Below are 142,734 nucleotides of genomic sequence, written 5' to 3' on the forward strand. Positions count from 1 at the left end.
CAGAGACTTTTAGCCCAGAAAAAGAAGGGTCTTCAACTCGAAGATGCATGACGCTGGGTGGTGAAAGCCGCGAGGAAGCCACTAAGCCGATCACCCTTCTTGCAGCCAGGAGGATTACCATCGGCACATGGAACGTGAGGACCATGTATGAGTCAGGAAAGACGGCGCAGGTTGCAACAACCTGACCCTACTAGGCATTAGCGAGACAAGATGGACGCAAGCTGGACAGAGACGACTGTTGACAGGAGATCTGTTGCTGTATTCAGGACATGAAGAGAGCAACGCACACCACACACAGGGAGTAGGCTTCATGTTGTCCAAGCAGGCTCAGAGAGCACTGATTGGTTGGGAGGCACATGGTCCCAGGATCATCACAGCATCCTTCAGAACTAAAATGAAGAGGATTAAGATGAATGTTGTTCAGTGCTACGCTCCAACCAATGACAGTGAAGAGGAGGACAAAGACTACTTTTACAACAGACTCCAGAAAATATTAGAGACTCTCCCAGACAAAGACATTACCATCCTTATGGGAGACTTTAATGCCAAAATTGGACCTGATAACACAGGATACGAAAAAGTCATGGGGACCCATGCTCTGGGAGAGATGAGTGAGAATGGAGAGAGATTTGTGGATCTGTGTGCACTTAACAACCTGGTCATAGGAGGCAGCATCTTTCCTCACAAGCGGATCCACAAGAGTACCTGGGTATCGCCAGCAGGCATGACAGAAAACCAGATCGACCATGTCTGCATTAGCAAGAAGTTCAGAAGATCCTTGCAGGACGTTAGAGTTAGAAGAGGAGCAGACGTGGCGTCCGACCATCACTTAGTGGTGGCCAGATTGAAGCTGAAGCTGAAGAAGAACTGGATAGACGCGTCAGACAGAAGAGCGAAGTACAACGTCAACCTTCTGAAGGACCATAAGACCAAGGAAGATTTTGGATTGACGCTGAAGAATAAGTTTTCAGTACTACAGGATCGGTCTGAGGAAGAGGAAGACAGTGTATTCAACAGATGGCAGAAAGTGAGAGACACACTTAGGTCAGCATGCCAGGAAGTGCTTGGAATTAAGAAACACCAGCAGAAAGAGTGGATCACAGCAGAGTCCTTGACAAAGATAGAAGACAGAAAGAAGAAGAAGGCAGCAGTCAACAACAGCAGGACTAGAGCAGCAAAGGCCAAAGCTCAAAAAGAGTATGCTGAAGCCCACAGAGCAGTGAAGAGGAATATTAGAAAGGACAAGAGAGATTATGTGGATGGACTGGCAGCAGAAGCAGAGCAGGCATCATACAGCGGTAACATGAAACAGCTGTACGATACTACCAAGCGACTGTCTGGAAAGTTCAGCAAGCCAGAACGTCCCGTTAAAGACAAGCAGGGAAAGTCTATAACAGGAATAGAACTACAGATGAACAGATGGGCGGAGCACTTTGAGGAACTCCTGAACAGACCAGCACCACCAAATCCACCAGACATCGACCCAGCCAACAAGGACCTCCCAATCAATTGCGATAAACCAACCAGAGACGAGATCAGAAAAGCCATCACCATGATGAAGAACAGGAAGGCGGCTGGACCTGACGATATCCCAGCAGAGGCCCTGAAAGCAGACCTGGATGCTTCAGTGGAAATGCTGTACCCCCTCTTTGAGAAAATATGGGAAGAAGAAGTGATTCCGGCTGACTGGAAAGCGGGATATCTCATCAAAATCCCCAAGAAAGGAGACCTCAGCAACTGTGCCAACTATAGAGGCATCACACTCCTGTTGGTGCCAGGGAAGGTCTTCAACCGAGTCCTCTTAGAGAGAATGAAGGATGCCGTCGATCCACAGCTACGAGATGAACAGGCAGGTTTCCGGCAGAACAGATCATGAATGGACCAGATAGCAACGCTCCGCATCATAGTCGAGCAGTCTATGGAGTGGAACTCCTCGTTGTACATCAACTTTGTTGACTATGAGAAAGCATTCGATAGCGTGGATCGAGAGACCCTCTGGAAGCTCCTTCGGCACTATGGCATCCCAGCAAAGGTGGTCAACCTGATCAAGAATTCATACGACGGCATACACTGTAGAGTGATCCATGGAGGACAGCTCACAAACAGCTTCCAGGTGCGAACCGGAGTCAGACAAGGATGCTTGTTGTCACCACTTCTCTTTCTTCTCGTCATCGATTGGATTATGAAGACATCCACTTACAAGCGTAGGAATGGAATCCAATGGTCATTGTGGACCCAGCTTGATGACCTGGACTTTGCCGACGACCTTGCACTCCTTTCGCACAGTAAACAGCAGATGCAAGAGAAGACCAACGTAGTGGCAGCCACGTCATCACAGGTTGGCCTCAACATCCACAAGGACAAGACCAAGATTCTTAGGATCAATTCCATCAGCAACGACCCAGTCACACTGAATGGAAGCCCCCTGGAAGAAGTGCAGTCCTTCACCTACCTAGGTAGCATCATCGACCAGCAGGGTGGCACAGACGCAGACATCAAAGTAAGGATTGGTAAGGCAAGAGCAGCCTTCTTACAGCTCAAGAACATCTGGAGCTCCAGAGAGCTGTCTTTGGCAATAAAGATTCGACTGTTCAACTCCAACGTGAAATCAGTCTTACTGTATGGAGCTGAAACCTGGAGGACAACCAAAACAACCACCAGGAAGATCCAGACCTTCATTAATAGCTGCCTCAGAAGGATTCTCCAGATCCGCTGGCCAGACACCATCAGTAACATCCACCTCTTGGAGAGGACCCATCAACTCCCAGCAGAGGAAGAAATTAGAAGGAGAAGGTGGGGCTGGATAGGACATACACTACGCAAGCAGCCAACCAACATCACCAGACAGGCACTGCAGTGGAACCCCCAAGGCAAGCGGAAAAGAGGCCGCCCAAGAAATACCTGGCGACGCGACCTTCAGGTTGATAGCAAAAAAATGGGCTATACCTGGAACCAGCTAGAGCGAATGGCCCAGGATAGAAGACTATGGAGATCTGTGGTTGGCGGCCCATACCCCGGTTGGGGTGACGGGCATGAATGAATGAATAAATGAATGATGAGATGTATGATCTTATCTAGATTGAAGATACCTTCTAATGGACATTGTTTAGATATAAAAATTCCAATTCTCTAAATACCTGCAGGTTTCAGGACCATAATGTACGTACATGTAATATGTTGGGGTACCCTTAGGGGGTGAGGTGGAATGTTTAGACTGTCCCTCCCCCATTTTCCACTCACACACACAGGGAGGGATGCCCTGTCCGCGCTAGCGGCTCATAAACTAAGGATCTCTCCCTACAGGGCACTCACACAGGAGAGACTAACGGGGATGACCACGACTCTCCTACACCTCCCTTCAGCAAAGAGCGTCGGCTAGTCTCTGGGAGACACGGCGCCGCGTACTCTGATTGCATCCAGTGAGATGATCAGACTGTCAGTAGCCCACACGGAAAGGAAGGGGGGGAGGGAAGATGGGTTCACACATTCCTAGACCCAGGCAGCTTCCTCGCCGGACGATGCCAGGCTGAGTCAGCCCACCGTGGGTCGGATCTCCTAAAGATCCACTAGTTACCGGGCTTGCGTTAGAATACTCCTGATCATTAGCAATCGCTTCACAGGGTAGTCTGGGCGTCTTCCGGTAACGGACACTCACACTGGTATACACACACACACACACACCAAGACCATTATTTCCTATTACCACGATGCATCTTATCTTGCTGCACAGTCAATAAGTTCAGATTGCATGAGCCCAACAGAGACAGACGTCTGCACGGACAGTTCTCCTCCCAGTGCAGCTCTGGGGCATATGATGAGGGATTTTTACAAGAGCTCTACATACAAACAGCTTCAGAAGCTACCTGTTCGCTGACAAAACAGAAGTAATTGAAGGATCATGTTGTAATTAAGTGATCCTTCCGGTGGCCACCTTTCCTGGCTCTCTAGCTGATACTGAGGCCAGTCTACTGTACAGAACCTTTTCAGTTTACTTTTAGTCAATGGATCTGATTTAAACACTTTCCAATTCATCAGAATGCATTCTAAGGGTGTACACCGTGCCCTGCCTGTACTCTGTTCCTGCCCCATACCTACGGGAAGACACTGGGCGTCCCCAGATCTTAACAGGCAAACAAAAGGTTAACAGCACTGGACTGTTCCTACCTTATCCACGAGACCGGTTCCTCACCGTCACCCGCAGCTGCTTCTCCACTATCTGAGCGCGTTGCACCGTTGTGTCCTCCAAGGTCAGCCTGACGCGTCTCTGCCGAGGCCCCCGGTAAAGGCACCGGTGCGCGCCGGGCGTCGGCTGTGACCATCGTCTGCCGCCAGTGGAGGAGTCCGGGCAAGGCACAATTTTGCCTTGAGCCCACCCAGGGACGCCAAAACTGTTGCCGGCACAGAGGCCCGAGGCGACAGCAACAGTGGTTCGTTGCCCGGTGTGCTTCGCTTCCAATAAACACACCAAGGTGGAGAAGCAAAAACCAGGTTTATTTGAGCCCAGATAAGGTGCAAGGGAGACATAGCAATCTCAAATCCTGCACACCGATACAAGCGGTTTTCCTCTCTTTATACATAACTTCAGCTAAGCATTCCCATCACCCCCACACTCCTCCTCTCCCCCCACCTTTCATTCCCATGCAGCAAATACACTTTGCAATAGCAATCACATGAAGCAGTTAAGTCATACTTGGCAAAAACCACCTTAGCTCGTTAGCAACTCTTCTGTGATCAGTTATCTGTACTTTCCCACCGTGGGGGCTACGTTCTCATGCATATAACTTTAATTACAGCACCTGCTTTCCGCCTATCTTATTTAATATTGGCTACATCTAGTATCAAGCAGCCTTGACGCTGCCAGTAATTAGCACATAACACAAGAGGTTACAAAAGTTTAGTAAGGCTAACAAAAGCACTTTACATAAAGGTACTTTGGGTCACATAGGCCCAAAGCCATCCTCCCGAGTTACCTAGATTTATGCCTAGTGACACCAACACTGGGGCTGGGGCTCCTCGAGCCATATAACTTGGCGCCTATGCCTGTAGGTAGGGGGCTGGTGGCCAGAGGAAGGGAAGGGAGCCAGGCAGAGGTGAGCATGGACGCAGGGAAAGGGGGCAGGTAGGAATAGCCAGGCATGTGTGTGTCCAAGGCTTTCGTCTGCCAAGTGCTGCTGTATGGGGCAGAGGAGGCAAATTAACCCACCACTACCCAAAACAAAAACCAGCCACTTTTTATTGATATTTTGCAAACTTTGGGAACCTACAAGGAGAAATCTACATCTCAAATTACATTGCAGCACTGACCATTTTGCAGGGTGAGAGTGGAGAGTATCAAACTTTCAGTGCCACTTACTTGGTGGCTACCCTACAGTGAGGGTGGTGGTGACACAATGACTGCAATCCCTGGGAGAGCTGTGGAGCAGCCCAGGCGAGCGGAGTGTACTAGCGAGCCGGGGGGGCGGGGTTGGGGGAGAGGGACAGAAGGGGCTTCCTCCAGCCAAGGGGCTTGGCTCCTCCTGCTGTGCAGTGGTGCTGCCTGCTGGGAGGGCTCCATGCTGCTCCCACCCAACCCACCTGCAGGTGAACTGAAAGTCATTGGCGGGGATGGAAGGACTCAGGCTGCCAGGCGTCCCCTGCTCAAATTTGGGTGGGCCTGGATGCCCTGTGGCTATGCCTGTTTTGCTGTATTCCTTTTCCAACAGATGTGTCGGGAGTTAACATCCCCCGTTACTGAATGGGGAAACCTGGTTAGACCTAGAGTCAATGCATTATATGAAAACTGTTAATGGCATTCATCTCTGTTTTTTGCAGATCATGAGACTATTTACTTCAGTTCTAGTGGAACTGAATAGTCATGGGGAAAGCAAGATGATAATAAGGATGACCTGGCAAAGTGCAGGTGTCACTTAAATGTATTAAGATTGAGTCCTGTTGACATTAAAAGCAGTTCCTGTGTCCACAATTAAGAAAATGTGTAGCTGCCCAATGAATTGAAGTGAAGTGTACTTGGAAGAAAAAAAGATAGTGAGTTCCACTTATTTCCACATCTGAATGAATCTGTAAGGGTCCAATGAAGCTAGGATCTGTTTATGACAGGAGCAGCAGCAACATAGAATTCAAATGGGCTCTCAGACTTTGCTGAAAGAGAATCTCAAGCAGGGGACAAATTCTAACTTTTCTGTAAGTTTTGTGAAAATATGTGCACTTTCCATAATTGACATTCAACAACCAAAACACTAAAACATGCTGATCTAATAAGTGTGTTGATATTCATGTTTGAAGGTCCAATATTTGGTGACTTACCAAGGCAGAGAAACTCTTTGGCAGGACTAGTACAAATACCTTTGTCTTGAGACTTTTGCAAGCACTGGTCCTGAAGCAATGATCAGAAAGAAATTGCAAAGGTTTCTGAGTCCCAGAACCACCATCCACCTCCTCCTACCCAGGAGCACTCACAGGCACCCACAGCCATGACCCTCAACACTAGTGCTCACCTGCAACCAGAACCATTCACCAAGAATACCTGTTGGCACCCAGGGCCAGCACTTGTGATGACAGACATCCTGCAGTGTGGGGAAGAATTGGGAGGATGTCTACCTGAATGAGCAAGGGGATGTTGGGCAGGGGAATGCCCAGTGTGGATGTTGCTTGGTTTGGGTGGGAGGGAAGGAGAAGGCGCTTGGACTAGGAAGGAGGAATGTGTATTGTGGCCCATTGCACTGACAGTTTACAAACTTTATCTCTAACAGTTTATTTAGTGGAGTGGATTGAGGGCCCAATCCAACTGTCACAGGGCTCCACTCCCCCTTAGGGCATATCTTCCTGGCTGCTCTTGGGATGAGTTCCTTCCAGGTCTGGCACCCCCCCATTCAGTCACTCATTCGCCTGCCCTGCCACCTCTCTCTCCGTGACCCAACATACTCTCTCTTCAGGACTTGGACCTCCAGCTAAGTCACTATATTCCTCTCCTTCTGAGGTATCAAAGTCCTAGCAGACAACTGTCCCAGGCAGTCTTCTGCTCCACTGTCCAGTCTGCAGCACTTCCCCCAGTGGCTGGTAGGCCTGCCCTCTATTCTAGGTTCCAGTCCAGGAACCGTATGACTAGCAACTGTGGTCTGCTTTCCCTCAGACTCTGTTACTCTTTCCTGGGACTCCTTCCTACAGCTTCTGCCCCCCTGGGAGTACCAGCTCAAACTCCCTCTTCCCAGAGAGTAACTGCAGACTACTTAACATCATAGCCTCAAATACACCTCCAGCCCCACCTGTTCCTTTTCAGCTAGACTTCATCATCAATCAGCCTTTCAAGCCTTGGATCCCCTCCAAGGAGCAGCCTATCAGGTTAATTAACCTAATTTAACCTGCTCTGTCTTGTGTGGGGATGAACACAACATCCAGTGCTCATTGAATCAATGGGACTCCTTCCATTGACTATAGTGGGCAGTGAATCGGCCCTGAAAGAGGGGAAGACTGGTTAGAGGTGAATCTCTAGAGAGGGAATCTAGCCAGTGAAAGTGTACCGCACCATGTTATACAACTGTCTACAGGATCCCATGGAAATACGCCATCGGGAGATGTAGAGGAAATATCTGGTGGCAATGACACAATGGGAGGATGAAAACTAAAACAAAAATGTAAATAGTTTGTTCACTCCCAGTTCATCTCCGTGACAAGCAGGGGCAAAGAATATGCAACTGCAAAGAGGGCGGGTATTTGGGCAGAGGAGAGACACCAAGAGAAGACTACATAATCTTTGTAGATTATGTACAATTAAGTATTTTTAGATGAAGAAATTCTGAGAGAATGAAAAAGCAGTAAGACCTCTCTAAGCTGCTGCTGGCTAAGTTTACATAATGTAGTAATTCAGTGAAATGTGGATTCTGTGGTCGTTCTATTTTTTTACAATGGTGTGTGACAAATGGAATCATTTTACAGTGTTTATTACATCATATCCATGGTCATATTTTTGTTGAAAATAGGTGTACTTTAGATTATTTGAACATACTGTAAATAATAAAATATGCATGTTTCATTCGTTACTTTGAATGACCGATCTCACTGAGGCAGGTGTTTTAAGATGGTCCAAGTTACCAGCCCTCAACAATGGCTAAAAGCAAGTCCAGTTTGGGATTTAAAACAACATAGAAGAACATACAGATTTTTTTTAATTGTGATCTTCTAATTTTAAAATGGTGTGCCTAAATTTAATTAAAATTTGCCATGCATACATGTAACTAAAACACAGATGCTGCAGGGAGTGTTTCAATATGTGCCATTCCTTCCTCTTTACTACTCAGAAATACTCTGGTATTGAATTGAGATTCACTTACCCAACAGATGGAGCTAACAAATATTTATTAAGGCAAAACATTTAGCAAGTAGTAATCAATTACTTACAAGAGGAATCTCGTTAGGATGATCTCATCACAGTCACCTCCAGCACCAGACAATACAGCTTCAATCTCCCGTTGTAACACAAACATACACCTCTACCTTGATATAACGCTGTCCTCGGGAGCCAAAAAATCTTACTACGTTATAGGTGAAACCTCATTATATCAAACTTGCTTTGATCCACTGGAGTGCGCCGCCCCACCGCCCTGGAGCACTGCTTTACTGTGTTATATCTGAATTCGTGTTATATTGGGTCACGTTATATCGAGGTAGAGGTGTATATAAAAAACTTGTTGTTACCTTTTCTTATACCTATGTATTAGTCTCTTGTTTCTATGTTAACTATCTCCCCCTATCAGTACAGGTTAGTTCAGATGGGTCTTTTCTACCTTTTTAGTTACTTTCTCTTTTCTTAGTCTCACAAACATGATTAATCTGCAATTTCTTACACATACACAGTTCTACTTATGCTTAAGCTATTAAATGTTATCAAAACAGACTCTTGAAATCCACTGCAGGCTTCTGTCATGCCTAAATGCGTGTTTGCTTATGGGGATGGCATTAAGAGGTACTTTGCTTATGGATAGGCCAGACTTAGTCTCTCAGTTTATACGGAAAAACCAAGATCCTCACCTTGGGTCTGATGTTGGCATCCACTGAAGTCAATGATAAAACTCCCATTGAATTCAGTGGTGCATGATTAAGCCCCAGGGGACAGATCCTGCTCCTATTGACTTTTCTGGGAGCTGGAACTGGCCCCCTGTGTAGGCACTGACTTTTTTATGGCACATTTCGCCTGAGTCAGAGAGATTAATCCTAGCAGCCTGGGTAAATTCCAGTTTGGATAATCATAGTCTGCCTCCAAGTTTCAGCGCGTACAGAAGTCTTCTTAATTCCTGCCCTAAACTATTGTATTGTGTTTTTTGCATATGTTGTCACCCCTCTACAAAGCAGAAGCAGATGCCTGGGCTTTGCAGAACAGTTTCCCACTAGAGGACATAGAGTCTGGGTGTAGCATTAGTGCAACTTTATTTTACTCTCTATATATGTTCTTAAACAAAAGTGAGCACAAATGACACACAAGCAAACTCCTTTTTCAGACATCGCAGCCCAAATGCCAAAGCCCCATTCCTGGGAAGCAACTATTCCTCAAGAACGAACTCTACGTAGAGAGATTTAGGCAGAGAAAAGCTCTCCTGTGGCCTATGGTAGTTCCCCCACAGAGAAACACTATGACAATACTGCACTATGACAATACTTACTAAGAAAAGGACACTTACTCACATACTAAGAAAATGAACTTGGAAGACAATGTGTGTCATAGAGTGGCTCCTGCCATAACAGTATTTCAAGTATTTGAAGTCAATGGCATAGCTCCAATGACTTCAAAGGTGCCAGGTTGGGTCCCTAACTTGTGAAGTACTATGGGACCTTTGGATGAAAGGGTGATGAGATATGGGCTGAATTTCAAGACACGCTGATAGTGAATTGCAGGTGCTCAAAACCTTTCAGCATTTAGCCACATATAAATAGTACTTAGCACTTTGCTTTACATGGTCAAAGCACTGTACAAACATGAAAAAAATTACACAGAGTGAGTCAGCATTTTGATAAGAAATGAAATCCTCAGGAAAAGTTCTGAAGGTTATTAAAACATTGCAAATGAAACTTGACATTAGCGATTACCTGCTTGATTTTTAAATCGTTCATTTCAAGCATAGACAGAACTGCATGAGTCTGAGAGTGGAACAAAAGTTATTACCTTTGTTTGCACAACTGGGCTATGCCTTTCAGTTTATGACTACGTTAAAAAGGAGCTAAATTCAACTGTCATGTAAACTGAATGTGCCAAGTGTAAAATGTGGTTATGTGCCAGGTGTAAAATGGTCAGAAATAGGGTCTAAGTGGTAGAGAAGTGTACCTTGCACTAACTTGGCATTCAATGAATGAGAAAATAAGTGTATGTGAGGATGGAAGTGGGAGGCTACAGCAGTCTTAGGGCTGGATTCACCATTGCATCACTCCAGTTTAATACCAGTGTAACGCCATTAAAATTAATGGCATCACAACAGCAAAAACAGGGAGTAATGCAGTGATGAAGCAGGCCTTTGAGTAGGATTTTGGAAGGCATTCAGAGTAGACCAAACTCTGCTCCTTATGTCAACATTCACTTCAGTGGGAGCAGAGCAAGGCCAGTGCTTAGTGCTATTAAAGAATCTCACCTTTTTTTTCTTAAAGTGACTCTTGCAGAACTGTGTGCACATATTTCAAAAAAATCATATTGTGGGCCTCGCTTTATAGATTCTTTTCATGGACATCTCCCCTCTCAACCTCCCACTCCAGATCCCACACTTTCAGGGGCGGTGAGTAATATGGGACCCTCGTGTCTGTGCTCCGGGAATATTCAGGGCCATGGGGACCCAGCTCCACCAATGTTCGGGGCCGGGTCTCTCCCCTGGCCCCGCCTGCTGCCCCCACGCACCTCCCCTGGAGCATCTCCAAGCCCCGCTTGCTGCCCCCGGGTGATTTAAAAGGGCCCGGGGGCCATCACCACCACCAGCAGCAGCACAGTGGGGCTAAGGCAGCTTCCTGACCGCCCTTGCTCCATGCCACTCCCGGAAGCGGCCAGAACATCCCTGCGGCCCCGGGGAGGAGGGTGGTCTCCGCAAGCTGCCCCCATTCTGAGCGCCAGCTCCGCAGCTCCCTTTGGCCAATGGGAGCTGTTGGGGCAGTGCCTGCAGGCAGTGACATGTGGAGATCCCCCAGCCTCCCCGTCTAGGAGCCACTGCCAGAGGGGTATACGGGTCACTTTTGGGAGCCATCCAAGGTAAGCGCCACACCCCTCACCCTCTCCTGCACCCCAACCCCTTGTCCCATCCCAGAGCCCACAACCCCACACCCAAACTCCTACCTAGACCCCGAACCCTGCACCCTCTCCTGCATCCCAACCCCCAGCCCAGAGCCCACACCCCAACTCCCTCCCAGAGCCCGATCCCTCATCCCTCCCGCACCCAAACTCCCTTCTAGAGCCCGAACCCCCTCCCGCACCCAAACTCCCTGCCAGAGCCTGCACCCCACACACCCTTGTTGCCGGCACACAGTGCCCGAGGATGGCAACGGTTGGGTCAGTTGCCCGGTGTGCTTCGCAACCAATAGAACACACCAAGGTGGAGAAGTAAATGAACTTTATTTGTGATCACAAATAGACGCCTGGAGCCAAGCAGGACTCAAACAAACAGCTTACCTAACTATTTATACTAGAACCAAAACTGTTACATGTTACAACATTATCTGTCACTCACACTGTCCCCGCCCAAGGCTAAGTCTGCCTAGTAACCATCCAGTTTCCCGCCCAGGGCCAAGTTTGCCTAGTAACAGTAGGAGTAAGAGTAGCCCCACCCAACAAGGGCAACTTGGAGTCAAACATGGAGTCTGGAGGAGAGCTGGTACACTATGGCTCAGAGCAAGAGGGCTTCATCGGCTCTCATGGCCTTCCATCCTCTCGAGTTACCTGGTATATGCCAAGTGCGTCCCCAACACCCTCCTACACCCCCACCCCCTACCCCAGCCCAGAGCCTGCACCCAGCAACCAAACTCCCTCTAAGAGCCCACACCCCTCCCGCACCCAAACTCCCTCCCAGCGCCTTAGGCAAGTGTGTGCGTGGTGTGGGGGGAAGGACTTGGACCCGTTCTAGGCACCACCAAAAATTATACAAACCTGCCACCCCTGCACACTTTCCTTAGGCCTGGTCTACACTAGGACTTTAATTCGAATTTAGCAGCGTTAATTCGAATTAACCGTGCACCCGTCCACACCAGGAAGCCATTTAATTCGACATAGAGGGCTCTTTAGTTCGAATTCTGTACTCCTCCCCAACGAGGGGAGTAGCGCTAAATTCGACATGGCTATGTCGAATTAGGCTAGGTGTGGATGCAAATCAAACTTAGTAGCTCCGGGAGCTATCCCACAGTGCACCACTCTGTTGACGCTCTGGACAGCAGTCCGAGCTTCGATGTTCTGACCAGCCACACAGGAAAAGCCCTGGGAAAATTTGAATTCCTTTTCCTGTCTAGACAGTTTGAATCTCATTTTGTGGTTGGACATCGGGGCAAGCTCAGCAGCACCGGCAGCAATGCAGAGCTCTCCAGCAGAGGAGTTCATGTAATCTCTGAATAGAAAGAGGGACCCAGCATAGACTGACCGGGAAGTCTTGGATCTGATCAGTGTGTGGGGCGAGGAGTCTGTGCTTTCGGAGCTGCGCTCCAAAAAACGGAATGCAAAGACCTACGAGAAGGTCTCCAAAGCCATGAGAGACAGAGGATACAGGCGGGATGCAACGCAGCACCGCGTGAAAATCAAGGACCCCAGACAAGGCTACCAAAAAATCAAAGCGGCAAACGGACGCTACGGAGCCTGCCACCACTGCCCCACCAGTGACCATGGACTCTGACGATGGGACAGTGTCGACGGACAGTTCCTCGGCGATGTTCGCGGACGGGGAAGATGAGGAAGGGTTTGTGGAGGACGAGGCAGGTGACAGCGCTTACAACGCTGGTTTCCCTGACAGCCAGGATCTCTTCATCACCGTCACGGAGATCCCCCAACAACCCTCCCCGGCCATTAACCCGGACCCTGAATCAGGGGAAGGAGCAGTCGGTAAGTGCTTTAACCATGTTAACTTTTATTCTTAATATAACAGGAATCTTAACTGTGTGAAAAGGAGGTCTCTCTAGATATGGGGATAGAACAGAAATCATCCTGGGAGATCTCCACGAAGCTCTCCTGGAGGTAATCGAAAAGCCTCCGCAGGAGGTTCCTGGGGAGAGCTGCCTTATTGGGTGCTCCGTGGTAGCACACTTTTCCGCGCGAGGCTTTCATGAGGTACTCAGGGAGCATTGCCTCCCCGAGCACGGCTGCATAGGCCCCTGGTTTGTGCTGGCTTTCACGCAGCATACGCTCTCTATCTCCTTCAGTGACCCTCCTCAGGGCGATCTCGCTCGGCAACTCCTGCATCTAATTAGGAAAATTACCATAATGTTACGCCTGGTCCAAAGTATTTTAAAAAAATCTCCGGACAGACGGCGTAGCAGAGAGTCAGCACGCTGCTGCGTGACAAGCGTAACAGGAAGCCAAAGAATCAAATGGACGCTCATGGAGGGAAGGAGGGGGGGGCGGGCTGAGGATGCAAGCTATCCCACAGTTCCCGCTGTGTCCGAAAATCATTTGCATTCTTGGCTGAGCTCCAAATGCTTCTAGGGTCAAACACAGGTCCGCGGTGGTTCAGGGCATAGCTTGTCAATGTACAGCCACCCCCCACCCCCAGAAGGAAAAGGGAAAGAAATCGTCTCTTGACTCTTGTAAATGTCACCCTATGTGTACTGAATGCTGCTGGTAGATGCGATGCTGCGGCACGCTACGGTAGCATCCTCGCCCCCCCTCCCCCGCCTCATGGGTGACTGATGGTGCAAAACGACTGGTACCCGTCCTCATCATCAGCCTTGCGGTAGATGGTGTAGTGCAATAGGACTGCTACCTGTCCTCATCATCAGCCCATAAGTAGACGGCCTGCTAACCGTCTTCATCATAGCAACAGGGGGCTGAGCTCCATCAGCCCCTGCCCTTCATGTGTAAAGAAAAGATTCTGTACTGCCTGGACTATCATAGCAGCTGGAGGCTGCCTTACCCTCATTTCATTTCCCTAACAAGTCACTGTTTCTTATTCCTGCATTCCTTATTACTTCAGCATACAAATGGGGGGACACTACAACGGTAGCCCAGGAAGGCTGGAGGAAGAGGGAAGCAACAGGTAGTGTTGTTGCAGGGGCACCCCCTGTGAATGGCACGCAGCTCGTCATTCCTGTGGGATCTGACACAGAGCGGCTGTGCTCTGTAGTTCTCTGATACACTAAAACCCTAGTACAGTTGCCCCATATTCTAGGCGGGACTGTTTCTATTTTTAGATACCATAAAGGAGGGATTGACTCGGGGAGTCATTCCCAGTTTTGTCTTTTGCGCCCCCAGCCGATCTCGGCCAGGGGCACCTATGACAGCAGCAGAAGGTGTAGTGCAATAGGACAGCTACCCGTCATCACCTTGCCAATTTACATTGGCGTGGCTGATGGTGCAATATGGCTGATAACCATCTCTGCTGTCATGCAAAAGCAAATGAATGCTGCTGTGTAGCGCTGCTGAATCGCTTCTGTCCGCAGCATCTAGTACACATACGGTGACAGTGACAAAAGGCAAAACAGGCTCCATGGTTGCCACGCTATGGCATATGCCAGGGCAATCCAGGGAAAACGGGCTCGAAATGATTGTCTGGCATTGCTTTCCCGGAGGAAGGAATGACTGACTACATTTACCCAGAACAATGAAATTTGCACCATCAGGCACTGGAATCTCAACCCAGAAGTGCAAGGGTCGGGGGACACTGCGATGGGGTAGAACAGGGGCAGAGTTTATGCTTTCTGGATTGCCTGCTGCAGGAGTGCGGACGAGATAGGTGCTGTGCATGGTGTTGTTCACAGACACAGACTAGACTGTGTTCATTGTTCGCAGAAATGTATCTTTGCAAGGAATTCACTCCCTCTTTCCCATCACACAGCTTCGACTGTCTCCAGACCTGCCACAGCATCCCCCTCACAGAGGCTGGCAAAGATTAGGCGGCGAAAGAGAAAGACATGGGACGAGATGATCGCTGAAGTTATGGGGTGCTCCCGAGCCGAGGCGGATCAGCAGAGCCAGTGGAGGGAGACCCTCTCTCTGTACCAGCGCTCACACAGCGAACGGGAGGAGAGGTGGCGTGAGGAAGACAAGCAGGCGACTCAAACGCTGCTTGGACTAATGAGGGAACAAATGGACACGCTCCGGCGCCTTGTGGATGTTCTGCAGGACCGCAGCCAGGAGGACAGAGCCCTCCCGCAGTGTATCTGCAACCGCCCTCCCCCGCCACAAAGTCCCATACCTCCCGTCACCCAAAGTAACCAGAAGGAGGGGCGCCAGGGGCCGTGAAAACTGTCACTGCACCCCAGCAGAGTGCTCAAGTACACAAAAGCTCTCATACCCTAATTTTTGAGAATTCCTTCCCTTCCTGACTCACCGTAGCCCCAATCCCAGTTTCATCCCCTGACTGTCTGGTTAATTATTAAAAATACTTTGCTGTTAATTACTGTTTCCGTCATGCTTTTTTACACAACGCTGCGTTTGAAGGGGTGGGTGAGGAAGGGGGTAGGGTATTGCATAGGACAGTCACCTTTAGCAGGGTACAGAGACGGGGCAGGATCAGCAGCAGGTCACACACACAGTGCAGTCAGTAGGCACCCTGGTCGGTATGGGAGGTGGTTTGCAAGTTCTGTGTGGGTGGGGGGGGTACGTGACTTTGTAGCGGGGGAGAGGGGTTACAGATCTCATGCAATGGTCCCTGTCCTGGACCACAGAGCCACACAGCAGAGGAATCTGTATCTGTCCTCCCCCGCCACAAGGCAACATAGCCCCCGCACACAGAGTCCCAAAAAGGAGGGATGGCAGGCTCCGTTGAAACAACCAGTCCGGCACTGCAGTCCGCTCTGGGAGCAGGAGCCTGTCATTCCTCGAGTTTAGAGGTGGTCTTTACATCACCGCACACCCTACCCAGCACAGTCTGCGTCCCAGTTTCAACCCTTTAATGCAAAGTCATCAATAAAGAAACCTTTGTAAAGTTACAGTGGAACATGTATTTTATTTTTAAACGTGTGTTGGAAGTGGGGGAAGTGGGGTGGACGGGGTATGTAACTGCAGATGCTGGTCAACAGTAACTTGGTAAAGAAACGGGCAGGTTCAGCTTCTCTGTAAAGAAACTGAACAGTCACAGGTCACGCTGCTCGCTGGTACTTGAAGAGTTCCTTGTCGCTGTGCAAGGTGCCTGCATAGGGCTTCACGAGGCAGGGCATTAGAGGGTAGGCTGGGTCCCCGAGGATCACTATAGGCATCTGCACATCCCCAAGAGTTATTTTGTGGTCCGGGAAGAAACTACCTTCCTGCAGGCATCTAAACAGAGCAGAGTTCCTGAAAACACGCGCGTCATGAACTTTGCCTGGCCACCCGACGTTGATGTTGGTAAAACGTCCCCCATGGTCCACCAGTGCTCGCAGCACCATTGAAAAGTAGCCCGATTTCTCATCAGCTGACTGTGGAAGAGGTGGACGATAAAGTGCGAGGAGTTGACAACGGCCATAACTGCCGCGGGCTCCGTGCTCGCAGTGCTGTGGTGCCCATGCTGTCACTGAGCAGAAAAGTGCACGAACAGATTGCCCGCAGGCGCTTTCGGTGAGGGAGGGAGGGCGTGATTGACCGTTCAATGATGACAGTTACCCAAAACCACCCTCGACACATTTTTTCCCCCAGCAGGCATTGGGGGGAAATCCCAGAATTCCAATGGGCAGCGGGGAGTGTGGGAACTGTGGGATAGCTTCCCACAGTGCACCGCTTCCAAATTCGACGCTGGCCCCGTTACTGTGGACTCACACAGTCGAATTAGTGTTTTTAGTGTGGATACACAAATTCGACTTCATAAGGTCGATTCCACAAATTCGACTTAAGTTGATTCGAAATAGTCTTGTAGTGTAGACATACCCTTAGTCAACTGTACTACTCGCTACTATGAAAGAGTCACATTAGGGCTGTGGTAATGAGGAAAGATGAAAAGAAAGGGACAAATTGTGTCAGGCTGCTTGTCAGGCGCGGGATCCCTCCTGTACAAAACAGGTTTGTGAGCTGCACTGAAATGTTTACAGCACTGGACACCCGACTTGGACTGGTGGGTTCAATCAGCCTGGGCAATGACCTTTCACGCTGCCCAGAAAATATTAGTGGCCTGATTACCTCATCTTGCAGTCTGTTGCCTTGAAGTTCTGACTGACCAAGCTGTGCAGCACAGTGACAAATAAGGAATTCTAGGTGGTCATGGATTTGTTACAAATGTTAAAAAGATAAAATTCAATCCAGAGCAATGTAATTTCAGAAGCACCAGCTACATTTCATTGCAATTGCAACTGGACAGCACAAAAATAGCGAGTGAAGGAGCAGCAGGCTAGCCACTGCCTCTACCAGACTCAAATTTTCAAAAGTGCCCCCTAATTTGGGGGTCTTAATTTGAGAGTCTGAGATTCCTACAACTGGGTCCCCCAAAATTGAGTTTCCTAAAATGAGAGGGCCCTTCTGAAAATGTAGGTCTCAGCAGAATAATGAATGGGAGATTAGGAGAGGTTAGCTAGCCAGGAACAGATCTCCCTCCCTCCATCCTCAAGTGCAGAATATGAATGATGCACCGCATTCCAGTTTCCACTTCATTTGTATTTTATCTGTATAGGGCTAGTGGGACAGAGATCCCACCCCCCACGTTGATGCTCCCTGCCCTCAATGTTGCTGCGGGATTGGAGCATGCTCACTTCTGATCCCACCCAACTTTTTTGTAGGTTTGTAAGCAGGGGAATGGTCCCGCTATTGTGGGGAACTTTCCTGGCTGCTACACTACCCCGGTGAAGTGGGCTAGCGAAAGGATCTGAGTCCTCGCTCCCACTTCCTTTACCCAGAGGCCTCCCTGCCCTTGAGGACTCCCCTTCCACTCTCCTGTCTGGCAGAGTCCTCGTAACCCCAACAAGGCTGGGCCCAGGATTCCTGGGGGGCTCGACCCCCAACCCTGCTGTGGTCACCTAGGACAGGGGCTAGGGTGTCCCCACTCCGGGGTGCTCTCTTTGCACTGCGCACATCCCTGACCCACTGATCACATCATACAATTTAAAGCAAATACAAGTTATTTAATTAACACTTAATTTAAAAAAAGAATAAGGAAAAATGGGAAAGGTTAAAGGAAAACACATCACGCTGCTCTGTGGCAGGGAACATCACAAACAGTGTCTCTGGAACGTCAGGGCAGTTCACAGTCTGTTCCTTGTAGGTCCCAGGCCTCCTTCTCAGGCCCTGGCTGTGCAGCAGGGATGCTGCGGGTTGGACACTTGCTCTGGCGGTGGCCACACACTCTTAGGCTCTGGGTGGCAGGACCCTTCTCCCCAATGCCAGCCCCCCAGTCAGGTTAAGATCCCCCTCCCAGCCTGGCCTGCATGGACCCTTGGCTGGGGCGTCTTTCTGCTCTGGGCCCTTTTACCAAGGTTCCCCCCTTGGCTGGCCCCAGTTGCTCACCCACCTGGCTCTCTGGCTGCAGCTCTGTTCCCAGCACAGGAGCTGCTCTCCCTGGGCTGTGCCTCTGGCTCTCTGGCTGCAACTCTTGCCCCTTTGGATCTGGCCCAGCTCTGCTCTCTAGCTCAGCTTGGGCCCCTGCTTTCTCCTTAGCTCGGCCCCACTCCGTCTGACTCAGGCATATTCCTGCTCACAGGGAGGATGGGACCCACCCTGGCCTTCTGTCTCCTTGATTAGCCGGCCTGCCCTGTTAATCAGGCTGACCTGGAGCATTGGCCTCTTGCCATTGTTCCTGGGGACTGTCAGTCTTAGGGTCCTGATTTGCGATCGATCCCTCCCCTTTTAGTGCTGGGAGCTAGCAACCTAAACACCCCCACTGAATGTTAGTAAAGGGGCAACAGTCCCCTTACAGGTGGCTACACACACTTCTCTCTTTGCCCTCCAGAATGGAAAACTGGAGTCACACACTGTCTGGCCTTTGCTGGTCCCTGAAAGCTCTGTCCTCAGCAGAAAATAGCCCACACTGGCTGCCCTTGAGGTTTGGGTGAACTAGGGGAGGAAGGAATCTGCAAGCTCCTCTGTGTCACTCTGCAGAAAATTCCAACAGGAGAGCTGGCCCGTGCAACAGTGGGGAGGCTGCAGGCAACTTAGGCAAGGTCTGTGCAGCACCTGCAGCTAATGCTACAAGTAAACGCATGCCCGCAGCCTGCCCAGGCCATCGTGCACCGAGCCGTGCACAGTTCAAAGGCGGTAGGCTCGGCTGCTGCTCTGCACCGCGTTCCCCCTCCCGGAGCCCTTCCCAATCTCTGCTCTCCCCGCCCGCCGCAGCCGCTACTCAGAGACCAGCTGCTGGGGCGGGGCCAGACTCTATAAAGAGGGTGGCTGCTGCTTTTTTTCCCTGCCGGGCCGCGATCCAGGGAGGGCCGAAGAGCGGGAGTCATGGGGACCTACGTGGAGCTGAACACTAAGGCAAAGATGCCCATCCTGGGGCTTGGCACCTGGAAGGTACCGTAATTGCAGCAGGTGGGATCTAGGACATGGTACCAAGCGGCTACCGGCGCCTGCGCTCGGGTGCACACTGCATCCGTCCCTCATCGCTGCCTCTAGAGCTGCTGATCTGTTCCTCCCTTTGCAAAGTGTGTGCCCAAAACTGCCGGCCTCGGCTTGGCTTCTTGTTACAGGGCAGGCAGCTCTGGCCGCCCCCGTCTCTTCCTGAGCACCGGGTAGTCCCTTTGCAAACGATTTGGTTTTCTTGCTGGCAAGATTTGTCCCCCCCCCCCTCCCCCAAGGAAAAGCGTCCTGTCCTCTGATGCGTCTGCAAGGCTTGGGATGCGGCTGGGGAGGTGAAGGGGGGTGTGTGTGTCTGTATGCGCTCAGTGTGCTCACCCCTGGAATCGCTGTTGGCCCTTATGTAACACTGATGCTGTGTGTCATGCTTCCATACCAGCCTTTGTTGCGTCTGAGAGTAGCTATTAAAAGTTGTTGGGCACATGATGTGTCGGGTGTAATTTATGCATCTTTGCGAGGGGGAGAGGCAGGAGTGTAAAGGCTTCTTGCACTCCAAAATTTGACTAGGAAATTGGCCTATTTAAAGAGGCACTGGCAATTTAAAAATAGCGTATTCTGGCCTAATTTCTTTGCCTCTCTTACAGTTAACTTCTGCTGTTTAAAAAAATTGTATTTTAAAAACGCAGTTTCCTTGTCACTGCCCAAGTTTCCGTTTACTACTTCTCTCTCTGGTTGGATTAAAAACCAAAGGAGTCAGTTTCACTTTTAGGCCCTTCTGCAATGTTTGGGTTTCAGACACTGCAAGAGAACCCTTTTTGTTTCAAAACAGCTGGGTTTTTTTAGCCTTTTCTTTAAAAAGTTTTCTATTGGCCTTAGATTTTGTTTTTATTACTTGTTTTTTAAAAGGATATCACCTTAAGTCTCATGAAGTTTGTCTGTACCACTTTAATAGTGAAATAAACATACAAGGGTAGTTTCTAGAAAGCTCAGGGCAGGGACTGTCTGTATTTTTTACTGTACAGCATGTGATTGGTGATTCATAACTAGCAACACATACAGTGGACGGGGGAGGGGACTGAAAGAATTATAATTTTAGTTAATACAGCCAGGAGTTTAGATTTCTGGGTTCTGTTCCTAATTCTGACTTCAGACTTGTATGTGACTTTGAGGAAAATATTCATGCCTTGCTTTTTTTGTCTGTAAAGCAGGGATATTACTGACTTATTTTACAAGGGTGTTGAGAGGATTAATATTCATAAAGAGCATCCTCTCTCGGAAAGTCCTACTGAAGTGCAGAGCAGTATTGCAGTTGTTATTAGAGATATGGCAAATTTGTGACCGTGGATCTTGTTAAAATGTCATTAAACTTACTCATGCTCTCGGTCTGTGAAATCATTATATGTTCCAAACAGATTTATAGGTAAACAGAGCTATTTTTACATTTTTAAAAGCACTTTTCTATATCAACTTTGTGCAATGGTTTTCCTATCCATTGCTTGATATGCTGGTTCCAATACTAAATTAATGCAGGGTGGTGATCCGAAATTTTAATCTGTTTGGCATCTGTAAAGTAAGGTGTGTCTACTTAGCCTGCGGTAGTGAGCCTGCCAGCCTGGGTTGACTGATATGGGGTAGCAGGGCTAATGCTTCGAAGTTGCAGCTCAGGCTAGAGTCTGGGCTCTGATGCCTAGGAAGAGGGGGTTCATAGCCCAAACTCCAACCTGACTTGCAACTTCAAAGTGTATGCCTTTGTAAGTATGTCTTATGACAGAGCTCCGCATTATGTGGTCTCACAAAGCTGACAGTGTCTCATACGATCCTCTAAAATGCTATTTCAAACAGCATGCTACAGTGGAATAGAATAGGTGACTTGCTGAACAATGTCATAGTGGCTACTGTGTCATAGGTGCAGACCCCATGGATGCTCCGGGGCTGCAGCACCCACAGGGAAAAATTAGTGGGTGCTCTGCACCACAAGCAGCCAAACTCCCCTCCCCCCCCACCCCACCTCTTCCTCCCCTGAGTGTGCCGCATCCCCACTTCTCCATCTACCTCCCAGCTTCCTGCCCCGCCACCGCCAAACTGGGAGGGAGGGGGAGGAACGGGAACATGGCATGCTCAGGGGAGGAGGCAGGGAAGAGGCGGGGCTGGGGCAGGGATTTGGGGAAGGAGTCGGAATAGGGGCAGGGAGGGGGTGGAGTTGGGGCGGGGACTTTGATGAAGGGGTGTGAGGGGCAGAGGCGGGTCGAGCACCCACCGGTGGGAGCAGAAGTCAGTGCCAATGCACTGTGTGTTCATATAAATAATTTCCTTGCGTCTCTTTCTCCCCACTTTCCCACTGGCCTCTTACAGGCCAAGGATCACATACTGCTCCTTCATAGAGCACTTACCTTATGCAGGCCCCAAGTGCTGGATGGCAGGATATACCATAGCAAAACCTGAAATCCAGTATCTGCTTATTTTTACCTGTTGAGAGCAGCAAGCCAGGGTTTTAGGCAGACTTGGTATTTCAAGCAACTTTTGACCAGCAGAATTGGAACAAAATCAAATAGCAATCAGCAGCAACAGCTGGATTTATGCAATACCTGAAAATGCAGGTGCTGTTTTTGTTTTTTTTTTTTTTAATTTTTTTTTGCTTGAGCAAAATGTTCTCCTTCTAATTCTTTTTGTCTAATACACACTGCAGACGCTGAAATCTAATATTGGTTCATAGATGTCAGTCAGTGGACTGGTCTACATCTTGTTGTCTAGTCATGTGCCCTGAGGGACAAAGCTGCAGCTCTGGTACTGTGGCAAGTTCCTGGTTTGCAACAGTTCAGCTGTCGTAGGGTCTCTTCCCATGGTTGGCAGGAAAATGCTTAATGCTTCCCCTGAGAAGACCAATCTCACCTGCATGCCCAAAGTGCAGGGGTTCAAGACAGTAGGACTGGTCATTGATACTTAAGTGACTCCCCTGCTGTACTGTGAGATGAGTGCATTCTGAGGTGCGGAGGCTAGCTCTAAGAATCCTTCCTGGAAAAGCCCTCTTTTCTTTTGACCATGCTTTATGTAACATTTGAAATCTTCCTCCCCTCAGCAGTCTGTGTATCTGCCATATTACTTCTGGCTACTTATTCTCTTTTCAGAGTGGTGATTGCACTTTTTTAGTGATCGGGAAGCTTCTACAGCTCCCCAGCCTCCCCTCTTGTGGGTTGCTTCCCTGTGTGATCATTAATACATAGCTCTTCTATAGCGCTTCTTGTCCGCCACGCTGAAAAACTTTTACAAAGAAGGTGGTTATTAGTATCCTCACTTTTACAGATGAGGAAACTGAGGGACAGAGAGGTCAAGTCATCTGCCCCACATCACACAGAACGTAGGTCATCTGACTCTGTCCCTTGCCTTTCCTAATGCACCACACTGCCTCTCATAGGCTCAGATGGGATGCTTCTTCTGCTAATGTGATAAATGAAGATGGGGGGGAGGAAGGGAGGAAGAGAGCTCCTTTTTATGGACACCCAGCCAGCCAGTTAGCTATAAATTCCCAGTTAGTAGCTGTTCTCTAACCCTTTACAGATAAAGGAAGTAAAGCCCATAGGTCAAGGGGAGTGGCCAAATGAGCCAATGGGAAGGCTAGAACTTTTTAAAATTGGGGGGGGAAATTTCCCCTGTCTTTCTGTTTTCCAGAGAGAGGGGACAGAGCAGAGACAGGGCTGGAACTATACTGTAAAAAGCTTTGGGCCAGGTATGAAAAATCAGATCATACCTAGAAACTAATCATTTAAAACCCCAGATATGTAAGTAGACCAGGGAATGTCTAGGAGGACGCGATTAGGTTTCTCTTTTATTTCCTTTATGGCTTGTGGACTCCTCTGTGCTAACCCCAGGTGCTTTTGTGTTGCTTGTAACCTTTAAGCTGGACCTCAAGAAGCTATCTTGATGCTTAATCCTTGTAATTGTGTCTTTTTTTTTAAACCTAGCAAAAAGCCTAAGTTCCAGATGTATTTTCTTTTTGTTCTAAATAGAATTTACCTTTTTCAAGAACAGGACTGAATTTTTGTGTCCCTAAGAGGTCTGTGCATTTGTTTAATTAGCTGGTGGCAACAGCTGATTTCCTTTGTTTTCTTTCTAAGCTCTTCCCCAGGGGGTGAAAGGGCTTGAAGGTACCCCACAGGAAGGAATTCCCAAGTGTGCCTTCCTGGGTTCCAAAAGGGTTTTTTGCACTTGGGTGGTGGCAGCATCTACCCATCCAAGGTCAGAGAAAAGCTGTAACCTTGGGAGTTTAATACAAGCCTGGAGTGGCCGGTATTAATTTTTAGAATCCTTGCAGGCCCCCACCTTCTGCACTCGAAGTGCCAGAGTGGGGAATAAGCCTTGACAGCTAGTTCCCAGGATAGCTCTTTTCCTAGGACCACTTGAAGGGTGTTACCAAAGAGCCCTTTCACATAGAAATAGCTCCTTGACAGCTATCCAGAGTAGGGTCATGGTGTGAGGCAGCTTTGTTTTGCTAAACTATCCGTGTAAGATGCGGGATGGATTGCTAGATGCATTGTTGGATGCTGTCATTAAGTCAGACAATAATAATTACTAGACAATCACAGAGGGACATTTTTTCTTATGATTGCAAGGTGCCCAGATGCCTGGGAGGTGAACACCATAGAAGAAATAAACTTTACTGGGGTTTCTGAGCCTCTAGCCACCCTGGGAAATGGGATATTTTAGAGTGTCTGTGTTTTTTTAATTTATTATTTTGATTAGTCTCCACCAGGAAAAGTAAAGGATGCAGTGAAGGCTGCCCTTGACATTGGATACCGCCACTTTGACTGTGCCTACGTGTACCAGAATGAGAATGAAGTAGGGGATGGGATCCAGCAGAAAATCAAAGAAGGGGTTGTGAAACGAGAGGACCTCTTTGTCGTCAGTAAGGTATGGCTCTGGCAGGAAGATCAAGGTCATGGGGCCAATTCAGTGAACCCCGGGTATTGGAGGAAAATCTGACTCTGTGGTTATAAAGCAATTCAAGATGTGGTACATTTCACCCTTGACTTGTGTTTCCTGATTCACATGTTCATGTGGGATGGGTATAAAGGGCATGCACAAGGAGAATAAAAGATGTCTTGGATCCTCTCCTGTCTGGAGTGGCTCTTCTCTAGTGAACATACCAGCAATGGAGGTGGGAATACTGTGCCCTTCCGATGATTGAGGAAGGGACCACTATTTTTGCCTGGCATGCTCACCTTATTAATGTAGAACCTAGAGCTGGACCTAGGACCTAGAAGGGACCATCATGATCATCTAGTCTGATCTCCTGTACGTTGCAGGCCACAGAACTTCACCCACTCACTCCTGTAATAGATCCCTAACCTCTTGCTGAGTTACTGAAGTCCTTGAATCATGGGTGGGTGTTAGGGGCTACAAGATCCCTCCCTCCCCCTCCCCTTCCAGTGCAACTTCCAGAGTGGGGCCAATGCAGCAAGCTACCATTTGCATCTCTTTCCATTTCTGCTGCTGGAAGGAGGACCAGGTTGTGGCTTGCTGAGACTGTGGCCTGTATTCAGAAAGGTATTTCATTATTGCAACACTTAACTTTTGGGCACCTATAAAATCACAGGAGCACACTGCAATTCAGAGTCTGAGTGAAGTGCCTGGACTCCTGTACAATGAATGGGGAGAGATGGGACAGCTAAGAATGTGATTCACAAAAGCCAGCCCACTAGGTGGAGAGCCGTTTAACCTAACCAACGGGAGATGTTGTTTGAGAGATGTCTGCTAAGCCCCACCCCTCTCTCTGAAATAGGCACCAGTCTCTGCTAGTGATTGATAAATAGGAACTGATCTCTTGATGTCAAGCACCTTGGGCAGTTAAACTACTTCTTGTGAGAATGAATCAGGTGGGTGCCTAACACCACACAAAGTGGTGATGCTATCCACTGTATGATTACTAATCCAGTGGGTTCAGTTCTCCCCCACAGGCAGAGGATAAGACAGGATTCAAAGAGGGCTCTCCCACCTCTCAGGAGGGTGGGCTAACCTTTGAACTATGGGACTTCTTTGTGTGCATGTGACTCTATAGCATAGTCATTAGGATGCCCACTTGGGAGACCCAGCGTCCAGTCGTTCTGCTCCAATTGCTTTTCCATTATTTATCTGGACATAAATTGTAATATAAAGAGAGAAGCTCATGTCATGACGAGGGCGGAAATCCAATGTAAAACTAGAGAACTCAAGAACAAATGGTGGACTGAGAAAGCACAAGAACTCAACATCTCACAGATATCCACAATACATCTGGTTTCTTTAGTGCCACCAAGGCTACGTATGGGCTAATTTGCCATGGTATGAATCTCCTTTGCTCTAAGGACGGAATCACACTTTTGAAGGACAACGAAGCCATCAGTTCTCGCTGGAAAGAACATTTTGAAGATCTCCTTAACCGTAATTCTGTGGTTGCAGATGAAGTCCTTGAGCAAATCCCTCAACGACCATTTAGGGATGAGCTCGGAGACCCTCCCAACTTGTATGAGGTACACAATGCCACCAAGCAGATGAAGAACAAGAAGGCAGACGGTCTAGATGGGATCCCCTCTGAAATCTTTAAAGATGATGGACCAGAGCTAATTTGGCAGCTTTACCTGCTTATCCTTAAAATCTGGATAAGGAGGAGATACCCAGTGAAATGAGGGATGCCCTGATTGCCTTCAAGAAAGGGATAAAATGGTTTGTGGAAATTATCGTGCTATCTCCCTCCTAGCCATTGCAGGAAAAGTTCTGGTGCAGGTCCTTGCAACCCGCCTTCTGCCCCTGTAAGAAGAAATTTTACCAGAGTCACCGAGTGGTTTCTGACCATGTCATGGAACTGTGGATATGATCTTCACAGCATGGCAGCTGCAAGAAAAGAGTCGGAAGCAAAACCAACCACTGTACATGGCTTTTATTGATCAAAGGCTTTAGTTAGATTCAGTGAATAGCATGCCCTCTGGACTGTACTTTCTAAGATTGGATGTCCTGATAAATACATCTATGTCCTAAAATTGCTTCATGATAACATGAAAGTGACTGTTCTGAGCAGCACTAGCTCCCAGAATGAACCTTTCAAAGTACAAACAGGAATCAGACAGGGCTGTATCATTGCTCCAGCCATGTTTGCAGTTTTTATTGCCATCATTCTTTACCTGATTGCTGGAAGTTTACAGCTTGCATTGAAATCATTTACAGAATGGATGGAAAGCTGTTCAGTATGCTGATGACAATGCAATCTTTGCCCACTCTGAGAAAGATCTTCAAACTGTCTTGAATGTGATTGCCAGTGCTTACGCATGACATGGTTTCACTCTTAATATCAAGAAGACTAAAGTGCTTGATCAGCCCTCTCCAAATGAGGTATTACATGCCCCATCTATCAAAATCATTGGAGTGGTACTGGAGAATGTTGATCATTTCCACTACCTTGGAAGTCATCTTTCATCAAAGGCAGATATTTATGCAGAAATTCAAAATTGCCTGAACTGTGCCAATGCACCTTTTTCTCGTTTACAGCACAGGGTTTTTGAAGATCATGACATTCGAACAGACACCAAGCTTCTTGTTTATCAAGCCGTTATTCTCCCAACACTGCTGTATGGGTCCGAAACTTGGACAACCTATAGACACCACTAGAAAGTCCTTGAGAGGCACCATCAACGCTGCCTTTGTAGGATTCTGAAGATCAAATGGGAAGATAGGCACACCAATATTAGAGTTCTAGAAGAGGCAAAGACTACGAGTATCGAGGCAATGATCATCCATCAGCAATTCCGCTGGACTGGTCACATTGTCCAGATGCCAGACCATCGCCTCCCAAAACAGGACCTATTCTCTCAGCTGAAAGAAGGGCACCATAATGTGGGTGGACAACAGAAGCATTATAAGGACTTGCTGAAGGACAATCTAAAAAAGTGTAATATTGACATTGACACTTGGGAGACGCTTGCCCAGGGTCGCTTAATATGGAGTGAAGTCCTACGTGATGGTCACCTGCATTTTGAACTTGCTCACTGACAAGCTGAGGAGGACAAGAGGTGCAGGAGGAAGGAGAGACTGGTCTCCAGTCATGGTCAGCGGCCCTCCTGCTGAGCCTGCAAACATCTGCCCTCAGTGTAATAGAACTTGTGGTTCAAGGATTGGTCTTATTAGCCACCTGAGGACCCATAACTCCCATGGAAGATGATTGTACTTGGTAACGAGTGATCGCCTATCATTTATCTGGAGTGGAACCTTAGGGATTGGAGACCCACACCAGAATATCCCAAAGCTCAGTGGTTAGAGCACTCTCCTGAAAGGTAAGACATCTCTTCAAATCCTTTCTTCCCCTCTGCCTGAAGGGAGAATTGAACCTGGGTCCTCCACATCCCAGGTGAGGGCCCCTTGGTGAGATTTTGAATTATACCTGGTCTGGTAGTGGGCCTCTGAAAATGCCTGCCGGATTGGCCTCACATGTGACTTAGGCAGACAAACTGCTATCTTCCCCTGGCTTGTGCATTGCTCTGGGTCTTAGACATCCAGGTGCAGCGTGGGGGGCAGCAGTGAGCATGCCCAGAGGCAAAAGCTTAGACACTTTGGGAACTTTTACCATGAAAATGTAGGTGCCAATTGAGTTTAGGTGCCTGCTGGGTTTGGCAGGAGTTTCCTGGTTCCCAGTGGAGCCTAAGATGTGACTAAGGTGTCTAAGTACTTTTTAAAATCCAGATCTATGTGACAATTCAAAAACATGGGGGCCCAAATAACTTTTTTGCATTGTATGTGTTTGAAACCATTCTTTATCTAGGCTCTTAAATTAGGTGATCAAATCAGAAGGCTAGCCAAACTCATGCAGGAGGTTTTTCCCATCTCCCTGCTTCTGGATACAGATGGCTAGAAAGCTTCATCACCCTGTAGTGCTTAGTTTTCTCTTTCCCAATACTGTGTCTTGCAATAAGTGCCTTTTGTTGTTGCCTTAACTGGTTGAATTTTTTTTACCATCTTAATCTGTCAGAACCCAATTTTGTCAAGTAAACTGCTACTGAAAATACTAGCATCAAGAAACTTTCCCTCTGTCTCTGCTCACAGGTTGAGCCTGTAAATGGGGGTAATAATATTCCCAAACCTGCTTCTTGTAGGTGTGAGATGACTTTGTCCTGTTTGGGAGAGCTTTGTAAAAGCATTTGCTTGTGAGGTCACTGCTTTGTTTGCTTTTCCTTTTGTAGCTGTGGTCCACGTTCCATGAGAAATCTCTGGTGAAGGGAGCATGCCAGAAAACCCTTGATGCATTGAAACTGAATTACCTGGATCTGTATCTCATTCACTGGCCTTTGGGATTTAAGGTACTGTAGTGTTTTAATACTTTGGTTTTTTCCTGACAGATTCTGGAGAAGCACTGTCCTCCTGGTGAGCTATCCTGTTACAGCCCCAACCCTCTTACCCTCAAGGAGGATACCTCCGGGGTATCTCAGCATCACTCTTCTTTTGTGCTGCTTATTCAGCTTTATTGTATGGGTGTGTGAACAAGGCTTTCATCTCTGAAGCTGAGCATGCTGCTTCTACCACGTTCCTTGCCCCTGTTGATCCAAGGAGAGATGAATCTCGGATCAAATCCAGGTCTCCCATTTGACAGGGCAGTTTATACATTTAACCGTTTGATTACCAATTCCTTCTGTACTGGTTTGTCTTCCTCTTTATGGGACAGACAGCTGTAACTCTCGCTTCTTAACAATAAGTCTGTTTTTCTTTGTTGCTAGTAGCACTCTTAGGTCTTGTCTGCGCTACTGGGGTAAGTCAACCTAGGTTACGCTACTCCAGGTACATGAATAACGTAGCTGGAGGCAACGTAACTTAGGTCGACTTATTGCGGTGTCTACACTGCGTATCCCATCGACTTACCTTACTCCTCTCGTGCCGGTGGAGAGCGCTCTTCACTAGACCTGCTAAATCGAACCCCGCTGACCTACCGGTGGTGTAGACATGGCCTTACTTAAGCAGCAGTAAAATAAGTTCTTAATTTCTCTTTTCTCTGACACCTACCCCCTGCCCTTGGAATCCCTAAGCACAGTACAGACTTGTAGTTAACCATCTGCCATAAGAGCCTTGTTGTTCTGTAATCCCTGGCATTCAGAAGTGGCAACTTTCATTGTAAAGCCCATATGCAGATTAAAGATATGGTTGAAGCGGGTGATGTCTCACTTTGACTCTTTTTTGTCTTGGCTCTTCTTTTCTGTTAGAGCCTGATTTAAAATATCTTCTCCTTGGTATTCTGTGCAACTTCCAAATGCACTCTCCAGTATCTTTTAATTGTTTTTAGGGTGGACAAAGCAGATGAAATGAGGCTGTGCTGGTATCACAGTTCTTCAGGCAGGCTGTAAAGGAGTCTAGGAAAGGGAGCTTTTCATAATAGCAAGAGCATAGACAGTAACTTATGCACACAGTCTGTTCCATTGTCTTTCTCCCATTCCCTGCAATCTATACATAGTCTCCCACTGAAGGCCTGCAACAGCACGCCATCACTCATGCAACAGATGGAGTCAAATATAAATCTGGGTTAATAAAGGACTGTCCCATTATGTACATAATGGGACAATGTGTAAAAACTGTGTGCTTTGCTACACCCATAGGTAATAGACCTATAACCCAGCTGTACTTGTACTATGGTGGGTCACTGTTCTATTTTGCTGGATCTGTCACTGAACTGCAGACCAGCCACAGAATTAACCATATTTATTGGAGTGGATTCTGTGGCTGGAATGATGACTGTGTAGCATGAGGAAGAGAGCTTGCCAGAATGAGTAAGGTAACTACTTAAATAGGAGTTACTATTCCTCTTCTTCTGCCCTAAGAGTTCGAGCTACTATACAGAATCTGAGTTCAGTTTGACTTCCCAAGAATTCTAGTCTTTCAGCAGAAAATTCAATGGAGAACGTTTCAGACTTTCTGCCTTGCATTGCCAGGCTGGAGAACAGCTGTTTCCCGCAGATGAGAAAGGCATGGCCTTGCCCAGTAACACAGATATTCTGGACACTTGGGAGGTGAGTCTTATTGCAGTTTGAGATTCATTTTGGCTCTGTGATTTAGATTATCTATTTTATATTTGATTTCTCTGAAAAGAATTTATAATTCATTCAAAATTATTTGTAAATATCTTCATTCTTGGTTTGCACATCACTTAGAATTCTATGTAAATATTCCCAAATTTGCACTGTATATTTATGTAAGTCAGATGATATTTTTGTTCCCTGACTGGCTGCTTTGGGTAACTTAACTCACAGGAAATGTGAATGTAAATTTTAAGTTCATTCAGATTCAAACTTAAAATTCCGGCTAGAAAAGCTGCTTTGCTAGAATACTAACAAACATACAGTGTGTCAGGACATAGTCAAAGTAAATTCACTGAAAAATTCTCAGCTGTGCTTATTACTTGCAGAAGTAAAAGGAGAATTGTAGGTTTAAATCAAGGGGAGGCAACCTATGGTATGTATGCCAAAGGCGGCACCCGAGCTGATTTTCAGCAACACTCATGCTGCCTGGGTCCTGGCCACCGGTCCAGGGGGCTCTGCATTTTAATTTAATTTTAAATGAAGCTTCTTAAACATTTTAAAAACCTTGTTTATTTTATATACAACAATAGTTTAGTTATATATTATAGACTTATAGAAAGAGACCTTCTAATAACGTTAAAATGTATTACTGGCATGCAAAACTTTAAATTAGAGTGAATAAATGATTTGGCAAACTGCTTCTGAAAGGTTTAAATACTACCCACAATATTGAGGATAACCCAACACTGGCAGAATAATGGACTATTCTGACACAGGTCTCTTCAAACTCAGTCTTATGATTAATAAAAATGCATAAAAACCTCTCACAGCCAGAAAAGAGAACTCCGAGAAGATGGTGAAAAACACTGTTCTCTCTGCATCCCTTTTCCCTGGTGGACTCCAGAACATAGTGATGAGTCCAACCAAGGGTCCTATCCCTGGTTATCATCAAAGAAATATACCATATTGGCAGCAAGAATGCCTTATTTAGGCCGTACCTTGTATATCTGATTACATAGACTCAGATTCTCTTGTCCCCTTAGGCTATGGAAGAGCTGGTGGATGCAGGACTGGTGAAAGCCATTGGAATCTCCAACTTTAACCATGAACAGATCGAGAGAATCTTGAACAAGCCTGGGTTAAAATACAGGCCTGCCAACAACCAGGTAAGCTGCTGAAAGGCAACAGCTCGATGTCTCCGATATCATGAGGATCTGATCATGTCAGTTCTTTTACAGTGGGGAGGTAGGGAGCGGGCAGATAGAGTAGGCACAGAATGCATTTTCAGCCCCTCTAGAATTCTGAAGGGGCACTTGAGGGAGTGAATGTTAATAATCACTGTAAGAGCTACGTGTTTTCCTGATGAAAAGAACTAAATGCTTTACAACAGAGGTAAGTATCATTATCTTCATTTTACAGTGGGGAAGCTGAGACACAGAGTGCCTAGTTCATGTTAACGTAGTCCTGCTTGAAGTGGGACTACCTCAGTGCGAACTAGGTACCTTTTTAGTTCTCGCTACCAGGATCTAACCAGGGCAGTTAAAATGCAGCACTTTAGCATGCTGTACAATTTACACCCCCTGTAGTCTGCACTGCTGCCATGTAGACAACCTCTAAGAAAGCTAAGAGCACCATTCTGCAAGGGGCTGAGAACCGTCCATTCCCATTGACTTCAGAGGATGTTGCCAGGATTAAGCCATATGTGTTTATAACAGAACCATCTTTCCTATACTTCAGCTACTAGCAACAGCTACAGTATAGTGCAGGGGGGTTAAGTAATGGCTGTGATAGGAAAAATAACTGAATTGCCTGACTGGTCTGTTTTTAAAATCTCAAATACAAAATAAGTAGATTGTGGTTATTGCCTTTCTCTGGTACCATGGTGTAAATGATCCAAGTTCAATAATGGTTCCTTTGAACAAAAGGGAGGGTTACTTTAATGCCTAAGTGAAAATGGAGAATAATATCTGAACCTCATTCCTGTACAGTATCTTGTTAGTAATAGTAATTATAATATTTCAAAATCAATATGTGCCTCCTTCCTATGGATGTTAAAAGTATATCTAACCAATTCAGTTAAATTAATTTTCTTTCAGACAATCAAAGATAGAAATGGGTTGGCTGGTCAAGTTGGCTAGTTCAAGTTTTTCATTGTAAAAGCAACTTTGTTATTTAGCATTTGGGTTTTTTTTGTCTTCTGCTCATAAATTAGAGCTCCTGTCCAGCTGACAGAGCAAAGACTAATATTCTTTGCATATTTCTAGTTCCATACAAAATACTTTAGAATAGCTCTCTTTTGGGGGGGTGGGGTGGCAGGGGAAATGTTAAGTTGGAATTTCTGTAGCATAGAACTTAGAGTGGTGGGGAGGGGGAAGGCCAAAGGAATACTGTATTTAACTGAAAGGGAGCTTGATAGTGTGGATTCATTTATTCCTTAGACTGCCACATGGCAAAGGCAAAAAAGCTCCATATCAAATGCTGCCCCTGTTCATATTTTCATTTGATTAAGAAGTACAGCAATTGGGTGTTGATACCCCTTGGCCTACATAACGCTTTCTGGAGCAAGTTACTTTTCAAGACAAACTGGAAACCTGTTTAACACAAGCCAGAAATCATTCTAATGGGTGTCTGTTCCCAAGAATAGATGTGTAGTGCATGCATAGCCCAATGATCCATAAAATCTAGGATGAAATTCTCACTCAGTTATTTGCAGATATTTTCAAACATTCTTCTGTAAACACACATGAACCATTTCATCTGCAATTCATTTAGGAAAAAATCCTAATTTTTAATCTTTGATGGAAGGTCTTTTCCTTTAACCCAAATACTCGCTCATTGCTTTATACAGGGGGTAGCAATTGTTTAAAGTAGTTTCTATATATTCTATTAGGCCGGGGGTTCCCAAACTTGGTTCACAGCTTGTTCAGGGTAAGCCCCTGGCAGGTCGTGAGATGCTTTGTTTACCTGAGCGTCCGCAGGTACGGCTGCTCCCAGCTCCCAGCGGCCACAGTTCCAGACAGTGGAAAGGGGCACTTTTGTTATATATTGTATGAGCAGCTGAATTTCTGCGTGCTGAGGAAACAAAATAGCCATGCAGCATATATCCAGCTGAACCCAGCTGTGAGCCGTGCAGTGACTAATATTCCAAACTATATTAGGAGTTTTGGGAAACTGCCACATGATCATCTCCCAATAGCAATGCAGCTAGAACCATAAATAAAACTGCAGGCTGCAACCCATCCCATGCAGTGCGGTGTCTTGGTCCACCTGTCAGCAGCATGAGATTTCAAGGCCTTCAGTCTGAAAGCAGCAATCCAGATGGTTTGAATGACACAGGATCGGCTCAGTTAAACAAGGTTATGCTCCCCAGCATTAAGGGTTCTGTAGTCTTTCCTCTGTTCTGCCTGGTGTGCAGATGATGATCCTATTAAAACTAATGGTAGGCACACACATGTATTGTCTAGAAAAGAAATTCCATAACAGACAATGATCTAATGTGTAAAATTGTGTTCAGTATTTACATTTTGGTTGAATAGGGCCACTTTCAACAAGAGCACTCATGTACAGCAGTAACCAGTATTGAAACTTCCCTTTAAATTAATTGATTGAAATGTACCTTCCTGTTTAATATCAAAACAGTGTTACTTTATTCTAAAGCAATGATCTGGAACACTGCAGTTCATAGTATTGATGCTACAGTAGTTTCCAAAATATTTGTATCTTTAATTAGGGAAGCTAAACAAGAAAACTTTAAATTGGAAGAAATAGCCCTACTCATTTGAATTTCACTTCATCTAGATTATTCTGATTTTACGCTATATGTTCGGATATGAACTTCATTGTACTACTTCAGTTGTATAATTCTGAGGCTGACTATTGTAAATCTTTGGAGAACAAAGTTGATAATTAAAACATAAGTGAGGTAAGTTCTCCCCATTCCCTCCCCTGCCTTGCAATATCCTGTAATAACTGAAACCCAACAGATACAACACAAACAAGAAAAATTCATAGAATACCAAACAACTAAAAGTTGCGTAACATACGCAGGGGGCATAATTAGTCACAACTTGCCAGCCTACCAAAGGTATTTCCTGTAAGTGAAATAAGAAATGATCCCTGGAACACAGCAGCATTAGTGTAGTCTGCCTCTGAGTAAATTTGTGTCCTTGTGCTCGCAGATTGAGTGCCACCCATACCTTACCCAGGAGAAGCTGATTAAGTATTGCCAATCCAAAGGAATCTCTGTCACAGCATACAGTCCCCTTGGATCTCCTGACAGGCCATGGTAAGAATGCCACAATCGGGCAAGTTAGGCTGCAAAGCAATGTGAATGTTGAACTTGAAACTCTGAGGCACGTTGAACAAGTAACGCAGTTGTAATGGGTACATGTTTCTGTTAGTACGTAGAGTCCTCTTATGAAAACTTGCCACCATTAACTTTCTATCTCTTGTTTTTACAGGGCTAAACCAGAAGACCCTTCCCTCTTGGATGACCCCAAGATTAAGGAGATTGCAGCCAAGCACAATAAAACCCCAGCACAGGTATCTATACTCAGCAAAGTGAGGTCGCTGCATTAGATCTGTTTCAGCATTCTAATCTTGTGTAGACTCTGCATCCTTTGCAATCTGATTCCATTTTTTAAATCTCATTGTAAGGGTAAGGAATTAGTGATCACCAGGTATTTGGATAACAGAGGAAAGGGAAACATCAGCTTTCACCTGGCCACCACTGTTCAACTCATTGTGGTTCAATAAGTGTCAGCTTGGCCTTAAGTACTACAGTGATGAAAAGAGGTGCGTTAGAAATGGAGTGGTTCTGATGAACTGCATCTTAGTATGTCTTGAATCTTAGCTCTAATAGTACTGTTTGTTTAGAACAGGGAAGTTTTTGGTCTCTTACTGGTGATGAATGACTTGCAAGTAACACTGCTATCTGTTATGTAGGTTCTGATCCGGTTTCATATCCAGAGAAATGTGATTGTGATTCCCAAGTCTGTTACACAACATCGTATTGAAGAGAACTTTAAGGTAAGATTGCAAATAACTTTCAGGTTGGCTTTGAATCGTAGTAACTAGATGGAGTCCAAACTTCTTATGTGGAAGGTAGCCAGACTTTCTCACTCTTCCCAGGTTACCCTGAAAAGAAGGTGGAAGGTTCTTTAGTACCTTTACATACAGTATAATGACGGTTAAACTAACACTTGGGATTAAGGGCAAAAGTGAGCCGAACTGGCTTAAAAATAAATGCACAAAGTGACTGTTCATGGTCCTAGTTAGTGTTTCCTTTCTCTTGTGTGCTGAACAAACTAGCAAGTAAAGCTTGCCTAATACCTGAGTGGAGTCATGTGCCACTAAAACACTGTGTATACAAAGCAGTGTCAAGAAAATAGCTTTCCTCTACTCAGATCCAGTCTCTGATATCACACATATTGTGTGTGTGTGTACACACACAGACTAACTACACAATTTGTCATAATTGTTCTTAATTCAGTGGGACTTTACTGAATTACCAGTCAATTAAAAACATTTTGATTTGCTAAATTAGAACATTCAAATTAAACAAATTGTGAGAACACACACATTGGATTAACTGGAACACTGCAATTTTCCAGCATTGTATTCTTTACAGGCCGGTAAAATGTATTACCCACACTCAGAGGCGTCTGTGCATATGAACAAAAATGCAGGATGAATGTGTAGCTAACTGTCTTTATTATAACAGTTCACAAAAGCTTTCAGAATAGCTGACAGGTCTGTCACTTCAGCTTACACCTTTCTCTACCAGTAGACTGCAGCTGTCCAAAGGGAAATACTTTGTACAACTAAAGCTGATTTTTCAGGTCAAGTTGGGAGTGTTTATGAAGCTTTTCTTTCAGTCTTGTGAATCTTTGATCACCCAAGTCTTGACTACGCTGCTTGAAAAGCTAACTAAATGTTTTCTCTTGTCAGGTGTTTGACTTTGAATTGACTAAAGAGGAGATGGAAACCATCCTCACCTTTAATAGGAACTGGAGAGCCTGTGCATTCACCATGTAGGTGACAATGTTTGAAAACACTGAGTGCAAGTATTCTATGCAGATTGCTTAAACAATATCCAGGAATTATTTTTGTGTGTGTGAGATTGATTTAAAAACAAAAACCATGCAAACTGAAATTTACCTAAAAGCTGTCCAAAAATCCCTTTTCAGGAAGGGTTTTAACATCTTCACAGTGGTGAACATGTGGTCTTATTTTCAATACCTACATTTGATTTTTAAACTCACTTATTTATCAAAAAGTAAGAGCCTAAACACAGGAGTTCTTAGTATCTAGTTCTAAAGCTAGCCCTGACATGGGACTGTATCTGTGACATTGGTCGAACCTTTTAACGATCTGCCACACGCTTTGTCAGTAGAATGCAGATACCTGCCTCTCTGGAGTTGTTAGCATGCTAAATACTTAATTCCAATGGAGACTTAAGGAATTAAATTGCCCTTGGAAGCCCTAAAACTTGAGATGCGTTGATCAGCTTCTTTGCTGTCAGTTGAGTTTTCAGTCCCCATTTTAAAATGAAATAATTTTAAATTGATTTTTAACACCTGCCAAGATGAAACCAGTAACTTGTTTTCTTCCATCCAAGTAGACCTGCATTCCTACTTATCTGTGCATTAACATGGCCCTGTGCATCATGATGTTTCAAAATTATCCCTTTGTTCCCTTTTCCTTGATTGATGAGAGGAAATCAGGCAGTTGTGATTATCTGTTGCTGGGGTGTAGTAGCGGATTTTGTTTAGTTTGTTTGTTTCTTTTCAACTAGGTCTGTTTTTGGAGTGGGAAGTCTCAGACTTTACGCAATCCCAGAATCACAGAGTTCTCTCTCTCTCTTCTGTCACACTCTGAAATGATCTCTGGAACTGAGTGTGTTAAAGGGTGCTGTCCTAAATGGACAGTAAACCTGTTTCAAATCAAGTGTCAAACAGCTCTGAGTAAAGTTGTTTTAGCCTAAACAATAGTGGGTTGGGTTTTTTTGGGAGGGGGTTGCCTTGGGTGAATTTAAAATATCTCAGATTCTTATTACTAATGTCCCATCTGAAGAACAGGTAAATGATGTAAATAAGCTTAAATTTTCAAAACTGAGTGAAAGTTTTTTGGGGTCTTTTGGGTTTTTTTGTAAATAGAATTCTAACACAGTAACAAATTTAGCAAGCAATCTTGCATTTGTCTTTATGAAATTAAAGAGACCGCAATATGGAGAAATTAACACAATATTAGGAGTTAAATTTCCAAATCCTGAGCCTGTATTTGTCACATACAAGTCACTTGATTTCTCTGCCAGACTTCCCCCCACATCTTTAAAATATATCCCTAATGAGATCATGTCTATTGAGTGTTGAAGTTTGACATGTTTAGTATGAAGTATTAATACTTCTATACAGATCGTAGCACCTTGCAATATCAAACTCAGACATCAAAACTGATTGTTCAAAAATCTAAAAATTTACCATTTGAATGACACAGCACAAATGTAAACACTTAATCTAAAAAGCATTCAGATCTCCCTGCCTGTGACTTCTCAATGCCTAAATGCAAAGGGGTTGGGGAAGTTTGTGTATAAACTGGATATGTTTCTGAGGCTGGTCGGAACTTAATGCCTGTGCAGACTGCTTGTGTACCATTCAGACCCTTCTTGTCTGGCCAAAAAAAGGCACCAATGCCAACATGAGTCGTATTTAATTCCGATTTCAGAATAACCTTTCTTCTTTTTCTTTTTCCTCAGGTGCACAGATCACAAGGACTATCCTTTCAAAGCTGAGTATTAAAGCTGGTGGTGTCTTGCCATGCTTCCTGACCTCTGGCAGTGGTTCCCATCTGCTGTTACCTCTGACTTGTTCATTTGTCCCAATAGCTGTCTTTCACACTTCAGCTATCCTTCTGTAGCCAAAATAGAAGTACAGTGTATGTGCTCAAAGGAAATTTTATAAGGAGTCTGAAGAACAAAACACTGAATATAATTTTGACCTCCTTATTACATGGGAGTGTTTTTTGCCAAGATGGCTGGCTGGGATTGGAAAGTACAATAGTTCAAATTCTCTGTTCACACTGTTTCACAGCAGGTTGTAATGTGATGGAGATTAGTCTCTGCTGCCAGCTGGAAGGGTTAGACTGCTGTCATTTGGAAGAGCCAGTTCTGAAGCCTTGTCTGTTAAATTCCTGTTTTTGGAACACTCCTTTGCCTTTCACTCCAGGTTGAAGTGCCAGTTGACTTCTGAGTATGGACTTTTGCTACCTGTGCAGCTCTCCCAAACTATGGAGCTTTTTTGGCAATATAAAACTGTTCTTCGCTTGTAATAAAACATTGTCTAGTTATTATGTGTAGTGAGATTATTTCAGCATTGCCATGACAGTAGTTCTGCAGCTGCCTCTTTGTGTGCAGCTGTCTCCAGCCCTCAAACAAGAGACTAGAAAATCATTCTTCGTATCTAATCACAGAAAACTCACTTCACTTTCATACTAACTTCTTATGCAGAACCTGCTATCCTTAAAGGATCTGCAGCTTTCATGGTACTGATGCAAAAACACATGAGCACTGTGTAAAATCCTGACTAACCAAACAGTTAATGTACTTGTGCCTCTTGACGCTCAAACATGGTTGTATTCTGTTTTATATGGGGGAACTTTTTAAAATGTAGCTATTTGCTGATTCTATTAAAATTGGCAACAAATGGAATAACAATGCAATAGGTCAGTCTTATTTAAGGTGTAGCATATTTTTGATTAGTTCAAGGGGCATTCCTGCAGAGGAACTTAAACGTAGGCAGACTTCCATTTGATTGTCTAAATTTATAGTAGTAACATTCCTCCTTAGGATGGCCAGTACAAAGGTTACGCCAAAGGCTTACTGAGCTACAAAAAGCAGTCTTCAGTCTTTCTTAAATAATCAAACTAAAACCTACATTAAGAATCAAGTATCAGAGGGGTAGCAGTGTTAGTCTGGATCTGTAAAAGCAGCAAAGAATCCTGTGGCACCTTATAGACTAACAGACAGTTTGGAGCATGAGCTTTCGTGGGTGAATACCCACTTCATCGGATTAAGAATCAGCAAATCAGATAAAAAATTGCAATAACCATAAAGCCACCACTTCAGTGATGTGCATTTTCCTATACTTTGAAATTCATCAACTGCATTTATACTTCAGGCCACTTTTAGGATCCTCACAACAAAGGTATTTTTAGCACACATTAGTGATGATTGAAGGGACTAGTGCCAGTACAGAGCTTAATACGTGGTATAATTACAGCACTTGCCACTGGGGCTAGTCAAAAATGGTCTGGCAAATTATTTTTGACAGAAAATTGGGTTTCTAGAAGAGAAGAATGGCCACAGTGGGTCAGACCAATGGTCCATCTAGCCCAGTATCCTGTCTTCTAACAGTGACCACTGCTGGATGCTTCAGAGGGAATGAACACAACACGGCAATTTCAAGTGATCCACCCCCTGTCCTCCAGACCAGGCAGTCAGAGGCTTAAGGACACCCAGAGCATGGGGTTGCATCCCTGACCATTTTGGCTAAGAGCCATTGATGGACCTACCCTCCATGAACTTATCTAACTTTTTTTAACCCAGTTATAGCCTTCACAATTTCCCCAGGCTGATTGAAGTGTGTGAAGAAGTACTTCCTTTTGTTTCTTTTTAAAACAGCTGCCTATTAGTTTCATCGGGTGACCCTTGGTGGTTGTGTTGTGTTATGTGAAGGGATAAATAACTTTCTACGCACCATTCATCATTTTATAGACCTCTGTCATATCTCTTTAGTTGTCTCTTTTCTAAATTGAACAGTCCCAGTCTTCTTAATCTCTCCTCCTACGGAATCTGTTCCATACCACTAATTGTTTATTGCCCTTCTCTATATCTTTTCCACTAAATCTTATCTATCCCTTTCCTAATGATTCCTCACCTGTTAGCCTGTTTTTACTGCCACTGCACATTGAGCAGATGTTTTCAGACAACCATTCACAATGACTCCAAAATCTGTCTTGAGCTGTAACAGCTAATTTAGACTCCATTTTGTATGTATAGTTGAAATTAACATTTTCCAATGTGCATTTCTTTGCATTTATCAACTTTGAATTTCATCTGCCACTTTGTTGCCCAGTCACCACTTTTGTGCGATCTTTGTAACACTTCAGTCAGCTTTTTCATTAGCTTGAGTATTTTTTTTATCTTCCACAATTTTCCCACCTCACTGTTCTATCCCTTTCTCCAGATCATTTGTGAATGTTGTACAGCACTGGTCCCAGTACAGATTCTTGGGGGACCCTGCTATTTCCTGTTCTCCATTGTGAAATGACCATTTATTTCTACCCTTCATTTTCTAATTCTTAGCCTGTTACTGATCCATGAGAGGACTTTCCCTTTTATCCCATGACTGCAATTACATATTTGAGTTCCTTCTGAACCCTTGAGTCAAAACCATCTGGTACTGGTGACTTAAAACTAAACAGTAATATCAATTTGTTCCAAAAGCCCCTCTAGTGATATCACAATCTGGGACAGTTCCTCAGATTTGTCACCTAAGAATCGCTCATGTATGGAAATTTTCATCACATTCATGTGCAGTGAAGACTGATGCAAAGAATTCATTTAAATTCTTCACATTGGCCTTGTCTTCCTTGAGTGCTCCTTTAGCTCCTCATCTGTCCAGTGGCCCCATTGATTGTTTGGCAGGTGTCTTGCTTCTGATATACTTAAAATTCTTTGCTGTTTAATTTGTCTTTTGCCAGCTGTTTTTCATCTTCTCCTTTGGCCTGCCTAATTATACTTGACTTGTCAGAGTTTGTTCCTTTGTTTTCCTCAGTAGGATTTTACTTATAATTTTTAAAGGATGCCATTTTGCCTCTTAATCTCCTTTTACTGTGTTTAACCATGGTAGATTTTTTTTGTTTGTTTTGGGGTCCAATTACTGGGTTTTTGTTTTGTTTTGTTTGAGTCTCTTATGGTGTTTTAAAAAAGTTTCCATGCCTGCAAGCTGCATGGAAACTTCTTAAAAACATCACTCTTTTGACTGTTCCTTTTAATTTCCATTTAACTAGCTTCTTCATTTTTGTGTAGTTCCTATTTTTGAAGCTAAAGGCTATAGGGGAGCGGGGGCTTAATTATATTGCTGAGCTGTCAGCTATATTCACTTCTTTGATCAGATCTTGTGCTCCAGTTAAGATTAAATCAAGAATTTCCTCTCTCCTTGTGGGTTCTAGGACTAGCTGCTCCAAGAAGCAGTCATTCATGCTGTCTAGAAATTTTCTCTACATCCTGTCCTGAGGTGACACATTACCCCATCAATATGGGGATAATTGAAATCCCCCATTATTGAGTTTTTGATTTTTTTGTAGCCTCTAATCTCCTTGAATATTTACAATCACTATCATGGTCATGTGGTATTGTTTGATTCATTTAAGCTTGTTAGTATAGTTGACTCTATACTTTCTTTCACATGTAGTGGCACTCCTTAACCAGCACAACCTACTTTATATATCTGCTCCTGGAAATTTCCACTACATGCATCCGACAAAGTGTGTATTCATCCACGAAAGCTCATGCTCCAATACATCTGTTAGTCTATAAGGTGCCATAGGACTCTTTGCTGCTTTTACAACCTACTTTATCATTCCTATATAGCAGCGGTTCTCAACCGGTGGCCAAATCAGCATGCAGCCGCAGCCCATGTGACATCCTCAGGGCCATATAGGTAGTATTGGTGGCCAACAATAGTAAATGGGTTGAGAACCACTGCAAAACTACCTTATGCTGATGCTACCGTCCCCCATTGATTATCATCATTCCACCAAGTTTGTGTGATGCCTGTTTAATCAATATCCTCACTTAAGGCCAGGCACTTAAGTTCACCCATCTTAGTATTTAGATGTCTAGCATTTGTATACAAGCACTTATTAAATTTGTCCATATTTAGTTGTCTGCCTTCGTGCAATGTAACTAAAGGGGACACTCTTTTGTTTGATTATTTCTATTCAGCTTCTACTTGTACTTTACCAACATCTATCCTCTCCTCTTTAATAGGATATCAAAAATCCCCATTAATAGAGCCTTCCCCTAAGGGATGTATCTGTCCAAACAGTGTGCTCCTCTAAGCCTGTTGGCTTTCCTATAGTCAGAGTTTAAAAACTCCTCTATAACCTTTTTAGTTTTATATGCCAGCAATTCTGGTCCTTCCTGTATAGGTTCTTCCTTTCCCAAAAGCTTCCCCAACCTCTAATAAACCTAACACCTTCCTCCCTACACAATCTCAACCATGCAGTGAGATCCTGCAGTTTTGCCTGCCTAGCCCTGCAAGTGGAGCTGGAAGCATTTCAGAGACTGCTACCATAGAGGTCCTGGACTTTAATCTTTTACCCAGCAGTCTAAATTTGGCTTCTAGGATCTCTCTACTTCTCCCTGTGGCTGAGAGGTGAAGAAGGCTCTAGTCTCAGGAAAGGAAGAGCACATAGGTGGACTCCATCAACACAGTCATGACAAATAATAAAAAGGTTCAGGAGGGGCTACACTCCAGGCAGGGGCAGCTCCAGGCCCTAGCACGCCAAGCGCGTGCTTGGGGCAGCATGCCGCTGGGGGCACTCTGCCGGTCGCCAGGAGGGCGGCAGGCGGCTCCGGTGGACCTCCCGCATGTCTGCGGGAGGTTCACCGGAGCCGCGGGACCAGTGACCGGCAGAGCGCCCCCAGCGGTGTGCCACCGTGCTTGGGGCGGCAAAATCGCTAGAGCCACCCCTGACTCCAGGGATCTGCTATAAGGGTAAATGGGAGGTGAGGAGGTCGGTGCTGGCATAGAGTGAGCCCTCAGGCGTCCTGGGTCATGGTGACCCACAGTTATACTTCCATTTCCACTAGACTGGAAGTGGGGGAGTCTTAGGTTAGAGCTCAAATGATTCATAAAGGGGCATTCTGCTGCCTGGTAACAGAGAGAACCAGCTGAGCACAATTTTGCCAAACTTTGTGTCAGCATCACATCTCCCTGATATCACTTCACTCCCAACATATCTACTGGATTCCTTAAAGGCCATCTGCTGAACTTTTAACTGAGGCATGATCATAACATCTGTACATAAACAGTCCCAATCCATAATGAGCTGCCTGAGAGATTGCATTTGGGTGAGTTGCCCTCTTGAGAGGAATGCAGGACGAGGACTCTTTAGAAGCAGGTGAGCTCAGGGGAAGGATCTGTCACAAGGAAACAGGCTTAGGCATAGAAATCTGGGTACTGATACACAATGACCAAAGATATGTAAGGATATCATCCTACAGGGAGCACCATTTGCAGGAAAGTGTCCCCATTCCTTTGGAGGCAACATGGACAGATCAGTGCACATCAGGGACCTCTTCCTGTAGCGGAGAGATTTGCCCTGGGCTAGCTGAATTTCAAAAGGTGCGGGCCTACAAAAAACTTAACATTGCTTAGCTCTGCTGAGACCACAGCTTATCATGCTGACAAATATAATATTGTTTCCTGTACTCCCCAATCTGTCCATCTCCATCAGTTGTCTCTTGTCTTTTACTTTGACTGTTAGCCCCTTGGGGCAGGGACTGTCTTTTGTTTTCTGCTTGTACAGCACCTAGCGCAGTGGAGTCTTGGTCCATGACAGGGGTTCCCAGGCACTACGATAATACAAATAATAATAAAGGTGGGCAATGAAGAGAAAAGAAGTTGCTACATGGACGAAGAACAAACTAAAGAACCTCTAGCTCTTTTGTTCTGTCCATGTCTCTCCTGCCCTGTGCTGTCCTACCCAATTATGCAATAACTAATAAAAAATGACACGTTATACCATGAGATGGTTTCTGGTAGCAAGCTATATTTTAGGATGAGTTACAGGCAAAGATTCTCCCAACCCTGCTGCTCATTAGGCAGTAAGATGATGGGAAGGGAAAGTTACTCAGGAGCCAGATTTCTGATTCTCATTTATACTACTTATAATATTACCCTATAGCAAATAAGTTAAAAAATCCACAATAATACACTTGTAGCTTTTAAACTATCCAAAGTGAGTCCATGCAGATTGGCTATCTTGCTGCCTGCTCTATGTTAATCAGAAACACTTGCACGGAGCAGTAAGGCCTAACTCCTTAAAGTTATTTAGACTCCTAACTTTGATTGAAAGCAATGGGTATTAAGTGCCTAAATACCTCTGTAGATCTGGACCAAACTGCTCACAGGAGAGTTCATCTTGAACTACTAAGAAATTAACCAAAGGAGTCAATTGTAATCATATGTGTTCAATTATTCACTTTCCCAAGAACGACTGCATGTTGTCCCACATGCATTCTATCCTCATTGGTCACACCAGAGAGTACTTCTTTCTCACGGGTTTGCTGAGCTGTCTGTCTTCAGCTCCTGACCACCTTCTTCCCCAAAGACATCACCACAGGTACATAAAAGATGAGTAGGTTGATGTGCATACTTACTGGAATATCAAGTACAGTTGATCAGGCTAGGTAAATAATTACTGTAGCTGAGATGCTAGTAAATAAAAACACTTTGATTGTTTTCTTTATGCATTTATTAGTTTCAAACATATAGTAATTTGCATAAAATGCTACTTTTTAAAATGTATGAGTGATGGGGTTTGTATTTCTGGTTTGTGGGGTTTTTTTTTTTTTTTCTTACTTCTCTCCTGATAGGGGTGGGGAGAGGAGGTATCAAGTTGGGGCTTTTTTACTGTGATCTATAGCTGGTAGCTTTGGGTTTTTTTTTCTTTTCTTTCCTGCCTGGTATGTAAGATAGAACTCCTTTCAAATGTGACTGCTCAGAGATTTTCTTAATCCTACATCAGATGAGATGTAATTTACAGACTATTTCTCAGAGGTACAAATTAGTAAAACTAGATATTTGTAGGTCTTAAGCTATGATTGATGTGAATGTTGTTAAGCTACAATGTTAGTCAAATGAGTTTGTGCTCTTGACCTGTAACTGCTCCACCTCTCTTGCCTTTCAGCTGTCTCTGACTCCACTATGTCTTCTGAGAAGCAAATAAATGATTCTTCCCTAGAGAACCAGGAACAGGAGCAACAGGTAGATATATGTATTAAGAGGGTGATATACTGACTCTCCCCTATCACTGTCTAAAAGCTATTCTACTAAATGGAAAAAAGTTGTAGTGGTGTTTTTAAACTAAGTGTGGGGGTTGGGAAAGCTATCGGGTGCAGAGGAGTACATGATTTGGACAGAGCCATCCCCTAGGAGAGGATCTATTAGAAAATCCCCCTCATCTCCTAGTAAGGAGATGAGGATGGAAGCTGGCAAAGTACAGGTAGGAAGTGAGGCGACTGAGTCCCATTCAATTACATTAAGTTACAAATAGTGAAGTCCAAAGCTGACTGAAAAGAATTAAGGGATCGCAGAAAAGTGTGTGACTAGGCAACAAAATGGCAGATGATGATCAATGTTGATAAATGCAAGTTAATGCACATTGAGAAAACATAATCCCAACCACACAAAGTGATAGAATCTAAATTAGCTGTTTTCACAAAAGAAACTTCTTGAAGTCATTGTGGATAGTTCTCAGAAAACATCTGCTCAATGTGCAGTAGCAGTTTAAAAAGCTAACTATGTTGGGAATCATTAGGAAATGGGTAGGTAATAAGACAGGAAAAAATCATGCCCCTATATAAATCTATAATACTACCACACACAGTTCTGGTTGCCCCATATCAAAAGAGGATGTATTTGAACTGGAAAAAAGTACAGAGATAGGCACCAAAAATGATTAGGGATATGGAAGCTGTTCCATATGAGGCAAGATTAAAAAGACTGGGGTGGCTTATCTTAGAAAGGAGATTACTAAGAGGAGATCTATAAAATCACAAATGGTATAGAGAAAGTGAATAGGGAAGTGTTGTGAAAGAATAAACATGACCCAAGAACCAGGGCTCACCCAGTTAAACTAATAGGCAGCAGGCTTAAAAGAAAAGGAACTACTTCACACAACACACAGTAAACCTGTGGAACTCATTGCTATGGGATGTTGTGAAGGCCATAAGTATAATAATTTCATGGGGAGAGGTCCATTACTGGCTATTACCCACAGCATGAGGTTGCATCCCCTGGCCATGTTGGCTATCTCTAGCCTGACTGCCAGAAACTGGGAGTAAACACCAGGGGATGGATCACTTGATTCCTTCCTGAAGCATCTGGCATTGGCCATGATTAGAAGACCATATACTAGGGTAGATTTGGCCATACTGGATCAAACCAATGGTCTTTCCTATGTTCTGGAGTCAAGTGACTGCAGAGCTGAATATTCATGGTGACTGTTTCCCATTGTATGAAGGAGACAGTGTGGTTGGCTTTCTTCAGCACTAATGAAACTTTCTTAAAACATGCCAAGCTTGACCTAGCTGAAAGCTACTCTGGGAACTGATCTCTAAATCTGAATAAACCTTCCAGATAACTAATAGCTCTTCAGTTGCAATAATAGGTCTCCTCTCAAAGAGGAGGCGAGTAAGACACACTTGGAGCTTTCAGCTAGTTAATACAGCATCCCATAGTAATTAGAGGACCATTTGACTCTGTAACCCTTCAGACTGTTGAGAACTTGAGAGCCTTTGAATTAGTGTGGGAGGAAAGGTTCATGACTAGGAAATACTAACTGACTTTCCTGCCTCTGTAGGCTTTCCAGTACAATGGCTTTCACAAATTTCTCTCACTTTCTTGCCTGCAGAATCTCTTGAGGCGGGTGGCCAGTCTGCCCTTGGTCAGCTCTGCCTATGACATGGCTGCAACTGCCTACACCTCCACCAAGGAGAGCCACCCCTACCTAAAGTCCTTGTGTGATGTGGCAGAGAAAGGAGTGAAGACCATTAGTGAGGCTGCAGCCAGCAGGGCACAGCCAATTCTGACTTCATTTGAACCACAGAGTAAGCTGGGCTTGCAGGTGGTTTTATGAATGAACATAAGTGTCTCCATCCCACGTGCAGACATAGAGTGCAATGGCTCACAGTCCCATGTCTTGTGTTTCTTTTTGAAGGCCTGTATCTTGCACTTATGCTTGCTTTCCTTACTCCTTGATAGAACTACAGTCCAGAGACCCTACCTTGCTGAGCACCTACCTTTTTCATTTAAGGTTCCTGCACATTTTGAGACTTGGTCATTTTCTCACAGGCAGAGAAGTCCTTGCCAAATAACTTCAGTGACTGCAAGACTGTCTTCAGTCTCTGGTGCACAGACAACTTGACTAATCCAATCCATAGATTGATTACTTTATGTGGGTAATCATCTTGATTGACACCTGTTAAATTCCAATGGCCTTTTAGAACTAAGGAATCAGGTGTGACTCCTGGGTGCTCATGCTTAAATCTAAGCAGCTCATTTTTTTTTCCAGAAGTGCTGAATACCTGAAAGTCGGGTCCCTCTAAATATCAAGGTTCAAGCAGGGGTGGATTTAGTTGCTAGAAAGGACTGCTGTGGCACAGGCCATAAAAATGCAGGATTTCCCTGAAATAAAGGCCAATAGCTAAGGCTGAACTAAAGCATATGTCTTAGGGAAAAAAAATCCAATCTTGATTTAAATTCCCAGGAATGGAGTCTCCATCATAATCCTACGTACATTTTTCTCCAGTAGCTTACTACCCTTGGAGAAGATCTGTCTGAATTTGTCATATAGCAGTGACCTTACCCTTTAGTTGATCGAACTGAGTTTGACTTGTAGGGGACTAAACTTGCCTTTCTCTATAGTTGCAGCAGCGAATGAATATGCTATTAAGGGACTGGACACACTGGAAGAAAAGCTGCCAAGCCTTCAAATTACAGCAGATAAGGTAAACTTCTGCTTTTCTCTAGAGAAGGTTGTAGTCACATAAACCCAGTGGGTAAGAACTGGACCAGAGCTCTGGAGGCAGCCTCATGAACAGGCTCTGGTTCAGGAGAGTGGTTGAGTCATGTAAAGGAGCTACTCAGGCAACAAATCTCCGTTCCTATGTAGAATGAGGCTAAAATAGGAGGGTGGCTAAAGACTAGTAAATAGTGATCAACTAGATGGTGGTATCATGGTTCTTCTTTAGGGAACGCTATGTAGAATTTGAGGAAAGGGCATGGGGCGGGGGGGGGGGGTGGAGACCTCTGGATCTCAAGCAGAGAATTGTATAAACAATACATGAAGAAGAATAATTACCAAATGTCTTCTGCTGTCGCCTTCGTAGGCTGCTTCAGACACCAAGGAGCTAGTGCCATCCAAAGTGGAAGCTGCCAGCAGATTCTCCAGCTTAGTAGATGTGACCAGAGATGCTGTGCAAGAGAGCGTGGAGTCCACCAAGTCAGTTATGACCCACAGTGTGAACACAGTCATGGGCTCAAGAATGGGCCAGATGGCTGTGAGTGGTGTGGAAGCAGTGCTGGAGAAATCGGAGGAGCTGTTAGATCAATATCTCCCCATAACAGATGAGGAACTAGGTCAGAACTGAGATACTGGTTCCTTTCATTAGAGGTCTTGGTTCTTTTATTTTCAAGAAGGCCCTTTTCACCTTATGACATGCAAAGCTGGAGTCAAATGTTATGCTCCATCTGTCTTGCCTTCACCCACCTGGTCCTTCATTTAGACATCTGCTTTTCCTGTACCATCAAAGGTAGCTGAACAGTGCTGCACAGTTCACAGGCTACTGGAAAGTAGGTGGAGATGGTTAGGATGTCACTTGTATCCTGAGGCTTATCTAGCCAGACAATGAGATGTATTGGGCTCTTGGGGTAGGGAGTGACGAAGGGGAATGAGTTAAAGGTATTTGGATACTTCTAACTCTTCTTAGTGCAGCTATCAAATGTGTCTGAAAAGGCAATTTCCAAATAAGGATAGCTATGGTTGCTATTGCTTGTGACATATCTAGCAACTTCCTGACATAATGAATCCAACAAAATATTGAAAGTAGCTATAGTCTAGCAGGATGGCAAAAGGGAGGATGGCATAATGTGTGGGGTCTTTGTTTTGTTTTTGTCAAACCCCATTTATTTCCTTCAGCTGAACTTGCAACATCTATAAAGGAGGATGAAGTGGCTCCTCTCCAGCCTCAAAGTTACTTTGTGCGCTTAGGCTCCCTGTCAAGCAAACTCCGCCGCCGTGCCTACCAGCATTCTCTAGCCAAGATTAAAAATACCAGGCAGAGTATCCAAGAGACTCTCTCCCAGCTTCATCAAACCATTGATCTGGTAGGCACTTTCTCTGCAGCATTCTATTCTGGAGCTGATTTGGGCTGAACAGACTGAGACCCAAGTGTCTTCTCTACAGGGTGTCTAGGCTCTCCTGTTCTCCCTGACTACCAAGGTTCCACTGGAACTAGCTGCTTCCTAAGCTAGTCTCTAACTTGGGTCTAGGCCAGGCCAGGCAAACTTTCTGGCCTGAGGGCCACATCAGGTTTCTGAAATTGTATGGAGGGCCAGTTAAGGGAGGCTATGCCTCCCCAAACAGCCAGGTGTGACCAGGACCCTTTCTCCCTCACTGCCACTGAGAACCTCTGCCCCCTGTTTCCCCATCCAACCCCCTCTCATTCCTGACTGCACCCCAGAACCCCTGCCTCCATTCAACCCCTCTGTTCCCCACCCTCTGACCACCCTGACACTATCCCCACTCCTGACCCCCACCCTGAACTCCCATGGCCTCTATCCATCCACGCCCTCCCTGCCCCCTCTCCATGATGACTGGAGCACCAGGACAGCCAGCCATGCCACTGTGCAGCACAGAGCACCAGCTCAGACTGTGGCTCTGTAGCTGTGCTGCCCAGCAAGAGCTCGCAGCCCAGAGCATTGCACTGGTGGCACAGTGAGCTGAGGCAGCAGGGGAGGGGCTGGGGGCTAGCCTCCCAGGTCAGGAGCTCAGGGTCCCGGCAGGAGGGCCCCATAGGCCAAATGTGGGCCGTAGTTTTCCCACCTGGTCTAGGCAAGCAGCCAACACCAACTGCCAAAATACCTTGGTTCCATCAAACTTCACAAGCTAAGCAACACCTGGCCAACTCAGTCTCTGGAAGGGAGATCTCTGAAGAAAGCATGTGTTGCAAGTGAGCGACTCAGTGCAGGGGGAGGGGAGGGGAAGATAATTTCCTCTTGGCTCTGGAGCACTGTCTGTGTGTCTTTTTGGCATATTTGCCAAACATACTGAAATATAGTCCAGTCATCACCAGTATGGAGGAAGCCCCAGTATCTCATAGATGCTCAAAAATGCTTGTGGTGTATAAAAGGTGCTACAGAAGTGTTGTGGTAAGACTTCTTTTTCTCCTTGCTCCTCTAGATTGAATATGTGAAGCAAGGAGTGGATCAGAAGCTTCAAGATGGCCAAGAGAAGCTCCACCAAATGTGGCTGGACTGGAGCAAGAGGCAGACAGCAGGGAGTGAGGACACAGACTTGATACAAGCTGAGGTATCTAAGTAGCCAAGATCCAGCTTTGGGCTGTGGCATTTCTGCCTATCTCAAGAGTCATCTTCTACCTCACTAATCACTTGTTTCCTTTCAGCAACTGGAGTCTCATGCTCTGACAATGTTTCAGAGCATTATACAGCAGCTGCAGGTAACCTGCCTGACCCTAATGTCAAGCATCCAAGGCTTCCCCTCCAACATCCAGGATAAGGTGCAGCAGGTTCGCCACAGCACAAAAGAGCTCCAGGCTTTGTTCTCCACAGTCCACTCCTTCCAAGACCTCTCCAGCAGAATCCTGACCCAGAGCCGCAAACAGGTCACCAAAGCCCAGGGCTACATGGATGAGCTGCTAGAGTACATAGTGCACAACACTCCTCTGTCCTGGCTAGTGGGACCCTTCATGCTGTCTGGTAAAATACCAGAAGAAGCCATGGAACCATCAGAATGAGGGTGGGGAAGACTAAGTGGCTTCCATAATCAGCTCTGTCAAACTTACTGCAGCTCACTTGTAAAGGACCAAATTTTCCTTAACACTTTTATAGTGATTAACAAATAAGGTCTGAAAGCTTAAACCTTTGTGCAGCCACATCCTGACATTAGATTGAATTGTTTTTTTCATTGTAGGAAATGGAGCTGCAAGCAGCTTCTGGCTCAAATGTTCTTCACCACAATACCGGAGAGGCACTTAGGGTAGAACTCAATCTCCCCTGGATAGCAATCTCACACCTTGCATGGGCTGCATGCTACCTGGGGCTGAGCTAAGATAAAAACAATGATTGCTATTTAGAAAGCAAAAATCAATGTCACCAGAAGTATCTTTTAAATGAGGGTGAAATATGAATGTAAAACAATACATAAGCTGCATTCTACATTCCAGGAATTCAACTTGGAGAAGTTCTTGCTAGACCTCTAAGACTTCCCTTCTTAAAGCAGTGAGGAATGGTACTAAATACACCTTCAGCTCTAGGTGTCTCATGTGGATTGCTGAACAAGTCCATTGACATACACATGCACTAGAAAGGCAGTGTGTGTGCTGTTACTCAGATGACTGTAACCATACCACACAGGCTAGTGTACTAGTGACTACCTTTACACTTGTTTTGGTAACTGGCTCACTCATATTCCCTTGTCACTTTTCTCCTCAAATTGCTGTAGTAGAGAACTTTTGTCTCTTGTAAAATAAATGTATTGCATACAAACCTGTCTTCTAGCTTGTTCTTGAATTGCTTTAACTTTTAGTTATTCTTAGACTGTAGTAACAGTAGTCCTTTCTAGTGTTATCTCCTGTATATCACAGAAATCCATTCCAGGAAGTCCAATAGCTGTAGGTGAATGAGCATCTCTTTAAAAATTTCTAGTGCTGGAGAACCAACAACCACCCTTGGCAACCTGATACCATTAAGAAAAGGTAGGAGACCATACCAACAGCCACCTATCCTTCCTTTACTCACATCTTTCATTGGGATCTTAAGGAAGATGGTGTCTCCACATAGTATCCCAGAATTCTTTTTAGTTTAGTTGGGACCAGTAAAGATCCTCATCCCTGGGGCTTGAGGGTCCTAAACTTCTTTTGAGGGTTAGATAAACATTATTTCCCTCTAATGTCTGTATTCTAATCACACACTCATCAACTTTGTCTTCTTACTATACTGTGAAGGGACCTAGGGCAACATTCAAACTTCAATCATCAGTTTGAGTTCAGTAGCAAGGAATCTTGACTAACACAAGTTAATAGTAGCACCTCACTAGTTGTGGAGGCTACTATAGACGTGTAGGAAAATACATTTTTGTATAAAGTGCAGCACTATTGTATGGGAAGCTGTATTATCTTAAAATACTACTCCTTCTGTCTTCAGCCACAGCATCTGGGGGTTCAGCAGTAGTACTAGTGTAGCAGCACGTATCTGAGCTTGGGGGAAGATTCATTCCATTAGATGCCATGTAACTAGGGCCCTAACAAATTCATGGGCCATTTGGTCAATTTCAGTTGTAGGATTTGTCGGAGAAAAACTCAGTTCTCGCTTTTTCTTTGGGTGCAGCAAAATCAAATACTTTACTAGAGAGAGAATAATTACAATAGAGGGAGGGAGTGCCCTAGGACACAGGGTCGCCCCAGTCCCAGACAGGTCTCTCAACTGGTAAACAATTACAGCAAGCATTTATACCTTTGTTACAGACAATAACTAGCAATAATACAGACAATAATGAGCAACAACTGCATTTTGTTTATACATAAGCCAGTCTGCTATCTTATTTTTCTCACTCCTAGAAGACACAAGCCTGCATATTTGGTTATCAGTACAAGGTCGTAATAACTTTTTACACAGTTCTTTTCCTCTCACCTTACACTATCCTTGCTTCTACAAGTCTCACATCATTAGGGTTACAGCTGGCCTAACTCTTGCTAACTGACTGACATGCATTAAAATTCCCTTCAAATCCTTGTTAATTCTTTCCCTGCTTCCACAGACTTAAAAAATCATAAATTTCATGATTTCAGCTATTTAAAGCTGAAATGTCATGGTGTTGTAATTGTAAGAGTCCTGACCCAAAAAGGAGTGTGGGGGCGGGGTTTGCAATACCGCTACCTTTACTTCTGCACTGCTGGTGGCAGCAGATCTGCCTTCAGAGCTGGGCACCTGGAGAGCAGCAGCCGCTGGCTGGGAGCCCAGCTCTGAAGGCGGAGCCACCACCAGCAGCAGTACAGAAGTAAGGATGGCCTGGTATGGCATTGCCACCCTTACTTCTGTGCTGCTGCCTGCAGAGCTGGGCCCTCAGTCAGTAGCCGCCACTCTCCGGCTGCCCAGCTCTGCAGGTAGCAGCGCAGAAGTAAGGGTGGCAATACCACAATCCCCCTAAAATAATCTTTGACACTCCCCCCCCACCCGCAACTCTCTTTCCAGTCAGTACCCACAATTTGAGAAACACATGTCTCCTCCATGAAATCTGGTCTTTTGTTTGCTTTTATACTATATCATACAGATTTCATGGACTGTGACATGTCACGGTCGTGAATTTGGTAGGGCCCTAGGTATAAATGCACATTAAGATAGTCTGACCTAAACAGCTTAAAGTCTAACTGTTCTGCTCCCTTGCATTAAATGAAGTTATAGCAACAAAGAATCTACATCCACTTATCTCATGAAGGCTTCTTAAAACTGAATGAGCTGTTTTATGCCTATGTATTTAGGTGTCAACATATCTTCTTAGATTAAATTAGGTTTTAATGCTGGACTAGGTGTCTTAATGCTAGTGGACTAGATTCTGCTACTATAGTACGAAATGAGTCCAAATGCCATAAGCATTCTGTTAATATGGCTACAAAAATATTGTTTAGTTTAATTGCTAGAAACTTGTTCACAAGGCCTGTAGGTCAAGCATTATTAAAACTTGTTTACCTGTCTCATTACTAACAGCCTGTGGAATAAGTTTTACTAAAGGTGAAAACATGCATTTATATTGTAAAAACAAAATCTCACCCAGCTAAAGGACTACAGTAGTAATAGTAGATGTAAGGGCAGCAAATTGGACTGTTTTCAGACTTTGTTCTTCAAGCTTCTTGTAGAATCTCCCCTGCCAGCAGGCAGTACCTAATACATTTACACTGGTGATAAATGATGCCATAATTGTATAGTGCATGTGAACATACTTATCAGTTCAGCTAACCAGACTAAAGGATCAGCAGAAGGCAATCATTCTAAGCCCTGAAGAATGTCAAGACAATGCCAGGTTTAATCTTCTCTGAAAGGATAGTCCTTGTGATTTGTGCACCTAGAGAAAGAGAGAGAGTTATTCTAAAGTCCTTACAGTGAACACTACAAGGGTCAGCATTGATGCAGTCTCGAGGTTAAAGAGAGGAGTTTGAAATGTGCATAATCTCTAATTATAGTGGACATTTAAAGTGTTTATGCAGCCTCCCTCACTGTCCTAACTTATACAGGATAACTCATGTTAACTCTCTGCTTTCTGTGATCTGCAATTTAAATAGGCAGGCTTGAACTCCTATCAGTCAAAAGGTAGGTTTCCCCTGTAGATTTGTAACTGTTTCAGATTTTACATTATGATCTTGATGTCAGAAGGCATATACATTTCACTTATCTAGCACACCTTATCCGAGGCTACCAAATTTCTTTGCAATATTAAGCCACACATTTGTGAGGTACAGTATGTTTGAAGTAGTCACTTCACAGATTGTTACATTGGGAAAAGAGAATAAATAACAGAGCTAGGAATAGATCTCAAATGTCAGGATCCAACCACTCTACAATACAGACACTACATTAATAATCTCTGTATAGGTAATACATGACTTCTCTTTTCTAGACTTACTATACAAGGATTAGCTAATTTAGTAGAACATTAATTTCCTAATTGTAGTTTTACGGTGAACATCTTTTAGTCAGATGAGTAGTAAAAGTCGAGAAATCTGAAGCCTATATATTTTGGAGCTGTAAGTCTATTTTAATTTGCTAACACATGTTTAGCTCATAGTAGCTTGACATCTACATATTAAAAGCTATTTTAACATGATAAACCCTGTATAAATCACAATTCTGCAAAGGGGTACAAGCTGACTAGTATTCTAGTATGGGATGTCAGTGGCTTTGAATATGACATTTTGTTAGAGGTCCATTGTTCAGTTTCCTACTCACCATTTAAAAAATGAGGATATAAATGTTCTACAATAAGTGTGGACTTGCCAGGCATTCTGCTAGAGGAGAAGAGACACTCACATGTTTATGAGACAGATCCTACATCTCCTCTTAAAGCTGCGGATGGTTTCCATCTCCTCTTTAGTTAATTCAAAGTCAAACACCTTAAAAGGAGAACGAGAGAGACAAAAACACAAAATAAGATGTACAAGAGATAAGTTTAAGTGGCTTCCAGGTAAGGATACTGCAGAGATGAGGAGGGATGCATTATAGTTGTTTAGGTGACAGAAGGAACACAACTTCATGAGCAAATGTTACAATGAATGCCCACGTTGCTGAGTGGGTAATAAAATATGTGGACCAAAATTTCAAATGTGGGGTACCTAAAGCCAGGCATATAAATTAAGTGGCCTGATTTTCACAGTTGCAACTCCTAATTTAGTGAAAGGGGCCTGTGATGTCTCTGCAAGTGCTCAGCACCTGTGAGTATCAGGTCAACTTAATTTATATGCTTAATTATTGGTGCCATGTTCCAAATGTTGGCCTTGAATTATGAAAACTACTCTATGATACAGTACAGCATGATTCTACCCGCTGGGTTCTTATATTATAATTTAGGATGTCACTAACCACGCAACTCACTGACAAGATCAATTTTTATTTTATTTTGCTGAAAGAGACAGTTCAGTTAAACTTTCAAATGTTTACAAATAAGGGATAATTCAGAGGAAGGAAACATATGTTTGCATGGCCTGATCCTCCAAACCATTACTCAGGCCCAGGGCCGGCTCCAGACCCCAGCGCGCCAAGCGCGCGCTTGGGGCGGCATTTTGCTGGGAGGGTGGCAGGCAGCTCCGGCGGACCTCCCACAGGCATGACTGCGGAGGGTCCGCTGGTCCCGCAGCTCCGGTGGACCTCCCGCAGACGTGCCTGTGGAGGGTCCGCTGGTCCCGCGGCTCTGGTGGAGCATCCGCAGGCACGCCTGTGGGAGGTCCACCAGAGCCGTGGGACCAGTGGACCCTCCGCAGGCACGTCTGCAGGAGGTCCCCCGGAGCCGCGGGACCAGCAACCGCCAGAGCGCCCCCCGCGGCGTGCCGCCCTGCTTGGAGCGCTGCAATTACTAGAGCCGCCCCTGCTCAGGCCATCTCTCATGTATTCAGTGGGATATTTACATTAGTATAAATACTGAAGGTTTGGCCCTTCATTAGTGGTAACCACAGTATAGCCTGTGTTACTACTTCAGAATTGTTATAGGTATGAGTGACTGATTTAGCTTCAAATAGGTGGGTGTTACCTCAAAGAGGTGATGGTGTCAATGAGAATTCTATTTACTGTGTTTTAATTGTCTCAAAATTCTTAGTTGTTATACAGTTATTGGAGCCTAGAAGAATCAACTGAGCATGGGGAAATCATGTACATTAAACAAAGAGATTCAGGTGTTTTGGAATGGTCTAGCATTGAACTGACATGATGATAGAGACAAAGAGACCATATTTTGAAAAAAAGTAGTATACGTAAACAGGCATCTCACTAATAGAATTTTAAATCAAACTGTTAGGTCACTTTGTCCAGAGGGAGGATTTGGTTTCACATTTATTTATTTGCTGGTTGTTCTGATGAAGTAAGCTGAGTGGTTGCCATTTCAAAAAAAAAAAAAAAAAAAAAAAAAAAAAAAAAAAACTTCAGCATTTACCATGTTATCATATAGTCATATCTGAGAGACCCCAGTTATTTCCTATTCTAAGTATAAGGGAAAACAGTGATATGGGTAAGGTAAAGCAGGTTTCCTGTATAAACTTGCAACGGGACCTATAAGTATCTAATTTGCAACATTACCTTAAAATTCTCCTCAATACGATGTGGAGTGACAGACTTGGGAATTACACTCACATTTCTTTGGATGTGGAACCGGATCAGAACCTACAGCAACAAATCAGAAATGTGGCAAATTCAGAAGACAATGCCATATCTACCTTCACATTCCACAGTGAATAAATCCCCTAGATCAAAGAGTTACCACAGGAGGAAGCAGTGTAGCAGAGCCACGCTAATTTTTGCATATACTCATTTATTACTAGTATTCATGAGACCAAAATGGCAACTAATGACTGCCATTGACTGAAAATTTGAGGTTGACTACTGGTGATGCATATGAAAGATGTAGCTAACCCTTTCCAGCTAATGCCCTCAATTTCACACAGTTTAGTGGTCAGTAATCTTTCCCTATCCCTTCTGTAATGCAATCAGATTAAAAACAATATATTTAAAGCAGCACACTACAAAGGAAACATAACGGGGGCAGAATTGGGTGCAATTCCTTTGTGAAAGACGTTAGCCAGCACAAGAGGATGACATTTTAGAAAGGAAAAAAAATGTTGTACAATGAGTCTGTACCTGAGCTGAGGTTTTTCTGTACTTAGCTGCAATTTCCTTAATCTTGGGGTCATCCAAGAGGAAAAAGTTCTCAGACTTGGGCCTACAAAAATAAAGAGTACACATTGATGGAAAAGATTATTGTGTTTTTCCATCACTCATCATCATAGGGTTCATAAGATAATTGGTAATTTAGGAACAAAAGAATTTATGGCATACTTTAATTCACCCACTCACACGGCTTCTTTCCCCTCTAAACATCATTCTTCACATTATTTTATCATGAATAGACATCTGGAAATAGCTGAGTTTTGCACAGAAGTTAGATAAATCTCGTTCCAATATACTCCAATAAGATGATGTATAGTCTAGGATTTAGCACCAAGAATATCTTCCCTCTGTCTCCCAAGAGTTTCATCCTTTATAATCACAGTTTCCCTGGTAGGTAATGGATGGAGAGTGGATGTCTCTGAGGTAGTCTAGAGGGTTTTGAATATTAGAACCAGAGACAATCTATCTCAAGCTCACCATATGTTTGTTACAATGAATGCATGAAACTAATGTTTTCATGACAGGTTTTTTATTATGATTTTGTAATTTTATTATGATTTTGTAATCTTTCATTAAGTTGTTAAAGAATGTTAAATAAATTGATCAGAATTCAACTAAGAATTTTCTTCACCAGTTCACAAATTGATTGCTTGTTTTTCTATTAAAATACATAAAGCCAATCAGACTGAGTCCCACACATTAATCCATTAATTCAATAAGAGATTAATGGTTTCTATGTAATTGTGCAGATTTAAGGGGAATTTTGAGGTTTTTTAATGTATAATAATTTATCAATTTTTTTCATTTTTTTATTTCATCCACCTACGGTAATATATTAATATTAGTTTACCGAAATCACTCCTAAAAAGAAAACAAGATATAGAAAACATTCTTACCAAGGCCAGTTGGGAGCTCCAAGGGGACAGTATGCAGTGACAGTGATCCCTTGGGACTGGCAATACTTAACCAGCTCTTCCTGAGGAAGGTATGGGTGGCTCTCAATCTACAAGAACATTAAGTTTACGCAGAGGCAGACTGTACTATTGTTCTTCAGAGTGGTGATTTACTGAAAGATATATAATAGCACAAGCTTCTCCATAGAATACATCCCCACTAACCTCCAGAAGATAGCTTCTTTTGGAACTAGTCAATATATAGTAGAACCTTAGAGTTACAGACACCTCAGGAATGGAGGCTGGACATAATTCTGAAATGGGCCATAACTCTGAACAAAACATTACAGACTTCAGTAATGGGGGAGTTGGGGCTGCAGCCACAGGGTGGGGAGGGGGTCTGGGCTTCTGACCCTAGGGGCCATCAGGGCTCTTGGCAGGGGGCTCAAGGCTTCTGCCCTCTGGAAACACCAGGGCTCAGAGATTTAGACCTCAGGGGAGCACTGGGGCTTGAGGCTTCAGTCCCGCCGCTCTGTTCCCAGCTTCAGCCTCGCGTGGGGCATCAGGGATCAGGGCTTCGGTCCCACGGCTCCATTCCCAGCTTCAACCCCACGGGCGTTGCTGGGCATCAGTGCTTTAGCTATGGGGGGGAAACACTGGGGCTGAAACTGGCACTCCCCTTATAGCTAGAGCCTCAGTGACCTGCACAGGGCTGAAGCTGGGAACGGAGTCGCAGGGCTGAAGCCCCAAGCCCCAGCGCTCCCCCCAGTCTAAAGCCCTGAGCCTCAGTGCTCCCGAGGGTCAGAAGTCCCCAGCTGCCCTCCCCCACGCCCTGTGGCTTCAGCCCCAACTCCCCTTCTCTCCCCTCCCAGCGGTGGCTGAAGCCATGAGCCCTGGGGCTAAAGCCCCAAGGCAGTACAGTATTTGCAGGTGTTTGGGTTTGGGGGGGTTTTTGTTTGTTTTTTTGGCTCCACTGCAGCCTAATTGATTACTGCCAGTTTCACAGGGTGGCCGGTTGACTGGTAAGTCCATAACTCTGGTGTTCATATCTTTGAGGTTCTACTGTACTTTAAATTATCTAAAGGCACTCCTTCTGCAAGGCGTAGTTAAAGAACTGGATTGGTTTGTACTTGTAGTTTTTTGTGATCTCATTGTTGATTGAGCACAACCTTGCGCTAAGCTTGCTTCCACTCGGAAATATGCCACAGGGTGATTTTGGGCAACTAAACCAGCTTTTCACAGGTGGTCACTAATTGTGTGTTCTTTATTTTTAATAAGATTGAAATGTCCGGTTTCCATTTTGACCTTATCACCATGGAACATTTCAATTTTTTGTTTCAGAATGACTTTTTGATTCAAATTTTTTTATTTTACATTTTTATTTTTTTTAATTTTTTATTTTTATATTATACCAATTACCAGATCCGTTAGAATAATAATTACAAATTATCAGTTAGAATAGCAAAGAGTACCAGTTACCAAACCAATTAGAATACCAATTACCAAGCAAATTAACAATTAGAATACTACTTAGCAATTAGAATATCAATTTTAAAAAACAATTACCAATTTATAATATAATATATAAAATAAAAGCAAAATTAAAAATACATAAAAATCAAAATAGAAACAATGTCTCAATTCACCTGAAATGAAATTTTTTTCAGAATTTTTATTCTGTGAGCAATTTTGAAATTTCAACTTAGAACAAAAGAATGTTAAATGTCTGAATTTCCCACAGGATGGAAATTCCAGGTTATATAACTCTAGTTATATGAATCATTCTGTCCATTAACCAATTACACCTTTCCCAAACATACACTGACACACATGCAAGTCACATCATCTACCTGCAGCATCCTTCAGACAGGTGTTCTGCCAACACTAATGAGTCTGTAAGCAGTCTACCTGGTTATTCACTGGTTTGTATTTTAAATCAGGTTTGTTCAAGAGCCTCTTTATCTGTTCACAGTTAAAGTTGGAGATTCCAATGGATTTCGCCAATCCTGCATCCACCAGCTCTTCCATAGCCTAAGGATACAAGAGAATCAGACATTCTATATAACTAAGGGCTTATCTATACAGGGAAATAGACTGGCATAGCTATTCTGGAATAACTATGTGAACACACTATTCCAGAATAAAAGTAATTTTATTCCAGAATAACTGGTCTGCTTACAAAGGAGAGTAATAATTCTGGAATAATGTTACTTTCTTTCAGAGTTATCCCAGAAAAGTTATGCAAGTCAGTTTCCCCATGTAGACATATATGGCACAAAGTGTTGGTGGTCTTATTGTTAACTTGCCTATTTTTTTTCCACAAAACCAAATGATAAACCAGATAGTTGGACCTGCCAAATACATCATGTTTTGCAGGTCCCAGAGTCTAGCTGAGAAAGGGGATACACAAAAAATAGCCCACTGCATCCTCCTCTTAGGAGGCAGAGACATCTCATTCTCTTTTAAGAACAGTTTTCTTTTTGTGCTTGTTATCATTAGTATCAGCCTGCAGTTTCCTTTTTATTCCTATAAGTCATCAATAAGACTTGATTCATTTCCCATCTGACAGAATGGAGAAAAGGACAAGATTCCCAAGTATTCCTTCTAACTGGTGACTACTATTTCATTCTCCTCTCTCCTGAAGGCTTGGCCTAGCACGGTTGAGCACACACAGTTCCTGTTGCCACTCTCATCCAATAGCATTTCTGACAGAAACAAAGGGAATCTCAATTAATCAGTGAACCCACCTCCCATGTGTCCAGAAAATCTGTGTCACTTGGAATGATCATGCCATTCTCATCTGCAGGAAACAGTTCTTCTCCAGCCTGTCATTGTAAGACAGATAGTTTAAAGATATCCTCCACGGTGAATTGTCTATTTTTTTTTAAATCTGCAAGTAAGTGAAGGTGGATTTATACAGGTTGTCCTGACTTGAGCTTTTGGGGGCAAAAAGAAAGAAAAAAGGAATAATTCTTACTAAAGTAATTAGTTTATGAGCAGACTGGCACCATGCCAATCAGTGTGACTTGCAACTCCAAGCAGAGGAAGGACAGAAGCTTATCAGTGCTTCTGTCAGCTTGTAGGAGCTCTATGGAGGTTGACAGAACAGTCTCTGCAGTAGGAAGCTGAGGACTTAGCTATCTTCCCAGTAAAGATAGAGATAGATAAGAATTCAGTACATAGACATCATCAGACAGGAATATTGTAGAATATTGTATACAGCCAAATGACTAGATATTATGAGCCAAGAGACCTGGATTTGATTTGGATCAATTACTCTCTAATCCAGAAGGGCTGGAAATGCTGTAGAAGCAAAAACAGAAAGAAAATAAGAATGACAAAAAGACTACATTACAGTGCCACAGCGGCACAGCTGCGGCATAGGCGTACCATTAGAATGACCTTGCAAGATAGCTACTGCCTTACCAGTCAAGGGCAGCACTACTTTCCAGAGGATACCGGGAGTGGCACCAATACACTCTGAAGAATATCTAGTCTTCCTTGCCGGGTTAGAAGATAACTATGGCATGACTGCTAAGAAGAGGAAATTGTCTCCCTAGGGCCCTGACAGAAAGGCTTAGAGGAGTTAAAGTCACAATACCTTGAATCCCATCGGCCAGTGCATCAGGTAGAGGTCCAAATAATCCAATTTCAGGGCAGCAAGCGTATTCTGGCATGCTCCCTTCACCAGGGATTTCTCATGAAATGTGCACCACAGCTAGAGAGAGAAAACTAAGCATGACAGTTGACTTCACAGGAAAATAACAGTATGAAATATCCCCAGCAGGACAGGGGCATGTCACACCTACCAGAGGCAGGTCTGGGAATATTATGCCTTTCATCTACAGGAGAGGTGGAGTTGATGGGTATTTTCTTGCAGTTCATTTTATAACTGGCAGTACACTTGACAAAATTAGGATTCTGCCAGATTATGATATAGTAAAATGTCACCAGTTAAGACAGCAATTAAAGAAAATAATGCAAAAATGCAAGATTGGTGAAGACCGACTCACAGGTTTTCCAGAAGGTAGAAAACTATTTCTTTTTCTTATACTTGTTGCTGCCAGGGAGAAAACCTAACATACAAGAGCGAATAAATTCAATCCTGCAGCAGGAATGAGCAAGAATGCTGTAGCCATGCTTTCTTCCTCAGAGTCACTGAAAGCACAGGCTGAGTTCCTGCTCTATTGCTGGCAAAAGAGGAGTACACAGAAAAGTGCATTCTAATCAGCCATGGATTTTCAAGAGTTTCTTTTTTTCTTCCCTCCATCCCCTTTACTTGACTACTGGAATAAAGAAAACAAAATTAATAAATAGCAGGTACAGTATTAAGGGGTTAATTTCCCGATTAGCTTTACTCCATGGAGCCTGCCTTTTGCATTATGTGATCTTTGTCTCTTTTCCTGCCAGTCATCAACCTGACCCCATACTTAGACTCAGGTAAGTCAAAGCTGTACCTTACTGACGACAAAGAGGTCCTCCCGTGTCACAACCCCCTCCTCAATTTTCTCTTGGATCGCATCCCCTATTTCATTTTCATTCTGGTACACATGGGCACAGTCGAACTGGCGGTATCCAACATCAATGGCAAACTTCACGGCCTCTCTCACTTTCCCAATGGGGGACTGAAATGAAAAGAGAGAGCCAAAAAAAATTTAAATATCTGAAAAATATTTCCAGCTTTCCAGTGTGATAATGGTTCATCCTCCCCTAAAATCAAGTAGTATTAATCCAGTAGTATTTGAGTGATCCTGGTTTGATTCCCATTTTCACTGTGGTTTATGGAACAAAACAACTAGTGACAACCTCGAGTCTTAAGCCACCTGTGATTGGCACTCACAGACTATGGTAATAGGCACACAAGAAATACCATAGACTGGTAGGATAAGATAGATACAAGACTGTACCGTGCCATATGCATCTATTTAGGGTGAAATCTGCCAACATGGCCAATCATGTAGATCAGGGGTCGGCAACCTTTCAGAAGCGGTGTGCCGAGTCTTCATTTATTCACTCTAATTTAAGGTTTCGTGTGCCAGTCATACATTTTAACATTTTTCGAAGGTCTCTTTCTATAAGTCTATAATATATAACTAAACTATTGTTGTATATAAAATAAACGAAGTTTTTAAATTGTTTAAAAGCCTTCATTTAAAATTAAATTAAAATGCAGAGCCCCCCGGACCGGTGGCCATGACACAGGCAGTGTGAGTGCCGCTGAAAATCAGCTCGCATGCCACCTTCGGCACGCGTGCCATAGGTTGCCTACCTCTGATGTAGATCAAGAGGGTGGGCAAGAAAGGGGCATATCTCAAGGAATGGGAGTCAAAGTAAGATATGGTGATCATATTGCTCAACATTTGTTTTGAAAACACAACAGACTCCAAGATCTGTACATGGAAACGTTGCAAGAATTCTTTAGCCCATTCCCTACAATGTTCCTGGAGACATCAGATTGAGAGCATGGAGGAAGGAAAACATGATACAAGACTTCTCCAGTCCTCCCTGACTGAAAGTTACTGTCTCGTTGGAGTGCCCTCCAGGGGATTCTCCACATCCCTGTTGGAAACCTTCATTCACCTGCTTAACATTTCCTTTTTAGCCACAGTCATTCTGAGAGTGAGAAATTGACAGGATAACCTTTGAAGAGCTCTGCTAAACTGACCATGGGAATCAATGTTGAGTTACTTGGAATCAACACCTGGAATTGTTATGATTTGCCAAGAGAGAAAAAGAGGAGAAACCAGGTTTAAGGTGGGGTATTGGGAAACACGAAGAAAGACATAATCACTGGAAATCCTCTCGACTCCTGGACATAAACAAGCCTGCTATTGAGGAGATGGGACAGGAGGCATATGTCGATACAATGCAAAACATTATAGAAAGTGCCACTCTCTGGATAGGCACATAGTTTAGGATTCATTATCAATATGAACCACATAACTTTCTTGGCTGGAAAAGAACAGTGAAAATTTGTTTGACAACCTTATACCAAGTCAAGTGGAAAGAGGAGAGGAATCTCAAATAAGAACTTGCAGCAAAAGCAGAACTACACATTCCTACATTTAATGCATTTTAAGATAAACAATATAATCTCTCATCACTTATTTTTAAGCACATAGTTCTGAGACCTGCTTATCAAAGTCTGCTTGGTTGGGGTGCTGGGTGATGTTGGTGGCCTTTGACATACAGGCCTTTGATCTGGTGGTCCCTTCTGGCCTTAAATTCTATTACTCTAAAAAAAAAAACACCTACCTGGCTTCTTGCCTGGGGCAAAAAACAAGCAGGAACTGGTTATCCCTTCTGGTGAATTTCTACTTTTTGTATGACACTTGCAGTCTGAATTCATCTCATTGTTTGTATAAGATTCAATAACTGCAATTCCTTCCGCAGCATGGGAAAGCTAGCTGGTGTATGTAAAAGCATTCCAGGATGTACCAGTCTTGTTATGGCCTTCTGCTGGAGGTCCCTCAATTCTACCACCACCCTACTCCAGGAAGAAGCAGCAAAGGTGAGTCCCCCAGAGCTGCCTAGAAGCAGCCAATCAGAGCCCAGCAGTCTCTGATAAAAGGGGCCGAATAGGTCAGTTCATGGCTGGGGCCAGAGGGAGCTCTGGCCCAAGGGAGCTTGATGGGCTATAGTCCCCAAACCTGGGGGGTGAGAGGACCTGTGAACTTTAGCCCTAAGGTAATGGATGGCAGTAAAGAGACCGGGTGGGAAGAGGCCCAGGGAATTAATTGAAGGAATTAAAGGAGGTGGGGTATGTGGCTGCTGTTTATAGGGTCTTTGGGTTTGGCCCTGGAGTAGTGGGTGGGCCCAGATCCTGCCAGTGGCAAAGTGGCCTAAACCCTAGTGAAGGGCTGGATTAAAAAGGGCCTGGCTGAAGATCTTGGTGAGGGTTGATAGCGTTGAACTCTGCTACTCTGGAGGGAGTTCATCCATTTGACTGTGGTACTTGGCCAGAGAGCTGAGCCACTGAAGACTTGCCTAGCAAGGTTGGCAATCTACAGAGGGTGCCAGGAGCAGCAGGAAAAAGAGACTGAAGTGCCACACCCAGCTGACAGGAGGCAGTCAGGAGGTGAGTGCCCCTGTCCTAGTCAGTTGCTATACAATGGGGTTCTCAGACTGGAGGCTGGGATCCCTCAGGGGGTTGTGAAGTTATTACATGGGGGGTTGTGAGCTGTCAACCTCCGCCCCAAACCCCGCTTTGCCTCCAGCATTTATAATGGTGTTAAATATATTAAAGTGTTTTTAATTTATAGGTGGAGGGTGGGGGTCACTCAGAGGCTTGCCATGTGAACGGGGTCACCAGTATGAAAGTTTGAGATCCACTGCTATACAACATGCTGTACAGAATCTAGGAACTGCTGTACTAAAGTGTAGTGTGACAGCTCTGTGTGGAAGACAAAGCTTTTTTGTGAAGAAACAAAACACATGTGATCCTTCCCATTGTGTTGGCTGGTGGAGCAGAGAGAGAGACAAGTTTGGCAACTTGTTCCATGGTTACACAAGTCTGCAATATGAGACATTCAGAGAATAATCCCTTGTATTATATTACATTGTATTTACTGAATAGCATTTCAATTTGAGTACAGTGTGACTGTAAAGAAAGATTCTGTTGTAATGCAGATACAGTTGAGGTTGCTGTGGGAACATTAATACTGAATAATCTTGACAAAATAACCCTAGTGATTTTTGTGGAAATAAACGCTGAATTTTTCATTGCATTTAGATAGGTTTTTTGCAGGTGCCAGGGGCTTATTACATCCCAAAATCTTTCCAGTCAGCCTGACCCACTTATCAGGTTCATTCAAAGATTTCACAAATCATCACTGATAACTCATATTACAAGCATGGGATTGTAACATGATTTAAGGGGCCTCATCCTGAGAAATACTGGGCATGCACAATTGGCATTGGAGTCAATGGGAGCTGAAGACACTTAGCACCTTTTGTGATTAGACCCACACAGAGGATGACAACTGGAAAGTATAAACATTGAGAATCAGCAGTGCCTGAAGAGGAAATATGGAAAGAATGTAACATTTTACAGAGCTTTAATAAAGCATGTGGCTGAACACCTTTAATCTTTTAATGTTGCAGATTTTGGGGAGATTTGTCCATTTTGCCTACTTCTTGGAAATTAATTTAATTAGGCTCTAAAAACCTTCTCCTGGACCCCAAATCAGCAATGTGAGATCCTCAGGCCAGGAACTTGTACTATCTGTTTGTTTGGAAAGTACCATACGTAATTATGGTGCTTTATAAATAAAGCAACATCTGAGTAGTTAGTACAAAGTTCCATTTGTAAATCCACTTTGATTTTTAATCACAGTAGACAATACTTAAATTCATTCCACCACATGAGCATTGGGTATAAGAAAATATCACATTAAACAGTTTTCAGGGACATCAAAACTGCAAATCTCCACATAAACACCACACTTTCACTCAAAAGATTTGACAAGTGCTTAAAGCTGTAACTGAACTGTCACACCTGCAGAATTTCAAGAGACCATAAGCTCCCAGGTAGGAGTTACACTCTCTTGGAGAGAGAGCTGCAACAGGCTTGATGACCCGTAGCAGTTTCATAGTGTCATACAGGTTACAAACTAGCTTTGCTAAAAGCACATGTTCAATACTGGGGTAGTTGGGTGTCATCATTACCTGCCAGGTTCCTAGTCCCAGGATGGGCATCTTTGCTTTTGTGATCAGTTCCACGTAGGTTGTCATGGCTTGTCTGTTCTAATTCCCTTTGGCATGCAACACTGTAAAAGAATGGGCAGTACCCTGGCAAAAGCCTTAAAGAGGTTCTTGATCCACCTGCTTTCTGGTGATTGGCTGCAGATAGGAGTAGGAAGGGAGAATGAAGCCTCAGAAGGTGGAGGCTTCTTTGCTTTGTCCCTCTTCCTCTTCGGAGAATTACAAAGCCCTGTAGAATTACAGTCTGCAAGTCTGCAGTAGGTTTTGTATGTGTGACCTTGTATGATTTGAATTCTTTGAGGATGTTAATAAGCAAGTGGGCAAAGGTGATCCAGTGGGTATAGTGTATTTGACTTGCAGAAAGCCTTTGACAAGGTCCCTCACCAAAGTCTCGTAAGCAAAGTAAGCAGTAATGGGATAAGAGGGAAGGTCTTGTCATGGATCAGTAACTGATTAACAGACAGGAAACACAGGGTAGGAATAAATGGTCAGTTTTCACAATGGAGTGGTAAATAGCAGGGTCCCCCAAGAATCAGTAGTGGGATCACTGTTCAACATATTCATAAATGATCTGGAAAAAGGGAAAAACAGTGATGTGGGGAAGTTGCAAATGATACAAAATTACTCAAGATAGTGAAGTCCAAAGCTGACTACAAAGAGTTACAAAGGGATCTCTCAAAAGTGGGTAACTGGGCAACAAAATGGCAAATGAATTTCAATGTTGATAAATGCAAAGTAATGCACAATGGAAAATATAATCCCAACTATACATATAAAATTATGAGGTCTACTACTCCAGAAAGATTTGAGTCATTGTGGATAATTTGAAAACATCTGCTCACTGTGCAGTGGCAGTCAAAGAACAGAATTTTAGGAACCATTAGGCAAGGCTAGATAAGACAGGAGATATCATAATGCCATTATATAAATCCATGGTATGCCCACACCTTAAATACTGCATGCAGTTCTGGTCTTCCCATCTCCAAAAAATATATTAGAATTGGGGGGAGGGAATAGAAAGAGTGACAACAAAAATGATCCAGGTTAAGAAGACTGGGACTGTTCATCTTTAGAAAAGAGAAGACTAACGGGGATATCATGAATGATGTGGAGAAAGTGTTTACCCCTTCACAACACAAGAATGAGGGGTCACCTAATGAATTTATAGGCACCAGGTTTAAAACAAAGCAGAGGAAGTACTAAACACAATGCACAGTCAACCTGTGGAACTCATTGCTAGAGGATTTTGTGAAGACTAAAAGTATAACTGGGTTCAAAAAAGAATTAGATAAACTCACTGAGGAGAGGTCCATCAATGGCTTTAGCGAAGATGGTCAGGGATGCAACCCCATGCTTTGGGTATTCCTAAACCTCTGATTCCTACTAGCTATGACTGGGCAAAGGGGGCTGGCTCACTCAATAACTGCCCTGTTCTGTTCATTCCCTCTGAAACATCCGGCATTGGCCACTGTTGGAAGACAGACTATCAGGCTAGATGGACTACTGGTCAGACCCACTATGGCCTTGCTTATGTTGTTGTTAGTTGAACAGAGCTCAAGTCAGAGTTTAAAGTTAGAAGGAACCACCAGATCACCTAGTCTGACTGCCTGTATAGCACAGGCCACAAACACCAACCTGGGTACTCACACCAAACCCAGCAACCAAACTTAGACTTAAGTATTACAGCCCACAGGAGACTAAATTGTTATGAGAATAGAAGGCTAAGAATAGGAGGGACTGTGCTGCCGAAGGCCTCTGTAATGGCAAGGAAATGATTAAGTGAGATATGCCCAGATAATCCCAGCAAGTGACCCACTCCCCATGCTGCAGAGGAAGGCAAAAATCCCCAAGGTCATTGCCAATATGACCTGGGGGGGAATTCCACCTGACCCCATATAATGCAATCAATCAGTTAGGTTCTGAGTATGTGAACAAGAACCAGCCAACTGAGCATGTGAGAGAGTGTGCTCAGTGCTGCCTCAAATCATAGGATACTATACAGGGTGGGCCAGTCTCCAGCCATGGCCATCTCTGATGCAAGAAACAGAATACACTGAAGGGAGGGAATCCCTTCCTAACCCCCGTGGGTGACTTGCAATGCATAATCTTTAGGAACAAAAGACATAAACTGGAAGAGAGTCCCCAGGGCTGCTGAGCCCTGTCCCTCACCATCACATGCAACCCATCATACAGTCCCACACACATTTATCCAGTTTTCTCTCAAAACAAATAAAATTGTTTGTCCCCACAATTCCTATTGGGAAGCTGTTCCAGAACTTCACTCCTCAGATGGTTTGGAACTCCTCCTCTGAAGTTTTCTGACTGAATTTGTTCTTGTGCTAACAATTTCTTTTAGCTTAAATAGCTCTTCACCCTCCCTGGTGTTTAGAGCCAGTTTGCTGGCTCCAGCAGCTGCCACACAGGGAGGGGACTCGGCAGCCCCATGTGACCGAGGGGGGCCAGTAAACCCCTGGCAAAAATCTGGGGGGGGGGGGGGTGGAACTTGACCCCCACATGCCCCCACCATGTGTTGCCTCAGTATTATCCACTCAGAGAGCTCTCATGGGGATTGATGTCCCTCAGCCTACCATCAGCACAATTTCAGTTTGAATGCGTCTGTTCATGGGGAAGGAGATACATTGCTCTCCTCATTAAAGTCCTGGGACCTCTGCAAGGCAACAGATTTGGTGAGATTAAAGGTGTCCCTGATATGTCTTGGATCCTTCCAGAGACATGTAAATCCAGGATAGTTTGGAAGCTGACAGGAATTGAGAGGCCGTGTGGGTCATCCTCTCAAAATCACACCTTGGCTTTTCACAGAGGTGCACGAAGACTTTTAGGGTGAGCATTTGCTGTGATTCAGTGGGGGTAAGGACAATCCTCTTTGGTTCATAGACTGTGTATTGTCTACTCCATGTCTAAGCCAAGGACAGCATAGCCCTCCTCCTTTCCCTCATGTGCCTCAGAGGAACAAATGTAGCATAACAGAGTGCCGTGCTTCAGCCAGTAGCTAATGTGCCGACCAGCTAATGTGCACCTCCCAGTTTAGTGGCCAACCCCATAATAATTGCCTGGCTCTGTCCTTTGGAAGCATTCACTTTCTCTATACCGAAGTGCTCCAGGGAATTAGTTTCAAATATTCCCCCAAGGAACTAAACATATGCGGAGACCCAATCTGTGCCCACAGCAGGCCACTCTCACCCCGAAAGCCTTTGCAAGTGCCAGCATTCAACTCTATTCTAAAACCAATTACCCCAGAGAATCCCTTTTTAAGGCCTATTTTAAGTTCCTAATTTAATTTGTTGTTAACAGTTATGGGTTTTGACTGGACATTCAATGGAGTCTGTGCTTATTATGAACAAATTTACCTCAAATTCTTTCTAAAGACTGGCTGACAGGCTCCAAACTTAATATGGTACCAAACATTTCTGTGTCACATTGGACCCTCTGAGGAGTCTATGCATTTTAATTCCTTTTCTGAAAAAGCTTTACCTCAGAAAATCTCTTCTGAAGCCTGTTTGAGGCTCCTATTTGAATATGGTGGAAATGCAGCAGGCTTCTCCATTGGGCTTACGGGCAAGAAATGTGCCATCAAACAAAGAAAATGGTCTTGTACAAGAGGCCAGGACTGTCTTTTCAGCAAGGCACTGCACAGCTGCAGCTTTGATTCAGAGGAGGCTTTGCTGAAGAGCCAAGTCCCTCTTAGCCAGTCAGATTGCTTTAGGAATGGAATTTGGAGGGAGCCATCTTCTCTGGCCCTGAAAGGACAGAGGGGGGTTTCTGAAATTCAGCCTGGGGAAGGAATGGCTTGACTTAGGCCAGGATAAGAATCCTCTCACCTTGGAGAGGGGAGATCAGTAAAAAACACCCTATGAAGAGTAGCCCAAAAAGGGAGAGCTATGGGAAGGCTCTGGAGAACCCAGTTAAGGGCCAGAGAGAGCCTCACCTCACAGGGTCACAATGACAATAACTACAATTGAGAGCCATCAGCCTTAAAGACTTTAGAATCCCTGATATGGCTCTTCTGCAAGAGTATGTGAGGCCACAGGCAGTAGAATCCATCTAGACCCAAAGAGTTCTTGTGATCAGTAGTTGTTGTTCAAATTAACAGTGTTATGCCCTAATGTTGTTCACTGAGTTCGGTGGTGTTTAATGTAAACAGTCTCATTAACCTATGTCTTTTCACTGAGTGTAAAGGTCCTTTTTAATTTCTCTTTTGTGCATCATTCTTGGGTGAATGCCCAAAAGGCAAATCACTTGACAAGTTTGACTCTGTTTAATTTCAGAATCAGTTAAATTTATTAATCACCAAAAAAGAAACTCTACAAAATATTTTTCTCATTAATAAATTAAAGTTGATAGTGTGATTTTTGGGGGGATTTTCTTTTTTTTACTGGGTTCAGACTGCATAAGCCAAACTTAAGCCTGAAATAAACATTTATGACCAAGTGATATTAAGCTGCTATAACGTATTGAGTTACCCAATACTGACTCCCACTAATGCCAAAACAACTCTTTCCTGTTTTCTTTGCTGTTTCTTGGAACTGAAGAACATCTGAAACCTGAGGGTGTCAGCCAGAGATCAAGCAATAGAATTAGCATGGTTTGCTGTTTCTACTTCAGCACTTCTTATCTTCAGTGAGACTCAAATCTCAAGAGCAAGAGAGGGAATAGAAAGGTTACCAGTGCCAGCAGTAAATCTTCTATACCTCTGCTTTTGGTCTTTTCTGTTTGTTTTATTGAAGGTCTTGCTGTCTGAATGGCTTCATTCCTTGGTCTGGGCAAGAGCATGAATATATTTCTGTCTGTGAAAATTCCTTTCCGCCTGAAGATATAGCCTCAAGGAGATGTCCTGTAACTGCAGATGTGTGGTTTTGTGGCTTTATTCCACACAAATCATGCTACTTGTCCGATTCATATCAATGACAGCTCTTTTAGATCATCTTCAAATGTTACCAATCAAACACGATCCCATTGTATCTCACACTGAAAAAGATGCAGCTAGCTATCTGTCCTTTGCACTGATCCTGTGACACTGCCATGCAGCAAAACAGTTTCACTTCTGGGTCTATGCTGCTTGGGTTTAGCAGGGCTGTGAATGCCAGAAATGCGTCATAGTCAGTCAGACCCTGGTAGAAGAAAATACATCCTATCAGTCAAAGGTGACACCACCTACTTAAGCAGTAATGTTGACAGGCTACCTTATTGGTCAAAGTGATGACATCCGTAATCCAAAGATGAGGCTCCATTGCAGGAAAAGTAGGTGAAGTGCATCCTCTGAGGTTTTGTGAGGATAAATGCCTGGGAGGTGCTCCAATACCAAAGTGATGTCAGCTATATATGTAACTAATGGCATAGTTGTGGACAAACTAGTATCTTGTTTGCAAGGAAAAAATAAGTACATTGTGTGATGGGGCAAAGCCAGATGGCTACAGTAAAGTAGTGAGGAACAGGTATGTTAGCCCCAGGCTAAAGAAATCCCTGGTACCATCATAACTAAATGGCAGTTGCTCCAGGTTAATCAAGACACCTGGGGCCAATTAAGATCTTTCTAGAAGGCAGTGGAGATAGCTACAATGATTGGGGCACCTGAAGCCAATCAAAGGCTGGCTGGAACTAATCAAAAGCCTCCCAGTTAGTCAGTGAGATTCATGTGTGAGGGGCTGGGAGCAAGAGGCACAAGGAGCTGAGAGTGAGAGGGTGAGCTGCTGGAGGATTGAGGAGTACAAGCATGATCAGACACCAGGAGGAAGGTCCTGTGGTGAGGATAAAGAAGGTGTTTGGAGGAGGCCATGGGGAAGTAGCCCAGGGAGTTGTAGCTGTCATGCAGCTGTTACAGGAGGCACTATAGACAGCTGTAATCCACAGGGCCCTGGGCTAGCACCCGGAGTAGAGGGTGGGCCTGGGTTCCCCCCAAACCTCCCAACTCCTGATCAGACACAAGAGGAGTTGACCCAGACTGTGGGTTCCACCAGAGGGGAAGATCACTGAGGTGAGCAAATCCGCCAATAAGCGCAGGACCCACCAAGGTAGAGGAGGAACTTTGTCACAATTGTTATGTGAACTCCATTTTATACTTAGGCAGTGAAGAATGTCATTAATGCTGTTTGTCCTAGTATTTAGCAAGCCTATTATCTTTGTACATTAGTTTTACATACAGTGTTGCATACAACACCTCACAGTAAGACCCTTTTGATAAATAAGCAAAGAAGATTGCATTTCATTACAAAGATATTTTTAGAAAACCAGTCCTTAGATATTCAGCCTTGGAGAAAGAACAGATAGGATGACATTCTATTTTGTTTCTTAATTCTTATAGATTTGACATACTTTTAAACCACCCTGAGCTAGTCTGGAAGTCCAGGAACAATCATTGCAGAAATTTAAGTTTGACTATATTGATCTCCTCATTATCCACACTCCCTGTTCTCTCACAGTAAATATTTATATCCTAAAACATACTGCAGAAAACAAAGTCTAACTTTCTTCTTGAAGAATTAGCCTATGATGACTACTTCGGGGAACACAAAAACAAATGGAAAAACTAATGTATATAGTACAATACAATATTTTGAGGGGAAATTCTTCCTGTCACAGTTGATAATCTGTTTATATTCTGATTCATCTGGATTAATAGCCTTGTGGATTTATCTATTGCTAGTAAAACACTAGATGCTACCCGTTCTTTATATTATATTGGAAATTATATTCCTTTAAGCCATCCACTAAGGGCCTGATCCAAAGCCCATTGGGATCAATGGAATTATTTTCATTGACTTCTTTGGGCTTTAATTCAGACCCTAAGGTTCCAAATATTTTAAACTTTCTCACACAAAATATCATGAGTGCAGTAAAATAGAAGGGGAAATTATTCTCACTTATGTGTTTATTCCTAAATTAAAAGGTGATAGGTTTTTTTCCCCCTAATTGTCATTGTTTTATGGTTTGCATTCCTCATTGCCTCTCCAAATAATGTCTTATCCAAAACTATTTTTTGCGCATGCATGCAGACATTATATATTAAACCCAAGTGTGCACTTCATGATTTAAAGCGAACTCTAGTGCCTCAGAAAATTCAACAGTAGATATAACAAGTAATTTATCAACTTAATCTTAGTTTACTATATCTAAACCATGTGTAGGCTTTTTTAACTTAAATAAATACTTTCTGAAAAGTAAATATCTAACTTAGATTAGCCAAGCTTTCACTTGAGTAGAAGGCTATACATGCATACAATTCCTTGTATAGATAAATTTTCTAACTCGGTTTGAAAATTTTCTGCTTCTCCAGATACTAGTTATTGCAAGTTCAGTTCAAGGTAGCTTTTGATTCAGGTGAAATGTCTTGTTACAACGGAGAAGAAAAGTTAATTTATTAACTATCTTAAAGACTCTTAGGTGTTACCAGTAGGGAGAACTCTTCATGGTGAATGCCCTAGTGCAAACAAATGTACCTAGGAGGATTAAAAATTAGGGTTGGAATAGGACTTTGCAAGTCATCTGTTCAGTTGTCCACTGTGTGGCAGGATTGAGTTCGATAAATCAAATTGTGCTCTCCATTACTCTAGCATAAATCCACAGTAAATGACTGCAAGTGAGTTACTCTGGATCTAAACACACATAACTCTTACATAGCATATGTAACATGTAAGCTCCTGTGTAATTCCTTCCCTTAGCATTGCTCAGAAGCTACTGGGCACAATGCAGAATTGAATCTTCTGCATACTAATATTCCTGTGGGGAAGTTTTCTTCTAGCTTCAAAATTGTCAACTGGCCCTTTTGTCTATAAATGGTGGAAACTGTAAAGTTGTCTGGCCAGGGCTCAACCCTTCCTGGGGAGAAGGGGAGCCATACCGTCCTGCCACACTCCCCACTCCTCAAGTCTGGCTCCCGCTTGTCGGGGCCAGATCTTTCCATCTCCCCAAGGCGGGATAGGAAGTCCGCATTGGCATGGTCCTTACCTGCCCGATGCTGAATGGTAAACGCATAGGGTTGCAAGGCCAAGTACCATTGCATGAGACGGGGGTTATTGTTTTTCATGCGCATTAGCCATTGGAGGGGGGCATGGTCCGTGACGAGAGTGAACGGAGTGCCCAGGAGGAAAAACCAGAGGGCATCACAGGACAATTTCACTGCGAGGGCTTCTTTTTTGATCACGGCATAATTCTGCTCCCTGGGGAATAGTTTCTGGCTCAGGTACAGCACCAGGTGGTCCCTTCCATCCACTTCCTGGGATAGGACCGCCCCTATGCCTGTCTCTGACGCGTCTGTTTGGAGGATGAACCGCTTGTTGAAATCCGGGCTATACAGGACCGGTTCCTGACACAAGCAGCCCTGAAGCATCCTGAAGGCAGTTTCGCATTCGGGGGTCCACTGTACTTGTCGGGGGCTATTCTTGGTTAGCAACCCGGTTAGGGGTGCTGCGATCGACGCAAACTGCGGGATGAACCACCGGTAATACCCCATAAGGCCCAGGAATTGCCGCACCTGGCGTTTCGTCGTTGGCGTCGGGCATTCCGCGAGGGCCTGTACCTTCCCCACAAGGGGTTTTATTCGTCCTCCTCCCACGGTATAGCCGAGGTAGGTGGTCTCCTGCCAGGCTATCCGACATTTCTTGGGGTTGGCTGTCAACCCCGCCTCCCGCAAGGTTCTGAGGACTGCGGCGACCTGGTTGAGGTGGTCTTCCCAGCGGCGGCTGTAAATCACCACGTCGTCTAGGTAGGTGGACTCATAATCCTGGTGCAGCTGTAATAGATGATCCATTAGCCGCTGGAAGGTCGCCGGGGCACCATGGAGACCGAAAGGCATTCGGGTGAAGTGATAGAGCCCCAATGGAGTGGCAAAGGCGGTCTTCTCTTTGGAATCCTCATCGAGTGGGATTTGCCAATAGCCTTTGCTGAGGTCCAGGGTAGTACTAAACTGAGCTTCACCGAGGCATCCCAGGAGCTCATCTACCCGGGGCATCGGGTAGGCATCAAAGCGAGAGATAGCGTTTACCCTCCGGAAATCTATACAGAACCGGTGGGTGCCATCTGGTTTGGGCACCAAAACCACCGGACTGCGCCACTCACTTCGGGACGGTTCGACAACCCCCAGGGCCAACATGGCCTGGACCTCCTCCTCGACCTCCTGGCGCATTCGGTACGGCAATGGCCAGGTGGTCTCTCATATTGTTTTCCCTGGCTCGGTCTGGATTGTGTGACAGGCCAGGGTCGTGTAGCCTGATATTGCCGTAAAGGTCCTCTGAAAGGCCCGCAGGAGACACTTGGCCTGCTTGCGCTGTTCCTCCATGAGCGAGCTGCCAAGTGGGGGCTCCTCCGAGTCCCCCATCTGGGCTGCGTCGGGGCCCAGCTCCGGGTCGGGCGGGTAAGGGTCGATTAGCAGACCCTCCCGGTCGCACCAAGGCTTTAGCAGATTGACATGATACAGTTGCATCTTCTTTCATCGATCTGGTTGGTGAACCTCATAGGTAACGGGCCCCACCCTTCGGGTTATTTCGTAGGGCCCCTGCCAGCGGGCCAATAGCTTCAATTCGCTTTAGGGCAGGAGCAGCAGGACCCGGTCCCCGGGAGCAAACTCCCATACCTGCGCGTCCCGGTTGTAGTTTCATCCCTGCCTTTCCTGGGCTACCCTCAAGTTCTCCCGCGCCAGGGTCCCTGCTTGAGTAAGGCACTCCCGCAGCTGGAGGATGTACTGGAGGAGGCCCTGCGTTGGGGAGGCCGATTGTTCCCAGGTCTCCTGCATTAAATCCAGGAGGCCCCGCGGCCTCCGCCCGTACAGTAGGTTGAAGGGGGAGAATTTTGTCGATGCCTGGGGAACCTCCTGGACGGCCAGCAACAGGGGAGGTAGGAACTGATCCCAGTGGCGCAGCTCCCCCGGGGGGAATTTCTTCAGCATGCCCTTGAGGGTGCGATTAAACCGCTCCACCAACCCGTCGGTCTGCAGATGGTATATGGAGGTGTGGAGCTGTTTCACCCCCAGGAGCTTACAGACCTGTTTGAGTAGCCGGGACATAAAATTAGTACCTTGGTCAGTTAGGATTTCCTTGGGTAACCCCACGCAGGCAAAAATCTTTACCAGTTCCCCTGCAATAGCCCGGGCAGTGATGCTTTGCAAGGGGATAGCCTCTGGGAAACGGGAGGCGTAGTCCACGAGGACTAAGACGTACTGGAAGCCGGCCGCGCTTCTGGGGAGCGGGCCCACTAGGTCCATGGCGACCCGTTCAAACGGGGTCTCAACCAACGGCATGGGGACCAAGGGCGCCTTGGGTACCCGAGGTGGGGCAGCCAGTTGACACTCCGTGCAGGAGTTGCAGTATCGCTTCACGTCCTGGTAGAGTCCGGGCCAGAAGAACCGCGCCAGGATTCGGGCGAGGGTCTTCTCATGCCCTAGGTGTCTGGCGGCTGGCACGTCATGGGCCAATCTCATCATGGCCCGATGGTGACAGCGGGGCACCAGCAGCTGTGTCTGCGGTTCCCGCGTACGGGGGTCCCGGTAGAGCTGGTCCCGGCGTAGCTCGAAATGGGGCCACTGCGTGGCCTGATGAGGATCGATAACGGACCCGTCTACTGCCGTGAGTTGCTCGTAGGCTCGGCTAAGAGTAGGGTCTGCTCGCTGGTCGCGACAGAAGTTGGTGTCGAAGCGGGGTTCGGCTAGGGGCTCTCCCTGCGGACCACCGGCTTCTTGGTTTCCTGCCTTGTTCTCCTTGACGTCCTCCACGGCCTCTGGCGGGGGTTCCTGGGGTTCGGCTTCTAACGCCGGCGTTGACCGGAGGACCTCCTCGAAGGTGGGCCAATCCCGCCCCAGAATCACGGGGTACGCCAGCCAGGTGGCCAAGCCGACCATTAACTGTCGGGTGACGCCATCCACCGTTAGCCGGACTCGAGCGCTCAGGTAGGGCCGGACGTCCCCATGAATGCACTGCAAATGAACCGGCTTCAAACGGGGGTCGGCCGGGGGTCCCAGGGCCTGGCGAACCAACGTTTGGCCGCACCCAGAGTCAATCAAGGCCTGCGTGGCTTGATCCTCAACAACCACCGGGACCGTGAGCTTGGGGGTCTGTGGCAGTCGGGCCCAGCCGTCCCCTGCATAGACCTGTCCAAAGCTACAGTCCATTTCAGGGCAGTCCCGTTGTAGGTGCCCCGTCTTCCCGCATCCGAAGTGAGGGCTGAGCTCGGGGCGTCCGCTCCGAGGGACGGCGGCTCTGGGACCTCAAGGGGGGTTCCGACGGGCCCTCGGGGCCCCCTGATTGGAGGCCGGGGGTGCCAACTGTGGAGTCGAGTCCGGGCGCTGAGCCTGGGACCCGGCCGGGAGTCGGATCCGTGGCCCGGATGTTGCGGGCCGGGCAGGTTGATCACCTTCTTCTCACTATGGGGGCGTTCAGGCCCAGAGGTAGGTGACCGAAAGGTAGGCTCCACGGAGGCTTCTGCGGCCAGGAAGCCTTCCATTAACGAGACAGCGGCAGCCAGTGTCGCTGGCCGGTGGCAGAGTACCCAGGCCCTCCCCCGGGTGGGCAGAGTATGGACAAATTGCTCCAAGACAACCTGCTCGGTTACCTCCTCCGCTGTCCTGGCCTCCGGCTGTAGCCACCAGCAACGTGCCTCCTTCAAGGTTTGGGCCAGCAGCCGGGGGCGGGTGCCCGCAGGGTAGGTCTGGTGCCGGAACCGCTGTCTAAAAGTCTCGGGGCTGACGTCCAAGGCGTCCAGGACCGCGGCTTTCACCCGGTCATAGCCCCTGGCCTCTTCCGCCACCAATCCGCGGTAGGCCGCTTGGGCCGTTCCGGTCAAATACGGGGCCAGGAGAGTGGCCCATTGGTCGCGGGCCCACCCCGCGACGAGGGCCACGCGCTTGAAAGTGACCAAGAAGGCCTCGGGGTCATTGTCCAGGCCCATCTTGGTCAGGCGCAGGGGGGCAGCCGAACGGGGCCCCCCCAGCACCCTCCCCCGCTGGCCAATCGACGGGGCGAGGTGCGGGGCCCATGAGCTGCTGCAGCTGGCTCCCCAGTTGCTGTAGCAGCTGCTGCTGCTGCTCAAGCTGAGCCGCGTGCTGCTGCTGATGCTGTTGTTGGAGATGAGCGGCATCTCGCTGTTGCTGCCGCTCGAGTTGGGCGGCATGCTGCTGCTGCTGCTGCCGCTGCTGGGCCACCTGCTGCCACTCCTGGGTCTCCGCCAACAGCTGGAACAGCCGTTCGATATCCATACTCCTGGCTTGGAAGGGGGTGAACCACCACCCTCCTACCGGCCCCTTCTCACAGGGGCAAGGGTTCAAGCCCCTGTCTGGGTGCCACTTGTAAAGTTGTGTGGCCAGGGCTCAATCCTTCCTGGGGAGGAGGGGAGCCACACCGGCCTGCTGCTCTTTAGGCGGGTCCTGCCTTGTATCTTCAAGGCTGGGTAACAAGGCACAAAGTTAGTTAGGGCTTAGTCCTTCGGCTATAAGGCTGAGCCACAACACAAACAGTTCAGGGAGCCCAGGCCCTTTGGTGCAGGGGCTGAGCAACAAACAGTTAGTATAGAGGCCCAGGCCCTGGCTCAGGGCGGGGCAACAACAGTCAGGGCTCAGGCCCTTAGGCCTGAGCACTGGGGTGAGGGGGAAGACTGCCACCCACGAGTGGGGGTAGCAGGGGGGACACAAGCCCACCCACTCCACTGCGTCCCGGCCCGGGGCCCTAGCAGTGGCTACCACCGCTGATGGTCAGTGGGGATCCTGACTGCAACACACTGACATAGGCACCGGTAGATCTGCAGCCTGACTGGGGTCAGCTGCCCCCGGGCCACTTCCAATTTCCCCCTCTGGGCCTACCTGGTCCGTGGCGTCTGCTCCTGGGAAGTCCAATAGCATGGGCTCCTCGTAGCCTGGGCTGAGGGGTAGATCCGGCAGTTTCTCAGGGAAGTCCGGCCAGGTTTGCTCCGGGGGCTCCTCGGGGTAACAGCAAGGGAGAGGGGGAGTCTCCAGCGGCCCCTCCTCGTAGCTGGCGCGGGGAAGTTCCGGCCAGTCAGGGCAACTGCCCTGGGCTCCAGCGGCTTCCCAGTCCCGAGCCCTCTCTGGTTGGTCTGCTCCCGACGGTGGCTGGGCTCCCACTGAGCTGTGATGGCCGGCTTTTATGCTTCCGGGTCGCTGCCTGACCCATTGAGGGGCGAGCTCACTGCTCTGTAGCCCCGCCCCTTCCGGTGTCCGGCGGGGCTCAACCCTTCCTGGGGAGGAGGGGAGCCACACCGGCCTGCCACAGAAACAAATTCCCACTTTCTGGAGAAGTTTGGATCCAAATATGGAGTTGAATTTAGAGTTTGAACTATATGTGTGTTAAACCTAAATAATTCCAGCTGCATCCAAAATCCATTATTCTAGGTTCAATGTTTCCTAAGAATAAACATCCTCTGTAACATCCTTCTACTTTCTGTGCCTACAGACAGTTATAGGTATGACCCAGTTCAGCTTTATATAATGTTTATAAATGTTTGTTTATATATAAGCTTTATATAATGGTTGACAATCATATTTTGAGTTTATTTTACTTCTAAGTGAATAAAGGTATTGCTTATAAACTCTACTGCAATGTAATATCTCAGTGAAGACTATACAGGAGGTTTTATTATTTTATTAGTTGTATTACTATAGTGCCTAGGACACCATGTCATGAAGTAGAACCCCATTGTGCTAGGTGCCATGCAAACACAAAAAAAGTATTAGAGAAGACAACAGCTGGATACAAGAAGACCGGGGAGTACAAGGAAACAATGTACCCCCCAGGCTGGGAGAATCGCATCACCACTCCCAAGAGAAATCAAACAGTGGTGGTGGTTAGTGACTCCCTTCTAATGGGGATGGAGGCATCCATCTACATGCCTGAATGGCATGCTGGGAGGTGTACAAACCTAGTGAGGTGGCTTTAAACTAGGTCTGGGCAGGAGGCAAAAGCCCACAGGTGAGTCCAAAACATGGAGACCTGGGTGAAAGGTCAGAATGTGGGGGGAACATTGACAACTGTAGCATGGACAAAGACAAGACAAGAAAATATAGTGAAGAAATCTAATAAACATCTTGGATGTCTGTATACTAATACAGAGAGTATGGGGAATAAACAGGAAGAAGTAGAAATACTAGTGAATAATCACAAATACCTAGGGCCCTACCAAATTCATGGCCATGAAAAAAGTGTCAGACTGTGAAATCTGGTCTCCCTCCAGCAAAATCTGGTCTTGTGTGCTTTTACCCTATACTATACATATTTGATGGAGGGAGACCAGAGTTTCTCAAGTTGGGGATCCTGACCCAAAAGGGAGTTGCAGGGGGGGTCACAGGGTTATTTTAGGGAGGGTGCAGAATTGCCATCCTTACTTCTGCACTGCCTTCAGTTCTGGATGGCTGGAAAGTGACAGCTGTGTGACAGCGCCCCACCAGCAGCAGTGCAGAAGTAAGGGTGGCAACACCATACCATGCCATGCTTACTTCTGCGCTGATGATGGCAGTGGCTCTGCCTTCAGAGCTGGACTCCCAGCCAACAGCCACTGCTTTCCAGCTGTCCAGCCCTGAAGGCAGTGCTGCTGCCAGCAGCAGCGTAGAAGTAAGGGTAGCAGTACTGCAACCTCCCCTACAATAACCTTGTGACCCCCCACCCCCACAACTCCTTTTTGGGTCAGGACCCCTACAATTACAACACCATGAACATTCAGATTTAAGTAGCTCAAATCATGAAATTTACTATTTTTAAAATCCTATGACTGTGAAATTAACCAAAATGGACCACAAATTTGGTAGGGCCCGACAAATGACATAATTGGTATCATAGAAACTTAGTGAAATAATTCACATGACTGTAATATTGGCATAGAAGGGTACAGCTTGTTCAGGAAGGACAGGCTGGGAAAAAGGGAGGAGATGTTGCCTTGTATAACAAAGATGTATACACTTCCACTGAGGTTGAGACAAAAGTGGGAGGCAGACCTCTTGCTAGTCTCAGGATAAGGATAAAAGAGGGGAAAAAAGGGTGATGTCATGGTAGGGGTCTACTATAGACCAGATAACCAGGAAAAAGGGGTGGCTGAGGGGAAAAAACCTAATAAAATCATCCAAAACACAGGAATTCGGTGATGATGGGGGACTTCAACTAACCAGACATCTATTGGGAAAATAATACAGCAGGGCATAAATTATTCAGCAAGTTTTTGGTATGCACTGGCGACAACTCATTATTACAGAAGGTGGAGAAAGACTATGGGAGAGGCTATTTTGGATTTGATGCTGACAAAGTGGGAGGAAGCAATTAAGAATCTAAAGGTGAAAGGCAGCTTGGGTAGCATGAAATGGTAGAATTAATTATTCTAAGGAATAGTAGGAGAGAAAACAGCAGAATAAAGACAAAGGTCTTCAAGGAGGAGTTTAGTACTCAGAAAATTGTTAGTTAAGAGCCTGTGGGAAGCAAGTCTGAGGGGAAAAAGAGTGCAGACTCAATAACTGCATTACAAAGAGACCTTCATTCCTTCCCAATAATCTAGAACCATGATACAGAAGTTGTTCTGAAAAAAAAATATATATATATATACACACACACAGAGAACATGAAAAAATGGGTGTCGCCATACCAACTATAACGAGTGTAATCAGTTTAGGTGGGCTATTGTCAGCAGGAGGAAAAAAAACTTCTGTAGTGATAGTCAGGATGGCTCTTCTTGTCAATTGTTGGGGGTGTGTGTGTGTGTGTGTGTATATATATATATATATATACCTTCCTACTGTATTTTCCACTGTGTGCATCTGATGAAGTGGGTTTTAGCCCACAAAAGCTTATGCTCAAATAAAGTTGTTTAGTCTCTAAGGTGCCACAAATACTCCTGTTCTATTTGACAAGCTAGATGTCTTCAAGTTGCAGGGCTTGATGAAGTACATCCTAGAACACTTAAGGAACTGATTGAAGAGATCTCTGAGCCATTAGCGATTATCTTTGAGAACTCATGGAGGACAAAAGATACCTGAGAACCGGAAAAAAGGGCAAATATAGTCCCTATCTATAAAAAGGCAAACAAAGACAATCCAGGGAATTATCACTCCTCTTAACTGCGGCCCTGGGAAAGATAAGGGAGCAAATAATCAAACAATCTGTAAGCACCTAGAAGGTAAAAAGTAACAGTCAATATAGATTTGTCAAGAACAAATAATGTCAAACCAAGCTGTAGCTGCCTTTGACAGAGTAATAAGCCTTGCAGATAACTGCTACTGCTTCCCCTATCAGTGGCTCACAATTGAGCTGGAAGGGCATATTGAGTGGGGTTCTGATCAATACCTTTGTAAATGAATTGGATAATGGCATAGAGGGTACACATATAAAATTTGTGGACGATACCAAGCTGGGAGGGGTTGCAAGCACTTTGGAAGTCAGGAATAAAATTCAAAACAATCTTGACAAACTTGACAAAGTTAGTTAGGGCTTAGTCCTTCGGCTATAAGGCTGAGCCACAACACAAACAGTTCAGGGAGCCCAGGCCCTTTGGTGCAGGGGCTGAGCAACAAACAGTTAGTATAGAGGCCCAGGCCCTGGCTCAGGCGGGGCAGGCAGCAACAGTCAGGGCTCAGGCCCTTAGGCCTGAGCACTGGGGTGAGGAAGACTGCCACCCACGAGTGGGGGTAGCAGGGGACACAAGCCCACCCACTCCACTGCGTCCCGGCCCGGGGCCCTAGCAGTGGCTACCACCGCTGATGGTCAGTGGGGATCCTGACTGCAACACACTGACATAGGCACCGGTAGATCTGCAGCCTGACTGGGGTCAGCTGCCCCCGGGCCACTTCCAATTTCCCCCTCTGGGCCTACCTGGTCCGTGGCGTCTGCTCCTGGGAAGTCCAATAGCATGGGCTCCTCGTAGCCTGGGCTGAGGGGTAGATCCGGCAGTTTCTCAGGGAAGTCCGGCCAGGTTTGCTCCGGGGGCTCCTCGGGGTAACAGCAAGGGAGAGGGGGAGTCTCCAGCGGCCCCTCCTCGTAGCTGGCGCGGGGAAGTTCCGGCCAGTCAGGGCAACTGCCCTGGGCTCCAGCGGCTTCCCAGTCCCGAGCCCTCTCTGGTTGGTCTGCTCCCGACGGTGGCTGGGCTCCCACTGAGCTGTGATGGCCGGCTTTTATGCTTCCGGGTCGCTGCCTGACCCATTGAGGGGCGAGCTCACTGCTCTGTAGCCCCGCAACTTACGGTGTCCGGCGGGGCTCAACCCTTCCTGGGGAGGAGGGGAGCCACACCGGCCTGCCACAGAAACAAATTCCCACTTTCTGGAGAAGTTTGGATCCAAATATGGAGTTGAATTTAGAGTTTGAACTATATGTGTGTTAAACCTAAATAATTCCAGCTGCATCCAAAATCCATTATTCTAGGTTCAATGTTTCCTAAGAATAAACATCCTCTGTAACATCCTTCTACTTTCTGTGCCTACAGACAGTTATAGGTATGACCCAGTTCAGCTTTATATAATGTTTATAAATGTTTGTTTATATATAAGCTTTATATAATGGTTGACAATCATATTTTGAGTTTATTTTACTTCTAAGTGAATAAAGGTATTGCTTATAAACTCTATTGCAATGTAATATCTCAGTGAAGACTATACAGGATGTTTTATTATTTTATTAGTTGTATTACTATAGTGCCTAGGAGACCATGTCATGAAGTAGAACCCCATTGTGCTAGGTGCCATGCAAACACAAAAAAGGTATTAGAGAAGACAACAGCTGGATACAAGAAGACCGGGGAGTACAAGGAAACAATGTACCCCCCAGGCTGGGAGAATCGCACCACCACTCCCAAGAGAAATCAAATAGTGATGGTGGTTAGTGACTCCCTTCTAATGGGGATGGAGGCATCCATCTACATGCCTGAATGGCATGCTGGGAGGTGTACAAACCTAGTGAGGTGGCTTTAAACTAGGTCTGGGCAGGAGGCAAAAGCCCACAGGTGAGTCCAAAACATGGAGACCTGGGTGAAAGGTCAGAATGTGGGGGGAACATTGACAATTGTAGCATGGACAAAGTCAAGACAAGAAAATATAGCAAAGAAATCTAATAAACATCTTGGATGTCTGTATACTAATACAGAGAGTATGGGGAATAAACAGGAAGAAGTAGAAATACTAGTGAATAATCACAAATACCTAGGGCCCTACCAAATTCATGGCCATGAAAAAAGTGTCAGACTGTGAAATCTGGTCTCCCTCCAGCAAAATCTGGTCTTGTGTGCTTTTACCCTATACTATACATATTTGATGGAGGGAGACCAGAGTTTCTCAAGTTGGGGATCCTGACCCAAAAGGGAGTTGCAGGTGGGGTCACAGGGTTATTTTAGGGAGGGGGTGCAGAATTGTCATCCTTACTTCTGCACTGCCTTCAGTTCTGGATGGCTGGAAAGTGGCAGCTGTGTGACAGCGCCCCACCAGCAGCAGTGCAGAAGTAAGGGTGGCAACACCATACCATGCCATGCTTACTTCTGCGCTGATGATGGCAGTGGCTCTGCCTTCAGAGCTGGACTCCCAGCCAACAGCCACTGCTTTCCAGCTGTCCAGCCCTGAAGGCAGTGCTGCTGCCAGCAGCAGCGTAGAAGTAAGGGTAGCAGTACTGCAACCTCCCCTACAATAACCTTGTGACCCCCCACCCCCACAACTCCTTTTTGGGTCAGGACCCCTACAATTACAACACCATGAACATTCAGATTTAAGTAGCTCAAATCATGAAATTTACTATTTTTAAAATCCTATGACTGTGAAATTAACCAAAATGGACCACAAATTTGGTAGGGCCCGACAAATGACATAATTGGTATCATAGAAACTTAGTGAAATAATTCACATGACTGTAATATTGGCATAGAAGGGTACAGCTTGTTCAGGAAGGACAGGCTGGGAAAAAGGGAGGAGATGTTGCCTTGTATAACAAAGATGTATACACTTCCACTGAGGTTGAGACAAAAGTGGGAGGCAGACCTCTTGCTAGTCTCAGGATAAGGATAAAAGAGGGGAAAAAAGGGTGATGTCATGGTAGGGGTCTACTATAGACCAGATAACCAGGAAAAAGGGGTGGCTGAGGAAAAAAAAACTAATAAAATCATCCAAAACACAGGAATTCGGTGATGATGGGGGACTTCAACTAACCAGACATCTATTGGGAAAATAATACAGCAGGGCATAAATTATTCAGCAAGTTTTTGGTATGCACTGGCGACAACTCATTATTACAGAAGGTGGAGAAAGACTATGGGAGAGGCTATTTTGGATTTGATGCTGACAAAGTGGGAGGAAGCAATTAAGAATCTAAAGGTGAAAGGCAGCTTGGGTAGCATGAAATGGTAGAATTAATTATTCTAAGGAATAGTAGGAGAGAAAACAGCAGAATAAAGACAAAGGTCTTCAAGGAGGAGTTTAGTACTCAGAAAATTGTTAGTTAAGAGCCTGTGGGAAGCAAGTCTGAGGGGAAAAAGAGTGCAGACTCAATAACTGCATTACAAAGAGACCTTCATTCCTTCCCAATAATCTAGAACCATGATACAGAAGTTGTTCTGAAAAAAAAAAATATATATATACACACACACAGAGAACATGAAAAAATGGGTGTCGCCATACCAACTATAACGAGTGTAATCAGTTTAGGTGGGCTATTGTCAGCAGGAGGAAAAAAAACTTCTGTAGTGATAGTCAGGATGGCTCTTCTTGTCAATTGTTGGGGGTGTGTGTGTGTGTGTGTGTATATATATATATATATATACCTTCCTACTGTATTTTCCACTGTGTGCATCTGATGAAGTGGGTTTTAGCCCACAAAAGCTTATGCTCAAATAAAGTTGTTTAGTCTCTAAGGTGCCACAAATACTCCTGTTCTATTTGACAAGCTAGATGTCTTCAAGTTGCAGGGCTTGATGAAGTACATCCTAGAACACTTAAGGAACTGATTGAAGAGATCTCTGAGCCATTAGCGATTATCTTTGAGAACTCATGGAGGACAAAAGATACCTGAGAACCGGAAAAAAGGGCAAATATAGTCCCTATCTATAAAAAGGCAAACAAAGACAATCCAGGGAATTATCACTCCTCTTAACTGCGGCCCTGGGAAAGATAAGGGAGCAAATAATCAAACAATCTGTAAGCACCTAGAAGGTAAAAAGTAACAGTCAATATAGATTTGTCAAGAACAAATAATGTCAAACCAAGCTGTAGCTGCCTTTGACAGAGTAATAAGCCTTGCAGATAACTGCTACTGCTTCCCCTATCAGTGGCTCACAATTGAGCTGGAAGGGCATATTGAGTGGGGTTCTGATCAATACCTTTGTAAATGAATTGGATAATGGCATAGAGGGTACACATATAAAATTTGTGGACGATACCAAGCTGGGAGGGGTTGCAAGCACTTTGGAAGTCAGGAATAAAATTCAAAACAATCTTGACAAACTTGACAAAGTTAGTTAGGGCTTAGTCCTTCGGCTATAAGGCTGAGCCACAACACAAACAGTTCAGGGAGCCCAGGCCCTTTGGTGCAGGGGCTGAGCAACAAACAGTTAGTATAGAGGCCCAGGCCCTGGCTCAGGGCGGGGCAACAACAGTCAGGGCTCAGGCCCTTAGGAACTGATTGAAGAGATCTCTGAGCCATTAGCGATTATCTTTGAGAACTCATGGAGGACAAAAGATACCTGAGAACCGGAAAAAAGGGCAAATATAGTCCCTATCTATAAAAAGGCAAACAAAGACAATCCAGGGAATTATCACTCCTCTTAACTGCGGCCCTGGGAAAGATAAGGGAGCAAATAATCAAACAATCTGTAAGCACCTAGAAGGTAAAAAGTAACAGTCAATATAGATTTGTCAAGAACAAATAATGTCAAACCAAGCTGTAGCTGCCTTTGACAGAGTAATAAGCCTTGCAGATAACTGCTACTGCTTCCCCTATCAGTGGCTCACAATTGAGCTGGAAGGGCATATTGAGTGGGGTTCTGATCAATACCTTTGTAAATGAATTGGATAATGGCATAGAGGGTACACATATAAAATTTGTGGACGATACCAAGCTGGGAGGGGTTGCAAGCACTTTGGAAGTCAAGAATAAAATTCAAAACAATCTTGACAAACTTGACAAAGTTAGTTAGGGCTTAGTCCTTCGGCTATAAGGCTGAGCCACAACACAAACAGTTCAGGGAGCCCAGGCCCTTTGGTGCAGGGGCTGAGCAACAAACAGTTAGTATAGAGGCCCAGGCCCTGGCTCAGGGCGGGGCAACAACAGTCAGGGCTCAGGCCCTTAGGCCTGAGCACTGGGGTGAGGGGGAAGACTGCCACCCACGAGTGGGGGTAGCAGGGGGGACACAAGCCCACCCACTCCACTGCGTCCCGGCCCGGGGCCCTAGCAGTGGCTACCACCGCTGATGGTCAGTGGGGATCCTGACTGCAACACACTGACATAGGCACCGGTAGATCTGCAGCCTGACTGGGGTCAGCTGCCCCCGGGCCACTTCCAATTTCCCCCTCTGGGCCTACCTGGTCCGTGGCGTCTGCTCCTGGGAAGTCCAATAGCATGGGCTCCTCGTAGCCTGGGCTGAGGGGTAGATCCGGCAGTTTCTCAGGGAAGTCCGGCCAGGTTTGCTCCGGGGGCTCCTCGGGGTAACAGCAAGGGAGAGGGGGAGTCTCCAGCGGCCCCTCCTCGTAGCTGGCGCGGGGAAGTTCCGGCCAGTCAGGGCAACTGCCCTGGGCTCCAGCGGCTTCCCAGTCCCGAGCCCTCTCTGGTTGGTCTGCTCCCGACGGTGGCTGGGCTCCCACTGAGCTCTGATGGCCGGCTTTTATGCTTCCGGGTCGCTGCCTGACCCTTTGAGGGGCGAGCTCACTGCTCTGTAGCCCCGCCCCTTCCGGTGTCCGGCGGGGCTCAACCCTTCCTGGGGAGGAGGGGAGCCACACCGGCCTGCCACAGAAACAAATTCCCACTTTCTGGAGAAGTTTGGATCCAAATATGGAGTTGAATTTAGAGTTTGAACTATATGTGTGTTAAACCTAAATAATTCCAGCTGCATCCAAAATCCATTATTCTAGGTTCAATGTTTCCTAAGAATAAACATCCTCTGTAACATCCTTCTACTTTCTGTGCCTACAGACAGTTATAGGTATGACCCAGTTCAGCTTTATATAATGTTTATAAATGTTTGTTTATATATAAGCTTTATATAATGGTTGACAATCATATTTTGAGTTTATTTTACTTCTAAGTGAATAAAGGTATTGCTTATAAACTCTATTGCAATGTAATATCTCAGTGAAGACTATACAGGATGTTTTATTATTTTATTAGTTGTATTACTATAGTGCCTAGGAGACCATGTCATGAAGTAGAACCCCATTGTGCTAGGTGCCATGCAAACACAAAAAAGGTATTAGAGAAGACAACAGCTGGATACAAGAAGACCGGGGAGTACAAGGAAACAATGTACCCCCCAGGCTGGGAGAATCGCACCACCACTCCCAAGAGAAATCAAATAGTGATGGTGGTTAGTGACTCCCTTCTAATGGGGATGGAGGCATCCATCTACATGCCTGAATGGCATGCTGGGAGGTGTACAAACCTAGTGAGGTGGCTTTAAACTAGGTCTGGGCAGGAGGCAAAAGCCCACAGGTGAGTCCAAAACATGGAGACCTGGGTGAAAGGTCAGAATGTGGGGGGAACATTGACAATTGTAGCATGGACAAAGTCAAGACAAGAAAATATAGCAAAGAAATCTAATAAACATCTTGGATGTCTGTATACTAATACAGAGAGTATGGGGAATAAACAGGAAGAAGTAGAAATACTAGTGAATAATCACAAATACCTAGGGCCCTACCAAATTCATGGCCATGAAAAAAGTGTCAGACTGTGAAATCTGGTCTCCCTCCAGCAAAATCTGGTCTTGTGTGCTTTTACCCTATACTATACATATTTGATGGAGGGAGACCAGAGTTTCTCAAGTTGGGGATCCTGACCCAAAAGGGAGTTGCAGGGGGGGTCACAGGGTTATTTTAGGGAGGGTGCAGAATTGCCATCCTTACTTCTGCACTGCCTTCAGTTCTGGATGGCTGGAAAGTGACAGCTGTGTGACAGCGCCCCACCAGCAGCAGTGCAGAAGTAAGGGTGGCAACACCATACCATGCCATGCTTACTTCTGCGCTGCTGATGGCGGTGGCTCTGCCTTCAGAGCTGGACTCCCAGCCAACAGCCACTGCTCTCCAGCTGTCCAGCCCTGAAGGCAGTGCTGCTGCCAGCAGCAGCGTAGAAGTAAGGGTAGCAGTACTGCAACCTCCCCTACAATAACCTTGTGACCCCCACCCCACAACTCCTTTTTGGGTCAGGACCCCTACAATTACAACACCATGAACATTCAGATTTAAGTAGCTCAAATCATGAAATTTACTATTTTTAAAATCCTATGACTGTGAAATTAACCAAAATGGACCACAAATTTGGTAGGGCCCGACAAATGACATAATTGGTATCATAGAAACTTAGTGAAATAATTCACATGACTGTAATATTGGCATAGAAGGGTACAGCTTGTTCAGGAAGGACAGGCTGGGAAAAAGGGAGGAGATGTTGCCTTGTATAACAAAGATGTATACACTTCCACTGAGGTTGAGACAAAAGTGGGAGGCAGACCTCTTGCTAGTCTCAGGATAAGGATAAAAGAGGGGAAAAAAGGGTGATGTCATGGTAGGGGTCTACTATAGACCAGATAACCAGGAAAAAGGGGTGGCTGAGGAAAAAAAACGAATAAAATCATCCAAAACACAGGAATTCGGTGATGATGGGGGACTTCAACTAACCAGACATCTATTGGGAAAATAATACAGCAGGGCATAAATCATTCAGCAAGTTTTTGGTATGCACTGGAGACAACTCATTATTACAGAAGGTGGAGAAAGACTATGGGAGAGGCTATTTTGGATTTGATGCTGACAAAGTGGGAGGAAGCAATTAAGAATCTAAAGGTGAAAGGCAGCTTGGGTAGCATGAAATGGTAGAATTAATGATTCTAAGGAATAGTAGGAGAGAAAACAGCAGAATAAAGACAAAGGTCTTCAAGGAGGAGTTTAGTACTCAGAAAATTGTTAGTTAAGAGCCTGTGGGAAGCAAGTCTGAGGGGAAAAAGAGTGCAGACTCAATAACTGCATTACAAAGAGACCTTCATTCCTTCCCAATAATCTAGAACCATGATACAGAAGTTGTTCTGAAAAAAAATATATATATATACACACACACAGAGAACATGAAAAAATGGGTGTTGCCATACCAACTATAATGAGTGTAATCAGTTTAGGTTGGCTATTGTCAGCAGGAGGAAAAAAAACTTCTGTAGTGATAGTCAGGATGGCTCTTCTTGTCAATTGTTGGGGGTGTGTGTGTGTGTGTGTATATATATATATATACCTTCCTACTGTATTTTCCACTGTGTGCATCTGATGAAGTGGGTTTTAGCCCACAAAAGCTTATGCTCAAATAAAGTTGTTTAGTCTCTAAGGTGCCACAAATACTCCTGTTCTATTTGACAAGCTAGATGTCTTCAAGTTGCAGGGCTTGATGAAGTACATCCTAGAACACTTGAGGAACTGATTGAAGAGATCTCTGAGCCATTAGCGATTATCTTTGAGAACTCATGGAGGACAAAAGATACCTGAGAACCGGAAAAAAGGGCAAATATAGTCCCTATCTATAAAAAGGCAAACAAAGACAATCCAGGGAATTATCACTCCTCTTAACTGCGGTCTTGGGAAAGATAAGGGAGCAAATAATCAAACAATCTGTAAGCACCTAGAAGGTAAAAAGTAACAGTCAATATAGATTTGTCAAGAACAAATAATGTCAAACCAAGCTGTAGCTGCCTTTGATAGAGTAATAAGCCTTGCAGATAACTGCTACTGCTTCCCCTATCAGTGGCTCACAATTGAGCTGGAAGGGCATATTGAGTGGGGTTCTGATCAATACCTTTGTAAATGAATTGGATAATGGCATAGAGGGTACACATATAAAATTTGTGGACGATACCAAGCTGGGAGGGGTTGCAAGCACTTTGGAAGTCAGGAATAAAATTCAAAACAATCTTGACAAACTGGAGAAATGGTCTGAATTAAATAGGATGAAATCCACTTTAGGACAGATGGAAAGAACTACACTTGAGAAGGAATAATCAATTGCACAAGTACAAAATGGGAAATGACTGCCTAGGAAGGAGTACTGCAGAAAAAGATCTGGGGATTATAGTGGATCACAAACTAAATATGGGTAAACAATATAATGTTGCAAAAAAAAGCAAACATTCTGGGATTTATCAGCAGGAGTGTTGTAAGCAAGACACAAGAAGTAAATCTTCTGCTCTGCTCAGTACTGATAACTCCAGCTGAGGAGTTATTGTGCCCAGTTCTGGACACCACACTTCAGGAAGGATGTGGACAAATTGGAGAAAATCCTGAGGAGAGCAACAAAAATGATTAAATGAAAGCCCTGGGAGAGTGGCAAATGGACAGCGGGGAGGGAAAATGTTGCCAAGTATGCTTCTAGGTAGCAGGCAGGGGCAGTTCCAGAGTTTGTCTCCATTCCCACTTATGGAGGAGAAGAATAAGCAGCCAGGCTGTACCAATGGATGCCTGTAGATGGGAGGTATCTCAGGGAGTGGAGCAGCTCACAGGTACTTTTGCAACAGTCCCTGCCAGGTAGCTGGGGTTGTCACCAGGGCTGGCTTTAGGGCGATTCAGCCGATTCCCCGGAATCAGGCCCTGTGCCCCTAAGAGGGCCCCACAACGTGCTGAAGGAGCTGCTGCTGAAGTCCTGCCACTGTCTCAATCACTGCCGCGGAGGAAGGTCCCTCCACTGAAATGCAGCCGATTGAGCTGCCGCCACCGACAGTGCTGGGACTTCGGCGACAGCTCAATCTGCTGCCGGTGCCTTCAGCGTCATTTAGGCGGAGGGACCTTCCTCCGTGACAGCGATTGAGCTGCCGCCGAAGACAGCGGCAGGACTTCAGTGTCAGCTCCTTCGGATCAGGCCCCTCGGTGCCTAAAGCCAGCCCTGATTGTCACTCCCAGTTCAGGGGGGAAGAGTAAGGGTACACTTACACTTACTTTTAAAACCCACAGCAGTGAGTCTGAGTCTGAGTCCAGAAACTCAGGTTTGTGCTACAGTGCTAAAAACAGTAGTGTAGACATTCAGGCTCAGCCCCTGAAGCCCGAGCTCCAGTCTAAGCCACAATGTCTACGTTGCTGTTTTTAGCACCCAGCCCTTGTCTGTAGACCCAGGCGCTGAGATCCCTGCAAGTTTTGCAGACATATCCTGAGTGGCCTGGCTGTGCCACTGAATGCTATGCTCATGGGCTGTATTTAAAAAAATTTAGTAGAAAGCATTACACGTCTGCTCTTTGAGAGGCCTGCAGTGTATATTCCATTGTTCTAGCCATACAGTTGCATGTGGATATTTTATTAAAACTATTTTCTTTAGATTTGTGGTCCACCCCAAGTATTCATTTAAAGATGTATATTAAAAAGGATCCTTTCACTATTCCTATCCTATTCTTCTCCTTGTTGCATTACTGGAGTTATTCCAAGAAGAACATACTGCTCTGGGAGCCCAGAGCACACTGGTGATGTCAAGAGCTCTACACTGTACATTTTAAATAGAAATTCAGAACAACTTCTCTATCATGGTTCTAGATTATTGGGAAGGAATGAAGGTCTCTTTGTAAGGCAGTTATTGAGTCTTGTTTCTGATTTTGTTAAAAGTTTCTTATCTATGTTCCCTGAGCCAGTAGATCAGGGCTGCTCAAATTTGTAATTCATAGGAGCAATTAAACAGTAGGCAATTCTCTTGTATTATTTTTGGATAATTTAATTTTTATTTGCTTCTTCTGAGTGTGAAAATTTAGTAACTTGATAAGTGTTAGTTCTAAAATACTTTGTTAAAGATTATACCACTTTTCCTAATTATATTTTGCTGGAAATGCTTTGCCCCCATTGTAGAGTGACTGCTGAATTTGAAGGGCGATCTTTTGTACACTTTTCTTCTATGTCACATGGAATCAGTATTAAGTCAATAAAGTTTGAGGAAAGAGACCGATCTTTGAACCTGTTGATAATGATAGTGTGTTTTTCTGAGAGCTTTGTCATTTTGCATTTATACTTTTTTTCCCTTTATGCCTACTGGACGAAACTCGGCTACTCCTTTTAGTACACCTCATAGAAAAATACAATTAAAATAGAAATTCATACTGTGTTTTCTTTCTGAAACTCTCACTGGCCCATACAGCAGTGCTGCAAAATTTCAGCATTCAGAAAAGAATTGAGGAAATACTGTAAAGAGATGGAGTTTGACAAAGACTACTGTATTAAGATGAACGATGGGAACAAAATTCCTGCAGTGGGATTTGGTACCTATTCCCCTGATGCAGTAAGTAAATCTTTCGTGGCTTTCTTTGTCCGTAACCTGTTGATTAACATTGCTGGGCACTGCTATAACCATTGCCTGTAGACTCCAGAAAGATCTGCAAGATGAGATCGCTGTATATCTAGTTTATAAAACTATTGACAGTGTCTGGAAAGTGCTTTGGGGGTTTGAGTGAAACATGATGCCTGTATATAAGTGTAAGAATATCATCATTCTGTGAGAAATGGTTTTTGTGTTTTTATTATTTGAGTGAATCTCATGCTGATTCATGACTCCTTGACCTAGCTTTGCCAAAACATCTGATTGATAGCAACCCCAGCCACTCACACCTTGAACCCCCACATGCATCTGTCAATTGACCTCTGTCCTGACCTCCAGCACCCAGCTATGCTAGTCCAGAGCCACTATGTAACAACCCAGGCATCTTTGCCCTGACAGCACTCCCTTTTCCAGTTTTCAGCCCGTATGTCTCTGCCAATGCATTTTGGTCCCAACCTCAGCTAAATGGAAACCAATTTCTTTTAAAGACAAGTTAGTTATTTTTACTTGTAGTGCTGCTCACTGAATTACACTGAGGGAAGGAAGATGAGTACATTTCCTTTTTCTCCCTTCTCAACAGTTCTGCTACCTGCTGATCCCAGTGTGGAGGGGACGGGCCTAGCGGTTAGAGCAGGGGACTTGGAGTCAGAAGATCTGATTCTGCCTCTGAGTCACTTATGTAACTTTTGGGCATCTTACTTGCCTCTTTTTGTTTAGTTTCCCCAGTTTTGTAAAATTCTGATAATACTTGAATTACCTCACTGGGTTTAGCTCAAAAGGATAAAATTTTCAAAAGCACTTAAAAGACTTAGAAGCCTACATCTCATTGAAAGGCACTTGGAAATGGCACTGCTTTTGAAGATTTTACTCTGAGTTCGTAAAATTGCATTTCGATTCTCAGATGGAAGGTGCTAAAATGTGCAATTTATTACATTTTTTTAAGTCTTTACTTATTTTTCGCTCCTTATTCCTATCCATGACTCAGGGAGAATTAAGCCTGACTAAATACTGTGTTTAAAAAAAACAAACAAAAAAAGTAAGGGCCCCTCTGAAGAGGACAGCCGCATGTGGATCTTTTTCCTTCTACCTGGTACGTATCAGCCTCGTGGCACCATGGCATATATATTGTCCTAGGAATAAAGGTGAAGCATAGACGTTTTCTGTAGAGCTCAGTGTCTCAGCTCTTTCCAGTGAGTCCTTCTAATCAGCAGGACTGATATGATCTCTCTCCGCTTCCTCCTCCCCGAAAAGGCCACCTCCTAAAATTTGACTTTCCTACACACTACAATCTGTGTCAACTGCAGCTGTTCACTCAGGCCTGTTTCTCAGTTATACTAAGGCACCTTAGGACCTCCACTCCACTCAGCAGAGGTGATGCATGGGATTTGAGAACTGTCGCCTGCTTCCTGCCAGGAGCTAGTGGATTGGAAGCTGGTGGGAACCACCCGGCCAGCCCAAGCCCTTGACTCTCCACACTGTGGGAGCTGGGGCACTGTCTGGCTTCCCAGCAGCCCTCCCTGCCTTTCTCCCTGAGCCGGACTACCTATGCACAGCCAGAGGCTCCCCGGGCAGGAAGGGTGGCACAGATCCGAGCTGACCTCCCAAATGAGCCCAGCAATGCGGTGCAGAGCCCGGCTGCCATGAGATACTCCCCAGGGTGCTCGCTCACTGTTGCCCTGGTGCTCCTGGCTCTGCAGCTTTTCCTCAGCCCAGAGGTGAAATGTGGGTCGATCAGATGCAACCCCTCCCCCCAAAACTTTAACTTGTGCCCACCCAGAGTTATGCATCATCTCTGACTGCCAGAGTGATGTAAAGAGTGTGACGTTGCACTCCATATGTTTTATGGAAATATCCTTATGAGTGTGAATATGATGTAACTGGAATATGCTTTATGCAAAAGATCTCTTGTAAGGTATCATAACAAAAGTTATAACCTACTGAATATATTTCTCCTATTTGTATGCAAGTATCATTCCTGTATCTGAAGCTAGAAATATGAAGTATAACTCTGAGGTCCTATTGTAATTATGCAAAGTGTGGGTCATTAATGGTGGTTTAGAATCTTGATGGCTCCCATTGACCAGAAATAATCAGTTGTAAATGGCCTTGGTTACTTGAAAGCCTTCCTGTGTACATGTGGGCCAGACAATGGGGACTAGGGGGTCTTACAGTGACATGTGACCGTGTCACCTGATAATGAAATCCATCTTAAATCTGATACTTTTCCATTTAGAAGGAGGGGTGGGGACCCAGAGAGACAAAATATTCCCACCTTGTGCGAAAGCTATAAAAGGGGGTGGAGCAGGACAAAGGGGGGGCCAGTCATGAAAAAACCTCTGCTTACCACCTGAGATGTCTGCTGGAACTAACAAGGACTGTACCAGAGGAAAGGATTGGGCCCAGACTAGGAAGGAGTCTAGTCTGTGAAAGAAGCTTGTTGGAACATCTCTGACGGTGAGATATTACCTGTAATCAGTTTCTTAATGTATTAGGCTTAGACTTTATTTTGCTTGGTGACCTACTTTGTTCTTTCTGTTATTACTTGAAACCACTTAAATCCTACACTTTATACTTTTGTTTATTAATAAACCCAGAGTAAGTGATTAATACCTGGGGGAGCAAACAGCTGTGCATATCTCTCCATCAGTGATACAGAGTGCGAACAATTTGCAAACTTATCCTAGATAAGCTTTATACAGGGCAAAACGGATTTATTTGGGGTTTGGATCCAATTGGGGTCTGGGTGCTGGAGACAGGTAATCTGCTGAGCTGTTTTTAGTTAAAGTCTGCAGCTTTGGGGGCATGCCCCAGACCCTGGGTCTGTGTTGCAGCAGGCTAGCATGTCTGGCTCAACAAGGCAGGGTTCTGGAGTCCCAAGCTGGCAGGGAAAATGGGCTGAGAGGTAATTTCAGCATGTCAGGTGACAGTCCCAAGTGGATCTCTGTGACTGAATCCATCACAGCGAGGCCTTAGTGCAATGAGAATCAGGCCCACTTGTATTTATAAGGCCTGATTCTCCTTTCATTCTAGGTTTTATGCCATTGTAACTTCATTGACTTCAATGAGAGCAGATATAGACCCACAGGATAGATTCTCTTTCATATTGCGGGAGAAATTGTTCAATAAATCCCTAGATGAAGCTTGAAAATTAAATTTTAAAAAAAGCAAATAGGAAATCAGAAACCAATTTAGGAACTAGCCTTCTTTGCCCTTCTCTGGTACTCCTCAAGAAGTTCATTTGCCCCTCCCTTAGGTCTTGCTTATCATTATTTTTTTTCTTTATCTCACCTGATTTATCTGCTAGGAAGCATGGCTATTGTCAGACTTTTTTAATCATTAATCTCAACCGAGTCAATATGGACCTAGCTGGAAGAAAGCTGAGTCGTCATCAAGAACCAACAAGGGTTCATAAAATCATAGTTCTCACCAAACAGTTCTAATAGCTGCCTTTGTTACAACTACTCATGAAAGGAATGTGGTCTTGCCAAACCAAGAGTTCAAAACCGTAAATCAGTTTTGGCAAAATCATGAGTTTGACTTACAAATCATGACATTTTAAAAAAAATAGTCAATAGCTCAGCCAGACTTGGGGTTCTAATCCATAGTGAATGTTGATATTAGATTCTAACAGCTCCTGGTCTCAGGGTCCTGTGTTAATTGTCCTTTGAATCTTGTAAAAAGGAAAGCTGAAATAATGGGCCTGATTCTCTGTTGCCCTGAATTTTAATGAGTCATTTACTCCTGTGCACAGTGAGAGCAAAAAATACCTGCTATGTCTGAATAGTAGCTTTTTACACCTATGTTCCATTTACTTTGTTGTGGCAGGGCAACAAAGGATCAGGCCCAGAATCCTTGAATTTCCTTCAAGATAAATTCTAAATGTGCCACTCTACTTTGAAGTCTTTCTGATGGTGATCAAAGCTCTAGGTGACTGGTATAAAATATCCCTAATCCAGAGAGATTGACACTACACTGTCTTAACTGGTAGGTTCAGAAAAGTAAATGTGAGGAGGCTGTAAAGGTGGCTATTGAAGTTGGCTTCCGCCATATTGATGGAGCCTTTGTATATGGGACTGAGGAGGAGGTTGGGCGAGCCGTTCACGAGAAGATTGCAGATGGAACAGTCAAAAGAGAGGACATATTTTACACAGGAAAGGTAAGTGGGTTTTGTTTTAAAACAAGTATTTTTACCCTACTGCTTCCTGTGCTAATTTTTTTTTCTAATTTATGAAGAATGGTGTAACCTTCTCAAGGCCAGTATTGAAAGACCTTTAGGGGAGTATTATTCACGGATGTGGAAAATTGCTTTCTATACAAAGTTACAGGTTTAAGCACAGGCTCATCTCTACATGTGTGAAAGTGAAGCTAAAATGGCCTCTTCATGCCCCTCAAAGTACAGATCACCAGACAGAACTTTTTTTTTAAGCCACAATGAGCCTTTCTAAGCTTCCTGTGCACAATGGTGACACTGCTTGAAAGTGTAGATTTCTTTTGAAAAGTGATTGTGTGAAAATAGCACCTTCTTATTCAACCAACATGTTCCCTGTGTGCATTCACAGTCCTATCTGTGTTTTCAGTGGAAGAAAAAATAAGCTGTCATTCCTTTCAGCTCTATAAAAACAACATGGCTAAGGGAGAGTCAGGTGGATTTTATTCCTCCTCGGATCTCATCTACAACATTGTTTACTAATTTCCAATCAATAACACTTCTACAAACCAATTAAAAGCAAGGGATTATCACTGAGAGCAAGATTTTTAGACATTGGGGTTGCAAAGGTGTCAGTGAGCGTATAATTTGTTCTCCAGCATCTTTATTTCTGGAGGTGTTGGACAAGAAGCAAAGAACCCTGCGTGATCCGGATTGAGTTTGTGGAGCTGTCAGTTGGGAAAGCATACTTTTATTTGTAAATGGGGCACATTTGTATTGAATCACTAAGAGTCAATATTTAACACCAAAAATCTCATTTTTACAGAGTCACTTTTCAGAGTAGAACCACATAGTAAATGGAGATCCGATGGCAAAAAAAGTAGAAGGGGGGTTCTTGGGGTGGGATTCTGTCCACATTAGGACTGACATCTTGTAAGAAATGGCATTTGTATGAACTCCCATCTCCTGGTACCCAGAGACAGACCAGAATTGTGTACAGAACTCAGTCACATACCAAGGAACATCTTCCATTCCATTCTTCCAAGGGCCAGCTAATGAACTCCGACAACAGAGTGACTCCTAATAACCAAGGAGAACAAATTTAGCCAGAAAGATTTTAATCCTGAGAGTGGCCTCACATAGGGTTCCTGTACTGAGCAAGTGCATTTCTCACATCCTGGCTGTATTTCAGGCCCTAACCCTGCTTCTTCAGGAAACATTCACTTCTCACTCTCATGTGCATCTTTGCACACAACCACCTCACAACACAACCCTTCTGCCAGAAAAGTAAAGCCAGCGGTATGCCATGAATAAGACAATTTAGAAAAGTGGTTTTTACAGAAAGAAGAGAAAAAAGAGAACTTCTTCAGAAAGAACAGTTGTTTTTGAATCATTACAGCTTGGGAGTACCTTTCACCGTCCTGAACTTGTGCGAAGCTGCCTGGAACAATCACTGAAGAAACTTAAGTTTGACTATCTCGATCTCTTCATTATTCATATCCCTGTGTCTCTAAAGGTAAACATTTTATTTAAAAAATATACACAAGAAAACAAATGTTTGGTAGTATATCCACGGGCCAGAGCAGAGCTGTTTTTTTTAAAAAAGACCCATAGTCCATCTAGTCATATGTCCAGCCTACAAAAATAGCCTATGATGGGTGCTTGAGGGAAAGGCAAAAGACAAAAAAAAAAAAAAAAACCTAATGCATGAGGCACGCTCTATAATGCAAAATAAAAAAATTGTGGGGGGGACTCATATTGTGTTTCATTCGCAATTGATATATAGTAATCATATAGGTTAACAGTCTTATGCTTTTACTTCTTGCTATTAAAACATCATATGCTACCTGGGTTTATATATCTATATCTATATCTATATCTATATCTTAGTGCACTGGCAAACTTACAAACTGTCTGTAAAACTCTTTAATTCAAATATACACTTAATGATCAAAAGCTAACTAGTTACTCTGGAAATTCACCAGTAATCTATAAAACTAATCTGAGGTTACTGTGATTACCCTTCTCCACCCCCCCAAAGAAATCAACTATAACCTCTTTAGTTCATTAAATCAAGTTTCTTTCTCTTTGTCAATGAAAATGTCATTTTGTGTGACACCATATCATGATTTATCTGTACTATCTCTAGGCCCTAATTGCTTTCCACATGCATGCTTTGTTTTCACAGCGTATAAACACGATTTCTGATGAAAATAGTGTTTCGCTGAGCTAATTAATTTTCCAGTATTAACATTTATTGTCTTATTTACTCAAAAATTTTTCAGGCATCTAGGGTGAAATTTACTCATGGAACACAAGGTACGCTATATATTTTAGTCATATATAGGCCTTTTACTCAAAAGTGATATGTAGCTAAATTCTCTAGCTCAGTTTGACAATTTACAGAGGCTGCTCTGCCTCTAGAGAAGTAGGAAATTCAGTTCAGTTCAAGGTAGTTTTAATTCAAATGATATCAGTTTTGTTCTGGTGCTGCTGGAGTCTTCCATTAGGGACTTAAAAGAAAGGGAATTAATAAAATAAGGTAACTCTCAGGTGTTACTGGTAGGGAAATTCTTGGTGACTGGGCAATGATCCAGCTCTGTCTCTCATCCAAATATTTTTAGCTTGTGGGAATCCAAATGGTTTAGATAAAACCATTCTATTATTTTTACCAGCTTTAGTGTTCGACACTTTCCCTCCTTCCCCACTCTTCCTGGTTACAACTCCGTCCTTGGCCACAAAATAGTTAAAATCCACTTGTGTAAAAAAACATCACGACCAAGGGGGATTTTCCTTTTGTTTTTAAGCCTGGGCCAGATTTATCACCAATGGATGAAAACGGAAAACTCATTTTCGATATTGTAGATCTGCGTCAAACTTGGGAGGTGAGTGACATGAATAACACAGTGTTAATTAAGAGCCCGTCCAGTTCCCTTAGTCAGCCAGCTGACTGTTACCAGGAAAGTGTTCAGAGTTCTATCTGTTTTTTAGTCCTATGACCTTTTTAGAGAGGTAGAGAGACTGTAATTGTTATGTATGTGGGAGGCTGGGATTGTTAGTAAGATTTGGTCTTGAACTGCCTGTTGATAAAGTGCAGATTCACACCAGCAAGTAACTACGTATATAAAAATGGCACCTTCACACTTAACAGATCTGACCCTTGTGTGTATTGAGCATCATTGCTGCCAGCTTTAGCGACACAAATAAGTTTGGGCTGCTTTTTGCTCCAGTTAGACCTGCAGCACCAACTAGTGATGCTCCTTCTTGTGAATCATCAACAGATTTTCTTACTAAAATCAAATCAGTGACACCTGTGTTAATAAAATGATGTTGCTCAAGTGTCACTGAGGGCATCATCTGAAGACATTGGGGCTGCAGAGGTGTAATTGAACTGTTCTTCTTAGTGATGATGCACAAGTTGAGAAGAGTCCAGCTCAATTGTCAGATTTCAGCCAGGTCTGCATACAGTTTTCATCCCACTTTAACTATGTCATTTAGGGGGGTGATTTTTTTTAACAAAATAGTTGAATTGGTGCAAGCCCTAGAGTGAAGAAAGTTTTACCAGTACAGTGGTACCTTGCAGTGGGGTATTTTATTCCCATAAATTTATGGGAATAAACTGTACCACTACAAGCTCCTTTATAGCAGCATGACTGTACACACTGGGAAAAATTATACCTTTCTGACACTCCCCTGGGGCAAGAAGAGGCATCTCTCTTGTCTCAAATTACATTACTATAGATCTGGTTCAGAGTGCAGCGTATGGTCTTCTGCCTGCACCCTTAGTTCTAGGGGTATAAAATAGTCCAAATGAAGAAAAGAGCACAGTAATTCTACAGCCCTCAGAAAAGGCCAGGTCCCTGCAGTCTCCAACAGAGTGAAGATTTACAGTCCCTTGGCAGGACTTCTTGTCCCCTATGTGCCCAAGCAACCAAGGCAAAGTCCCAGGGCTCCAAAAAGAGAAGTATAGAAAAGCCAGTCCCTCTACTTACTTAAAGGGCTCAAGAGGCCAGTGCGCTCAAGCAATTTCCCCAGGAAACAACCCCTGTCCTCTGGGGAGCTCTAGCTCTTCTTTCACCAGATTCCTCCCCAGACTGAGCCAGTATCATCCCTTTTAAGCACTTGCCTTTAGCCAGGCTTGACAAGCTTCATAGGTGCGGTGGGTTGTGCCCAGAGAAGCTGTTTAACCCTTTCTGACTGCTGTGGGAGCTGCCCCATCATATTAGGAGAGGTCTACTACGTCAGTGTCAGACTGATATAGTTAAAGCAGCACAATAACTGTGCATAGACCAGACCTTCAATGAGTGTTCAGGGCTGCTAGTTAAATGAAATGTATTTTCACTAGTAAACTGAGCAGATTTGAGGGGGAAATCACTGAGAGACAACAAACATGAAACCTCACATGCCTTTTTTACAGAATCACTTTGTAGAGCAGAACCGCACTTTGAGATGCTTTGGCCTTCCCTGGTCTTAGGGCAGAGATATTGTCAGGGACAGAATTGTAGTCTGGTCTATGCACAGAAGCACCAATGGTATTAAACTGTGTGGTGGTTTCCATGGAGGAGGGATGAAATATTCCTAGAGTCAGCCAAGATGAGGACTCCATCAGATCCCTAATTCTTTAGCTTATGCTTTGAGAGTAGCTCAGTATTGCAGCTTGTTAGTGGGCCAGCCTGTCAACACTGAAGAGCTAGGTTCAAAGTCTGTCCACGCTTACCCACATTACAAAGTCCACCACTCAGTTTAATACCATTGGTGCTTCTATATCAAGAGAGGCCAGAAATGAAATACAAAGGGGCATTAGGTTAGAATCGAGGTGCATTGGTAGAGCTTTGGGGGTTCTAATTATCCATTATCCCTGGTTCTAACTGGTGCTATTGGTTCCTCATTTTCATGAGTACTCCCTTATTTAAAAAGAAAAAGCTAAAACTTCTCCTGTGATATGTGCTTTCCCTTCAGTGGACTCTAGCAATCTTTTTCTATTAAATGTAAAAAGTAACCCGAATTTACAATATCTGTTTTCATAGCACTGCTTGTGATCTGAGATTCTATAATCATTTCCTGGTGTATATCGGACACAACAGTACGGCTACTATCAGTAAATAGAGACATTCTAATGGTGACCACTGCACTTGTCCATCTACTTCAGTATTTCTTGTGTTTCCCCCTTACTTTTCATTCTGAATTTTTGTGTGCTATAAAGCTCTTAAGCTGGTGTTCATAGTCCCATACTTATGTGGTACCCTTATTTCTGTATTGTTCACTAGCAGTGATTGGGTATTGTTATGTCATAGAATCATAGAATCTCAGGGTTGGAAGGGACCTCAGGAGGTCATCTAGTCCAACCCCCTGCTCAAAGCAGGACCAAACCCAACTAAATCATCCCAGCCAGGGCTTTGTCAAGACTGACCTTAAAAACCTCTAAGCAAGGAGATTCCACCACCTCCCTAGGTAACCCATTCCAGTGCTTCACCACCCTACTAGTGAAAAAGTTTTTCCTAATGTCCAACCTAAACCTCCCCCTCTGCAACTTGAGACCATTACTCGTTGTTCTGTCATCTTCTACCACTAAGAACAGTCTAGATCCATCCTCTTTGGAACCCCCTTTCAGGTAGTTGAAAGCAGCTATCAAATCCCCCCTCATTCTTCTCTTCTGCAGGCTAAACAATCTCAGTTTCCTCAGCCTCTCCTCGTAAGTCATGTGCTCCAGCCCCCTAATCATTTTTGTTGCCCTCCGCTGGACTCTCTCCAATTTATCCACATCCTTCTTGTAGTGGGGGGCCCAAAACTGGACACAGTACTCCAAATGAGGCCTCACCAGTGCTGAATAGAGGGGAATGATCACATCCCTCGATCTGCTGGAAATGCCCCTACTTATACAACCCAAAATGCCATTAGCCTTCTTGGCAACAAGGGCACACTGTTGACTCTTATTCAGCTTTTCGTCCACTGTAACCTCTAGGTCCCTTTCTGCAGAAATGCTGCCCAGCCATTCGGTCCCTAGTCTATAGCAGAGCATGGGATTCTTCCGTCCTAAATGCAGGACTCTGCACTTGTCCTTGTTGAACCCCATCATATTTCTTTTGGCCCAATCCTCTAATTTGTCTAGGTCCCTCTGTATCCTATCCCTACCCTCCAGCGTATTAACCACTCCTCCCAGTTTAGTGTCATCTGCAAACTTGCTAAGGGTGCAGTCCACACCATCCTCCAGATCGTTAATGAAGATATTGAACAAAACCGGCCCCAGCACCGACCCTTGGGGCACTCCACTTGATACCGGCTGCCAACTAGACATGGAACCATTGATCACTACCCGTTGAGCCCGACCATCTAGCCAGTTTTCTATCCACCTTACCGTCCATTCATCCAGCCCAGATTTCTTTAACTTGCTGGCAAGAATACTGTGGGAGACTGTATCAAAAGCTTTGCTAAAGTCCAGAAATAGCACATCCACTGCTTTCCCCTCATCCACAGAGCCGGTTATCTCATCATAGAAGGCAATTAGGTTAGTCAGGCATGCCTTGCCCTTGGTGAATCTATGCTGACTGTTCCTGATCACTTTCCCCTCCTTTAAGTGGTTCAGAATTGATTCCTTGAGGACCTGTTCCATGATTTTTCCAGGCACTGAGGTGAGACTGACTGGCCTGTAGTTCCCTGGATCTTCCTTCTTCCCTTTTTTAAAGATGGGCACTACATTAGCTTTTTTCCAGTCATCCAGGACCTCCCCCGATCGCCATGATTTTTCAAAGATAATGGCCAATGGCTCTGCAATCTCATCAGCCAACTCCTTTAGCACCCTCGGATGCAGCGCATCTGGCCCCATGGACTTGTGCTCGTCCAGCTTTTCTAAATAGTCCCGAACTACTTCTTTCTCCACAGAGAGCTGGTCACCTCCTCCCCATACCGTGCTGCAGAGTGCAGCTGTCTGGGAGCTGACCTTGTCTGTGAAGACAGAGGCCAAAAAAGCATTGAGTACACTAGCTTTCTCCACATCCTCTGTCACTAGGTTCCCTCCCTCATTCAGCAAGGGGCCCACACTTTCCTTGACTTTCTTCTTGTTGCTAACATACCTGAAGAAACCCTTCTTGTTACTCCTAACATCTCCGGCTAGCTGCAACTCCAAGTGTGATTTGGCCTTCCTAATTTCACTCCTGCATGCCTGAACAATACTTTTATACTCCTCCCTGGTTATTTGTCCAATCTTCCACTTCTTGTAAGCTGTTTTTTGAGTTCTGTATGTTCATTGAGTTCTGTATGTATGAAGGATAAATTAGAGAGGAAGCTATGGAGAGAGGCAGTGGCCAGATTGTCTACTTTCTACTGGAGGAAAAGATTACTTTGGACAGAGATCTGATGCCTAAGTGAACGGTTGGAAAATGACTGTCTCTAAATCAGAGTTTCTTTCTAGAACAAATCAAACTTCCCCTACTGTATGTGTAGTAATATTTTGGTGGAATAATTTTATATTGAGTGGGCCCAATTGAGTGTAATTTTTCTAGTCTCTCAGAAATTATCCTACCAGTAGTGATAATGGAACTGGCCATTGTTGTTTTCCCCAGGCCATGGAGGCATGTAAAGATGCAGGGTTGGTGAAGTCCATCGGAGTGTCCAACTTCAACATCAGACAGTTGGAGATGATCCTGAACAAACCAGGGCTCAAGTACAAACCTGTTCTCAATCAGGTAAAATGCTGACCTTTGGGTAGAGACCTAAAAGTGTTGAGTTAGAAGAAATTCAGAACTTGTAGTCAGTGAAGAGTTTCATTTATGGGGGGAACTAATGTCCAGCCTTTCTTTTAAATAAAAAGGGAAACTTCCTTATTGCTCCACTTCAAGTAGACACAAGCCACAATAGTTAGACCTGATATTGAAATCCTCAGAATTTGTGGGTGTTGCGACAGCTGACATTAAAGACAGGGGCCATTAGCAGCTATAGGTTAAGGTTCTGAAAAAAAATAGTTCTATGTTTGGAACAAGGGCTTTGTTTGTGCTCATCACTGAAATGATGAAAAACTTATACATATCAAGAAAGAATGAAGTAGAAAATACCCATAAAGGAAACAGTCTCTGAGAAAGGCAGGAGAAAGATAAGCTCTGTACATCCAGAGATCCTCATTCCGCTGCTATGGGAATAGACTTTCATAGCAGCAGCCTTTCTGTTCTTGGAATGTGAGGATGTTTTGTTACCAGGTTGTCCAAACTCAGGGTACGTCTACACTACGGGATTATTCCGAATTTACATAAACCGGTTTAGCAACACAGATTGTTTAAAATCGAGTGCGCGCGGCCACACTAAACATATTAAATCGGTGGTGTGCGTCCACGGTCCGAGGCTAGCATCGATTTCTGGAGCGTTGCACTGTGGGTAGCTATTCCGTAGCTATCCCGTAGTTCCCGCAACCTCCCCCGCCCCTTGGAATTTCCGGGTTGAGATCCCAGTGCCTGATGGGGCAAAAATCATTGCCGCGGGTGGTTCTGGGTAAATGTCGTCAGTCACTCCTTCCTCTGGGAAAGCAACGACAGACAAGCATTTCGCGCCTTTTTTCCCTGGATTGCCCTGGCAGATGCCATAGCATGGCAATCATGGAGCCTGTTTTGCCTTTTGTGACTGTCACCGTATGTGTACTAGATGCCGCTGACAGAGGCGATTCAGCAGCGCTACACAGCAGCATGCTTTTGCTTTTGCTTTTGCATGACAGCAGAGATGGTTACCAGCCATACTGTACCATCTACCATACCATAAATTGGTAATAAGATGATCATGGTTACCAGTCCTTTTGCACTGCACCATTTGCTGCTGTCATAAGTGCCCCTGGCTGAGATCAGCCAGGGGCGCAAAAGCCAAAATTGGGAATGACTCCCTGAGTCAATCCCTCCTTTTTGGTATCTAAAAATAGAACCAGTCCTGCCTAGAATATGGGCAAGTGTACTAGAGAACCACTGTATCATAGAACTAGAGAGCACAGCTGCTCTGTGTCAGATCCTGCAGAAATTATGAGCTGTGTGCTATTCACAGGGGGTGCTCCTGCAACAACCCCACCTGTTGATTCCGTTCTTCCCCCAGCCTTCCTGGGCTACCGTAGCATTGTCCCCCCACTTGTGTGATGAAGTAATAAAGAATGCAGGAATAAGACACAGTGACTTGTTAGTGAGAAATGAGTGGAAGGCAGCCTCCAGCTGCTATGATAGTCCAAACAGGATATTAAGCAGTGTGGAGGAGAGGAGCCCAGCATCCCTCTGCTAGTCCAGGGGCAATTGAATCTTTTCTTTACACATGAAGGGTGGGGGCTGATGGAGCTCAGCCCCCTGTTGCTATGATGAAGACAGTTACAAGCCATACTGCACCATCTACCAGGAAAAATTAGGAGCAGGTGCCCTTGATCGACCTAACTGATGCTAGTCGGCATGGTTACCAGTCCTTTTGCACTGCCCCATGTGCCAATAGGCTGATGATGACGATGGATATCAGCCATATTGTACCATCAGCCACCCATGGCAGGGGGGGAGCAAGGATGTTGGTGTTGAGTGCTGCAGCATCGCATCTATCTGCAGCATTCAGTAAAGATAGGGTGACATGTAAAAGAGTCAAGAGAGGATTGTTTTCCCTTTCACTTCTGGGGGTGGGTGGGGGGGTCGTAAATTGCCGAGCTATGCCCTGACCCACTGCGGACACTGTGTTTGACCCTAGAAGCATTTGGAGCTCAGCAAAGAATGCAAATGCTTTTCGGAGACTGCAGGAACTGTGGGATAGCTTGAGTCCTCCAGTCCATGAGCGTCCATTTGATTCTTTGGCTTTCCGTTACGCTTGTCACGCAGCAGTGCGCTGAGTCCCTGCTATGGCGTCTGTCTGGAGATTTTTTAAAAATGATTTTGAATTTCGTCTTCTGTAACGGAGCGCTGATAGAACAGATTTGCCTGCCCTTACAGCAATCACATCCGCATGGTCCATGCTGGAGCTCTTTCTTTATTTTGATTTTTAACTGCATCGCCACACGTGCTGATCGGAGCTCCACGCTGGGCAAACAGGAAATATTCAAAAGTTCGAGGGGCTTTTCCTGTCTACCTGGCCACTGCATCCGAGTTCAGATTGCTGTCCAGAGCGGTCAGTGGTGCACTGTGGGATACCACCCGGAGGCCAATACCGTCGATCTGCGGCCACACTAACCCTAATCCAATATGGTAATTCCGATACTAGCGCTACTCCTCTCGTTAGGGAGGAGTACAGAAATCGATTTAAAGAGCTCTTTATATCGATATAAAGGGCCTCTCAGTGTGGATGGGTGTGGCGTTAAATCGGTTTTATGCTCCTAAAACCGGTTTAAACGCTTAGTGTAGACCAGGCTTCATACTCGGAAATGTGTCTTTCAGGTAGTAGGCTCAGAGAGAGATGATTCAGATGGACTACGTTGTTTTCTTACCCATTTTCCTACCCTTCACATAGATACAGGAGGAGTGGGGAAGGAAGGAAGTGTCGAACACTAAAGCTGATAAAGAGAAAGAACTGAGTTATATATGATAAGCAAAATAACGCAGGATATACACAGTATCCCATAGTCAGTTTTTGAAAGTTATTTTGCCTCTCAACTAATTTTTTTCAAACTTGGCATAGAACAAGTTCTGTATGGAGGATACTATATAGGTAGGAGGTAATTTTAAATCTAAACTGTTTTAAATTTCATTATTAAAATATGCAAGGGAAAAAAGTCTTATCTGGTGAAAAACATAGTTGGACAACTCAAAAATGACTGAACTGATGTTTGAATTCCCTCTCCCAACTCAAAAATAATTTGAGAGTTGAGGCCAAGCATGAGAAATTTGGACCAGGAGACCACTTTAGGGGAACTTATCAGCCACTGAAAATAAGGGCTTAGAATGAGAGTGCCATCTCATCCATAACTGGCCCCAGTACAGACCCACAGAACATCCATAAGTAACAAACTCAATCTCTCTCTCCAACTAATGGTCATTGCTTTAATGGCAGTGTTAGTCCAGGCATTGATTTTGATCCATATCCTAGCTATGTAACAATATACGATGGGCCAAAATTAGTATCAAAACTGAGTAAGACAAGCAGGACTTGGTTCTGACAATCCTTATTAAGCCTATCCTCCCACAACGTGGCTTGGCTTCTGCCCTTTACTAGATAAACTGTTGCTTGGGATTTATCAGCTAAACTGCACCCCAGGGTCACTTGCACTGCCAAGCTGTATTTTAATTGAAGGATATTCGATATTTTAGTATACTGTGTCCCGTTTACATAATGTCTGATGTTTCTTTTGTCTGACTGCTGCTGCTCATATGATCTGAAATCTCAATTTTGGGTTGTGGGTTAATTCTGCAGGTTGAATGTCACCCTTACCTGAACCAAAACAAACTGCTGGCCTTCTGCAAATCCAAGGATCTCCTCCTCGAAGCCTATTGTGCTCTGGGCTCACAGAGAGACAAGATGTGGTAAGGAAAGAAACTGGACTGTGCTCTCAGGTTTAGAACCTCAAAAATGGGTTAGAGGGTATTTTCCCCTCCTTCCATCTTCAATGTATCTGATATTTATAAAGTTATACAATAAAAATGAGAGCTGGAAAAGACCTAGTAGTTTATTTTCAGATTGTACAGGCATTGTCCTCTTTAGGCTGAGATGACTGCATTCCTCATCCCAGAGATGCTCCCTGTTTCTCTGTTTCCCTTCTAGGATAGACCAAAGCACCCCAGTTCTGCTGGAGGACCCAGTATTGGGTGCAATTGCCAAAAAATACAACCGAAGCCCCGCTCTAGTAGCCCTGCGCTACCAGCTGCAGCGTGGTATCGTGGTCCTCTTTAAGAGCTTCACCAGAAAGCGTATTGAAGAAAACTTCCAGGTAAAACAGGAGTGCAGAGAGATGATGATGAGGGGGACGCTTCTGAGATGTGCATATTTAGATGGGACACCACAGAGGATTGAGAACTTTTGTGCCCTTGTACAGGATGGCACTGCAGGATCCTGCCTGAGAACTGCACTACACAATGTCTGATAGTTCTCAGGCAAGTTCTCTATTCTTAAAGAAGGCTTTTGCCACTTTAACATTTGAACTGTGTAACTTGGCACGCACTAGAGAACAAATAATAATATGGGGGGGGGGGAGAAAACCCTGGAGTCCTCCTTGTGCCTCCCAAAGGAAACATTTTGAGGGAGCAACTGATTTGTGGAGCCCTTTCCCAAAATGACTAACGCTACTCTTGATATCAGATGGGAATATAAGCTCCTTTGAGCGTTGGAACGACAAATGATCTTCCAGTAGGATGTGCCCCTTTCCTGCCCTCAGCCTCTTGCCCAGACCATTGGTCCTCTCCAAACTCTGATCTGTCCTCCCCTGCCCATTTTAGTCCAGAATCTTAAACATCCCAGGTAAATAAGGGTATAGCATCCCTCGGTCTATTTTCCATACCCAAGGAACAAACCTTACAATATCAGACTGATATCAGATTTATTCTAGATGAAGGTGAAAACAAACCAAGAAAGAACATCTGTGTAAGAGAGCACAGTGTGTATCTCCTCTGTAAGATGCCCTTTATATCTCAAAATGGCAGCTGCTTCTACAGACAGCAGATTGCTAAAATACACAGAAAATAAAATCACAACAGTTACATAGCTAGATAACCTTCACCTCTGAAATATATAAAATACAGTGGAAAGAGCAGGGCCAGATTAATATACCTATTTCATTTCTTTTCACTTAACATGGGCCTTGTGTTTCTGTAAATGCACATACATCCCACTATTAGAAGGGCTATGCCCGGCAGGAATATTCAGTGTTTGATCCTGTCTTCTGTGTCAGGTTTTTGACTTCCAGCTCTTTGAGGAGGACATGAAAACTATTGATGGGCTGAACAAAAACCTTCGCTACCTGAAGTTAATACAGTGAGTCACACTACTTTGTATTTTAGTACTCTGTGGAGAGGCAGGAGAAAGGCAGCAGTGGTCCCCACACAAAGAAATAAGGTTTTGTGTTATACTGACCCTAGTGATCACAAAGGATGTACTTAGGATCATAGCTATTAGGACTGGAATGGAGTCATAGACTTTAAGCCCAGAAGGGACGACCAGATCATTTAGTCTGACCTCCTGTATATCACAGGCTACCCACACCACCCACTTGCTGAACCCAACAACCAAAACCAGACCGAAGCATTACAGCCCACAGGAGCCCAGTATACAAGATCGGTGAGATAATATCTTTTATTGGACCAACTTCTGTTGATAAACAAGCTTACACAGAGAGCTATTCTTCATATCTGGGAAACGTGTCACAACTAAATACAAGGTGGAACAGATTGTTTGGCGTAAGTAGTTAACACACATTTCAAGGGGCCATTCAAGGTTACACCCCTTTAACACCCTTTCATTCATGGCGGGGGGAAGAAAGGAGGGGAAGGCAGCTGGGGGGAGTGTAAATAGATTGTTGTAATCCATAAATCCAGATTCTCTTTTGAGTCCATGATTTTAAGTGACTAACAAAGTTATGAAGTTAAGCTCCAAGGTTCATATTTTGAAAATGTTGTGCAGGTTTCCTTTGAGGATGAGGACTGATAGGTTTGTTAAGTGTTCAGCCACAGGTGATAGGGTGTTTTTGTATTATCACTTTCCTGGGTGACTTCATTTGGGAATTTAGTGATTGTCTGGTTTCACCCACTGGATGAGGTTTACCACATGTTGTGATAGGCATGTGTAGGATCCAGGGATCTTGAAAAGTGTATTGGGGTGGGGGAGGTTGGATCCCTGTACCAGTGGCAGGATTGCATGTTAATCCGGCAGGGTCTGGTGCCACTTTGAGTTTGTGTATCCTGGTCTGTGGGGAGCTTGCTTCTGGTGATGAGATTGAGTGGGTTGTTTGGAGGCCAGAAGAGCGGGGTTCAGCTCATCAGAAGCAAGCTCCCTACAGACCAGATTCTGTCCCTCTGACCCACAGAAGTTGGTTCAATAGAAAATATTACCTCACCCACCTTGTCTCTCTAATATCCTGTGACCGACAAGACTACAACAACATTGCACATAGGAGACTAGAAAATTATGTGCCACAGGCAGTGAATAGGAGAGGTGCACCAGTGCCCGAGGCCCCCACAATGACAGGATTTGACCCATTATCCCAACACATTCCTAGTAGTCATTTATCTCGTTTAGCCTTGCTCCAGTTTCAAGGCAAAATAACAACTTCCCTTGAATGCCAATGTCATTGTCTCATCCTAAGGGTTATAAATGTTTCCAATGTTCTGGAAACTCTGGGATTCGTCCAGGGCCCCTCTAGGGTATTTGTTGTGTTCTAGTGGCATCAGCATAGGGATCTCTCTGGTGGTGAAGAACCCACAGAGCAAGGTCCTGTGCCATACCCTCCAAGATGTTGGCACAGGGGATTCGCTGAAGGCACTTCTGGGGAGAGAGTGTGGCCAGAGTGCTGCTGTGCTCCAGCAATCCAGATAGCAGAGAGCATCTTAGGAATTAGTCCAAGGATCAGAGAGTTGCAAATTTGTCCTTTTGTGGATACACCGCTCTTCCCTCCCTCACCCACCTCCCAGCTCTGCACAGTGCCACAGGGTGCAAGGAGTTCAATTCTCAGCTGTACCCAAATAACCCTGATCTTTGCAGAAGTTTGGGTCTAGATTAAACATTCTTTGATCTGGGTGGCCTTTATCTCTGCAATGGGCTAAACCAAAACACATCCACATTTTGGATCCAGATCGGGAACTTAACTTTATAGTTTGGGCCTCTCTGTATTTTAAAGACAATTTTTCCCGCTTCATAAAAGCCCACTATTATTTGTTCTAGCCTCACTATTTACTGAGAATAATCATCTTTTGTAACAGCCTTCTGCCATAGGCAGTCACAGACAGTTATGAGACCATTCTGTCATGTTTTCTCCAAGCTTTATTAAATTCCAGGTGAACACGGGTATTAGTTATAATAAACTGTGCCGTAACGTAATGTCCTCTCAGTAGAGACTATACATTAGAGCACTCATGTGCTGAGATAGTACAGTGATGGGCCTAAAGAAAACCCTAGAACAGATAGATACCATTGCATGTCTGCTCTTTGAGATTCCTGTGTTTTGTGCTCAGATGGCCTAGTAATGCAATTACATGAGGATATTTAATAACTGTTTTCTTTTTAGACTTGTGGACCACCCTCAGTTTCCATTTAAAGATGAATAATGGAAAGGATACTTTCAGTGTTCCTGATTTTATTTCGCATGTGAGGAATCAGTCATACATTTCATCTCCTTGCTCCATTCCAGTGATTAGTCCCAGAGAAGCGCCCTGTTCTGGAAACCCACCTTCTGCTGGTGATATCAAGAAATCTACACTGTACATTTAAACAGAAATTCAAAACAACTCAGTCTCTGAATGGAATTGTTCTGGATTGCTAATGGGGAAAAAATAAAGGTGTCTGTGTAATGCACTTATTGAGTCTAGTCTCTATTCTTTAATAATTGTTTCTTTTCTTCATTCTCAGAGCCAGCAGACCCAAGCCCCTTAAAGGTGCTCTGTGTAAGGTGCTGTAAGTCCCCTAAGTGCGGTTGGCTGAGCCGGTTTGAAAAATGAGAGGGTCTGTCCACTTTGGCGGGCGTTGACTTGATTTAGCAGCTTGCAGGATTAGACCCTGAATATAACAGAAACCATAGACTATAAATCCCACAAAGTGGATTCCTTAGCTCACACAGATCTAAAAACAGGCAACACTTCATAAAAATTAGACATAACACAGTCTCTGTTCACCAAGCAAGGTACTGTTTAAATATTACTCAGGGCCAAATCCAACCCAAGCACTATGTAGGCTAGTGTGCAGTTGTGGAGGCCAAGACCAAAAGAGCAAAATCCAACAAGAGTTTTTTTTATTAAAACATCAATCCCAACACTGCAGAAAAACTTGCAGCAGCAGCAGCCCGTAACCCAGTCTTGACACAAACCCACTCACACTTCCTCGTACGTTTTTAAACTCAGACTGCAATTCCCAGCAATCACTACTGGATCTCGCAACATCACAGCCAGCTTTGCCCAGAATTCTATCACCAATGGGGAATGGCAGCAAAGCCATTGCATGCTGTTAACAACCTCTTCAGTCTGCCGTAGAGTCTGTTACTGCAGCTTTCTGACTCCTTGGGGTGAAGGAGGAAACAGCTGGTGAATCTGTGTAGTGGCTGATCCAACAGCTCCACCCCTTCTCTGATCTTGGCCAAGCCATCAGCCATCATGTAGAGGGTGCAGTTGTTTTGCACTGGGATTTTTCTTCCACTGCAAAAAAGGGTCAAGACTTTAGCTTTAAATGCAGAATCCCAGCTCCTCAGCGAGCATAAATCAGCGCAGCTTCTTTGAGGTCACTGGATGTGATGCTCCTCTTACTTCCATCTTCTTAGTACACCACTGAGTCACACCTGTGTAGCTGAGAAGGGAATTTGACTCACTGGCATTACACTAATTTAAACCAGCTCATGACCTGGCCCAGAATATTTTATGGTAAGGCAGACAATGTGGCCAATAGAGATACCCTATCATGGCTCATTGCTGTATTTTATGTATGTTATATTGCTCCACTATTGCCTCAGGCATGTTGAGGGTCACTTCTCTGCTAAAATGGAGCTGTGCCAACGTACCCCAGCTGTAGATCTGGCCAATAACCTCCAAGAAGCCCAGCTACCTGTGATGAACCATAACTGGGCTGCGGGAGTGAGGGAGCGGAACTTTCTCTTATAATGCAGCTCCCAGTTCTGCTTAGTCTATCTTTGCATGAAGAAGATAAAGTGGGAGTTATCTGAACTCTCTCAGACACATGCTTTGTAGGGAATAATTCTGTGTTTGCTGGGAAATGGGCTGGATTATTATTGTTGAAGTACCAATAATGTGTTCAGCCCTGTACCAGGCATCATGATGTGGATAACCTAGCAGATCTTTGCCATCTCTAATGTCTGTGAGTCATAGCAGACAGCAGCTGAACAAGTCTGAGATGGGCATGACACAAAATTAAAGGGCTTATTTTGCTTCATGCTCAGTTCATTTTCTGAGATAGCAGAAACACCCAGTATGTAACTTTGTGCTTGTTGTTACTTTAATATTAACATGAAACAAAGCACATAAAGGCAAAGGCCATGACTCTCACACATGGGAATGACCCGGGATGTTTTCTCAGATAATTCCTGCACTGATCCACTGAAAGCACACAGTGTGTGTTGTTCTCTGGAGGCAATGATTTAAACATACAGACATTTCAGCAAACAACAAAAATTGCTGGCTCGGGGCAATTATCCTTTCGAGACACTAACAGTCATTCTCTTCTCCCAGCCTATTGGCTCATGTTCCTACTCAGCACAGGCAGTGTGAATGTTGATGTTCATACAGATGGCATTTGAAAGCCAGATGTATGAGGTTTTGGGGGTGACAATTTACTTTTAACTCCACTGAAATACAGAGAGTGCTATCCTGGAACTCCTTCCTTTATCAGAGAAAACTATAAGGAGAATAGCTAGGGGAATGTGTGTGTTAATGTCCCAGCAACTTCAGTGCCAAAGAGAGAATGAATTTCAAAGTGAGTTGTTTGTCCCCTTTCCAGCTTTAGAAAAGAGGAGACCATAATTCAGAGGTCCCCAAACTGTGGAAGAATGTTTAGGAAGGTGGGGCTGGCCTGGCCAGTCCCCGTGTGGAGGTGGAGAGGGAACGCTCGGGGAAGTGGCCAGCACCACGTCCCTGTGGCCCCTGGGGAAGTGGGGACAGAGGGCTCCGCGTGCTGTCCTTGCCTGTGGGTACCACCCCTGAAGCTCCCATTGGCTGCGGTTCCCCGTTCCTGGCCAATGGAAGCTTCAGTGGAGGTACCTACAGGCAAGGACAGAGCATGGCGCCCTCTGCCCCCTCTCCTCCAGGGGCCACAGGGACGTGGTGCCGGCTGCTTCTGGGAGCGGTGCGGGGCCCGCGGCACCATGGGGGTGGCAATCCCACGGGCCAGATACAACGCCCTGAGGGGCCGGATCCGGCCTGCGGGCCATAGTTTGCCCACCCTTGTCCTAGAGAAATACTCTTCTCTGGGAGTGCAGAGTGCACAAGAGATCTACACACAACATGTTAAACAGAAATTCAGAACAACTAATCTCTAGCATGGTTCTAGATTATCGGGGGAGGGGAGAATAAAGGTCTCTATGTAATTTAGGTATTATGTTTTGTTTCTGATTTTGATAACAAAGTTTCTTATCTTTATTCTTTGAGCCAGTAGATCAGGGCCGCTCAAATCTGTACTTCATAGGAGCAATTAAACAGTAGGCAATTCTCTTGTGCTATTTTCATGCGATTTAATTTATTGTTTTCTTCTGATGAGTTTGAAAATTTAGTAACATATGTGATAAGTGTTAGTTTCAAAATGTTTTGTTAAAGGGTATAAGTTTCCTAATTATATTTTTCTGGAAATGCTTTGTGCCCATTGTAGAGTGACTGTGAATTCGAAGGGAGATCTTTTATATGCTTCTTTTCTGTGTCACATGAAAGCGATATTAAGTCAATAAAGTTGAGGAAAAAGACCAATCTTTGCACCCATTGTTTAATAATGATAGCATGTTTTCTGATTTTGCTTTGTCATGTTGAATTTGCACTTTTGTTCCTCCCTCCCTTATGCCTGCTGCCTGTAACTTGGCTGCCACTCCTCATCCACTCCCTTGATAAAAATGCATATAAATTAGGACTTCGTACAGTTGTTTTCTTTCTGAAGCTCTTACTGGCTCATACAACAGTGCTGCAAAGTTTCAGAGTTCAGTAAAGAATCGAGGAAATACTGTAAAGAGATGGAGCTTGACAAAGACCGTTGTATTAAGATGAACGATGGCAACAAAATTCCTGCACTGGGATTTGGTACCTATTCCTCTGATGCAGTAAGTAAATCTTTCATGGCTTTCTTTGTCCTTAACCTGTTGATTAACATTGCTGGGCACTGCTATAACCATTGCCCATAGCACTCCAGAGAGGGCTGCAAGATGAGATCCCTGTATATTAGTTTATAAAACTATTGACAATGTCTGAAAAGTGCTTTGGAGTTTAGAGTGAAAGATGCTACTGGTATATAAATGTAAGAATATCATCATCTGTAAGAAGAGGTTGTTGGTTTTTATTGTTTGAGTGAATGTGGTGCTGATGCACGATTCCATGACCCAGAGCTGCCAAATCACTTGATCTACAGCACACCCTACCACCTAGAGCCCCACGTGTGTCTGTCAATCCACCTCTCTTTGACCTCCAGCACCCAGCTACTCTAGTCCAGAGCCACTATGTAACTAACTTTGCCCTGACCTACAGCACTCCCTTTCCCTGTTTTTGGCCCGGCTGTCTCTGCCAATGCATTTTGGTCCCAACCTGAGCTAAATGGAAACCAAATTCCTTTAGAGAGAAGTTAGTTATTTTTAGCCCTTGTAGTGCTGCTCACTGAATTACACTGAGGGAAGGAAGATGAGTACATTTTCCTTTTCCTCCCTTCTCGACAGTCCTGCTACCTGCTGATCCTAATGTGGAGGGGATGGGTCTAATGGCCAGAGCAGGGGACTTGCAGTCAGAAGATCTGATTCTGCCTCTGTGTCACTTATGTAACCTTTGGGCATCTTACTTGCCCCTTTGTTTTAGTGTCCCCAGTTTTGTAAAATTGTGATCACACCTGAATTACCTGAATCACCTCACTGGGTTTAGTTCATAAGAATAACATTTTCAAAAGCTTAAATGATGTAGAGGCCTACGTCTCAGTGAGTTCTTCCAGTCTTTACACAGTATTAGCCAGACTGATATGATCTCTCTACTCCTCCCAGAAAAGGCCACCTCCTAAAATATGACTTTCCTAAACACTGCAGTCTGTGTAAACTGCACCTGTTCACTCAGGCCTGTTTCTCAGTTATACTAAGACACCACTCTAAAGTGGGGGAATTTAAGGCCGCATCACACTACCAGAGTGGTGTAAAGAGAATCACACATGCCTCAACAGAGATTTCTCCTCTAGGAAGCATGGCTGTTGTCAGATATTTTTCAATTATTAATCTTAATAAAGTCAAGATGTAACTAGATGGAAGAAAGCTGGGTCATTACCCAAGAACCATCAAGGGTTCATGAAATCATAGTTCTCACCAAACAGTTTTAATAGTTGCCTTTGTTACAACTACTCATGAAAGGAATGCGGTCCTGCCAAACTCAAGAATTCAAAAGCATAATTCAGTTTTGACAAAATCATGAGTTTGGCGTATAAATCATAAAAAATTTTTTTTTAAATAAATAGGTTGTAGCTTAGCTCAGTTAGACTGGGGGTTCTAATCCATAGTGTATGTTGATATCTGGTTCTTACAGCTTCTTACTCCTGGTCTCAGGGTCCTGTACTGATTGTCCTTTAAATCTTGTAAAAAGAAAGCTGAAATAATGGGCCTGATAATCTGTTGCTCTGCATTTCAAGGAGTTAGTTCCTTCTGTGCACAGTGGGAGTAAAAAACCTGCTATGTCTGAATAGTAGCTTTTTACACCTACATTCCATTTACTTTGCTGTGGTGTAGATGATGACACAAGATGCTGCGCAACAGAGGATCAGGCCCAGAATCTTTGGATTTCCTTTAAGGTAAATTCAAAGATTCTAAGTGTGAAGGTATCAGAATCTAAAAACTCCACATCAGGTCTTTCAGATGGGGATCAAAGCTCTAGATGACTGGTATGAACTATCCCTAAGCCAGAGAGATTGACACTACACCTTCTTAACCGGTAGGTTCAAAAAGGTAAATGTGAGGAGGCTACAAAGGTGGCTATTGAAGTTGGCTTCCGCCATATTGATGGAGCCTTTATATATGGGATTGAGGAGGAGGTTGGGCGAGCCATTCACGAGAAGATTGCAGATGGAACAGTCAAAAGAGAGGACATATTTTATACAGGAAAGGTACGTAGGTTTTGTTTTAACACCAGTATTTTTATCGTACTGCTTCCTGTGCTAATTATTTTGTCTAATTTATGAAGAATGTTGCCAATGTCAAGGCCAATATTAAAAGGATTGCCTTTAGGGGAGTATTATTCACAGAATTGGGAAACGACATTCCATAACAAGTTACAGGTTTGAGCACAAGGCTCATCTCTATCTCTGTGAACGCAAAGCTAACACAGCTACTTCATTCAGGGCCGAAGATCTGACAACAGATTGACTCCCAATAACCCAGGACCAGGGCCGGGTCCAGACCCCAGAGCGCCAAGCAGGCGCGTGGGGCGGCATTGTCCTGGCAGGGTGGCATTTGGCTCTGGTGGACCCTCCGCAGTCATACCTGCGGGAGGTCCACCGGAGCCCCTCTTCTCGCGGCTCCGCTTGAGCTCCCGCAGGCATGACTGCGGCGGGTGCGCTGGTCCTGCGGCTCGGACGGATGCTCCACCAGAGCCGCGGGACCATGGGACCATCCGCAGCCACTTCTGCCCCGGCCGCGGGACCTGCTTGGGGCGGCGGAATTTCTAGAGCCACCCCTGCCCAGGACAACAAATTTAGCCCAAAAGATTTTAACCTTGAGAATGGCCTCACATAGAGGTCCTGTACAGACCAAGTGCACTTCTGACATCCTGGCTGCATTTCAGCCGCTCGCCCTGCTTCTTCAGGAAACATTCACTTCTTAAGCTCATGTGCATCTTTGCACACAGCCTTCTCACAACACAACCCTTCTGCTAAAAAGGCAAAGCCAGTGGTATAACATGACTAAGACATTTTAGAAAAGTGGTTTTTACAGCAAGAAGAGACAAGAGAGGATTTCTTCAGAAAAAACAGTTGTGTTTGAATCATTACAGCTTTGGAGTACCTTTCACCGTCCTGAACTTGTGCGAAGCTGCCTGGAACAATCACTGAAGAAACTTAAGTTTGACTATCTTGATCTCTTCATTATCCACAACCCCATGTCTCTAAAGGTAAACAGTTATTTAAAAAATATACACAGGAAAACAAATGTTTGGTAGTATATCCATGGGCCAGAGCAGAGCTGTTCTGAAAAAGACTCATAGTCCATCTAGTCGTACGTCCAGCCTGCAGAAGAAGCCTATGATGGGTGTTCAAGGGGAAGGCAAAAGACAAAAGAAAAACTAATGCATGAAGCACGGTCTATAATGAAATATTTTTCGCCTTGACAATCAAACTATATTCAGCACATAGGTTATGCTTTTAATGCTTGCTGTTAAAACATCATATGCTTCCTGGGTTCACACTAAGCCACTAAAATATATATATGTGTGTGTGTGTGTGTGTGGACTGGCAAATTTACAAACTATCTGGGAAACTCTCTAAATTCAAATATACACTTCATGATCAAAAGCTAACTCTAGTTACTCTGGAAATTCACCAATAATCTATAAAACCAACCTTGGGTTACTGGTATCACTTGTCATTAGCTATAACTTCTTTAACGTATTAATCATGTGTTCATTAATTCAAACTTCTTTCTTTATGTCAGAGAAGCTATCAGTTTTCTGTGACACCACATATGTTTTATCTGTAATATCTCTAGGCACTAATTGCTTTTGACATGCGTGCTTTGTTTTCACTGCGTATAAACAGAATTTCTTATCAAAGTAGTGCTTAGCTGAGCTAATTAATTTTCCAGTATCAACAGGTATCCTCTTATTGACACAAAATTATTTCTAGGCATTCATTTCAGTTCAAAGTAGAATCATCGGAGTGGAAGCGACCTTAAGAGATCATCTAGTCCAGTCCCCTGCACTTATGACAGGACCAAGCATTATCTAGACCAGTGGTTCCCAACCTGTGGCCCACGTGCCACTTGCAGCCCAATCAACACAGAGCTGCGGCCCATGTGACATCCTCAGAGTCATACAGGTAGTACTGGATACGGCCTACAATAGTAAATAGATTGAGAACCACTGTTTTAGACCATTCCTGGCAGGTGTTTGTCTAACCTGCTCCTAAAAATCTCCAATGATGAAGAATCCACAATCTCCCTAGGCAATTTATTCCAATACTTAACCACCCTGACAGTTAGGAAGTTCCCTGGGTTGTCATTATTTCCCCTTTTTTTTATATAGATTGGCACTGTATTTGCCCTTTTCCAGTCCTCTGGAATCTCTCCCATCTCCCATGATTTTTCAAAGACAATTGCTAATTGTTCAGATATCTCCTCAGTCATCAGGCCCTGGTGACTCAAGACATCTAACTTATCTAAGTAATTTTTAACTTGTTCTTTCCCTATTTTACCCTCATATCCTATGCACGAGTGGCGGGAGTACCCTAAAAGGATTCGGGGGGGGGGGGCACAGGCGCTCGAACCAAGGCCCCACACAACTCTTTTCCCCAAGCCTTGGCCCTAATGCCACCCCTTCTCCCTGAGCCACCGCCCTCAAACTGCCTATTCCCCCAAAGACCCCGCTCCCACATTGACGCCACTTCCCCAGAGTCCCCACTCCCATGGCGCTTCTCACCCCCAAGACCCCGTTCCCTTCTCGCTCCTTTCTGCCTCCTGTCACTCGCCCTTATGACTGGTAAGAAAATGGTGGTGGGGGGGGCATAGCCGCCTGGCCCCTCCTGTTCTGGCACTCTGATCCTACCTCATTTTCACGGGTAGAGGTCCAATCAGTACTAACCTTTGCAGTGAAAACAGAAACAAAAAAGTGAATTAGCACTTCTGCCATTTCCACATTATAGTTAAATCCATTCTATAGCTTTTATCCAATTTTAGAGTTCAACACCTTCCCTCGCTCACTCCTTCTCCTTACAACTCGTTCCTTGATCACAAAATAGTTAAAATCCACTTGTGTAAAAAGTATCATGACCAAGGGGGATTTTCCTTTTATTTTTAGCCTGGGACAAATACACTGCCAAAGGATGAAAATGGAAAATTCATTTTCGATGTTGTAGATCTGCGTCAAACTTGGGAGGTAAGTGACATGAATAACACAGTGTTAATTAAGAGCCCATCCAGTCTCCTTAGTCAGCCAGCAGACTGTTACCCGGAGAGTGCTCAAACTTCTGGGGTTTTTCAGTCCATATGACCTTTTTAGAGGGCAAAGGAGAATGTATAGAAAAGCCAGTCCCTCTACTTCCTCAGGGGGCCCAGGGGCCAGTGTGCTCACGCAGTTTCCCCAGGAAACAAACCCTGTCTCCTGGGGAACTCTAGCTCTGCTCACACCAGATTCCCACCCAGACTGAGCCAGTCAGGGGCGGCTCTAGGAATTTCGCTGCCCCAAGCACAGCGGCACGCCGCAGGGGGCGCTCTGGCAGTCGCCGATCCTGTGGCTCCGGTGGACCTTCCGAAGGCATGCCCGTGGATGCTCCACCGAAGCCGCGGCACCAGCAGACCCTCCGCAGGCACGCCTGTGGGAGGTCCACCGGAGCCTCCTGCCGCCCTCCCAGCGACCGGCAGAGCGCCCCCCGCGGCATGCCACCCCAAGCACGCGCTTGGCGCACTGGGGTCTGGAGCAGGCCCTGGAGCCAGTGTCCTCCAGCCTTGACAAGCCTCATGCATGGGCTGGGTTGTGCCCAGAGGAGCTCTTTAACCCTTTCTTGACTGCTGTAGGAGCGGCCCCATCATACTACGGTAGGTTACTCCATCAGTGTCAGACTAATAGAATTAAACCAGAACAATAACTGTGCATAGCCCAGACCCTCATTGAGTATTCAGGGCAGATAGTTAAGTGAAATATATTTTTAAGTGTGAACTGAGCAGATTTGAGGGGGAAATCACTGAGGGACAACAAACATGAAATCTCACGTGCCTTTTTTTTTTTTTAACAGAATCACTTTGTAGAGCAGAACCTCACTTTGAGATGCTTTGGCCTTCCCTGGTCTTAGGACAGGGATATTGCCAAAAGCATTTTCAGGGACAGAATTGTAGTCTGGGCTTTACAGGTGATGTTTTCCACAGAGGAGGGAATGGGATGAAATAGTCTGCCCGAGAGTCAGCCAAGATGAGGACTCCATCAGATCCCTAATTCTTTAGCTAATACTCTTGGAGTAGCTCGGCATTGCAGCTTATTAGTGAGCCAGCCTGTCAGCACTGAAGAGCTAGGTTCAAAGTCTGTCCATGCTCACCCACATTACAAAATCCATCAGTCAATTTAATTCCATTGATGCTTCTATATCAAGAGAGGCCAGAAATGAAACACAAAGAGGCATCAGGTCAGAATCACGGTGCATTGGTAGAGCTTTGGGGAAGTTAGCCTAGTGTCGGCTCACATTATCCCAGGTTCTAATTAGTGCTATTGGTTCCTCATTTTCATGAGCATTAACTAAACTCCCTCATTTAAAACGAAAAAGCTAAAACTTCCCCTCTGATATGTGCCCTCCCTTCAGTGGACTCTAGCAAGCTTTTTCTATTAAATGGAAAAAGTAAACAGGACTTGGCACCATATCATTGTTATCATAGCACTGCTTGTGATCTGAGACCCTGCAGTCATTTCCTATTATCAGAGCAGGAAAACACTGGCGCATCTCAGTCACCACGGCATGGCTACTGTCGGTAAATACAGACACGCTAATGGTGATCACTGCACTTGTCCATCTCCTTCAGTATTTAATTTTCATACTTAATTATTTTATTTTTGCTTTAAAGCTCTTAAACTGGTGTTAATATTCCCATACTTATGTGGTACCATTATTTCTGTATTGTTCACTAGCAGTGTTTGGGTATCGCTATGTCTTTGAGGTTCTGTATGTCTGAGGGAAAAATTAGGGAGAAAACAACTGGGAGAGGCAGTGGCCAGAATGTCTACTTTCTACTGGGGGAAAAGATGACTTTATTTCAGTGGATTGGATGGAGATCTGATGCCTAAGTGAACAGTTGGAAAATGACTGTCTCTAAATCAGACAGGGTCTAGAACAAATCAAATATCCCCTACTGTATGTGTTATGATATTTTGGTGGAATAATTTTATATGGAGTGAGCCCAGCTGAGCATAGTTTTTCTAGTCTTATGGAAATTATACTACAAGTAGTGATAATGGAACTGGCCATTGTTGTGTTTCCCAGGCCATGGAGGCATGTAAAGATGCAGGCTTGGTGAAGTCCATTGGAGTGTCCAACTTCAACATCAGACAGCTGGAGATGATCCTGAACAAACCAGGGCTCAAGTACAAACCTGTTCTCAACCAGGTAAAACTCTGACCTTTGGATGGAGACCTAAAAGTGTTGAGTTGGAAGAAATTCAGAACTTGTAGTCAGTGAAGAGTTTCGTTTATAGGGGAAGAACCTCAGTGCTTACAGGAAGCAGAAACTCCAGAATGTCTTTCTCAGCAGGAACTTATGTCCAGCCTTTTAAATCAAAAGGGAAACTTTCTTATTGCTCCACTTCAAATAGACACAACCCACAACAGTTAGACCCTGATATTGAACTCCTCAGAATTTGTGGGTGTTGCGACAGCTGACGTTAAAGACAGGGGCCATTAGCAGCTATAGATTCAGGTTCAAGTTCTGAAAAAAAACCCACCATAATTCTATGGAGCTTGGAACAAGGGCTTTGTTTGTGCCCATCCCAACATTTATGGAAAAACTAATGAAAATACAAAAAAAGAAAGTAGAAAATACCCGTAAAGGAAACAATGTTAAGAGGGGCAGGAGAAATACAGACCCAGCTGCTTCCCTGTATATCTAGATCTCCTCTCCTGCTACCTCATTCCCCTGCTAGGGGAATGGACTTTCAGAGCACCAGCCTTTCTCTGCTTGGAATGTGAGGATGTTTTGTTACCAGGTTATCCAAACTCATACTCAGAAATGTGACTGTCTAATCTATTTGCCTACCTTTCACATAGATACCTAGATGTGTTCTATACATGCTGGATAAAGGGAAAGAATTGAGATATATGATAAGCAAAATAACACAGGATATGCACAGCATCCCACAGTCAGTAGTTGAAAGTAATTTTAACTCTCAAGTAATTTTTTTTTAAACTTAGCATAGTACAAGTTCTATATGGAGGATTATATATAGGTAGAAGGTAACTTTGAAGTTGTAAATCTAAACTTCTAAATTTCAATATTGAAAAATGTCTTGTCTTGAGGAAAAAACTGTTGTTTCATACTTGGACAACTCAAAAACTGATTTTGATTCAATTTCTTCCCTCCTCCTCCTCAAAAAATCACTTGTGAGATGAGAGCAAGCTTGAGAAATTTTAGACCAAGAGACCACATGAGGGGAAGTTAGCAGCCCCTGAAACTAAGGGCTTAGAATGAGAGTGCCATATCGTCCATATCTACAGTTACAACTGGTCCTAGTAAAGACCCATAGAACATCTATTAGTAATTATCTCACTATAACTAATAGCCATGGCTTTAATGGCAGTGTTGGTCCAGGACATGATATTGATCCATATCCTAGCTGCATAACAATACACGACGGGCCAAAACCTGCTTGTAGAAGACTTCATGAGCTGTCACGGGGACAACACACATGCTTAAGGCAGCCAGGATTTGGCCCTCAGTTTATAAGTCCTTATTAAGCCTGTCCCCACACACCATGTTTTGGCTTCACTGTCCTCTACTAGATAAACTGTTTTGGGAGATTTGTTATCAGCTAAACTGCACCCCAGGGTCACTTGCACTGCCAGGCTGTATTTTAATTGAAGGATATTTTATTGAAATTTACTTTGATATTTTAACTTTCTGATCCCCTCGACATAACATCTGCTGTTTCTTTTGTCTAACTGCTGCTGCTTATATGAGCTGAAATCTCAATTTTGGGTTGGGGTGTGATTCTGCAGGTTGAATGTCACCCTTACCTCAACCAAGGCAAATTACTGGCCTTCTGCAAATCCAAGGATATCCTCCTTGAAGCCTATAGTGTTCTGGGATCACAGAGAGACAAGAACTGGTAAGGAAAGAAACTGGACTGTGCTCCCAGGTTTAGAACTTCATAAATGGGTTGGAGGGAGGGGAAAGTACCCTCTGTCTTCAAAATATCTGGTATTTATAGAGTTATAGAATAAAAATGAGATCTGGAAAAGACCTACCAGGTTATCTTCAGATTATACAGGTATTGTCCTCACTAGGCTGAGATGACTGCATTCCTCATCCCAGAAATGCTCCCTGTTTCTCTGTTTCCCTTCTAGGGTAGACCAAAGCACCCCAGTTCTGCTGGAGGACCCAGTATTGGGTGCAATTGCCAAAAAGTACAACCGAAGCCCCGCTCTAGTAGCCCTGCGCTACCAGCTGCAGCGTGGTGTCGTGGTTCTCTTTAAAAGCTTCACCAGAAAGCGTATTGAAGAAAACTTCCAGGTAAAACAGGAGGGGAGAGAGAAGATAATGAGGGAGACACCTCTGAGATGTGTAGATTTAGATGGGGCACTGTAGAGGGTTGAGAACTTTTGTGCCCTTGTACAGGATGGCACTGCAGGATCCTACCTGAGAACTGCGCTACACAATGTCTGATAGTTCTCAGGCAGGTTCTCTCTTCTTAGAGAAGGCTTTTGCCACTTTACCATTTGAACTGTGTAACTTGGCACCCACTAGAGAACAAATAATAATATGGGGGGAGAAAGCCCTGGAGTCCTCCTTGCGCCTCCCAAAGGAAACATTTTAAGGGAGCAACTGATTTGTGGAGCCCTTTCCAAAATGACTAACGCTACTCTTGATATCAGATGAGAATATAGGCCCCTTTGAGCATTGGAAAGACAAATGATCTGCCAGTAGGAGTGTGCCCCTTTCCTGCCCTCAGCCTCTTGCCTAGACCACGGGTCCTCTCCAAACTCTGCTATGTCCTCCCCTGCCCATTTGAGTCCAGGGTCTTAAACAGCTTTCCTAGATAAATTAGTTTCCAAAGAGATCAGTTGTTCTATTTTCCATACCCAAGGACTATCAGACTGACTGATTTATTCTAGATTAAGGGAAAGAACAAGACAAGGAAGTACATCTACATGAGAGAGCACAGTGTGTATCTTCTCTATAACATGCCCTTTATTTCCCAAAATGGCAGCTGCCTCTGCAAACAGCAGATTCCTAGAAGTTTAAAGGTGAAATTCAAAGAAAATAAAATCACAACAGTTACATAGCTACATACCCTTCACCTCTGAAATATCTAAAATACAGTGGAATGAGCAGGCCCAAATTAATATATCTATTTCATTTCCTTTTCATATAACATGAGGCTTGTGGTTCTCTCAATACACATGCATCCTGCAGGAATAACCCAATGTTTGATCCTGTCTTCTGGGTCAGGTTTTTGACTTCCAGCTCTCTGAGGAGGACATGAAAACCATTGATGGGATGAACAAAAACCGTCCCTATGTGCATTTAGAACAGTAAGTCATAATACTTTGAGGTATTTTAGAAGTCTGTGGAGAGGCAGAAGAAAGGCAGCAGTGGTCACCCCACAAAGAAATAAAGTTTTGTATTATACTGACCCTAGTGATGACAAAGGATGTACTTACGATCATAGCTATTAGGACTGGAATGGAGTCATGCAGTTTAAGGCCAGAAGGGACAACCAGATCATTTAGTCTGATCACAGGCTACCAACACCACCCAGCACCCACACTACCAACACCACCCAGCACCCACACTGAATAGGGTTGCCAAGTGTCTGGTTTTTGACCTGGCTCCAGTCAGCATTGCTGACAGGGCCATTTAAAAGTCCAGTCAGCAGTGCAGCAGGGCTAAGGCAGGCTCCCTGCCTGCCGTGGCTCCATGCAGCTCCCGGAAGCCGCAGCATTTCCCTCCTCCGGCTCCTATGTGTAGAGGCAGCCAGGGGGCTCTGTATGCTGCCCCTGCCCCAAGCACTGGCTCCACAGCTCCCATTGGCCAGGAACCATGGCCAGAAGGAGCTATGGGGGCGGAGCCTGCAGACAAGGCAGCGCGCAGAGCCACCTGGCCGTGCATAGGAGCTGGAGAGGGGCTATGCCACTGCTTCTGGCAGCTGCCTGAGGTAAGCGCCACCCAGAGCCTGTACCCCAACCCCCCCATCACGCCCCAACCCCCTGCCCTAGCCCTGATCCCCCTCCTGCTCTCCAACCCCCCCAATCCGAGCCTGGAGCACCCTCCTGTACACCAAACCCCTCATCCCCAGCCCCACCCCAGCGCCTGCACCCCCAGCCGGAGCACTCACCCCCTTCCACATCCCAACCTACTGCCTCGTCCCAGAGCCCCCTCCTGCAGCCTGAACTCCTAATCTCTGGCCTTACCCAAGAACCCACACCCCCAGCCAGAGCCCTAACCCTCTCCCACACCCCAACACTCTAAGCCAGCCCTGTGAAAACAAACGAGTGAGTGAGGATGGGGAGAGCAAGCGACAGAGGGGGGTAGAGTGAGTGGGGGTGGGGCCTCAGAGAAAGGGTGGGACAGGGGCATGGCCTCTAAGGAGGGGCGGGCAGAGGCGGGGCAAGGGTGTTCGGTTTTGTGCAAGTAAAAAGTTGGCAACCCTAACACTGAACCCAACAACCTGTGCTGTAACGTACTGTCATCTCAGTAGAGACTGTACATTAGAGCACTCACGTGCTTAGGTAGTGCAGAGATGAAAGTGACAGGTAGAAAGTGTTGCATGTGTGCTCTTTGAGATCCCTGCATTTTGCATTCTGATGTCCTAATAATATAGTTTGGGTGGATTGTTCATAAATGTCACCTTTCTTTTTAGATTTTTGGGCCACCCACAGTTTCCATTTAGGGATGAATAATGGAAAGGATCTTTTCATTGTTCTTGATTTTATTTCACGCATAAGGAAAATCAGGCATACATTTCATCTCCTTGCCCCGTTCCTGTGATTAGTCCTAGAGAAGCGCCCTGTTCTGGAAACCCACCTTCTGCTGGAGATGTCAAGAGATCTACACTGTGCATTTAAACAGAAATGCTAAACAACTCAGTCTCTGAATGGAATGGCACTTCATTGCTAGTTGGGAAAAAATAAAGGTGTCTGTGTAATGCACTTATTGAGTCTAGTCTCTATTCTTTGTGTTTCTTTTCTTCATTCTCAGAGCCAGCAGACCCAGGCCCCTTAGAAGTGCTCTGTGTGAGGTGCTGTAGGTCCCCAAAGTGTGGTTGGCTGAGCCGGTTTGAAAAATGAGGGGGTCTGTCCACTTTGGCGGGTGTTGACGTCACTCAGTAGCATGCAAACCGGGATTTCGCAACACAACAATTAGCTTTGCCCAGTATTCTGTTGGGGCGTAGAATGGTGAATGGCAGCAAACCCATTGCATCCTGTTAACAGCCTCTTCAGTCTGCGGTAGTGTCTGTTACTGCTGCTCTCTGACTCCTTGGGATGAAGGAGGAAACAGCTGGTGGATCTGTGTAGTGGCTGATCCAACAGCTCCACCCCTTCTCTGATCTTTGTCAAGCCATCAGCCTGGGGTTGCCAGGTGTCTGGTTTTTTACTGGAAAGCCCAGTCAAAAAGGGACCCTGGCAGGCCTGGTCAGCACCAGCCATTAAAAGTCCGGTCCACAGCACAGCGGGGTTCCGGGGACTAAGGCAGGTTCCCTGCCTGCCCTATCTCTGCATGGCTCCTGGAAGTGGCCGTCAGGTCCCCTGCAGCCCCTAGATGCATGCGCAGCCAGGGAGGCTCCATGCACTGCCCCTGTTCCAAGTACCGGCTCCAGAGCTCCCATTGGCTGGGAACCCCAACCAATGGGAGATGTGGGGGCAGTGCCAGCAGGTGCGAGTGCAGCACATGGAGCCTCCCTGGCTGCTCATGAGTCTAGGAGCTGCAGGTACCTGTCAGCTGCTTCCTGGGATCTATATTATGCTTATGAGAAGCACACGGGAACTTTTTCAGGAGAAAAGGCAATACGCTGTGTTTATCGAAAATACAACAGTTAGAATATGAATTCAATCTTTCTCTCTCACTCTCTCTCTCTCACACACACACACAAACACACACACATCCTGCAGATGGTCTTATAGTTACCAGTGCAGTACCTGGAGAGGTTTGCAGCTTGCCACAGGGTCACAGTGTGAGAGGGAACCCAGGCTGGTAAGACAGAGGGCTCAGCGGTACCCCAGTTCCAGATTGCACCCCAGGTAACCCGTCACAGTTGTGAATCCTGCTTCCCCTGTGCAACAAAATGTGCAGTTGTTTTGCACTAGGATTTTTCTTCCACTGCAAAGAAGGGTCAAGACTTTAGCTTTAAATGCAGAATTCCAGTTCCCCAGTGAGTGTAAATCAGCACAGCTCCATTGAGGTCAAGAGATGTGATGCTCCTCTTACTTCCACCTTCTTAGTACACCACTGAGTCACACCTGTGTAGCTGAGAAGGGAATTTGACTCACTTGCGTTATGCTAATTTAAACCAGCTCCTGACCTGGCCCAGAATATTTTGAGGTAATGCAAACAATGTGGCCAATAGAGATACATAGAATACAGCAATGAGCCATGATAGGATTTGTTACATTGCTCCACTATTGCCTCAGGCCTGTTGAGAGTCACTCTCTGCTAAAATGGAGCAGTCTCCGCTGTGGATCTGGCCCATAATCTCCAAGAAGCCCAGCTACCTGTGATGCACCACACCTGGGCTGCAGGAGCGAGGTGTTAGTATATAGGCCTGTTTGTTAGCCTGAGATAGAATTTTGGGTTTGATTTTTTTTACTCTTATATCCTTACTAATATATGTGAACAATGAACAGACACTGTGTGTTGCTTCTGCCTAGCCAGATGGGTTAGTTAGTACAATGAGAAAGACAAGGAACAGCGCTAAAGTGTTACTGGGTATGGTGGGAGTGTAATATATGGGCATACACTGGAAGGCTGCCTGGCTCGTCTCTCAAGCCAAGGTCAAGCAACCAGTTATTGTAAGGGGTGAGACCAGGGGCGTACACTGCAGGTATATTTGGGCCTACCACCTAGAGCCCCACATGTGTCTGTCAATCCACCTCTCTTTGACCTCCAGCACCCAGCTACTCTAGTCCAGAGCCACTATGTAACTACCTTTGCCCTGACCTACAGCGCTCTCTTTCCCAGTTTTGGGCCCAGCTGTCTCTGCCAATGCATTTTGGTCCCAACCTGAGCTAAATGGAAAGCAATTTCCTTTAAAGAGAAGTTAGTTATTTTTAGCCCTTGTAGTGCTGCTCACTGAATTACACTGAGGGAAGGAAGATGAGTACGTTTTCCCTTTTCTCCCTTCTCGATAGTCCTGCTACCCAGGGCCGGCTCTGGCTTTTTTGCCGCCCCAAGCAAAAAAAAAAACCCCTGCGCAGCGGCTGGAACAGCAAAGGGCGGTGGGGGGAGAAACAACCTGCCGCCCGGCTGGAGCAGCAAAGGGAGGGGTGCGAATTCCAGGAAACCTGCCTGCTGGTCGGAGCGACGAAGGGGAGGGGGGCATGAAACCAGCCTGCCGTCCGGCTGGAGCAGCAAAGGTGGGGGGCGTGAAACCAACCTGCCGGCCGGAGCAGTGAAGGGGTGCGGGGCACGAAACAAACCTGCCTGCCGGCCAGCCGGAACAACAAAGGGAATTAAAAACAAAAAGAAAAAAAACCTGCGGGGCGACGGGCGCGCGGGTGCAGGGGGACTCCCAGCCCTGCACACCCCAGGCAGCGGAGTGCACACCCCAGCTAGCGGGCGGGGGGCGGGGAGAGAGAAGGGGGCAGCCAGGGCTGCCTTAAGCGGGGCGCTCGCCATGCGGCCCCTCCTGCCGCACCGCCTGCTGGGAGGGCTCCACGCCGCTCCGGTGGGCGGGCTGCTGTGCTGGGCTTGCTGGATACCTGGTACCGCTCCCAGCAGCTCCCCTCCTCCGCGCCGCCGCCCCCTACAGGGCGGCAGGAGCAGCAAACCAAAAAAAAAAAACCTGCAGGGGTGGCGGAAGCGGCGAAGCACAAAAAAAAAAAAGGATTGGACAGAAGCCGCCCCTTGGAATCTGCCACCTCAAGCACCAGCTTGCTCAGCTGGTGCCTGGAGCCGGCCCTGGTTGTTTGGAGGCCAGAAGAGCGGGGTTCAGCTCATCAGAAGCAAGCTCCCTACAGACCTGATTCTGTCCCTCTGACCCACAGAAGTTGGTTCAATAGAAAATATTACCTCACCCACCTTGTCTCTCTAATATCCTGTGACCGACAAGACTACATCAACATTGCACACAGGAGACTAGAAAATTATGTGCCACAGGCAGTGAATAGGAGAGACTGAGGTGCACCAGTGCCCGAGGCCCCCACAATGACAGGATTTGGCCCGTTATCCCAGCACATTCCTAGTAGTCATTTATCTCATTTAGCCTTGCTCCAGTTTCAAGGCAAAATAACAACTTCCCTTGAATGCCAATGTCATTGTCTCATCATCCTAAGGGTTATAAATGTTTCCAATGTTCTGGAAACTCTGGGGTTTGTCCAGGGCCCCTCTAGGGTATTTGTTGTGTTCTAGTGGCATCAGCATAGGGATCTCTCTGGTGGTGAAGAACCCACAGAGCAAGGTCCTGTGCCATACCCTCCAAGATGTTGGCACAGGGGATTCGCTGAAGGTACTTCTGGGGAGAGAGTGTGGCCAGAGTGCTGCTGTGCTCCAGCAATCTCCAGATAGCAGAGAGCATTTTAGGAATTAGTCCAAGGATCAAAGAGTTGCAAATTTGTCCTTTTGTGGATACACCGCTCTTCCCTCCCCACCCACCCTCCAGCTCTGCACAGTGCCACAGGGTGCAAGGAGTTCAATTCTCAGCTGTACCCAAATAACCCTGATCTTTGCAGAAGTTTGGGTCTAGATTAAACATTCTTTGATCTGGGTGGCCTTTATATCTGCAATGGGCTAAACCAAAACACACCCACATTTTGGATCCAGATCGGGAACTTAACTTTATAGTTTGGGCCTCTCTGTATTTTAAAGACAATTTTTCCCGCTTCATAAAAGCCCACTATTATTTGTTCTAGCCTCACTATTTACTGAGAATAATCATCTTTTGTAACAGCCTTCTGCCATAGGCAGTCACAGACAGTTATGAGACCATTCTGTCATGTTTTCTCCAAGCTTTATTAAATTCCAGGTGAACACGGGTATTAGTTATAATAAACTGTGCTGTAATGTAATGTCCTCTCAGTAGAGACTATACATTAGAGCACTCATGTGCTGAGATAGTACAGTGATGGGCCTAAAGAAAACCCTAGAACAGATAGATACCATTGCAGTGTCAAGTATCTCTAGCTTGCTTCTTGCTTGCCTATATAAACCTGCCCCTGGAAATTTCCACTACTTGCATCCGAAGAAGTGGGTATTCACCCACGAAAGCTCATGCTGCAAAACGTCTGTTAGTGCCACAGGATTCTTTGCTGCTTCTAGAACAGATAGATACCATTGCATGTCTGCTCTTTGAGAGTCCTGTGTTTTGCACTCAAATGGCCTAGTAATGCAATTACATGGGGATATTTAATAACTGGTTTCTTTTTAGACTTGTGGACCACCCTCAGTTTCCATTTAAAGATGAATAATGGAAAGGATACTTTCAGTGTTCTTGATTTTATTTCGCATGTGAGGAATCAGACATGCTCCATTCCAGTGATGAGTCCCAGAGAAGCACCCTGTTCTGGAAACCCACCTTCTGCTGGTGATATCAAGAAATCTACACTGTACATTACAGAAATTCAAAACAACTCAGACTCTGAATGGAATTGTTCTGGATTGCTAATGGGGAAAAAATAAAGGTGTCTGTGTAATGCACTTATTGAGTCTAGTCTCTATTCTTTAATAATTGTTTCTTTTCTTCATTCTCAGAGCCAGCAGACCCAAGCCCCTTAGAAGTGCTCTGTGTGAGGTGCTGTGAGTCCCCAAAGTGTGGTTGGCTGAGCTAGCTGGAAAAATGAGAGGGTCTGTCCACTTTGGCGGGCGTTGATGTCACGCAGCAGCTTGCAGCAGCTTGACTGCTCCCTCAGTCGCCATGCCTCAGTAAATAAAAGTAATACTCAAGGGCTGTATTTGCTCACTGGCTCAAGCAGGAGCAAAGCAATGTTACAAGCTTCAAGAAAGACAATGGAGCTCTGCAAAGATACGTCCATGGGGATGAACAATGGGCACAGAAGTCCTGTGGTCAGATTCAGTATCTATTGTGATGGAGCAAGGCCGGATGGCTACAGGAAAGTACTGAGGAACAGGTATGTTAGTCCCAGGCTAAGCAAAACCCTAGTACCATGGGAACCAAAATGGCAGTTGCTCCAGGGTAATCAAGGCACCTGGGGCCAATTAAGAACTTTCTAGAAGGCACTGGAGAGAGCTACATTGATTGGAGCACCTGCAGCCAATCAGGGCAGGCTAATCAGGGCACCTGGTATAAAAAGGGGAGCTCACTCCAGTCAAGGGAGGAGGAGCCAGAGGAAGGAAGTGTGTATGAGGAGCTGGGAGTCAGAGACACAAGGAACTAAGAACTGAGAGGGTGTACTACTGGAGGATTGAGGAAACACCATACAATCAAGCAGTATCAGACACCAGGAGGATCCTATGGTGAGGATAAAGAAGGTATTTGAAGGAGGCTATGGGGAAGTAGCCCAGGGAGCTGTAGCGGTCAAGCAGTGGTTACAAGTAGCACTATAGAGACTGCTGCAATTCACAGGGCCCTGGGCTGGAACCCGGAGTAGAGGGCGGGCCCGGGTTCCCCGCAAGTCTCGCTACTCCTAATCAGACATAGGAGGAGTTGATCCAGACTGTGGGTTTCATCCAAGGGGAAGACCACTGAGGGGAGGAAATCCGCCAATAAGCGCAGGACCTACTAGAGGAGAGGAGGAACTTTGCCACACTATGCACCTTTTACAGATTATTCCAGAATAGGAAGTTTGTGTTTGTTGTATGAAGTTTGGTGCTGTGCATGAAAATGAGCAACTGACAGCACTAAGATCTAGAGAGTGATGGTAGGCACTGTACAGTTTCCTCCACAGAGCTCTCCATCCCAGCATGCAGCACTTTCTGCAGTTCCAGCAATGGGCCCCATGCAGGTCTGCAATGAACTTCAGCTCTGACGTGCAGTCTGGTTAGCTGTTCTATTCATGGGCCCACATGCCTCTCTGCAATACACCTCAGTCCTGACCTGCTGCTTGCTTTGCTATTCCAGTTCTTTCCTCATTTAACTGGCAATTGTTCTATACCGGGTAGTTTTTATACACGTGTGAAGGTTTTCTATACTGCGATATTTGGAAAGAAAAGGAGGCAACGCAGCTTATCTTTGTTCATCCTGCTCTTTGTTCACAGCTTGTTCTCTATTGTGTTATATCTTCTAAGTGCCTGTCTGACTCTAAGGCCTGGTCTACACTAGGGCTTTAAATCGAATTTAGCGGCGTTAATTCGAATTAACCGCTCAACCGTCCACACCAGGAAGCCGTTTAATTCGACCTAGAGGGCCCTTTAGTTCGAATTCGGTACTCCACCCCGACGAGGGGAGTAGTGCTAAATTCGACATGGCTATCTCGAATTAGGCTAGGTGTGGATGCAAATCGAACTTAGTAGCTCCGGGAGCTATCCCACAGTGCACGACTCTGTTGACGCTCTGGACAGCAGTCCAAGCTTGGATTCTCTGACCAGCCACACAGGAAACGACCCGGGAAAATTTGAATTCCTTTTCCTGTCTGGCCAGTTTGAATCTCAATTCCTGGTTGGACATCGGGGTGAGCTCAGCAGCACCTGCAACGATGCAGAGCTCTCCAGCAGAGGAGTCCATGCAATCCCAGAATAGAAAGAGGTCTCCAGCATGGACAGACCGTGAAGTCCTGGATCTGATCGCTGTGTGGGGCGATGAGTCTGTGCTTTCGGAGCTGTGCTCCAACAAACGGAATGCAAAGACCTATGAGAAGGTCTCCAAAGCCATGGCACTCAGAGGATACAGCCGGGATACAACGCAGTGCCGCGTGAAAATCAAGGACCCGAGACAAGGCTACCAAAAAGTCAGAGCGGCAAACGGACGCTCCGGAGCCCAGCCCCAGACATGCTGCTTCTACGAGGCACTGCATGCCATTCTAGGTGGGTCTGCCACCACTGCCCCACCAGTGACCGTGGACTCTGAGGATGGCATAGTGTCGACGGGCAGTTCCTCGGCGATGTTCGCCGATGGGGAAGATGAGGAAGGGTTTGTGGAGGACGGCGCAGGCGACAGCGCTTACAATACCGCTTTCCCCGACAGCCAGGATCTCTTCATCACCCTCACAGAGATCCCCTACCAACCCTCCCCGGCTGTTAACACGGACTCAGAATCAGGGGAAGGATCAGTCGGTAAGTGTTATAAACATGGAAACATTTATTTCTTAAAAAACAGGAATATATACTATATAAAAACTAGCTAAAAAGTTGTCCATATAAAACTATATAAAAAGAAGGTCCACACATATAGGGATGGAAGAGAAATCCTCTTGGGACACTTCCACGAAGCTCTCGTAGAGGTGCTCGAAAAGCCTCCGCAGGAGGTTCCTGGGGAACCTGCCTTATTTGGTGCTCCGTGGAAGCACACTCTTCCGCACCAGGCCATCCTCACGTAAAGCGGAATCATTGCCTCCACCAGCATGGCTGCATACGGTCCTGGTCTGTGCAGGGATTCCCGCAGCATCCTCTCTCTCTCTCTCTCTGAGTGACCCGCCTCAGGGTAATGTCGTTTGGCGACTGCTGCATCTAAGTAGGGCAATTAGTGTACTGTTACTATTGTGAATGCTTGACTTTTACTTTGCATAGCAAAGACCTTCGTTTAACAGCCACGTGTTGGAGGCCGCAGAGGAAAAGCATACAGTGATCTTTCCCGGGCACAGCCGCGAGGGGCTGGAACAGGGTCAGACTTTATGCTTTCCAGATTGCCTTCTGCGGGAGGGCACAGCTATCCATTAACTGTTAAGCAGCCTATAGTGTAGGGCTTACCAGGCCTGGCTGATAAACGGATTCAGCTGTACCGCCCCGCTTGTCCGATCTCCAGTGCAAGACCGCAGCCACTGAAAGCGTATTCCGAAATCTCGAACTTGTCCTGAGAGCTCATGAGACTAGGTTCCCTGTATGGTCTTGTTCACAGAAACTGAGTAGACTGTGTTCAGTGTTCGCAAACATGTATCTTTTCAAGGAAATCACTTCCTTTTTCCCATCACACAGCTGCGGCTCTTTCACGAACTGCCCCGCCATCCCCCTCACAGAGGCTGGCGCAGATTAGGCGGCGAAAGAAAAAGACTAGGGACAACGTTCTCAGAACTGATGGCCTGCTCCAGAGCCGAGGCGGCCGAGCAGAGACAGTGGAGGGAGACCCTATGTCAGCACCAGTGCTCACACATCGAACGGGAGGACAGGTGGGGGCAGGAAGACCAGCAGGCGACTCAAACGCTGCTTGGGCTAATGAGGGAGCAAACGGACATGCTCCGGCGCCTTGTAGATGTTCTGCAGGACTGCAGGCAGGAGGAGAGAGCCCCCCTGCACTGTATCTGCAACCGCAATCCCCCGCCACAAAGTCCTGTCCCCCCCTCACCCAAAATAACAAGAAGGAGGGGCGCTAGGGGCCGTGAAAACTGTCACTGCACCCCAACAGAGCGCTCATGTACCACACAGCTCTGATGCCATAAATTTTGAGAAGTGCTTCCCTTCCTGGATCACCCAGTCCCAAATCCAAGTTTCATCCCCCCACTGTGTAGTTGAGTATTAAAAGTAGTTTGTTGTTATTCACTGTTTCCGTCCCGTTTTTCTTGTCAGAAGACTTTGTGTGAAGGGGGGGGGAGGGTTTTTTTAATTGCATAGGACAGCCTCCATTACCAGGGTACAGACTTGGGGGCAGGATCAACAGCAGGACACACACAGACTGCAGTCACTAGGCACCAGGGTCAGTCTGGGAGGTGTATGCTGCCCCGGGTCAGTCTGTGAGGTGTATGCTGCCCCAGGGTCCTAGCGCCTGCCATCCACAAATGGCAAGGCAGGCTGCCCTTACCATGCCCTTCCACCCTAGCCACGAGCCTCTCCGATGCCCTGAGCCCCAGCAAGAGCCCTCATCCATGGACACATACTCACCCTTCCCCACACACCCCTCACCCCTTCCTATGCCCCAACCCCCAGCCCAGAGCCTGCATCCAAACTCCATCCCAAAGACGGCACCCCTCACCCCTTCCTGCAAACCCACCCCTTCCTGCACACCCACCCGCAACCGTCCTCCCCCCAGAGACCGCTGTAGGAGCAGGAGCCTGTCATTCCTCTAGTGTAGAAGCGGTCTGTACATCAGTGCACACCGTACCCACCACAGTCTGTGTCCATGTTTCAACCCTAGAACAGGAATTCATAATTAAAGAAAACTTTGTTAATAATCAGTGTTCCATTAACTTTATTTTAAAACGTGTGTTGGAAGGGGGGAAACCTGGAGAACGGGGTATGTAACCGCAGATCGAAGTCAACAGTCACTGAAACAGGCTCAGGTTCAGCTTCTCTGTAAATCAAGTGGACAGTCATATGTTACCCTGCTCTCCGAGGAACCTAGCTTTCAAAGCCTCCCGGATGCACAGCGCTTCCCGCTGGGATCTTCTATCGGCACGGCTGTCTGGCTGAGCGTAATCAACAGCCAGGCGATTTGCCTCAACCTCCCATCCCACCATAAAGGTCTCCCCCTTGCTCTCACAGAGATTGTGGGGCACACAGCAAGCTGCAATAACAACGGGGATATTTTTTTCGCTGAGGTCCGAGCGAGTGAGTAAGCTCCTCCATCTCCCCTTGAGACGTCCGAAAGCACACTCCACCACCATTCTGCACTTGCTCAGCCGGTAGTTGAAGAGTTCCTTCTCACTGTCCAAGGCGCCTGTATAGGGCTTCATGAGCTAGGGCATTAGCGGGTAGGCTGGGTCCCCAAGGATCACTGTAGGCATCTGCACATCCCCAACCGTTATTTTGTGGTCCGGGAAGAAACTACCTGCCTGGAGGCGTCTAAACAGACCAGAGTTCCTGAACACACGCGCGTCATGAACCTTGCCCGGCCACCCGACGTAGATGTTGGTAAAACGTCCCCTATGGTCCACCAGTGCTTGCAGCACCATAGAAAAGTAGCCCTTTCGGTTAATGTACTGGCTGGCCTGGTGGGCTGGTCCCAAGATAGGGATGTGAGTCCCATCTATAGCCCCACCGCAGTTTGGGAATCCCATCGCGGCGAAGCCATCTCTGACGACCTCGACGTTTCCTAGAGTCACTACCTTTGAGAGCAGTTGCTCAACGATTGCGTGGGCTACTTGAATCACAGCAAGCCCTACGGTAGATTTGCCCACGCCAAAGTGGTTCGCTACTGACCGGTAGCTGTCTGGCGTTGCAAGTTTCCAGAGGGCTATGGCCACTCGCTTCTGCACAGTCAGGGCTGCTCGCATCCGGGTGTCCTGGTGCTTCAGGGCAGGGGACAGCAAGTCACACAGTTCAAGGAAAGTGCCCTTACGCATCCTGAAGTTTCACAGCCACTGTGATTCATCCCAGACCTGCAGCACTATGCGGTTCCCACCAGTCCGTGCTTGTTTCCCAGGCCCAGAATCTCCGTTCCACACCATGAACTTGACCCATTGCCACCATGATCTCCACTGCGCGGCGTACCCTGCTTTGTGCGAGGTCTGCGCCACTCTCCTCACCGCGCTGACGGAGCCTCCTCGCCCGATTTCTCAGCAGCTGACTGTGGAAGAGGTGGACGACAAGGTGCGAGGAGTTGACAACGGCCATAAGTGCAGCGATGATCGCAGCGGGCTCCATGCTTGCAGTGCTGTGGCGTCCGTGCTGTAACCGACCAGAGAAGGGCGCGAACAGATTTCCCGCCGGCTCTTTCAGGGAGGGAGGGCGTGATTGACGGTTCAATGACGACAGTTACCCAAAACCACCCTCGACACATTTTTTCCCCCAGCAGGCATTGGGGGCTCTACCCAGCATTCCAATGGGCAGCGGGGACTGCGGGAACTGTGGGATAGCTTCCCACAGTGCAACGCTTCCAAAGTCGACGCTGGCCCCGTTAGTGTGGACTCACAAAGTCGAATTAGTGTCCTTAGTGTGGATACACAAATTCGACTTCATAAGGTCAATTCCACAAATTCGAGTTAAGTAGATTCGAAATAGTCTTGTAGTGTAGACGTACCCTAAAAATATGTTCACAACTGCAGCTCCTACTGCTGTTTTTGGGAGTCCATTCCACACCCAAATTCCACATGCTGTGCTTAAAGGCGTGTCTCCACGTCTTTCAGATCCTTTCGGAGCTTTAGTTCATGGCCCATTGTTTCTCACCCTATTTACCTTGAGCAATTTTGTTGCATCTGCTTTCTCTGGGCCATTCAAAATGTTATACCCCTCAGTCAGGAGATGTGCCCTCAGCATTACCCTGTATTTCTGGAAGAACCCTCCAACGATAATACTAAGCTGATGACACTTTTTGTAAGCAGGCAGAAGAACTAGGTGATCTTATTTGTAACTTAATAACTACTTACAGTCTAACAGCAGCGCCCTTTTTTCGCTAGCTCACTCACTCTCTTATTGTGTAGTACATGTTCTGTACCAGATAAACAATAAATATGCTGACACCATTCAAAACTGTATTTGCTTCATGGGGTGAGCAAACAAAGACTGACCTTGAGAGGAATAGGGGACTTAGGTAATGGCATACAAAGCCTTTTATCTCTTTGTCACTCACTGGTTCAGAGTCCACCCAAATTAGTAGTGACTAAAAATCATTATGTTGTACTTAGGGCTCTCTCACCCATAGATCCCAAGCACTTTGCAATGGAAGGTAAGTATCACTATCCTAATGTTATACATGGGGAACAGCAATAACGAACTTGCCCAAGGTCACCCATCAAGACCCAAATCTTGAAATCAGATCAGCATAGGCAGGCTCTTGAGCCCGTGCAGAATCCCTCTGATGTCACACTCACTCATGTCCTTACTCGCTCAACTAGCCGCATGGACTTCAGTAAGATTATTTGCGTGAATAAGGTTTGCAAAAACAGGCCCTTCATTTTCAAAGGCATTGAAGTCAGTCACTGTGGGTCAAACCTTGAGCTCCTTACTCGATTGCTTGAAGGACTGAATAACCGAACTCTCATTGACTCAGATAAATAAGGACCTGAGGCCCTGACTCATCATGCAGATTATCAGTGCTCCAATGGTTCGACTTGTGATACTCTCTGCTGTACATCAAGAGCTGCTGAAATCAATGGAGGTTGCACTGGTGTAAATGAGGACAGAACTTGCCCCCTCACACACACACACTTTTGGATAATTTGGTGATTTCGTAACTCTTATAGAGTCCCTTTTCAGATTAGAACCACACTACCTAGTTCCATATTTGTCTTTCAGGTGATTTCAAGAATAAATGTGTTCAGTTTACAACTGAAAAGATGTATTTTCTGACTGCTAGCCCTGCAAAACTGAGCTTCCACCTAAGAGCAAGCTGTGTGCTTTTCTTGGGTATCATCGTCAGTAAAAGGGTTGTGAAAGCCAAGTTCTGCTCTCAGTAACACCTGAGCCATCCCATTATCTTTAATGGTCAGATAGAGATTAGCCGATAGAATTTGATAGGGATTAAAGTAATATTCTATAGAAATTCAAATGAGTTCTCTATACAATCTGTACTATTGATCACTTTTCTGAAGCATTTTTAAACCAACCTGAGACTTTATTAGATAATTACATCTGTTCTATAGGTGGGTATCATGTATGAGTATAACATTAAAACACAT

At 45.3% G+C, this 142,734-nt stretch overlaps 5 protein-coding genes across 9 annotated transcripts; 4 read left to right on the top strand and 1 right to left on the bottom strand.

The window, feature by feature from the left end:
- Positions 1-19,413: 19,413 nt before the first annotated feature.
- AKR1B1 (aldo-keto reductase family 1 member B) lies at positions 19,414-38,943 on the top strand. The gene is made up of 10 exons (XM_039545744.1): positions 19,414-19,570; positions 24,311-24,478; positions 28,774-28,890; positions 30,508-30,585; positions 31,638-31,760; positions 34,773-34,879; positions 35,055-35,136; positions 35,539-35,622; positions 36,544-36,626; positions 38,351-38,943. The coding sequence occupies exons 1-10, from the start codon at positions 19,505-19,507 to the stop codon at positions 38,391-38,393; spliced, it is 951 nt and encodes a 316-aa protein (XP_039401678.1). The 5' UTR covers positions 19,414-19,504; the 3' UTR covers positions 38,394-38,943.
- Positions 38,944-44,929: 5,986 nt separating this feature from the next.
- Positions 44,930-52,177, top strand: LOC120408602 (perilipin-3-like). Of its 2 annotated transcripts, none has more exons than XM_039545732.1 (8): positions 44,930-45,006; positions 45,574-45,650; positions 47,299-47,494; positions 48,312-48,394; positions 48,776-49,025; positions 49,585-49,772; positions 50,848-50,976; positions 51,071-52,177. In XM_039545732.1, the coding sequence occupies exons 2-8, from the start codon at positions 45,591-45,593 to the stop codon at positions 51,419-51,421; spliced, it is 1,257 nt and encodes a 418-aa protein (XP_039401666.1). In that variant the 5' UTR covers positions 44,930-45,006; positions 45,574-45,590; the 3' UTR covers positions 51,422-52,177. The 2 variants fall into 2 exon arrangements, with proteins under 2 accessions (XP_039401666.1, XP_039401655.1); XM_039545721.1 differs by having other exon boundaries at positions 44,990-45,073.
- A 1,663-nt stretch (positions 52,178-53,840) lies between these two features.
- LOC120408614 (aldo-keto reductase family 1 member B1-like) lies at positions 53,841-80,673 on the bottom strand. Of its 3 annotated transcripts, none has more exons than XM_039545758.1 (10): positions 80,445-80,673; positions 63,400-63,567; positions 62,544-62,660; positions 61,690-61,767; positions 60,851-60,973; positions 58,946-59,052; positions 58,020-58,101; positions 57,462-57,545; positions 55,707-55,789; positions 53,841-54,744 (listed from the first exon to the last, which is right to left on the bottom strand). In XM_039545758.1, the coding sequence occupies exons 1-10, from the start codon at positions 80,481-80,483 to the stop codon at positions 54,705-54,707; spliced, it is 921 nt and encodes a 306-aa protein (XP_039401692.1). In that variant the 5' UTR covers positions 80,484-80,673; the 3' UTR covers positions 53,841-54,704. The 3 variants fall into 3 exon arrangements, with proteins under 3 accessions (XP_039401692.1, XP_039401690.1, XP_039401700.1); XM_039545756.1 differs by lacking the exon at positions 80,445-80,673 and adding an exon at positions 67,610-67,686; XM_039545766.1 differs by lacking the exon at positions 80,445-80,673 and having other exon boundaries at positions 62,752-63,516.
- A 14,056-nt stretch (positions 80,674-94,729) lies between these two features.
- Positions 94,730-114,638, top strand: LOC120395494 (aldo-keto reductase family 1 member C3 homolog). 2 transcript variants are annotated; one of them, XM_039519945.1, is made up of 9 exons: positions 94,730-95,043; positions 99,068-99,235; positions 100,626-100,742; positions 102,034-102,111; positions 106,786-106,908; positions 110,567-110,676; positions 110,915-111,080; positions 112,038-112,120; positions 114,366-114,638. In XM_039519945.1, exons 1-9 carry the CDS (start codon positions 94,957-94,959, stop codon positions 114,403-114,405), a joined length of 972 nt encoding a protein of 323 aa, XP_039375879.1. In that variant the 5' UTR covers positions 94,730-94,956; the 3' UTR covers positions 114,406-114,638. The 2 variants fall into 2 exon arrangements, with proteins under 2 accessions (XP_039375879.1, XP_039375880.1); XM_039519946.1 differs by lacking the exon at positions 114,366-114,638 and adding an exon at positions 112,338-112,503.
- A 3,310-nt stretch (positions 114,639-117,948) lies between these two features.
- LOC120395491 (estradiol 17 beta-dehydrogenase 5-like) lies at positions 117,949-130,045 on the top strand. Its single transcript, XM_039519943.1, has 9 exons — positions 117,949-118,100; positions 119,957-120,124; positions 121,009-121,125; positions 123,025-123,102; positions 125,192-125,314; positions 126,919-127,028; positions 127,267-127,432; positions 128,372-128,454; positions 129,783-130,045. The coding sequence occupies exons 1-9, from the start codon at positions 118,014-118,016 to the stop codon at positions 129,820-129,822; spliced, it is 972 nt and encodes a 323-aa protein (XP_039375877.1). The 5' UTR covers positions 117,949-118,013; the 3' UTR covers positions 129,823-130,045.
- Positions 130,046-142,734: the final 12,689 nt, after the last annotated feature.

Source organism: Mauremys reevesii, linkage group 1, assembly GCF_016161935.1.
Source record: "Mauremys reevesii isolate NIE-2019 linkage group 1, ASM1616193v1, whole genome shotgun sequence".
In the NCBI taxonomy this organism is placed as follows: domain Eukaryota; kingdom Metazoa; phylum Chordata; order Testudines; family Geoemydidae; genus Mauremys; species Mauremys reevesii.

Coding starts and splice junctions, on each gene's coding strand:
- LOC120408614 (XM_039545756.1), bottom strand. CDS start 67,675: ATGACAACCTACGTGGAACTGATCACAAAAGCAAAGATGCCCATCCTG. Junction 59,053..60,850: donor ACAAACCAGTGAATAACCAG/GTAGACTGCTTA, acceptor ATGTTCTTGTAG/ATTGAGAGCCACCCATACCT. Junction 58,102..58,945: donor GGAGCTCCCAACTGGCCTTG/GTAAGAATGTTT, acceptor TTATTTTTGTAG/GCCCAAGTCTGAGAACTTTT.
- AKR1B1 (XM_039545744.1), top strand. CDS start 19,505: ATGGGGACCTACGTGGAGCTGAACACTAAGGCAAAGATGCCCATCCTG. Junction 19,571..24,310: donor TGGGGCTTGGCACCTGGAAG/GTACCGTAATTG, acceptor TATTTTGATTAG/TCTCCACCAGGAAAAGTAAA. Junction 24,479..28,773: donor ACCTCTTTGTCGTCAGTAAG/GTATGGCTCTGG, acceptor TTCCTTTTGTAG/CTGTGGTCCACGTTCCATGA.
- LOC120395491 (XM_039519943.1), top strand. CDS start 118,014: ATGGAGCTTGACAAAGACCGTTGTATTAAGATGAACGATGGCAACAAA. Junction 125,315..126,918: donor ACAAACCTGTTCTCAACCAG/GTAAAACTCTGA, acceptor GTGATTCTGCAG/GTTGAATGTCACCCTTACCT. Junction 127,029..127,266: donor TCACAGAGAGACAAGAACTG/GTAAGGAAAGAA, acceptor TTTCCCTTCTAG/GGTAGACCAAAGCACCCCAG.
- LOC120408602 (XM_039545732.1), top strand. CDS start 45,591: ATGTCTTCTGAGAAGCAAATAAATGATTCTTCCCTAGAGAACCAGGAA. Junction 48,395..48,775: donor TTCAAATTACAGCAGATAAG/GTAAACTTCTGC, acceptor TCGCCTTCGTAG/GCTGCTTCAGACACCAAGGA. Junction 49,773..50,847: donor TTCATCAAACCATTGATCTG/GTAGGCACTTTC, acceptor TTGCTCCTCTAG/ATTGAATATGTGAAGCAAGG.
- LOC120395494 (XM_039519945.1), top strand. CDS start 94,957: ATGGAGTTTGACAAAGACTACTGTATTAAGATGAACGATGGGAACAAA. Junction 99,236..100,625: donor ACATATTTTACACAGGAAAG/GTAAGTGGGTTT, acceptor GAATCATTACAG/CTTGGGAGTACCTTTCACCG. Junction 111,081..112,037: donor GTATTGAAGAAAACTTCCAG/GTAAAACAGGAG, acceptor CTTCTGTGTCAG/GTTTTTGACTTCCAGCTCTT.